This window comes from Electrona antarctica, assembly GCF_951216825.1.
Source record: "Electrona antarctica genome assembly, chromosome: 7".
NCBI lineage: Eukaryota > Metazoa > Chordata > Actinopteri > Myctophiformes > Myctophidae > Electrona > Electrona antarctica.
Genome location: NC_136812.1, coordinates 52,350,945 through 52,495,123, shown reverse-complemented (window position 1 = coordinate 52,495,123; position 144,179 = coordinate 52,350,945). Strand labels below are relative to the sequence as shown.

At 43.9% G+C, this 144,179-nt stretch overlaps 6 protein-coding genes and 1 pseudogene across 7 annotated transcripts; 5 read left to right on the top strand and 2 right to left on the bottom strand.

The window, feature by feature from the left end:
* Positions 1–18,552: 18,552 nt before the first annotated feature.
* LOC306926323 (guanylate-binding protein 1-like) lies at positions 18,553–26,099 on the bottom strand (the record flags this gene model as incomplete). The annotated part of the gene is made up of 8 exons (XM_079505590.1): positions 18,553–18,669; positions 18,830–19,039; positions 20,056–20,333; positions 20,650–20,883; positions 21,004–21,188; positions 24,500–24,609; positions 24,702–24,829; positions 25,910–26,099. 8 exons carry the CDS (start codon positions 26,097–26,099, stop codon positions 18,553–18,555), a joined length of 1,452 nt encoding a protein of 483 aa, XP_079361716.1.
* Positions 26,100–53,846: 27,747 nt separating this feature from the next.
* LOC306926322 (ubiquinone biosynthesis O-methyltransferase, mitochondrial-like) lies at positions 53,847–55,256 on the top strand (annotated as a pseudogene). The gene is made up of 2 exons: positions 53,847–54,112; positions 54,553–55,256. The product of its transcript is annotated as a ubiquinone biosynthesis O-methyltransferase, mitochondrial-like (transcript).
* Positions 55,257–58,023: 2,767 nt separating this feature from the next.
* Positions 58,024–58,863, top strand: LOC306925934 (2-methoxy-6-polyprenyl-1,4-benzoquinol methylase, mitochondrial-like; the record flags this gene model as incomplete). The annotated part of the gene is made up of 1 exon (XM_079505085.1): positions 58,024–58,863. Exon 1 carries the CDS (start codon positions 58,111–58,113, stop codon positions 58,861–58,863), a length of 753 nt encoding a protein of 250 aa, XP_079361211.1. The 5' UTR covers positions 58,024–58,110.
* Positions 58,864–60,852: 1,989 nt separating this feature from the next.
* LOC306926321 (atypical kinase COQ8B, mitochondrial-like) lies at positions 60,853–62,760 on the top strand (the record flags this gene model as incomplete). The annotated part of the gene is made up of 1 exon (XM_079505589.1): positions 60,853–62,760. One exon carries the CDS (start codon positions 60,853–60,855, stop codon positions 62,758–62,760), a length of 1,908 nt encoding a protein of 635 aa, XP_079361715.1.
* Positions 62,761–64,666: 1,906 nt separating this feature from the next.
* On the top strand, positions 64,667–65,425 carry LOC306926733 (translational activator of cytochrome c oxidase 1-like; the record flags this gene model as incomplete). Its single annotated transcript, XM_079506141.1, is given in 2 exon segments — positions 64,667–65,049; positions 65,051–65,425. Coding segments are annotated over 2 exon segments (657 nt in total). The 5' UTR covers positions 64,667–64,767.
* A 1,174-nt stretch (positions 65,426–66,599) lies between these two features.
* Positions 66,600–68,066, top strand: LOC306926320 (ubiquinone biosynthesis monooxygenase COQ6, mitochondrial-like; the record flags this gene model as incomplete). Its single annotated transcript, XM_079505588.1, has 1 exon — positions 66,600–68,066. The coding sequence occupies one exon, from the start codon at positions 66,600–66,602 to the stop codon at positions 68,064–68,066; it is 1,467 nt and encodes a 488-aa protein (XP_079361714.1).
* Positions 68,067–74,712: 6,646 nt separating this feature from the next.
* LOC306926319 (desmocollin 2-like protein) lies at positions 74,713–143,515 on the bottom strand. The gene is made up of 18 exons (XM_079505587.1): positions 143,253–143,515; positions 120,613–120,703; positions 115,765–115,988; positions 114,856–115,230; positions 108,616–108,771; positions 108,273–108,417; positions 106,145–106,299; positions 103,765–103,899; positions 98,896–99,081; positions 95,077–95,184; positions 94,641–94,783; positions 92,268–92,410; positions 89,286–89,546; positions 88,231–88,452; positions 81,045–81,154; positions 78,306–78,494; positions 77,095–77,259; positions 74,713–75,370 (listed from the first exon to the last, which is right to left on the bottom strand). The coding sequence occupies exons 1-18, from the start codon at positions 143,301–143,303 to the stop codon at positions 75,152–75,154; spliced, it is 3,078 nt and encodes a 1,025-aa protein (XP_079361713.1). The 5' UTR covers positions 143,304–143,515; the 3' UTR covers positions 74,713–75,151.
* Positions 143,516–144,179: the final 664 nt, after the last annotated feature.

Below are 144,179 nucleotides of genomic sequence, written 5' to 3'. Positions count from 1 at the left end.
CACAGAACCACTTACTTCAAGAAATACTCTGTTACAAGTAAGTCCGGTAATCAACATTTACTTGATGAATCAACAAATTAAACAGGGGGGAAAGGGTAGATCACAAAGGGTGTTCAGATATGCCCCTACAAATATATAATGAAATATATATAAAAAAAAGATATATACACATTCTTAGCATCTGCTATTCTTCTTGACAAACAGCAAAACTTATAAGCCTACAAGACTACTTTGTATCTTTCTGAAAAATAAATTATATATTTCACAAATGCAATGTTTACAAATAAAATAAGTAAAATTTAAAATGTAAAATACTCCACCAAAGATGAAAATTTTTAATTTAAATTAAACATAGTTATGGCATCCCAGTATTGCTCCAGGGTCCTGGGTCCATGGCGGAACTGACAAACGAGCCTCTGAAGTCTGTTGGAGAAAATCATTAGATTTTAGTTACTGTAATAGTAATGTTCTAGTGAACACATTTTGTTGTGCACAAAAAGCCTTTTATATTATTTAATTATGCTTAGCATAAATAAACTCTCAAACCTTCTATCCAGCTCTCGCCATTTCCTCCGCTGTGGGGAGTGTTGGAGACCCGCGCTCAGCGATGGAGCAGACTGTCTCCAACAGCTTCTGCTCCTCCTTTAGACGGCGGATGAACAGCCAAATGGAAGGGTGGCGCCTGTCCACCCGCAACGTTCCATCTGTGATGCCAACCTGAAATAATCTGAGATCTATAAGAAATATAGGAACATGCAGCAGTGCAGCAGCACACATATGGCCCATTGACACTTATAATAGGTCTGGGGCTGTAGAGCCAGTGGAGGAGGGTGCCCGAAGGTGAACGTAGGGGGGGGGGGGGGGGGGATGTCCATGATTGGGTTTTGTGGATCTGACCTCAGCTTGAAAAAGATGGATCTGGCACCAAAGGCGGTCACTTGAAATAATGATGACATCTCGGTCGGCTGGACTCTGTTGATTCTGTACCTGCAGTGTTGTTACGTTGCACCTGTGGTGTGTATGGAACATGCCATATAATGCATCCATCCACCATAGTCTTTTTGGATGTTATTATAAAAAAAGAACGAACTTGCATGTGTGGAGGTCTGGAGTAGATTACGAGAGTCAGTGACACTTTGGGCTGACTTCACAGTCTTGGCCCGATCCTCCGTGAAGTCCCACTGTAAAACATTGATCCTTTTGTTTGACCACCACAGCCAGAAGCCGCTGGTAGGGGTCTGTAGGTTTGCCTGGCACTTTGAGAACGGTTTGCAAATCCATGTCTGAAAACACACCAAAAAGATGACAGACAAAATAGTAAGCTCAACTGAACCAAATAAGTCTATACATTATATAAATAGTGTGAAAGACATGATTACAAAAGAAAAGAAAGACAGAAAATAAACTACTCCTAGTAGCCTTTGAGCATTATAGGCTTACTCAATGGGCTGGCAACCCAATGTGTTTCCACATTTGTAACAAACAAAACCGCCTGAAAGTCAGTTGAGATTAGGTTAATATACAATTAAAATATATGCATTAAAGCTTCCATCTCCAAGTTCACCTTCCAGAAATTGCGTATCCTTTGTGTCATAGTAGACCGACACAATCACAGATCTCTCCAGTGACTTTTAGGTTTTTCAACCAAGCTCAACATGATGTCTGATGGTTCACGTAGGAACAATGTAGTTTAGTCAGCGTAGACTGGCGGCTTGGCACGTGTGGTTCTATGTGGCCATGCCACAATAATCACAGATCTTGTACTACCCTACTTTTCCCTGACGACCTCGTCGTAGGTCAGGGAGATCTTAACCCAGTGCTCTTCCAGGGCGAGCTCACATTGGTAGGCCTGCCATGTCGCATCGAACCCCCCCTGGTGGCGGTGGTCCCGCAACAGGCCCTCCAAGGTTTTGAGTACAGCTTTTTTAATGCTAAAGTCTATTAGATCCAGCGGGGCCAGTACCTGAGGGGTGCTCCCCCTCTGTAACCCTAATTACAATTAGTAATAGAGAACAGGTAGGAGTGATCAACAGCGTGTTTGTCAATACCTGGACTAGCATCAGAAGCACTCTAAGTTTTTAAGAGCCAGTGCAATGCACATCAATAATGACAGACAACAATTAATTGAATTTGTTATGTGGCCACTTATTATTATTGCCAATTAAGGACATAGGAAATATTACAACAACTGCAGTATCATGGAAAATAAACAAAAAGAAAAGCCGGCAAAATATGAAACCCTAGTGTTCCCAAAGTTTGTGTTTAGTTTTTTCGTTGGGGCCCTTTAATCTGTATCAGACAGTGTTCTGATTGATCCTACCACACGATCAGTGAGGGAGGGGAAGGCACCATCAGCATCCAGACTCGGATCTGTAGCTCGCCACCCAGCATGCACTGGGATTCTTATCTGGGGAATCGTTGATGTTGGATCGTTGGGTTTGGAGTTGGGAAGGTTTTGGAATGGGAAGGGATGCGCTGTCCCCTTCTCCACCGTTCCACGTGACAGTCCAGGGGATGAGGAGGGGATCTGAATCACCCAATCTATAAAAACCTGACCTATAGTAGATCAGACAAGATCCAATGGCATGTGTTATTCACACACTGTGTAAACCATGTTTTTAAATTCCCATGAATTAGCATAAATTAATACTTTTTAACTCATGTTCTCATTCCTTGTAATCATGTATTTCAAATACATTGAAAACATTCAAAATGTTCAAAGCACTTTTACAGCTTCAATTATTCAATGAACTGTTTCCTTTCTTCACAAAAATAAAAATACATGAAATGCTTCCTTAATCATCATAAATGAAATGAGGTTGTGCAAAGGTATATGTATGGCTCAAACGTGCTTAATATCTCTCCCTGGCTAGCAACAGGTGAGATGCACTAAAAATGTACCTTCAATTACTACAACACAAAATACTCATACACAGAAATTATATACTCCTTCAGTAAAGAACAAAATAAAACCAGAGTGTTTCAAAACAGAACATGTACACAAAATGAATCATTGGCACCTTGTGGCTAAACTCCATCTAAGATAACCATCCACATTATCTCACTCACCGCTGATCAATGAATGATCTGGCTCAGACTGCAATCACCTAGCTGGTCGGTGATTGGCAACATTCGGTCAAATACTGCTCTACAAAGTTAAAATTAGACAATATACAGATCAGGAGCTGTCCAACAATATTTAGAATGTGGAATGTTGGTTTGGAAGATTATTCTGTAATCTACCAAGCAGATGGCAAAGGATTCTCTCTCTGTGTTTGTTCACTACAGCATAGCACCATAACACCATGTGTTTCATTGAACAGGAAAAGGAAGTTTTCCTGCTTAAGTACTGACAGGAAGTAGCATCACTGGTAGGCTGGACATAAACTCTTACAGGCTCACTGATTGGCCAACTAGGGTGGCAGTCACAGAGCCAGGTAATTTTAACCTTGTGCTGAAATAGGCTAGACACCCTGGTTTGTATGTTTGCAACTTTTTTCCTTTCATGTATATAGCTTGTTTTACATTTTAAACAGCCTTGCAGAGCAACATTTTAGATAGAATTGTATAACTTAAATGCGTGTTATTTCAAAGCATTTTAGATTGTTTCTAACACTTTTAAATCAACTGAAAATGAACTTATTTATTCATCCCATTAATTATTATAAATACAGGCTGCTGATTTCAAGCCTGGGTTACATTAGCACCCCCTCAAGCCTGGCCGCCAGCTGGATTCCAACTTTTTATGTGAGGTCCTTGAAATGGTCAATGTATTTGTGAGCCCTGGTCACTGCTGCCTTTTCATTCATACATTCAGGTTTCTCAGGCCCATTGCTACAATGACACCCGAGACTGGGTGCTTGAAGAAGGGCGACTGGTGCTGGTGGGGGCCATCACAATAAAGCTGGACGAAGTTTAGCGTCCCACCAGTCCCAGTCGCCCTCCAAACTGCACCCAGTCTGGGGTCAATGTTCAAAGGCCTGTTCTCAATTGCTGTTTGGAAGTTGGCAGCATCCTTCCCCCTTTTGTTATCTTGCCTAACCTGTGGCGTGACCACATCAGGTCCACCAGCTGGTTCTTGTCACGTATTGACACTGCTACGTGGGCCGACATGGCAACCACCTCGTCCGTGTCATGGACAAGCTCGGTCAAAAGGACTTGTTTAGGGTCCTTTTGCCCGAGCCTTGTCAAAGTCAAAATAATTTTGGTCTCTCTTGGGGTCTCGATCTCCTTTATACAGCGACCGAGCAAGGTCCGAGTGGACATGTACATGGGTCCACTCTTGGATTGTTGCCTGGCTCATTGTTTTCAGTGGCATGTGTTTTTTCAGAAATGGCCAGTGAAAAGGGTGGCCAGTGAGGACCCTATCAGGAACAAACACATAGTGCATCCGAGCTTTTACTGCTTTTAGCTCTGTGAGCTCGACCACCACTCCGTCTGTGTCGAAGTCAAAGCTGAGACTGTCCTCACAGACAGACTCATCGACACAGACGGAGTGGATGGCCACGGCTGTCACCCCGTCCGCCCTGCGCAGGAACTTCTCTGTGTCTCCCCCAAACGGAGCTGATATTCCCCTTACATTGTCCCCGTTAAGGGCTGCAATGTCGCCATAAGGCTCCCCTTCAAATGGCGGCTGTGATATTGGCTGGCTTTCCATGTTTTTCACATGCACAAATGCACACAGACAAGACAAACAGATCGATAACACGCAACCAGCATCAGGGTGTTCACCACCCTCTCGTGGTGGGTAGGGTTGTTGCCGGTCATCCGATCCAGTGGGATCCGTTCCAGGACCTGCGGTATCCAAGGCATCCCCCTCTCCCGGTAGAGGGATGCCTTGGATTCATACATGATTCCATTTTTGATCATGTTGTCCAGGACCTCTGTCGTGAACGATGTCACATGGGCCACCTCGACCTGAGACAGGTGTGTCCCCACCTCACGGCACTGAGGACAGACCCTTCCCGGACAGATTGCGCAATGGCACAAGCATTGGCTGTTCGGCCAGTAGACCCTTAAGCCTGGTCAGGTCTATCAGGTCCTCCGGGGCGGTGGACATGGGGTCACAACCCTTGTTTAATCGCACCACGCCCTCCAGCCTAGCGCTCAGCTGCACCCCCATCTTAAAACACAGGTCCCGGAAGTGCCTGATATAGTTCCTGGCTTTCCGGTGTAGCGCCCTGCCCACCTCCAGTTTCATGAGGCCCATTGAAAGTATGACGGCGCTTACCGGGTGCCTGTAAAAAGGTGACTGATGTCGGTGGGGCCCATCACAGTACAGTTGTACAAAGTTCAACTGTACCTGCCCGACATCAGCCGCCCTGAAGACACCCAGCAAGCTGTCCGCCATACCCCCAACCCTGTGATGGTCCAGTGGTGCTGGGCATTGGCAGCCTCATGCAAGGTGTACGCGGTGTACACTTCGCTTTGGCTGCCAATCACCCTGTGCAGCCCGAACCTCGACCACAACAGGTCCACTGCCCCTGTCTGTTATGTTGACCGCTGCGTGGATGGACACAGCCTCAACCGTGTCCAGGAAACGTTGTTGTACAAGTTCATGCAACAAAAACGGTGATGGAGATTTGTCCCCCAGCCGGGTCATAGTGAGCATCACTCTGAGCCCGGCTGGGGTTGACACCTCTCCAATTGCATGGTCCAGGAGACCGAGGACAAACTCTTGGTCCACAGACAGAATGTTGAATTTGGACGTGTCAAAAAGGGGGTTCTTTTGGACTGAGGGCCTTTTTTTGTCCACCATCGTTAGCTCACTAAGTTTGTCCCTGAAGGCCAGCGCCAGGGACTTTTGGAACGTTTCACAGTGTTTTTTGGCCTCCTTAAAGCTGTGCATTTTCCCACTGGGTACTGTCAGTGAGGATGGTACCAGGGTGATGTGCACCTGCCACCCTCCGTCCACATAAGAGTGGACCCATGTACATGGGTCAACTCTTGGATTGTTGCCTGGCTCATTGTTTTCAGTGGCATGTGTTTTTTCAGAAATGGCCAGTGAAAAGGGTGGCCAGTGAGGACCCTATCAGGAACAAACACATAGTGCATCCGAGCTTTTACTGCTTTTAGCTCTGTGAGCTCGACCACCACTCTGTCTGTGTCGAAGTCAAAGCTGAGACTGTCCTCACAGACAGACTCATCGACACAGACGGAGTGGATGGCCACGGCTGTCCCCCCGTCCGCCCTGCGCAGGAACTTCTCCGTGTCTCCCCCAAACGGAGATGATATTCCCCTTACATTGTCCCCGTTAAGGGCTGCAATGACGCCATAAGGCTCCCCTTCAAATGGCGGCTGTGATATTGGCTGGCTTTCCATGTTTTTCACAAACACAAATGCACACAGACAAGACAAACAGAGAACGAGAACAAACAGAGAACACAGAAGAACACGCAGGTTTCCCTTGACCAAAGTCTTAAAACGGTACTAGCTGGTAAATGAATGAATTGTTATATATCTGGACTGTGTGTAACGTGTGCCAATGGGGGTTAATGGGGGTGCCAACAGTGGTGCTGCTCTCAATCGTGCTAGGAATGGAGTGACAGAGAGCTGAGGGCTGAGCTGGCTTTTATAGGGGAGTGGGTGGAGCCGAAAATCAGTATTTTTTAAGAATAGGTTTATAAAAAACGTTAATGAATATTGTTCCTTTTCCACTATTCCCCCTATTTCAGGCATGGGGAACAAGAATATGATTTCTTTTTTTAGAAATATTTGTGTTAATTGGTGTGTCATATGTCATTGGATAGGTCTTGGCGAGCTGAATCCGGGGATGTGTGTCTTTTTTTACGACATGTACAACCGGAAATATGATTTTTTAAAGTCCGCCGTGCAATGGACATTACCGTTTGTGGTATGGGTTTTAGGGGTTTTCTCTGGCTAGGAGTTAGAACCTTCAGTGAGCCATACATCAAATGAAAGGTCTTGATTAGCCGAGTCCAGCGAATTTTGGCTCAGAATTTTTGGACTTGTAGATCTAACCCAAAATCAGGTCTGAAAGTGGTGTAAATCACCATGTATTAGTCCGGGAGGCTTGGGGTGTAGATTTCTTTCCCCCGGTCACCATACCCCCTATTTCAGGCATGCCGAAGAAGAATATGAAGTCTGAATTTAAAAAAAAATTGTTGCTGGATCTCAGTACGACACACGTCACTGAGCAGGTTTATTCACATCAGACTTATATACACTGCATAACAAGCATTTCCGGTATGGGGTTTGTTACTTCACAATAAGAGTTCATCAATAATAAAATATATATACAATTCAGATCATAAATTTGCCAATCACCCTATGCAGCCCGAACCTCGACCACAACAGGTCCCCCCATCCCTGTCTGTTATGTTGACCGCTGCGTGGATGGACATAGCCTCAACCGTGTCCAGGAAACGTTGTTGTACAAGTTCATGCAACAAAAACGGTGATGGAGATTTGTCCCCCCGCCGGGTCATAGTGAGCATCAATCACTCTGAGCCCGGCTGGGTTTGACACCTCTCCAATTGCATGGTCCAGGAGACCGAGGGCAAACTCTTGGTCCACAGACAGAATGTTGAATTTGGACGTGTCAAAAAAGGGGTTCTTTTGGACTGAGGGCCTTTTTTTGTCCACCATCGTTAGCTCACTAAGTTTGTCCCTGAAGGCCAGCGCCAGGGACTTTTGGAACGTTTCAGTGTTTCTCGGCCTCCTTAAAGCTGTGCATTTTCCCACTGGGTACTGTCAGTGAGGATGGTACCAGGGTGATGTGCACCTGCCACCCTCCGTCCACATATCCAAGAGTGGACCCATGTACATGGGTCCACTCTTGGATTGTTGCCTGGCTCATTGTGTTTTTTCAGAAATGGCCAGTGAAAAGGGTGGCCAGTGAGGAACAAACACATAGTGCATCCGAGCTTTTACTGCTTTTAGCTCTGTGAGCTCGACCACCACTCCGTCTCTGTCGAAGTCAAAGCTGAGACTGTCCTCACAGACAGACTCATCGACACAGATGGAGTGGATGGCCATGGTTGTCCCCCCGTCCGCCCTGCGCAGTGTCTCCCCCAAACGGAGCTGATATTCCCCTTACATTGTCCCCGTTAAGGGCTGCAATGTCGCCATAAGGCTCCCCTTCAAATGGCGGCTGTGATATTGGCTGGCTTTCCATGTTTTTCACAAACACAAATGCACAAATGCACACAGACAAGACAAACAGAGAACGAGAACAAACAGAGAACACAGAAGAACATGCAGGTTTCCCTTGACCAAAGTCTTTAAAACGGTACTAGCTGGTAAATGAATGAATTTTTATATATCTGGACTGTGTGTAAAGTGTGCAAATGGGGGTTAATGGGGGTTTCAACAGTGGTGCTGCTCTCAATCGTGCTAGGAATGGAGTGACAGAGAGCTGAGGGCTGAGCTGGCTTTTATAGGGGAGTGGGTGGAGCCGAAAATCAGTATTTTTTAAAAATAGGTTTATAAAAAAAAGTTAATGAATATCTTTCCTTTTCCACTATTCCCCCTATTTCATAGCCTGGCTCCAGCCCCTGAATCGCTAGCCACGCCCATTAAAAAAATATATTCAGGCGATTCAGGGTCTGGTGACGCTCTCGAAGGAGCTCTGAGACTCGGTTGGAAATCTGTACGACGAATCAGCGTCGTTTCAACTCGATGACGTCAAAACAACAGCGCCGTCCAGACACAAACAAACATGGCTGCCCCCACTGCGGTGACACACGACCGTATCAATCTGGCTATTAAATCGGCGTATGATAAATAGTTTCTTTACAGAAACGACAGGTTTTATAAACATCATCATCCGACATATTTTACCGCTTTTGTTTACATGCTAGTAGCGCTCGTTGGCTCACTTGGCTGTGGTTTGTTTGGTTAGCAAACGGGTTAGCCATAGCCTCATGATTGACAACAACGTCATCTGCTTTCCTACTATTCTGATTGGTTGGTATGAACCAATCACCGAAGACTGCCGCTTTGACAACGCCCATCTCAGAAACGGCTGTAGTAGGGAGGGCTTTCAGACTGAATAATGGAGTGAAACGAAATGAAAATTCAGGCTGAGTGTCAGGCTACCTATTTCAGGCATGGGGAACAAGAATATGATTTTTTTTTTAAACAAATATTTGTGTTAATTGGTGTGTCATATGTCATTGGATAGGTCTTGGCGAGCTGAATCCGGGGATGTGTGTCTTTTTTTACGACATGTACAACCGGAAATATGATTTTTGAGTGGTGTAAACCACTCCTACAACTGGCTTTGTTAGTGCAGAAAAAATGAGCATGGTTGCTATGTTCACCCTGTTCACCCGGGTGTGATTTCCTACAACTGGCTTTGTTAGTGCAGAAAAAATGAGCATGGTTGCTATGTTCACCCTGTTCACCCGGGTGTGATTTCATTACGTCAGACATGATTTCATTACGTCAGACAGGCTATACAAGACCTTACACCACTCAGTTCACACGGGTGTGATTTTTTAAAGTCCGCCGTGCAATGGACATTACCGTTTGTGGTATGGGTTTTAGGGGTTTTCTCTGGCTAGGAGTTAGAACCTTCAGTGAGCCATACATCAAATGAAAGGTCTTGATTAGCCGAGTCCAGAGAATTTTGGCTCAGAATTTTTGGACTTGTAGATCTAACCCAAAATCAGGTCTGAAAGTGGTGTAAATCACCATGTATTAGTCCGGGAGGCTTGGGGTGTAGATTTCTTTCCCCCGGTCACCATACCCCCTATTTCAGGCATGCCGAAGAATAATATGAAGTCTGAATTTTAAAAAAAAATGTTGCTGGATCTCAGTACGACACACGTCACTGAGCAGGTTTATTCACATCAGACTTATATACACTGCATAACAAGCATTTCCGGTCTGGGGTTTGTTACTTCACAATAAGAGTTCATCAATAATAAAATATATATACAATTCAGATCATAAATCTGCCAATCACCCTATGCAGCCCGAACCTCGACCACAACAGGTCCCCCCATCCCTGTCTGTTATGTTGACCGCTGCGTGGATGGACACAGCCTCAACCGTGTCCAGGAAACGTTGTTGTACAAGTTCATGCAACAAAAACGGTGATGGAGATTTGTCCCCCCGCCGGGTCATAGTGAGCATCACTCTGAGCCCGGCTGGGGTTGACACCTCTCCAATTGCATGGTCCAGGAGACCGAGGACAAACTCTTGGTCCACAGACAGAATGTTGAATTTGGACGTGTCAAAAAGGGGGTTCTTTTGGACTGAGGGCCTTTTTTTGTCCACCATCGTTAGCTCACTAAGTTTGTCCCTGAAGGCCAGCGCCAGGGACTTTTGGAACATTTCACAGTGTTTTTTGGCCTCCTTAAAGCTGTGCATTTTCCCACTGGGTACTGTCAGTGAGGATGGTACCAGGGTGATGTGCACCTGCCACCCTCCGTCCACATATCCAAGAGTGGACCCATGTACATGGGTCCACTCTTGGATTGTTGCCTGGCTCATTGTTTTCAGTGGCATGTGTTTTTTCAGAAATGGCCAGTGAAAAGGGTGGCCAGTGAGGAACAAACACATAGTGCATCCAAGCTTTTACTGCTTTTAGCTCTGTGAGCTCGACCACCACTCCGTCTGTGTCGAAGTCAAAGCTGAGACTGTCCTCACAGACAGACTCATCGACACAGATGGAGTGGATGGCCATGGCTGTCCCCCCGTCCGCCCTGCGCAGTGTCTCCCCCAAACGGAGCTGATATTCCCCTTACATTGTCCCCGTTAAGGGCTGCAATGTCACCATAAGGCTCCCCTTCAAATGGCGGCTGTGATATTGGCTGGCTTTCCATGTTTTTCACAAACACAAATGCACAAATGCACACAGACAAGACAAACAGAGAACGAGAACAAACAGAGAACACAGAAGAACATGCAGGTTTCCCTTGACCAAAGTCTTTAAAACGGTACTAGCTGGTAAATGAATGAATTGTTATATATCTGGACTGTGTGTAACGTGTGCAAATGGGGGTTAATGGGGGTTTCAACAGTGGTGCTGCTCTCAATCGTGCTAGGAATGGAGTGACAGAGAGCTGAGGGCTGAGCTGGCTTTTATAGGGGAGTGGGTGGAGCCGAAAATCAGTATTTTTTAAAAATAGGTTTATAAAAAAAAGTTAATGAATATCTTTCCTTTTCCACTATTCCCCCTATTTCAGGCATGGGGAACAAGAATATGATTTTTTTTTTAAATAAATATTTGTGTTAATTGGTGTGTCATGTCATTGGATAGGTCTTGGCAAGCTGAATCCGGGGATGTGTGTCTTTTTTTACGACATGTACAACCGGAAATATGATTTTTGAGTGGTGTAAACCACTCCTACAACAGGCTTTGTTAGTGCAGAAAAAATGAGCATGGTTGCTATGTTCACCCTGTTCACCCGGGTGTGATTTCCTACAACTGGCTTTGTTAGTGCAGAAAAAATGAGCATGGTTGCTATGTTCACCCTGTTCACCCGGGTGTGATTTCATTACGTCAGACAAGATTTCATTACGTCAGACAGGCTATACAAGACCTTACACCACTCAGTTCACACGGGTGTGATTTTTTAAAGTCCGCCGTGCAATGGACATTACCGTTTGTGGTATGGGTTTTAGGGGTTTTCTCTGGCTAGGAGTTAGAACCTTCAGTGAGCCATACATCAAATGAAAGGTCTTGATTAGCCGAGTCCAGAGAATTTTGGCTCAGAATTTTTGGACTTGTAGATCTAACCCAAAATCAGGTCTGAAAGTGGTGTAAATCACCATGTATTAGTCCGGGAGGCTTGGGGTGTAGATTTCTTTCCCCCGGTCACCATACCCCCTATTTCAGGCATGCCGAAGAATAATATGAAGTCTGAATTTAAAAAAAAAATGTTGCTGGATCTCAGTACGACACACGTCACTGAGCAGGTTTATTCACATCAGACTTATATACACTGCATAACAAGCATTTCCGGTCTGGGGTTTGTTACTTCACAATAAGAGTTCATCAATAATAAAATATATATACAATTCAGATCATAAATCTGCCAATCACCCTATGCAGCCCGAACCTCGACCACAACAGGTCCCCCCATCCCTGTCTGTTATGTTGACCGCTGCGTGGATGGACACAGCCTCAACCGTGTCCAGGAAACGTTGTTGTACAAGTTCATGCAACAAAAACGGTGATGGAGATTTGTCCCCCCGCCGGGTCATAGTGAGCATCACTCTGAGCCCGGCTGGGGTTGACACCTCTCCAATTGCATGGTCCAGGAGACCGAGGACAAACTCTTGGTCCACAGACAGAATGTTGAATTTGGACGTGTCAAAAAGGGGGTTCTTTTGGACTGAGGGCCTTTTTTTGTCCACCATCGTTAGCTCACTAAGTTTGTCCCTGAAGGCCAGCGCCAGGGACTTTTGGAACGTTTCACAGTGTTTTTTGGCCTCCTTAAAGCTGTGCATTTTCCCACTGGGTACTGTCAGTGAGGATGGTACCAGGGTGATGTGCACCTGCCACCCTCCGTCCACATATCCAAGAGTGGACCCATGTACATGGGTCCACTCTTGGATTGTTGCCTGGCTCATTGTTTTCAGTGGCATGTGTTTTTTCAGAAATGGCCAGTGAAAAGGGTGGCCAGTGAGGAACAAACACATAGTGCATCCGAGCTTTTACTGCTTTTAGCTCTGTGAGCTCGACCACCACTCCGTCTGTGTCGAAGTCAAAGCTGAGACTGTCCTCACAGACAGACTCATCGACACAGATGGAGTGGATGGCCATGGCTGTCCCCCCGTCCGCCCTGCGCAGTGTCTCCCCCAAACGGAGCTGATATTCCCCTTACATTGTCCCCGTTAAGGGCTGCAATGTCACCATAAGGCTCCCCTTCAAATGGCGGCTGTGATATTGGCTGGCTTTCCATGTTTTTCACAAACACAAATGCACAAATGCACACAGACAAGACAAACAGAGAACGAGAACAAACAGAGAACACAGAAGAACATGCAGGTTTCCCTTGACCAAAGTCTTTAAAACGGTACTAGCTGGTAAATGAATGAATTGTTATATATCTGGACTGTGTGTAACGTGTGCAAATGGGGGTTAATGGGGGTTTCAACAGTGGTGCTGCTCTCAATCGTGCTAGGAATGGAGTGACAGAGAGCTGAGGGCTGAGCTGGCTTTTATAGGGGAGTGGGTGGAGCCGAAAATCAGTATTTTTTAAAAATAGGTTTATAAAAAAAAGTTAATGAATATTTTTCCTTTTCCACTATTCCCCCTATTTCAGGCATGGGGAACAAGAATATGATTTTTTTTTAGAAATATTTGTGTTAATTGGTGTGTCATATGTCATTGGATAGGTCTTGGCGAGCTGAATCCGGGGATGTGTGTCTTTTTTTACGACATGTACAACCGGAAATATGATTTTTGAGTGGTGTAAACCACTCCTACAACTGGCTTTGGTAGTGCAGAAAAAATGAGCATGGTTGCTATGTTCACCCTGTTCACCCGGGTGTGATTTCCTACAACTGGCTTTGTTAGTGCAGAAAAAATGAGCATGGTTGCTATGTTCACCCTGTTCACCCGGGTGTGATTTCATTACGTCAGACATGATTTCATTACGTCAGACAGGCTATACAAGACCTTACACCACTCAGTTCACACGGGTGTGATTTTTTAAAGTCCGCCGTGCAATGGACATTACCGTTTGTGGTATGGGTTTTAGGGGTTTTCTCTGGCTAGGAGTTAGAACCTTCAGTGAGCCATACATCAAATGAAAGGTCTTGATTAGCCGAGTCCAGAGAATTTTGGCTCAGAATTTTTGGACTTGTAGATCTAACCCAAAATCAGGTCTGAAAGTGGTGTAAATCACCATGTATTAGTCCGGGAGGCTTGGGGTGTAGATTTCTTTTCCCCGGTCACCATACCCCCTAATGCCCCTATTTCAGGCATGCCGAAGAAGAATATGAAGTCTGAATTAAAAAAAAAAAATGTTGCTGGATCTCAGTACGACACACGTCACTGAGCAGGTTTATTCACATCAGACTTATATACACTGCATAACAAGCATTTCCGGTCTGGGGTTTGTTACTTCACAATAAGAGTTCATCAATAATAAAATATATATACAATTCAGATCATAAATCTCAACAAGTTTGTTAACCCTAACATTCTAAGTTGGTCCAATTATTTCAAAGCATGCACGTCAACTCTGAGTACATTTCCATACATTGTAGTAATAACAAGAAATGATGAATTGCTACTTCTCTCTTTGTGGCGCAGAATGACGCGTCCCATTTATTTCACACACTCAGGCGTACTGACAACACAACAACACACCCCATTTCCTTGTTGTCTCCCCTAAACCCCGCCCACTCTCTTAAGGTGAATTATGCCCCCAGAAAGTCACTACAACATCTTAATTTGGTGCCACAAGGCACCAAATCTAACAGATTATTATTGTTTTTTTTTAAATAATTTTTATCCCACAATTTTGCAACCCATTTTTCACCCAGTGTCAATTTTATAATGTAATCCTGGGTGCTACACTTCCTCTGCCAACCTGGGGGAGGGGGGGGGGGGGGGGGGGCAGCGGACTGACCTCATGCTTCCTTTATATGGATGAGAAGTCCAAGCTGCTTCTTTTCACCTGACAGGGGGGAGTTTCCCGGGCCGGACTTAGTGCGTGGAAGGAACACGTTATTCTGACCAGTTACTTTCCCCTCCATCAGGCGCCCCGGCTGGCCAGGGGAAGGTAGTTTAGAGACCAGGATTTAACAGATTACATTTTTAAAAGATTACATTTTAAATCACTCCCAGTCACAGATGATTGATTTCATGACTGATTTCACAACGTGCAAGGTTCAGGTACATTTCCACAGTATAGACAGTAGTTTATAGCTACTTAGTCCCTGTTTAGAATAGCTGTAAAAAGGCCCCCCATTTGTCATTTTGTGTTACATATACAGGCATCTAGTTATAATACATAGATTGATTATCCCATTACATGATTAGCGCAATTCACAATAAACTGTTTAACATATGATACAGTACATTGACCAAAACTCAGGGGCGCAGAGGGCATTTTATACATATTTGGGGGGTTTGCGCGTGCGAAAAATTGCATGAGGAGGGGGGAGATCCCCTTCACTTTTTGCCTCTGCGCGCCTGCCAAAACTTAAAGCTCTTACTGCACATGTTGCATAGCATTCAGACAGTTCTCTAATTAATTTAGCATTAGCTGCTCTTCAGCAGCTTCTTTAACAAATTGTACATTCTCCATCTAGCTTCTTCTGCATCTGCATCTCCATCAGCATCCTGAGCATCTGATCGTTCGACCTCTCAGCCTCATGACCTCTCAGCCTCATAACGTCTTGCTGTCTCTCGAAAGCCGCCACCTGCTCAGCCAACCGACGTGCCTCCACTCCATTAGCCTTTGTCGCTTGTTCGGCCAGGAACTGAAATAACACATTGACACATTACACAACACCATACGATATAAACATAACTTCTACAATTGGCACACAAAGATTCAATTTACATTTCTGATCAATTTGGTGATCTAAATTTTGGTGTCGGACATCTACAAATAGATGACAGCTTGATGTACAAATATCCACTTCTATATAGCCAAAAACAGGAAATCAAGGGGGGGGGATTCAGATTTTATGGGGGCCAGTTTCGAATTGCAGCCGTAGGTGCCCTTTAAGATCGGTTTCAAGAAAGGCTTACTTTTCGATCCTTACGTATCTTCTTCAGGTTTAAAAAGAAACAAAATGAAACCTGAAGAAGATCTAAAAGAACACTTACAGCCATCATCTTATCATGCCTGTTGTCAGCATCTTTCTTGTCTTTGACCACCTTCTCATTGAGCTGTTTGATGTACTCCTCTTGGGCTTTCCTCTGCTGAGCCATCTCCACCTCCAGTGCCTTCTGTTTCGCCTCCGATTTCGCTTTCTCCACTGTAGGAAACCAATAAGACAGAACCATTCAACAGAAAAACACTGTCACCATCCTACAAAGTCAGGATTTTACCTCTATGTCCCATCAGCCGTGTTTCCTCAACCATAACCACACTCCTAACCCCGGCAAAATAACTAACCCTAACTCTCACAGCTGGGCGATGAATTGAATTTGTAAGATCTTGATTTAGATTTTTTATTTTAGATTACGGCACTTCACAATCTGTGAAATACAAAAATGGAAACATCATATTTTTAAGTGCATCTGGTTAACTTTATTAGTTTTAATGGATTTTCTCATGTTGAATATCAAACCAGTAACTCCCATTTAATACTAGAGCAGTCACAATTCATACAGTGCCAAATCGGTATCCATATCTCCCCTACTCACATGAGGGCCCCCCATGAAAAAATGGGGGGTTTTGAAACAGTTTAAAACAGTTTTAAGTAGACAAACAGAGCAGAATAAGGTATAAACATTTATTGTCTGTCTGTCTGTCTGTCTGTCTGTCTGTCTGTCTGTCTGTCTGTCTGTCTGTCTGTGTATGACAGACTGACTGGTATAAACAGCGCCCCCGGTGTAGAGGGATGGTATGACAGATTGGTATAAACAGTGCCCCCAGTGTAGAGGGATGGTATGACAGACTGGTATAAACAGCGCCCCCAGTGGGGAGGGATGGTATGACAGACTGGTATAAACAGCGCCCCCAGTGGGGAGGGATGGTATGACAGACTGGTATAAACAGTGCCCCCAGTGCGGAGGGATGGTATGACAGACTGACTGGTATAAACAGTGCCCCCAGTGGAGAGGGATGCTATGACAGAGATACTGGTATAAACAGCGTCCCCAGTGGGGAGGGATGGTATAAACAGCACCCCCAGTGTAGAGGGATGGTATAAACAGCGCCCCCAGTGGGGAGGGATGGTATGACAGACTGACTGGTATAAACAGTGCCCCCAGTGGAGAGGGATGCTATGACAGAGAGACTGGTATAAACAGCGTCCCCAGTGGGGAGGGATGGTATAAACAGCACCCCCAGTGTAGAGGGATGGTATAAACAGCGCCCCCAGTGTAGAGGGATGGTATGACAGACTGACTGGTATAAACAGCGCCCCCAGTGGGGAGGGATGGTATGACAGACTGACTGGTATAAACAGTGCCCCCAGTGGAGAGGGATGCTATGACAGAGAGACTGGTATAAACAGCGTCCCCAGTGGGGAGGGATGGTATAAACAGCACCCCCAGTGTAGAGGGATGGTATAAACAGCGCCCCCAGTGGGGAGGGATGGTATGACAGACTGACTGGTATAAACAGCGCCCCCAGTGGGGAGGGATGGTATGACAGAGAGACTGGTATAAACAGCGCCCCCAGTGGGGAGGGATGGTATGACAGACTGACTGGTATAAACAGTGCTCCCAGTGGGGAGGCTGTGTTGTGGCTTTAGTCACAAAGTTAAGCACAGCCCCTGGAAATTATAGATACAAACACAAGGATAAAAAAAAACTCAATTGTATATTGATATATATATATATATATATATATATATATATACACCCCCCCCCCACACACACACACACACTTATTCAAATTCTTAATTATTCCTTTGCAATTTAAATTATTTATATTTCAATACTGAGCAACAACAACAAAACTACGAATTTGATGCGTTTAATAAGAGCACAAATCAGACTGCACAGCTAGTCACAGAGTGAGACTACAGCGAGTCACCACTCACTCCCAACCATGTCATGATAAAAGAGATGATTATTGATTACAAACTGCAGCAAGCAGCAGCAGTACTAGCCTAGCCACCAGCGTGGCTCAGCCTGTAAACACAACAACAACAACCCGCGACATTCACAGAACAGGACACTGCAAGTCAGTCTGCAAGTTGACATGTTTATTTACCTGATTGCTCCTTCCGCAGTTCATCCTTACGCTTTTTCTTTAACTTTTTATCATTTCCTGAAGGATAAAGACGCTTCATGATTGAAGATGAGTTCCGTGAGATCTGTGTTGTTGTTGTTGTTGTTTTATATGCTACTCTCCCGTCCGTCCGAAACGACACCGAAGCAAAATAACACTTTGAAAGGGGGGCGTTTCCGCGTGGTGGAAATGTCTACTACGATAGGCCTGTCCTTGATTCTGATCACTAAGGTACGCTGTTGGCGGAAGATTTCACCATTGAGCAGCGTTACACTCACTGCGCAAATAACGTAAAAAGCCCCCACGGCTCCGCCCGCCCTGTGCTCACCGTTCCTTGCGTAACGTCGGTACGCAAATAACGTAGCACGCTCTTTGCCGACTTTGCGCAGGGCGAGCGGGGGCCTTTTGTGAATTCGGGGGCGGCGGGGGCCCTACGCAGCCTGCGTAGTCTGCGTTTAGGAAGAATCTCCTCTGGTCAAATGTTCAGCTGTGCCTTCAGTGTGTTGGGGCGCTCAAACAGAGTCTTTAAATCACACCCAGGTTTGTCCCGTTAATGTTATTGTGTTATTGTGTCTGAGAGTTGTTAAATGTTATTGGATGAAACAAATATGATATTAATATGATAGGGCTAAATACCTTATTCCGCATGGTATGTAAAGCACAATTCACTAGGAAATGTTCTATATAAAGTATAAGTTTGATTGATTTACTAATTGACTTTACCTTCTGCTTTCCGCTGTGCCTCAGAGAGGCTATTATCTGCTGCCAGTATGGTCTTGCGGATGTTCGCATTCTCATCCAGGTATGTCTTCAGCACCTCCTCATCCTGGTATCACGCATGCACACACACACACACACACACACACACACACACACACACACACACACACACACACACACACACAGTATTAGCCTAGTATTAGTATGGTTTAATTAATTTAACATTCTTCTGACTCAGATCAGAAGTTGGCAGGAATCAGACTTACCATGAATCCTTTGCCTTCACGTCTGTATGTACCAATCATCTCCTGGAGGTCCTGGCGGAACGTCTCGTATCCTCCAGGGACTGTGTAGAGAGCAGCTCCCACGTTGTTCTCCAGGGATTTAAAGACTCGTTGGATGATTTGTTCACATGCCGTCTTGGACTCGCTGATGTTCTTCTCAGAGATCTGATTGTATTCCCTCTGAAGTACAATCTAAAAACACAGTGGTAACAAATAACAATGAACACGGTTTACTGCAGTGCAGCCCAGTATTAAATACAATACAAGAGGGAGGGGCTCCCACAGTGACAAGAGACAGGAACTATGCATATCGAGATACAAGGGAAAGGGGTTAAACAACAACTGTATTAAACAAGGGACTTAAAAGCACAATCATTTTGACTAAGTTTTAGAGGATTCAAAAAGGTTTTGCATAAAGTGACCGAAACACACAATATGAAAACTAGAAAAAGTGCCCTGCTGGGCACAGGTCTCCACCAGGAGGATAGGAGTGTGTGTGATGTTTGGCAAAATGTTTAGGAGTAATATAAACATAAAACAAATTTCTTCAGTTTGTTGAGGAAATGCAGAGCCAGATCACTCACAGCATCTCTGAAGATAGAATTCTGGATGAGCAGGACATTTGCAGCATTTTGTACGTAACGGGCCACTCCTGACAACATTTGGAAGGCAATCTTAGCCAATCAGTGTAGAATCTGAGAGACTCGTCTTGATCACATGACTACAGAGATCATGTGTACCAATTTGGAAAATGTTTTCCATGGCCTCTAGGGAGTGCGCATACAAAGTTGTACACAGATCGATGCAGTTGGTAAAAACAGGAATTGCCCTGTTATGGCGCCACCGTGAGGCTGATTTGGGGGGGAAATAGTGTAATGTCGTCCTTGGCCTAGTGGAAATTGCACACAGTTTGTGATTTGTGGCATTTTGTTCGAAACGGACCAATCATGTGAGCTTTGGAAGCCAATCAGGATGGTTGAGGGGAAATGGTGCAGATCCGTGTTGATCACATGACTATGGAGATTGTGGAATATTTGGGGCAGATGTTCGTCGCTGGCATCCAGGGAGTGTGTGTGCACAGTTTGGCATAGATCGGGCCAACCGTGCCGGAGATTAGCTGGTAACGCACGCACGCACAAACACACCGACGGACGGACGGAGTGCAAAACATACTCTCTCCCCATGCCTTCGGCCTGGTGAACACATACCGAAAGCTTCTTCTGATATTCTTGGTTGTCATCTCTGAAAGAACGTTCCATGAAGAGTGCCAGGGCCTCCCTCTCACTGGAAGCATGGATTGCCCACAGCTCCTCCAAGGTGTTGGTGGGGAAGCGTACTGACTCCATCCCCTTTTTATAGAGGTCCCGGGCCTGCTCAACAGCTCTGGCATTCTCAACCTCAGCCATAGCCACCACAGCATTTTCCAGACAGGGAACCTCTCCACTCTGGATGGCTTTCACGTATGTCTCTGCCAGCTGACCAAGCACTGTGGAAGATAGACCCATTCAGCAAGTGTGTTACAACTAGTCATGGTAGTTCAGAGATTGATGTTTATGCTGGAGCAGACAAAAGTCAGATGTTGCTAATTCCGATATCACCTACAACAGCAAAACAGGGGAGGCTGGCAGATATAACGAATATCATGTTATACTGTCATGATAAAAAGGTACCTTTTAAATGAAAAACAGAAATATTTATATAATATTTTGACGTCATTTATTTCAATCCCTCAAATGCTGTTGACTGACAGAAATGCCAGACACCCAGTGAATGTAGTGTACATTTATTTAAATCCCACTTACATCTGCCAGTGAACTTTATGCCATCCCCGACAAACTTGGTGTCAGACTTGGTGTAGATGTGTTCAGTGAACTTGTTGGCCTGTTCGACAAACTCTGGATACAACTCAGCATCAGTCACTTCCTCCATTCGTTTCATTGTCTTAGCCCTGGCCGGACTCTCAAACACAAAACAATGGCGAGGGGAAAATAATTGACGAAGGCAGGCACGGGTTTCGTTGTACTGCGGCTTCCCACCTTTGGCAACATGAAACATATAAAGAACACAATACCTTTTAGTGTAAAGACCTTCTGGTGCCTATTTTAAATGATTGAAATCTCAATTATATTCAAATAATTTGAAGCCGTTCATGAAACCTTTTATCTCCTTGAGACTGTGTTCCAGGTACTCGTCTGCTGTACAGGGTTTCTCATCAATCTCCAGATCAAGTGAAAAATCTCGCACAGTCCACACAAAGGAGGGAAGGTAACGTACAATCGTACGATCATCATTCTTCTCCTTGGACTTAATTTTGATATTCTTTGTCAGTTCTGTCACATAGCTGTAAGGGGTGGTGTTGAGGATGACAAACGAACCTCACACAACACTGGGTTTGTAAACCTTTTTTACAGGAGGTTGGAATATTTGTAAACCTTTTTACAGAAGGGTAGATTGAGCAGGGAAAGACAGACCTACATGAGATACATTTATTTAGTATTAAATACTGAATAAATGTTTGTTAAGAGGAAACTGTCCCTGAAACACTGTTTGGAGCTAGAAAGAATCTTATTGCTGTGGCCCTCCTGGGGACTGCCCATAAGTCCGACATCCCGTTAGTCCAACCTGTGGCCGGTTAACTCTTTGAGAGTTTCAAGGATTTCTATATAGTAGGTAGACTTCTCTATGGCATAATCCCGTTTTTGAATGATTTATTGAAAATTCTCTGTTGTGAATGTGTGACAACGAAAGACCTTCAGAGAAAGCTTGACTTGTCTGCTTCCAGGAAAAAAATGAACTGAGTTGATAAAATGTTTAGTTTTTGTGTTGGAAGCCATTTAAAAGAGCCTGCATTTACACTGGGTAGTGTTTCTAGGACAACAACAAAGGTTATGCCCGGTTGAAGTTTTATTTTCTGCTGGAAGTACATAGCCATGCAATATCTCATTTTAAAGGGTGAGTTGTCTAGTTCAATTAAAATATAATAAAAAGTTTCTCACATGTACCACTGTAGATATTTTCCCATCTATAAATAGCATGGTCAGTCATGATCAATCTGACCTATCCAGCTAAAAGTCCCTATAGCTCTGAATTGGAACATCATATAAACTCAATTCTTTTTTGGGGTAAAATTAGACATTCTAACGCACATTTTGATATATACCATGTTTACATAGTCTTACCAGTACCTTGTCTATTCATGCATGTATCTCAAAAACCTATTATGAAGAAACACAGCTTTGATAAAAAACACATCCAAGGACATTGTTTTGATATGACTTGGTGCCCATGAAATGTATCAAATTATAGACTTGAATGTATACTGTATTATAAAAAAGAAATTGAGTTATTACCATCTACCGTTACAGAGTAAATTACAGTTGAAACTCGCTTAGTCATATACAATAAACCTCACAATAGTGAACAAAATAGCCATGACAGGTCTAACTCATTGTAAAAGCGTCTTTTATTTTTTATGACTACTAACATAATAAAATTATAATAAATATTACAGAAAATAAATAGGCCTACATACAAAACAGTTGTCCCCAAACTCCCCAGTGTCCCCAAACCACTGCATTCCAGTTGTTCTTGACGGTGTGTGTGTGTGTAGGCTAAATAATAATAATACAAAAAAAAAACTGCCCCCCTGAAATGAATGAATCCGGTTCAGTGTCGGAGAACTCCATCGCAGTCTTGACTCTTCGTCTTCATCATCATCATCCTCCTCCTCATCTGATGTCAGTTCTAAATATATAAAAAAATAAACATTTAGCTGTTGTCAGTGCACGCTACTATTACATGGTGTTTGTAGCTGGCTGCTAGTATCACGATAAAATAATAGGCGACGTTAGAATGACACCAATGAGTGCTCGCAGGTATAATATCCAGCACCATCGCGTCGCCACATTCCACTGGCTGTTGGCTAGTTGCTAGCAAACACTGCAGAAATGGTACTGGCTATTGGCCGGAGGGGGGGGACGGGGACGTAGGCTATCTGACATCATCGTCATCATCACACGGTGACACACTAAACAATGTAAAATCATGATTGTATACAATACAATGAATGCGATTATCATGCAAGCTCATATAACTCATGGACAAAAGAAATCTACAAGCTCACAACGCGTCGCGCATGTGACCTGTTTGAGCCTGTAGATCATCATGTTTGTTCTCCGTCTTTGTAGACAGTAAAAGGTGCTGGCTAATGGCTGGAGGGGGGGTTAGTGTCGGTCGGTGCAGTACAAATGTATCGTAGCAGGCATGCAGCCATGCACGCATGGCAGTACAATTATTTTATATTGTAGCGTGCCATATAGGCGATCTGATCTGAAGAGTAATGTTCGCTCCTTTTATTTACTGTCTACAAATACGGAGAACAAACATGCATCGTTTAATGAAGCAACGCGTGGTTATGCGCGACGCGTTGTGAGCTTGTAGATTTCTTTTGTCCATGATTTCTGATCACTATAGAAGGGCATTTTCTACAATAAGATTACCTCAAAACATTCCGGGTTGATCGTCTTCTTTCAATGGTTTCCCGGTATGGCTCAAGTCATCGGACGACGATGAGTGGTAGTGGCCGGTCCCCGCTCCGGTTCTAAGCCCAGCCACCGGTCCCAGCGACCGGGCTGGTGGGGACTGGAGAAGGCGACTGGGACGCGTATGGATCAATACTACTACCACAAAACTCGCTCAAATAAATATTACTGCTTTCAACTTTTTCTGATAGAAAATCGCTCGGGCGAGACGGCAAACGGGCTGAACACTGAAAACTATGAAAACTCCCTCCGCCCCCACTGTTTACTGGGGGGTGGAATCAGCTTCCAATGGCAAAGCGTACACGTGTGTCACGTGACACGGGTTTTCTGGGAAATGTAGTTGATATTTATGCTCAATACTCTATACAGAGGTGCGGACCGAATTAATCTATTGGTATTAGTAAAAAAAGAGAACTACGGAAAATCACGTACAAGTCAGACCGGACTAATTCATAACTCCACGTGTTTTCCAGTAGTAGTCTGTCTAAGGGTTAAGACTGAGGTTAGGGTTAGCGACCTACGTGGCCGGTTAAGAGTGAGGTTAGGATTATAGTGACCTATGTGGCCGATTAAGACTGAGGTTAGGGTTAGCGACCTACGTGGCCGGTTAAGAGTGAGGTTAGGATTATAGTGACCTACAGTATGTGGCCGGTTAAGACTGAGGTTAGGGTTAGTGACCTACGTGGCCGGTTAAGACTGAGGTTAGGGTTAGTGACCTATGTGGCCGGTTAAGACTGAGGTTAGGGTTAGTGACCTACGTGGCCGGTTAAGACTCAGGTTAGGGTAAGTGACCTACGTGGCTGGTTAAGAAGACTGAGGTTAGGGTTTATTATAGTGTTAGTAATCGGTCGGATTAACGGGAGGTCGGAACAACCAAGCTCTAAGCATGAGGGTGGTTCGTTTTTTTTCTGCATTTTTATGGAGAAAGCCCTGGCCTTTGCCAGGGCTTTCCAAAAACAATATATACTTGAGCTTGTCCAAATATAATTGGACTGGAAAAGACTATTCTAAAGTTAATAAATTAACAAGTGAAAGCAAGCCAAATATAGGACAATAGTCATAGATTTACTTGGCAAAAGAGGGAATAATGAGTGAATAATGTGAAGGATACTGAAGTTTCTCCATGGACATATTATCAATGGTTCCCATGCTGTTGTAGACCAGGGTGCTGCTGAGCAGAACTGCCATGGCAAAGATCCAGTTGTCATTCTTCGTATCTCCCTGAAAACACAATAAATTGTTTAGACGTCATGTTTTATGTAGTATTAGAATAAGTGTGGTGGGGGTGAATGTCCAACAAAATGGCGTCTCACCTTCTCAACATCTCCCAGTCCCTCTGTGTCCAGCAGCACCAGAGTGTGGTCAGCCCTTCTGGGGTGAGGTACACACCACATCCAGATGCCCTTTGTCTTGGATTGGATGATGGATCCCAGAGGAAATCCTTGACCGATGGAATATGGGACAATAACAAACCAAAATATAGCTGCAAGCAGCGATAGGACGGGGCCAAGCAATACGAAAAATCACACCCGTGTGAACTGAGCGGTGCAGGCTGCTCAACAACACCGCTGGCTAAAGTTATAGTGCTCAGTGTGACTGGCCTTTTTAGGCTGCTCAACATAGCAGCGGTATTGCTAGCCTGGGCAGAATTCCATTTCTGTTTCTGTCCATTTCAGTTCTTATATGAGGCGATCTAAGATCCCCCTATGGGGATTATAATACAAATAGAACACAGTTCTTATATTAGGCGATCTAAGATCCCCCTATGGGGATTATAATACAAATAAAACACAGTTCTTATATTAGGCGATCTAAGATCCCCCTATGGGGATTATAATACAAATAAAACACAGTTCTTATATGAGGCGATCTAAGATCCCCCTATGGGGATTATAATACAAATAAAACACAGTTCTTATATGAGGCGAACTAAGATCCTCCTAGGGATTATAATACAAATTAAAAAGTACACAAACCCTTGGAACAGCGCCCTCTGCCAATATTGACGTCAGACTTCGGTGCTCTATTGATACCGAATCTTAATACCAAATTGATGTCCAAGAAAAGATAGCTTTTATCTAGTGATAATGATCTGAAGTAGGACTTTATATTTTGTGGACTTTGGAACGCATACTGTGAGTATGTGTGTATGCCTTATAATGGAATTAGTGTATACCTTATAACAGGGGTTCTCAACCCGTGGGTCGCGACCCCTCGAGGGGTCGCCAAATTATTTTGGGGGGTCCCCAAATTATTTTTTTTCGTTTTTTTTGCAACTGAATGGCTGTCAAGTGGAAATCAAGAGTTTACATATAGTACATGCATACACCTTCCCTAATGATTATGGTTTCAGTATTTATTTATGGTGTATTGTCTCTATTATTAAGGTTATTGTAGCAGTCAATTTATATTGGGGGTCGGGAGGGGGCGGGGTGGGGGTCCCGAGACGTTGCCAAAGCATTTTCGGGGGTCCCCGGCCAAAAAGGTTGAGAACCCCTGCCTTATAATATAAAATGCTCACCTTTGTTTGCCCCAGCCAGCCTGTTCATCAGGTAGGACTTCCCGGTTCGGTACATGCCCACTACTGACACCACAACCACTTTCTGCTCAATCTGCTGTAAAATCTCCAGAGCATCGGAAACCATACGGAGACTCCCTTCACTGTCACTCTCTATCAGACATACTGGCTTCTCCATGCTGCAGGCTGCCATGATACTGCTATAGTGGAGAAAACACAAACAACACATCCTCCATGCTGCAGGCTGCCATGATACTACTATAGTGGAGAAAACACAAACAACACATCCTTCATGCTGCAGGCTGCCATGATACTGCTATAGTGGAGAAAACACACACAACACATCCTCCATGCTGCAGTCTGCCATGATACTACTATAGTGGAGAAAACACAAACAACACATCCTTCATGCTGCAGGCTGCCATGATACTACTATAGTGGAGAAAACACACACAACACATCCTCCATGCTGCAGGCTGCCATGATACTACTATAGTGGAGAAAACACACACAACACATCCTTCATGCTGCAGGCTGCCATGATACTACTATAGTGGAGAAAACACAAACAACACATCCTTCATGCTGCAGGCTGCCATGATACTACTATAGTGGAGAAAACACACACAACACATCCTCCATGCTGCAGGCTGCCATGATACTACTATAGTGGAGAAAACACACACAACACATCCTTCATGCTGCAGTCTGCCATGATACTACTATAGTGGAGAAAACACAAACAACACATCCTCCATGCTGCAGGCTGCCATGATACTACTATAGTGGAGAAAACACACACAACACATCCTCCATGCTGCAGTCTGCCATGATACTACTATAGTGGAGAAAACACAAACAACACATCCTTCATGCTGCAGGCTGCCATGATACTACTATAGTGGAGAAAACACAAACAACACATCCTCCATGCTGCAGGCTGCCATGATACTGCTATAGTGGAGAAAACACAAACAACACATCCTCCATGCTGCAGGCTGCCATGATACTGCTATAGTGGAGAAAACACAAACAACACATCCTTCATGCTGCAGGCTGCCATGATACTACTATAGTGGAGAAAACACAAAACACATCCTCCATGCTGCAGGCTGCCATGATACTACTATAGTGGAGAAAACACAAACAACACATCCTTCATGCTGCAGGCTGCCATGATACTGCTATAGTGGAGAAAACACAAACAACACATCCTCCATGCTGCAGGCTGCCATGATACTGCTATAGTGGAGAAAACACAAACAACACATCCTCCATGCTGCAGGCTGCCATGATACTACTATAGTGGAGAAAACACAAACATCTGCAGAGAGACATGAGGACAATAATGTACAATGCTACCTACATAATTGATTATGGTATGTGTGTATAAACACATTTTTTGATATTACTCTAATCTCACAAATCGTTACACAGTATCATGACCAGTATATGGTCATGTGCTCAAGTCGGATCTGTCCGATATTTCATATTCCATCCTAATTGGCTATAATTGGCTTTCACAGTTTGCAAGATTGCCCCGTTTTGAACAAAAGCCTCAAATCATGAACGCAGCGTGCAATTTACGTGAAATCTTTCACACATTTGCTTACTAGGCTGAGGAATATATCCCACCCTTTTCACATTGGCCTGTTATAGCGCCACCAACAGGTTGATTTTTGCAAAACACATTTTTGGAACAAAATTCCTCGAATCATCCAATTGCCATCAAAGGCGTATGAAGAAATGGCACCTCACATTGGCATTATTATAGCGCCACCAGGAGGCCACAACCTGACCTGCCCTGGTGGAGACCTGTGCCCCGAGGGGCACTTCATCTAGTTCATAATGTATTTGTTTGTCCCAGGGAAACACAACAGTTATCTTTTGGGTCTTGAGAGATAAACGTACGGGTCTAGTACTGCTGTTAGCAGGGGGTAGATCTAGTGGAATCACTGCCCTATAGAGCGTCGCAGTCCCGCCCCCTACCATGGCCCAGGAAATGATTCTCCGTTCATTTTCCTCATAGGCATTTCAGAAAGTATTTATTTAAAGACGTTTACGCCGCGGACAAAGCCAACTAGAGTCATGACAAATCATGACAACAAACACAATGTTTTGGGCCGAACAAATAATTAGAAAGAAGAAAAAAACGGCAGGTTACAACACTTTTTTTGTTGTTTTTCTTCTTTGTAATTATTTGTTTGGTCCAAAATATTGTTTGTGTTGTCATGAGTTGTCACGACTCGAGTTGGCTTTGTCCGCGGCGTAACCGTCTTTAAATAAATACTTTTTGAAATGTCTATGGGAAAAATGCATTGGGATTCATTTCCTGGGCCATGGTAGGGGGCGGGACTGCAACGCTCTATATTGTTAGCAGGGGGCAGGTCTAGTGGAATCACTGCCCTATACTGTTAGCAGGGGGCAGGTCTAGTGGTATCACTGCCTTATACTGTTAGCAGGGGGCAGGTCTAGTGGAATCACTGCCCTATACTGTTAGCAGGGGGCAGGTCTAGTGGAATCACTGCCCTATACTGTTAGCAGGGGGCAGGTCTATTCGTGGAATCACTGCCCTATACTGTTAACAGGGGGACGGTCTAGTAGTGGAATCACTGCCCTATACTGTTAGCAGGGGGCAGGTCTAGTGGAATCACTGCCCTATACTGTTAGCAGGGGGCAGGTCTAGTGGAATCACTGCCCTATACTGTTAGCAGGGGGACGGTCTATTAGTGGAATCACTGCCCTATACTGTTAGCAGGGGGCAGGTCTATTAGTGGAATCACTGCCCTATACTGTTAACAGGGGGCAGGTCTATTAGTGGAATCACTGCCCTATACTGTTAGCAGGGGGACGGTCTAGTAGTGGAATCACTGCCCTATACTGTTAGCAGGGGGCAGGTCTAGTGGAATCACTGCCCTATACTGTTAGCAGGGGGCAGGTCTAGTAGTGGAATCACTGCCCTATACTGTTAGCAGGGGGCAGGTCTATTAGTGGAATCACTGCCCTATACTGTTAGCAGGGGGCAGGTCTATTAGTGGAATCACTGCCCTATACTGTTAGCAGGGGGCAGGTCTAGTGGAATCACTGCCCTATACTGTTAGCAGGGGGCAGGTCTAGTGGAATCACTGCCCTATACTGTTAGCAGGGGGCAGGTCTAGTGGAATCACTGCCCTATACTGTTAGCAGGGGGCAGGTCTATTAGTGGAATCACTGCCCTATACTGTTAGCAGGGGGCAGGTCTATTAGTGGAATCACTGCCCTATACTGTTAGCAGGGGGCAGGTCTATTAGTGGAATCACTGCCCTATACTGTTAGCAGGGGGCAGGTCTATTAGTGGAATCACTGCCCTATACTGTTAGCAGGGGGCAGGTCTAGTGGAATCACTGCCCTATACTGTTAGCAGGGGGCAGGTCTAGTGGAATCACTGTCCTATACTGTTAGCAGGGGGCAGGTCTAGTGGAATCACTGCCCTATACTGTTAGCAGGGGGCAGGTCTAGTGGAATCACTGCCCTATACTGTTAGCAGGGGGTAGGTCTAGTCACCCACCCCTGCCCAAAAGGTAGATCGTGATCTACCAGTAGATCACAAAGGCTGTGCAGGTAGATCACATGACGTGCCTAAGGAACATTTAATTGAAATAGTGGCATCTGCCACTTGAATTAAGGTGACTTGATTGATTGATTGAAAAGGGTCAGCTCAAACCCACAATGCAATAGGCCTATTTTGTTTTCAAGAGTGTTGTTGTGTACAATAACATTGGTAGCATTACAAATGAATACAACAAACCCCTACCTATTCCATTTATCCCGCTCTATTTTGCATTCCAAGTGCATTTGTCTTATATGTAACACCAGCTCCGGTATTCCAAAGCCCCCTCAGATACATATATTTAAACTATTTTCAGCAATGGTTTAATAGTTTTTTTGGTGGGTAGATCTTGTTGAGCTGGTCATTTTGAAAGTAGCTCTCAAGTCCAAAAAGTGTGGGCACCCTTGATTCACTGCCCTATACTGTTAGCATGGGGGTAGGTCTATTAGTGGAATCACTGCTGTTAGTGTTAGCAGAGGGTATAGGTCTAGTGCTAAGACTGGGACTTACATTTTTAAATGATCAACACGTTTTCAAAGCACCGTACAAAAACAGTGTAAAATAATAAATGGTGGCATTAACAGCTTCTCTTAATAAACCCCACAAGTATAACGTACAAGAATAAAGACATTGAATTTTCACCCCAAAGAAAAAAGACAACAGAAAACAAGACAAACAAACCTTAAATACAGGATTAATAAAAGTTGAAAAATAAAAGGCAGACAAAAACAGACAAAACAGTACACAACATCCTATAAACAATCACAAGTACACGATACATCCATAATCCGCATTACATCACAGCAATCCAATCACAGTATAGGCTACTTTTAAATCAAAAGTCCAGCAGACCTCACACATCCTCAAGCATCTCAGTCACACTATTAAGGCAACCGGCCGGTTCCACGCGCTGCACAAGGTGCCCTTTTTTCACTTGAGCACCTGCCCCTCAAAATGTCTGTGCACGCCACTGCATCCAGTCCAATATTTCAGAAATAACAGACCTCACATCCAGTCCTAGTATTTCAGAAATAACAGACCTCACTCCAACCAGGCTTGGTTATCTGAACTGACTTGTATATTACACATGGAGAAAATGTGTTATGTTATGATGGATAATTCAAGCAAGTTCCATGCGATTTGGCAGCAACACATTGCTCAAATGTCTCACTGATCCCACTTAGCATTTAGTCTGCATGCAGCATCTGTGTGTCCTCCACTTTCCATATGATATATTCTAGTCTCTAGCAGCGTAACTCATTGATTTGAAATCATGCCCTGTTCTCTCTTTTTTTGTTGTTTATGCTTTTTTTCATTTGTTTTCTCTCTCTTTTTCTTTTCAATTCCTTTGTTCTTTTTTTTTGCAAAACCTTAATACAAATATTAAATAAATAAATACATAAATAACAGACCTGCAGTAATCCACCAGGTTTGGACATGACCAAAACATATGAGTCAAATCTGTTGATGCTGATGGTATATTCTCCATAGTCTCGCTGTACTATAGGGCAGTGGTTTTCAAGCTTTTTCATGTCAAGGCCCATTATTTTTTCGGCAATTGAGCCATCACAACTTGATGAGATTGAGCCTCTCAGAACCAAAATGTAAGATTGTGTCCACAATTCCATGCTGTATTTGATGTTGGTACCATTAGGAGAGAACAGGAAAGACAATTCTTCTACATTCTCTAATTGTGTAGACTTCTTGTAAATGTAGTAATGCAGATGTTTTAACAATAATTTCATTTTATGCTCTCAAGAGTTAAAGATCTATAAGGGTCCATTTGGTTACTCTCTATCATTTAGCTGGGGACCACCTGGAACCCCCTCAAGGACCTCTCTCTGTCTCTCTCTCTCTCTCTTTCTCTCTCTCTCTCTCTCTCTCCCCATCATTATTACTTCTCTTTATTTTAGTTTATTATTTATATATTTTTTTCTCATTTTTGGCTAGGGAAATGTGGTTAACTTTGGGCTACTCATCCAAATCCTTGGGCCTATGGGTTTAAGGGTAAATGGGGTGGTCTTGGGTTATTTTTGTTTTTAGTTTTTTTCGTTACCTTTTCATTTTGTCTATGTGCTTGTTTTTGCTCGTTGTCTAATCGTCTTGTCTATACATGTATTTCTCATTAACACATTGTACTTTGTGATCTATGCTAATGGTTTTGTGGCAGTACTCTTAAACATCAAGTATCATGATGGATAGTGTGAAAGGACTTAAAATAATACATATAAATATCAGGAGCCTTAAACATAAAATTGATCTACTTAGGCCATGGGTTGAACAACATAAACCTAATATAATCACATTATCAGAAACCTGGCTCAATAACAAGATATCTAACAATGAAATCAAATTAACAAATTATGTCTTATATAGAACAGATAGAGGTACAAGGGCCGGTGGTGTTGTCACATATGTCTCATCTAATCTAGCTTCTGAGCTAGTTGTACCCACAGTTGGGCCTGTACACGTATTTGCTCTCATCCTACATGAGAGCAAATATATCACAATTGGAAACATTTATAGACCTCCTTCAGCTCCTGCTGAATCCTTTAATTGCATTGTATCCACTATTAACTCTCTCAAGGATAAAAACGAGGTGGCACTTCTGGGAGAAGGACTGGGCAGATAGATCTTCGAATACTGCTAAGAATACTATTAGGAATCTGAATTTAACACAGTTAATTAGTGAGCCCACTCGGGTCACGCCCACAAGTCAATCCTTGCTTGACTGGATTCTGGTCTCACATCCGAACAGATACATTAAATCAGGGATTATGTCTGACTGCTTCAGTGACCATTGCACCATATTTTGCATTTGGAAAATTAAGTTACCCAAACTTCCTCCTAAATGAATCCAAATTAGACAATATAAGAAAATCAATGTTGACGCATTTATTAATGATTTAATTTCAATTAACTGGGACAGGTACCAAATCATTTCAAATGTTCATGACGCATGGACATTCTTACACTCAGAACTCACGAAAACTATCGATAAACATGCCCCTTTCAAAACTATTAAAGTCAAGGGTAGCCATCTTCCATGGATAACATCTGATCTTATAAGCACCTTCAGGCAGAGAGATAAAGCATGGGCTGTGTATCAGACAAGAGATCCTTCTGACTGGGAGAAATACAGACTTCTGAGAAATAAAAGTAAAATCATGACTAGAAACTCAAAATCTAAATATTACAATGAATCCCTTACCAATGACTTTAAAAATCCTAAACAATTTTGGAAAAAAATTAAAACATTAACCAATGCACCTGACAAAACCATGACTCAGCATAATCAGTTAAAAGTCAATAACACCATACTACATAATCCCCTTTTAGTAGCTCAAGCTTTCAACCAACATTTCTCCTCAGTCTGTACTCCTACAACTGATCCCTATGTTCTCACCAATACACCACCTTGCCATAGCACATTCTCTTTCAGGAGAATTACTCCTGTTGAAGTCCTGAATGCAATTAAGGACCTCAAAGTCTGCAGCAGTCCTGGCTTAGATGGCGTCGAAGCCAAATTTCTCAAACTTCCTCAACACATTCTCATGTACCCTCTCTGCGACCTTTTAAATGTATCTCTTTCAACCCATGACATACCCTCCATCTGGAAATGGTCACGTATCACCCCACTCTACAAAGCAGGTAATCAACTTGATCCCAACAACTACAGACCAATTTCAATTATCTGTTCAATAGCAAAAGTTTTCGAAAGATTAATTTACAATCAACTGTCCAATTATCTTTCCAAATACAACATTCTCTCACCTGTTCAATCTGGTTTTCGTCCAAATCATTCTACAACTACTGCTCTATTGAAACTCACCAATGACATACACTCTGCCTCTGCTAATCGGAAACTTACTGGTGCAATCTTTATTGATTTAACCAAGGCATTTGATCTAGTTGACCACTACCTCCTATTAGACAAACTCCACTCTATTGGCATGTCACGTAATGCCTTACTCTGGTTCAACTCTTATTTGCACAATAGAAAACACTGTGTTGTCATTCAGGGCAGTAAATCGGATCTAGCAGTACAGGAACGTGGTGTGCCACAGGGCTCAACCCTAGGCCCACTTCTATTCTCCATCTTTATTAATGATCTTCCCACAATTTTCTCTGGTTGTAACGTTCAACTCTATGCTGATGATACTGTCATATACACTTCACAAACTAACCTTTCACAAACTCAGTCGACATTGCAACTACATTTTAATTATCTTGAATCATGGCTTATATCTAATAAATTACTTATCAACAAAACAAACACTATGCTCTTCGGGACTAATCAAAACATTAAAGCACAAACTAACAATCATTCATTCAATATATCCTGTCTTGATGGTACACAACTGGACAGAGTTGAACAATGCAAATATCTTGGTCTCTGGCTCGATTCAAATCTATCATTTAAATGTCATATAGATAACATAGTCCGGAAAATCAACTTTAGTACTGGTGTTCTATATCGTAATAGAAACTGTTTTTCTTTTACAGTAAGAAAAAAACTAGTTCAACAACTCATACTACCAATTCTTGACTATGCAGATGTAGTTTATCAGACTGCCACTAAAACAAACCTTCTTCCCCTGAACTCAGTATATAACCGTTTATGCAGTTTTTTCCTTGACTGCCCATATTTGACCCACCACTGTACCTTGTACGAAAACCTCAACTTACCATCTCCCACCTCAAGAAGACACCAGCACTGGCTGCAGTTCATCTTTAAATGCATTCATTTCAATTATCCACAGTATTTAAAACAGCTTATGATACCATACACTTCTACACATCAACTTAGACATTGCTCACAGATTTACACATCAGTTGGCAAAAAATCATTCATGTTCAAAGCTCCTTGTGACTGGAACAATCTACCTGTCCATATACGTTCAATAACATCTTTTCATTTGTTTAAAACTATGCTGTCCTCTCATCTTGAGACTACCTGTTCATGTTTTCACTAATCATCACTGTAATAGATCCATGATGCAATCAGTGACGGATCAACCCCTCTCAAGGCCCTGGCGCTTCACCAAATCAAAAGGCCCTACAGATTCAGCCAATTAATTAATTAATTAATTAACATGCATGCATGCGTTTCGCCGTTTAGCGCATATCCACTACTGCCTGCACTGCCCGCTGACACACAAGACACAGCCGCACTGGGCACAGCCTTTCCAACTTCAGTCTCTGCTAAACTATTATGTAAGGACTAGGAGATTACTTTATGGTTATTAATACAGTCATTAACAAGAAACATGCAGCAGCATGTTTTGTCTAAATTGTCTTTGTGGCCAACAAATGTAGCTACATTTGCAAACAGTGCTGTTGGTCCATATAACATGTGTGATTGTGTGCACCAACAGACAACGCCAATATGCTATATTAATATTAGAACGTTTTAAAGACAGATTAATTATTGACGACAATGCAACCAAGTTGTGGGTGCAACGTCACTGAAAACTTTCATAATAGCAAATTAGCAATTACAATAATTTACTCACGAGTGCTGAAATCGTGAAATGGAGGATGTAAGAACACACTTTTGTTGCATTAGAGCAGGGTAAATATGAAGTTTTGCGCCAAGGTCTTGTGTTTATATTCCTCTTACATAGGCTGTAGGCTATGTTATTGTCGCAGCAACAACACACGTTGGTCGGTCTGAGAGAGGGGGCCTTCCTGAGCGAGGGGGCTTCTGTCGCTTACTCGCTTCCCCGGAGGAGGAACCCCCCCCCCCCCCCCCCTTGCTGCTAGTATCAGGCTGCTACAGAAACTCTCAGACGAGAAGACCAAAAACACTAGCGGGGGTTCCTGTGTTGCGTTATATTTTTCGACAGAAGCAACAGTTGTACCTATAGTCTCGTACCGGGCCCTGCAAGCTTCGGGCCCTGGCGCTTAAGCTCCACCTAGTTCCATTGTTAGTCCGGCTCTGCATGCAATGATCCATGTGTTATGTCTACGTTATGTCCATGTTATGTGAAATGTTGTTTTGTTTTTGTTTTTTGTTTTTCCTGTTTGTTTATTTATGAATTGTATTGTTTTGTCTTGTCTTGTCTTGTTTTTGTCTGGTTGAATTGTCTGTAAAAAGTGTCTTTATGTATGAAGTGTACTTTGTGAATCGCGGACCCTCTTGAAAACGAGATGGTTCATCTCAAGGGATTGTTCCTAATAAAGAAATTTCAGACAAATAGGGCCTTGGGTCTCGTTGTTTTCCGCTTACCCTGCAGGGTGCCCTGCAGTGGGCTGTACAGGGTTAGGCGGGCCTAGGTTAGGTTACAGAAGGTGTCGGCAACTTTGAAGAAGGAAAGGTTCCACACTCACTCCAGAGGGCCACTATTCCACACTCACTCCAGAGGGCCACTATAGTTCCACACTCACTCCAGAGGGCCACTATAGTTCCACACTCACTCCAGAGGGCCACTATAGTCACACACACACACACACACACACACACACACACACACACACACACACACACACACACACACACACACACACACACACATAGTAAAAGTAGGCCTACTGTATCTCTGCTGTCGTAAACCTCATAACTCATAAGGAAATTAAGAAAACCTTATATATTTTAAAACAAAGCAATACAGCCTCATCAAAGTTGGTGTTGTAACTTTTATATACCCAATCGAGTTCCCGTGTCCCCTCAACATCATAGAATCCAAAATGTTGCCATACACTTGTAAAATACTTTAAACCAAATGCTCCTTAATGTGTACAAACAAACAGAAAAGTGCAACATATAGTCTCAAGAACTGACCCCAAGCTTCCTTAATGACACATCAGTAACTGAAAATGAAATCCCTGAATAAGGAAACAAAGAAAAGCACCTTTTTTGTCCTAACAAAGAATAAAGACACAAAGAGTGCTGCTGACCTCAACCGAAATCCTGCCCATGTATTTCTATGACATGACATCTTATGTCATTATTAATATATATTTATTGTATGCTTGTCTTTTTTTTTAAAGAAAGCTGCTTAATGTTTCTAAGAGTTTGATGGGGAGGAGCTGGCCTGAGGGTTTCGATTCATCTGTTTATTGCTGTTCTGTATTTGGCCACAGACCCCATCTGAAAATATTTTTTTGGGGGGGGGGGTCGGGGAGAAGCAAACCACGCCTACTATATTTAGGAGACCATTTGTAGGCTTTGTGTACCATTTCGCGTCTAGTGGCTCCAATGAAGTTGGCCCATCTTCATACATAAACCATCTTTGATTGTACACATGTTTTACCATGAACAAACCAACATTGTATCATCGAAAACATACACAATATACTCTTACTCATGAAATAATACAAAACGTTTCCATGTAAAAGTTCAATCACAACATTTAGTGCAACCAATGTTCAGTTAATTGTTTTTAAACTCACCAAGACACTCAGGTCTGCACAAACTCAAAACAAACCGAGCAGGTTGTGCTCCCAAGTCTGACCAAACACTTCACACAGATGTTTGTTACTGTTCTAAGTTTTAAAATCAAACGTTTTCTTTATCACAGGTTTCTTCTTTTTAATCAGTTTAGCAGCTTTCTGTTCTGGCGTTCTGTCTGCTTCTCTCTCTCCACTGTGCAGCTTTTACACACACACACACACACACACACACACACACACACACACACACACACACACACACACACACACACACACACACACACACACACACACACACACACACACACACACTGTCATTAATGGGGAAGTCACCTCACCTGCCTGCAGTCCCTTAAAGGGATGATGTTGTTTTTTGTACATGTACAGTTTTACTGCTGACTGAACATTATGAAACCATTACCATTTTGAACCCTTATTTATCAATGTTGCTGTTATGAATTACTTATTTATGCATTTTAATGAACTGCTCATATGTATTTATGTCATAGGCCTATATTGTAACACCCTAATAATTTCACATGTGGGTTACACCAGGGGTCTGCAACCTTTTTCACATGAAGTGCCATGTTTTCATGTTGGCGATAGTCAGTGTTCACATTTAAATTAAATAATCTCAGCTGATTTTGATATTGTCCATAGGATACACATAACAAGGAATATTTTCTTTCACATCTATGTAATGAATAATGATCATTAAAGGACCACTTCACCACTTTTCAACCTATCTTCATATAATAATCATGAAAGAATGGCGCAATTTCTTTCTACTCGGTCTGTGTCTCATAGGAGGGTTGTGGGCAGTTCAGAAACCGTCTTCCAGTGACATCATCGATGGGGAATCCAAGCTAAAAGAAACTGCAGGCTTTCTAGTCCTGAAAAGTTGCAATGCGAAAATGGAAGCCATCGTTCTCACGATAATGAAAATCTAAACATTTTTGTAAAAAAATCTGCCTAATGATGATGTCACTGGAAGACGGTTTCTAAACTGCCCACAGCCCTCCTATGAGACTGAGTAGGAAAAAATCGTGCCATTTTATCATGATTATTAGTGAGGACCTATTATATGAAGATAGGTTGAAAAGTGATGAAGTGGTCCTTTAAACTCGGAGCAATAACCCACCTATCTCCCAGAATCCCGCCACTGCAGTCATGAGTTAGGAGTTAGGAATTTTAGGAGTTCGAATTAATGTACAATTATGTGCAGGATGTGATTTGTAGATGTGAATGAATGGACTTAATTGAACTGACTAAACGTTTTTGGAATATTTAATTTTAAAGGGAAAAAACTTCTCTGTCTCACACTTATGCATTATTGAAATACTGGAGTTGGAAAATAATAAATGGTGGCATTAACAGCTTCTCTTAATAAACCCCACAAGTATAACGTACAAGAATAAAGACATTGAATTTTCACCCCAAAGAAAAAAGACAACAGAAAACAAGACAAACAAACCTTAAATACAGGATCAATAAAAGTTGAAAAATAAAAGGCAGACAAAACAGTACACAACATCCTATAAACAATCATAAGTACACGATACATCCATAATCCGCATTACATCACAGCAATCCAATCACAGTATAGGATACTTTTAAATCAAAAGTCCAGCAGACCTCACACATCCTCAAGCATCTCAGTCACACTATTAAGGCAACCGGCCGGTTCCACGCGCTGCACAAGGTGCCCTTTTTTCACTTGAGCACCTGCCCCTCAAAATGTCTGTGCACGCCACTGCCTCTCCCAGATATGCCCAATGGATCCAAATTAAATAACAAGAGGGAGGAGAGAGTCCAATTCACACTCAGCACATGACAGCAGGACATGGACAATGGACAGCAGTTTAGGGCTTTTGATTGATTGGTTTATTAACAGTTTGCAGAAATACAGTACATTTCAAGTACAACTCAATACAAAAAAACTGTTAACTGTGAGTGGATGAGTGAATTTGCTATTTCCATTTTGTTCGAGATAGAGGTTTTGGGCTTTAACAGGGTGGCTGTATTGCTTCATGACTGGCATGATGACAAAGAATGTCCTTATATGTAGGCCCTTTCTTTCTTTCTTTCTTTCTTTCTTTCGCCAGCCAAGTCTATGGACTTTAAAGGTTTCATGACATAGTATTCTTCTTTTTCGTTTTTCTTTTAGGTTTTATGACGTCAATTACACCCACCCAACCTGAACTTTGAACATTGAGTGGATTTTCTGTGGTCACTTGTTTGAGCCAGAAAACTGAATGTTAAAAGTGCAGTATTTGGGGTGCAATTGAGCTCAGAAAATAAGAACATTTGTTTTTAATGTCACAATCCCTTTAATGTTTGTTTGGGTCAGATGCAATAAATGGCAAAGAAAACAACCGGCTCTAACAGACTCCAACACATGTCACCACCATACAATGGGACCATCTTAACACCAATCACAGTCTACCACACTGTCCTCCACCCTCCCTACTCCCCCCAGCTATGCTCAATGGATCCACATTGAATAACAAGAGGGAGTAGAGACAGTCCCATTCACACTCAAGGACATGAATAGTTAAAATATGCATGTGAATGACAGCAGGATATGCAAAATGGATAGCAGTTTAGGGTTTTTTGATTGATTTATTAACAGTTTGCAGAAATACAGTACATTTCAAGTACAACTCAATACAAAAAAACTGTTAACTGTGAGTGGACGACACCATAAAGCATAAAGCATTACACTTGGGCACTTTGAGGTGAACTATCAGTGTATGCCTACTGTGTTTATGGTAACTTCAGCAATCATATTACATTCTCAAATAGCCCACCATCACCAGAGATTAAAACAAAGACCAAAACTCAAAGTTGGTTTGATACTCCTCACAGGCATCTCAACTAAGATCACAACTCATTAACTGAATTTACTGATGATTGCTCCAAATTCCTCCAGAACTTGTTTTGGGTACAAATGTTCTGCTCTCTAGTCAGTGGTCCAAGGTTTATTATTATCTTCCAAGTGGTCTACAAATAAAAGGTAGGCTATAACATGTGAACAGCCTATGAGACAAAGCTCATCTAAATACAGCAAATCTGCAGGTCAAATTTCAGTGACACAAATAATATGATCAAGACGTGTTTATTTCTATCTGCTGCATAATGTTGGAGGGACATGTATTATTTGCTGAATTTTACTTGATACTGGATTGTCTCTGTGGAACAACAGTTTTAATCAGTATCATAATAATAATACAAATCAGATGCATGAAGCAATTGTGTAGATAGACTGATGCAGGGGGGGGGGGGGGGGTAAAATGCAGAAGAAACAGGCTCTTCTCCAACACAAGTCACCATCATACTTTTCTGTTCTAATATTGTATCTGAAAACTCTTGACACAGTGAATAAGAAATACCACTAAAAAGAACAGGTCAACAGTATGTTAAGTTTGCAATTAATCAACTTGGAGTTTTTATAATGAAGCTCTTGTCATACTGTTCACACTAAACAGATTTATCTTTCATATGTGTGCGCTCATGGCGTTTTCGGTTGCTTGAAGTAGTGAAACTCTTTTCACACTGATCACATCCATAGGGTTTCTCTCCAGTGTGAATTCTCTGGTGGTTTTTGAGGTGTGCCATTTGAGAGAAGTGTTGTCCACACTGATCACATCCATAGGGTTTCTCTCCGGTGTGAATTCTCTGGTGTTTTTTCAGGTTGGACATGTCAGAGAAGTGTTGTTCACATTGATCACAACCATAAGGTTTCTCTCCAGTGTGAATCATCTGGTGGCCTTTAAGGTTTGCCATTAGAGAGAAGTGTTGTCCACACTGATCACATCCGTAGGGTTTCTCTCCAGTGTGAATTCTCTGGTGGTTTTTGAGGTGTGCCATTTGAGAGAAGTGTTGTCCACACTGATCACATCCATAGGGTTTCTCTCCGGTGTGAATTCTCTGGTGTTTTTTCAGGTTGGACATGTCAGAGAAGTGTTGTTCACATTGATCACAACCATAAGGTTTCTCTCCAGTGTGAATCATCTGGTGGCCTTTAAGGTTTGCCATTAGAGAGAAGTGTTGTCCACACTGATCACATCCATAGGGCTTCTCTCCGGTGTGAATTCTCTGGTGTCTTTTAAGGTTTGCCATTAGAGAGAAGTATTGTCCACACTGGTCACATCCATAGGGTTTCTCTCCAGTGTGAATTCTCTGGTGGCTTTTAAGGCTTGACATCATGGAGAAGTGTTGTCCACACTGATCACATCCATAGGGCTTCTCTCCGGTGTGAATTCTCTGGTGGCTTTTAAGACTTGACATCATAGAGAAGTGTTGTCCACACTGATCACATCCATAGGGCTTCTCTCCGGTGTGAATTCGCTGGTGGCTTTTAAGACTTGACATTTGAGAGAAGTGTTGTCCACACTGATCACATCCATAGGGCTTCTCTCCGGTGTGAATTCGTTGGTGGCTTTTGAGGTGTGCCAGTTGAGAGAAGTGTTTTCCACACTGATCGCAGCAGTGGTGTATTTCCTTTGCCAAGCTTCTTTGTTCATTCACCTCTGGTAGGTCAGGGCAGTCAGGCTGATGATGCAACACTGAATTTGAAACAAATACAAAATAAATATTGTTGATAGGTAGAAAGACAGCTACATGACAGGGATTTGTTGCACAACAACTAGTCCAAAGTGCTAACTAACAATGGCCTAAACGACCTTACTACATTGCATGACTAAAAATATAAGTGGCTACTTAATATTTAAGCTGAGTAACATACCAAGGTCTTTGGGTTCCTCCTGTTCAGCAGAAATGTCCCTGGTGGGGTGGAGAGAGTTCATCTTTAGCTGAGTACACAGTCAGATGTGATCAGAAATGATTGATATCCTGGAGGAGTTGTGGATAAATTGACACAGACCAAGTCTTCTTATACCAGAGAGTCTGAGGTATAACCACTAACTGCTTTGATATGATTGGCCAAATAGAACAATAGGACCCCCTCTCTCTCCACCAATCACAGTCAAATATACTGTCCTCCACCCTCCCCCCTCCCTCCTCTCCCAGATATGCCCAATGGATCCAAATTAAATAACAAGAGGGAGGAGAGAGTCAAATTCACACTCAACACATGACAGCAGGACATGGACAATGGACAGCAGTTTAGGGCTTTTGATTGATTGGTTTATTAACAGTTTGCAGAAATACAGTACATTTCAAGTACAACTCAATACAAAAAAACTGTTAACTGTGAGTGGATGAGTGAATTTGCTATTTCCATTTGGTTCGAGATAGAGGTTTTGGGCTTTAACAGGGTGGCTGTATTGCTTCATGACTGGCATGATGACAAAGAATGTCCTTATATGTAGGCCTTTTCTTTCTTTCTTTCTTTCTTTCTTTCTTTCTTTCTTTCTTTTTCTTTCTTTCGCCAGCCAAGTCTATGGACTTTAAAGGTTTCATGACATAGTATTCTTCTTTTTCGTTTTTCTTTTAGGTTTTATGACGTCAATTACACACACCCAACCTGAACTTTGAACATTGAGTGGATTTTCTGTGGTCACTTGTTTGAGCCAGAAAACTGAATGTTAAAAGTGCAGCATTTGGGGTGCAATTGAGCTCAGAAAATAAGAACATTTGTTTTTAATGTCACAATCCCTTTAATGTTTGTTTGGGTCAGATGCAATAAATGGCAAAGAAAACAACCGGCTCTAACAGACTCCAACACATGTCACCACCATACTTTTCTGTTCTAATAATACTAAAAAAAAAGAACAGGTCAACAGCAAATAGAACAATGGGACCATCTCAACACCAATCACAGTCTAACACACTGTCCTCCACCCTCCCTACTCCCCCCAGCTATGCTCAATGGATCCACATTGAATAACAAGAGGGAGTAGAGACAGTCCCATTCACACTCAAAGACATGAATAGTTACAATATGCATGTAAATGACAGCAGGACATGCAAAATGAACAGCAGTTTAGGTTTTTTTTGAGTGATTTATTAACAGTTTGCAGAAATACAGTACATTTCAAGTACAACTCAATACAAAAAAACTGTTAACTGTGAGTGGACGACACCATAAAGCATAAAGCATTACACTTGGGCACTTTGAGGTGAACTATCAGTGTAGGCCTACTGTGTTTATGGTAACTTCAGCAATCATATTACATTCTCAAATAGCCCACCATCACCAGGGATTAAAACAAAGACCAAAACTCAAAGTTGGTTTGATACTCCTCACAGGCATCTCAACTAAGATCACAACTCATTAACTGCATTTACTGATGATTGCTCCAAATTCCTCCAGAACTTGTTTTGGGTACAAATGTTCTTCTCTCTAGTCAGTGGTCCAAGGTTTATTATTATCTTCCAAGTGGTCTACAAATAAAAGGTAGGCTATAACATGTGAACAGCCTATGAGACAAAGCTCATCTAAATACAGCAAATCTGCAGGTCAAATTTCAGTGACACAAATAATATGATCAAGATGTGTTTATTTCTATCTGCTGCATAATGTTGGAGGGACATGTTCCACAGAGACAATCCAGTATCAAGTAAAATTCAGCAAATAATACAACAGTTTTAATCAGTATCATAATAATAATACAAATCAGATGCATGAAGCAATTATGTAGATAGACTGATGCAGGGGGGGGGGGTAAAATGCAGAAGAAACAGGCTCTTCTCCAACACAAGTCACCATCATACTTTTCTGTTCTAATGATCCAGTCCAATATTTCAGAAATAACAGACCTCACATCCAGTCCTAGTATTTCAGAAATAACAGACCTCACTCCAACCAGGCTTGGTTATCTGAACTGACTTGTATATTACACATGGAGAAAATGTGTTATGTTATGATGGATAATTCAAGCAAGTTCCATGCGATTTGGCAGCAATTCTTAGAACACATTGCTCAAATGTCTCACTGATCCCACTTAGCATTTAGTCTGCATGCAGCATCTGTGTGTCCTCCACTTTCCATATGATATATTCTAGTCTCTAGCAGCGTAACTCATTGATTTGAAATCATGGCCATCGCCAGGGTCTGTGGTTAGTGTCTAAATTCCATAAACTAACTACTGGTAACCTGCAGCCTAAACATACAAACTGTCGAGCTCAGCCAAGCACGGAGTAAGCGGCCGTGTTGGGACGCTGGGGAGACTGCATCATCGCCCATCGATCCATGAATGAACTGCCGGTCAACAAGGAGCATCGCGGGTGAGATAAATCCGTCTTCTGTTGGATTACCGGTGGATTATAGTTGGGGTACCCATAACTTGCGCTTCATGTGGATCTGAGGAACTATACTGTGGGAGCGTGCTGAGAGGAGGACGGTCGCGGGACTGTTCTTGATTTAAAGCGCCTGCTTCTCGTGACGAACTTGTTTTGTTTGTTGTTCTCAACTGACGTCAGGACTGTGTTGGGTTGAAAGGGGATTGGGGAATTGAGTGTTGATTTGTTTGTTTGTTTATTATTTTGGTATAGGGTCAGAAGCAAGTGTATTGTATTGCCCGATTGATTTATGTAGTTATTCAATCTGTGAGTTTCATTAAGCTAAGAACCTGCCGATCCCGTTTTTATTCCTTAGTTAATGATTCTCCTTTCTAAACAAAAGGTCGATTGTTACAGGTGGTGGCCCATACGGGGATCGCAGGTGTAAGTTTAATTAGTGAAACCACAATTTGATGATTGTTGTTTAAAAAGGTGAAAAAAACCCAACAATACACTGTAAAAAAAAAAATGCTAAGACCAGACAACAATTATACACTGTGGGAAAAACACAATGGAGCTATGTGAGGGCACTAGGATTACAGTTGAGTTGGCCTTGATTAAGAACAAGCTGCAAACCCTCGAAAGCCAGGTGCAGTGCATGCAGGAGGAGTTTGAGATGTCCATGGAGAGTACTTTTAATAGGGAAGAAGTCCTAAGGGGGTACATAGAACACAGAATGGTGGGGCTGGAATGTCTCATCAAAAACTCTATTGAACAAGTACAGAAAAAATGTTTCTTGAGTATAGATAAGAGATGGAACGGGAGGGTGTCGGAAATAAAAATGGCCAGTACCGATGCTCCACCTAACCCTCATGGACGTTTCCCCAGCGAGCCTGCCCCCTGTTGTCAGGCCTCCAACGGCCTGCCCTCCAGCACCAAGAAGGCTGAATCACAATGTCGAGACAAAGGGCCCAAAAAGGTGCCAGGGAGAGGAGTTCGGGTCGCACCTGCATACGTCAAACTGGTGCAGCATGTAAAGGGGAAATTGCCACCATCGAGAGTCGGTGGTGGTGCTACTCTAGGATCACAGGGCCAAGGTGTCCCACCTGAGGTGGAGCGCCTGTCCCAGAAGTGGCCGGCAGAGTTGACTCTGCGGGGCCTGAATGAGGCTCAGCATGCGGATCCGAAGCTCAGAGGTCTACTGGGAGATTTAGACCGATCCGACCCGCGAACCCGTCGCTGTGGCTATGAGGAGGTCCGGGGAACGCTATATCGGAGGCGGCCTACCAGAGACTGTGGTCAGAAATATCAGGTGGTAGTGCCAGAAAGCCTCAGCCGCTGTTTCTTGGAGCACTTCCATGATCGCCGGACGAGTGGACACCCAGGTAGACTGAAGACTCTCCTTCGGATCCTCGAGGTGGCCTGGTGGCCATCAGTCCGCAGAGACGTGTGGCAGTATGTTGCAAGGTGTCGCGTTTGTCAGCAGGGCAGGCCAGATAACTGTAAGCCGTCCATGGGGTTACAGTCTACTCAGGGAGACCAGGCAGGACAAGGCCTTGGGATCGACCCGACGGGGCCGATCTTGAGATGGGGAAAGGGAAACGCCATGCTGCTGGTCACCTTTGGTTACAACAACGAGTGGACCATGGTCAAAAAAGTTGGACGAAGGGGGGGTGTCTCTCAGGCCAGAGAAGCCAAATATGTTAGAGCCTGGCCGAGACTTGCGCAGTTCCAGCCAGACGCTTTGGTCTGGCCGAGAGCGCATCCACTTTCTGAAGCATGCTCGTCGAAGCTAGTGCCCCCGAAATGGTCAGGTTCAGCTAGATGACGAGACAGACAGGGCCTTTTAATTACCTTTTGAAATGGAAGGAACCTGAAAGTAGAAATGTTATAATGTGGTCAACCTCAACCCCTCCTTTGGGAGGACTTGGGAAATAAGCTTCCAGCTGGGGGGGGGGGGGGGGGGGGGGACTGTGACAAATGCACATTATGTTATTATTATCTGCTTTTTCAATGTGTGTGATTTGTATACGTGTGATATGAATACATGCGAAACCCTGTGATATGAGCACTTCCAATTCATGTGGGAGGTAGTGGGCCTGATTAGCATGATTGATTGCAGCCACAGGCCACTTTACAAATAGAGGGTGTGGTGCAGGAGACTGAGAGACCTGTGTACTAGTGTGAACGGGTGTGGAAGGAGGAGATCTCAGAGGCGCCAGGGTCTGTGGTTAGTGTCTAAATTCCATAAACTAACTACTGGTAACCTGCAGCCTAAACATACAAACTGTCGAGCTCAGCCAAGCACGGAGTAAGCGGCCGTGTTGGGACGCTGGGGAGACTGCGTCATCGATCCATGAATGAACTGCCGGTCAACAAGGAGCATCGCGGGTGAGATAAATCCGTCTTCTGTTGGATTACCGGTGGATTATAGTTGGGGTACCCCTAACTTGCGCTTCATGTGGATCTGAGGAACTATACTGTGGGAGCGTGCTGAGAGGAGGACGGTCGCGGGACTGTTCTTGATTTAAAGCGCCTGCTTCTCGTGACGAACTTGTTTTGTTTGTTGTTCTCAACTGACGTCAGGACTGTGTTGGGTTGAAAGGGGATTGGGGAATTGAGTGTTGATTTGTTTGTTTGTTTATTATTTTGGTATAGGGTCAGAAGCAAGTGTATTGTATTGCCCGATTGATTTATGTAGTTATTAAATCTGTGAGTTTCATTAAGCTAAGAACCTGCCGATCCCGTTTTTATTCCTTAGTTAATGATTCTCCTTTCTAAACAAAAGGTCGATTGTTACACCTTAATACAAATATTAAATAAATACATAAATAACAGACCTGCAGTAATCCACCAGGTTTGGACATGACCAAAACATAATGAGTCAAATCTGTTGATGCTGATGGTATATTCTCCATAGTCTCGCTGTACTATAGGGCAGTGGTCTTCAACCTTTTTCATGTCGAGGCCCATTATTTTTTCGGCAATTGAGCCATCACAATTTGATGAGATTGAGCCTCTCAGAACCAAAATGTAAGATTGTGTCCACAATTCCATGCTGTATTTGATGTTGGTACCATTAGGAGAGAACAGGAAAGACAATTCTTCTACATTCTCTGTAGACTTCTTGTAAATTTAGTAATGCAGATGTGTTACAATAATGTAACTCTTGAGAGCTTAAAATGAAACCAAATGTCGTTTCATTTTATGCTCTCAAGAGTTAAATATCTATAAGGGTCCATTTGGTTACTCTCTATCATTTAGCTGGGGACCACCTGGAACCCCCTCAAGGACCACTGGTTGAAAACTATCGCTATAGTGTATCCTGAAGTACTAGAATAGGCTGAGACAAAGTCTCACACAGGAAGAGGTTGAGTTAATTGTTTTTTAATGCAGCATCAAAAAATTTGTCTGACAGAGTGGTAACCAATTCGGTCCCCCGCCATGAGTTCGGTAGTGTCATATACCTAATATGTATGGCATGGTGTAGTACAGTTGAGTTTGGGTTTTGCACCCCAGCCTACTGACAAGAAATATGCTGAGCTGTGTATCGGACGGTTATTCTCTTTAAACCACATGGTTTCATGGAAATCATCCACCCACATTTCTTATCTCTTTACACAAGACACAACTAACAGTAATAAAACGGGGGAGTAAATTATGCCACTCAGTCACACATCATGATGATATCAGATTATCAGATCTAATTGTGAATGCTGTACTGTACAGTACAGTACATGTGAAGCCTTATCCAACCCATCTCCCCACTTGAAGAACCTGATCAAGGCTACTGAGTCTTGATTGATTGATTGATTGATAATTTGTATTACACATTAAATCTACAGGTTGGAATAGAAATACATTGATGAATAAGGGGGGGGGGGGGGGGGGGGGGGTTGGGGGGGTAAAGAGGTGGGGCAATCACCTTCTGAAGTGATTTCCTTTGACCTGATGACAGTGAGTTTTCAGACCCATTTGTTTAAAGGAATCCAGTTATCTGCTTGTTTTGAGGGAAGGGGGCCCATTCCACACTTGAGTGGCAGTGTTGTGGAAGGTGAATTTACCCACATTTGTTCTGAAAATAGGTGTCATTATTTACGTTCCCTCTAGTATTATGGCTGTGGGAGTTGCTCGCCTTTTTGAGGTAATCAGTCAAAGTAAAGGGCGGGCACTGAAGGCATGGAGGGTGGAGCTGCATTTACAATCTTGAATGCTATAGTCCCATTTTCAGTTGCTTGGATCAGGTGGATCAGAGCCGTGGCGGCCTGGCGGGGTGCGTGGCCGGAGTCTGGACCCTCCAAATATGATAGGTGCATTAGAGTTACATCTGCAAAATCATTTCATGTGTTTTCATTATGCAATAGGCATATCACTCAGTACTCTATGCCATGGGTATAAGTAACAACGTCTCTGCCATATACAGTATGACATCTGCCAATTATAGCAGAGACACCACAATACTTTGCCAGCCTTTTTGTCTCCTTTTTGGAACCCTCTAACAACCAGTCTCAATAGCCGATCTATAAGTCCACAACATGGAATGCACTTCCCGTTGCAATCAGAACTGCAGCATCACTCCCGATCTTCCGCCGTAGTCTGAAAACCCACCTTTTCAGACTCCATCATGGCCCATAGCACTTACCCTACCCCCCTTAGACAGCACTTCTTAGACTTATATAGCATTTGAAACAGACTTATAGCATGTCATGTAGACAGCACAATAAGTGCATTGTATGTAGTCATACAGTAGCACTTCATAGTATATATGTACAGCATAGTATAGCATATATGTATAGTTTATATGTATAGTGTCATTATATAGATATGTTCTAGTTATAGTTTATATGTATAGTGTCATTATATAGATATGTTCTAGTCACGTTCTTAGCTTGCATGTTTCGCGATAAATGCATTTTACATATGTGATGTATTCCCATGCTTTTTGTTCTTGCTTAATGTAAGTCGCTCTGGATTAAGAGCGTCTGCTAAATGCCTAAATTGTAAATTGTAAATTGTAACATGGAGATCGGCTAGTTGGGACAATATTAAAATGTTTTTTTTCAAGACGTTTAGAAATAAGGGGTAAGGGAACTGGCGAAAATTGTTGTTGTTTTCCGCTTACCCTGCTGCTCATATGTATTTATGTCATAGGCCTATATTGTAACACCCTAATAATTTCACATGTGGGTTACACCAGGGGTCTGCAACCTTTTTCACATGAAGTGCCATGTTTTCATGTTGGCGATAGTCAGTGTTCACATTTAAATTAAATAATCTCAGCTGATTTTGATATTGTCCATAGGATACACATAACAAGGAATATTTTCTTTCACATCTATGTAATGAATAATGATCATTAAAGGACCACTTCACCACTTTTCAACCTATCTTCATATAATAATCATGAAAGAATGGCGCAATTTCTTTCTACTCGGTCTGTGTCTCATAGGAGGGTTGTGGGCAGTTCAGAAACCGTCTTCCAGTGACATCATCGATGGGGAATCCAAGCTAAAAGAAACTGCAGGCTTTCTAGTCCTGAAAAGTTGCAATGCGAAAATGGAAGCCATCGTTCTCACGATAATGAAAATCTAAACATTTTTGTAAAAAAATCTGCCTAATGATGATGTCACTGGAAGACGGTTTCTAAACTGCCCACAGCCCTCCTATGAGACTGAGTAGGAAAGAATCGTGCCATTTTATCATGATTATTAGTGAGGACCTATTATATGAAGATAGGTTGAAAAGTGATGAAGTGGTCCTTTAAACTCGGAGCAATAACCCACCTATCTCCCAGAATCCCGCCACTGCAGTCATGAGTTAGGAGTTAGGAATTTTAGGAGTTCGAATTAATGTACAATTATGTGCAGGATGTGATTTGTAGATGTGAATGAATGGACTTAATTGAACTGACTAAACGTTTTTGGAATATTTAATTTTAAAGGGAAAAAACTTCTGTCTCACACTTATGCCAGTGTGCCAGTGATCACCCTCCCCATGTGCCAATGTTGGCACCCGTGCCTACGGTTGCCTACCCCTGGGGCGACTGTGGCTCAAGAGGTAGAGCAGGTCGTCCAATGATCCATGGGTCGGCGGTTCGAATCCCGGCTCCTCCTGTCTACATGTCGAAGTGTCCTTGGGCAAGACACTGAACCCCAAATTGCTCCCGATGTGCTGGTTGGTACCTTGCATGGCTTCCGCCGCAATCGGTGTATGAATGTGTGTGTGAATGGGTGAATGTAATGCACAATCTATGTAAAGCGCCTTGGATAAAGGCGCTATATAAATGCACCATTTACCATTTACCATTTTACCCCTGGGTTACACTAAACTAAGCCTAGACCGCTATACTTTCATTTATATAACGCATTTTTGGATGGCCATTTAAATGTCTATTAGACTAAAACATGCTCAGTGGAAAGCTCAACTGAACCAAATAGGCCTATACATTATATAAACAGTGTGAAAGATATGATCACAAAAGAAAAGACAGAAAATAAACTGGTCTCCTAGTAGCCTTTAAGCATTATAGGCCTACTCAACGGGCTGGCAACCCAATGTGTTTCGACATTTGTAACAAACCGCCTGAAGGTTGGTTGAATTAGGTTATGCATGAATTAAATGCATTGAAGCCGCCATCTCCAAGTTCACATTCCAGAAACTGCTTGTTTTATAGAATGCATCAAGTCCAGACAGATGCGTGAAACCATCACCTGCCTCAACTGAACTATTTCTTCTTCCAGAACTCTCTGTAATCGTCGGTCTTAAAGTCGTCTTCGTAGTGGACTTCGTCCTGTTTCACTGTCTTCTTCACTTCTTTCTTCTTCTGACGAGCTCTACGCTCCTCCTCCGACAGAGTGGACAGGTCTACCGGCATCATAAGTATCCGTCTTGGTTCTTTGTATCTTATGTTTATAGTGGAGCCGTCGGTTCTGACCAAAAGCACCGGATACTGCCTCTCGTATTTCTGCCTGCCGTAGCGCACTATGGACGTCTTATTGGAACTATGCAGAGGAACGTGCGTGTGGACGAGAGAGGCACCACAGACCACCACAGATGGACAGGGTTTGAATGGGGAGGACACAGGCTGAGACGTGTGCGGGGGGAGAGAGAGTGGTGATGATGACAAGGATCCGGTCTGCCTCCTCGTGATATGATGGACACACCGTGAGAACGGAGATCGAGGCATCCAGATCCTCATTAAGGACATGTCTCAGAAGAAACAAAAACGTCTATATTATGGTACGGTAACAAGAGACGGCATGAGCTTAACCGGAAATAAAAGGTCATACCGTGGATGACATTACTACTGTGATGTCACAGTCTATGACGTCAGTATTATGTCAGTTGACTCCATATTTGGGCATGTGAAAAGTGGACCCATCCTACTATAAATGCGGAATGTCTCTGTGTGCGTGCATGTCTGCATGTGTGTACGGTTGTAATACACGTAACTCGAGAATCCTTTGCCCCACCGACTTCATATTCGACACACACGTTCCACACCCCCGCAGGGAGTGCAGTGCCCGGACTCGAGTCGGTCGGACCCACGGTTCTCCAGAACCACCACAAAAGGCTCTGCTCAGGCTCTGCCAGTGGGCCAAATCAGCCTAAATCCCCTCACCTGTGCAATTTCCAGCCTCTGCCTCAGCCAAGAAATTTCTAAAAACACTGCCAAAAAAAGCAAAGATTTTCATGAATTGATTAAAGAAAAATCTAATAAATTCCTTAGATTAGAAAACAAATGTTTTAGAGCTGAAAAATAGCTGATCTACAAGCCCACAACGTGGTCCGCAAAGCGACAGGTTGTGAGCTTGTAGGATCTGCTATTTTCACAGGACAAACATCTAATCTCTCTTTCGTCGTCTCTAAAATAATCTCTAAAAAGTTTGGGAACCACTGCTGTAGTGTACATGATCTGCCTCCTTGACGCAGTGCTGCTCTCTGTCCAGGTGGGGGCAGCAGTGCTAAGCGGTCTGAGGCAGGGCAGAGCAGGCAGGAGGAGAAAGAAGGGAAGCAGAGAGGCTTCTTCTCCAAGTTAAAGAAATAGTTTAGCTCCTCTTGACAGCCACAAACTAGGTAGGATTAGTGTTGATTTATTCTGAATGTCTCCCTCTTGTGCACAATGAGTTTACCCTGTTTGTTTGGTGTCTTTACACCGTACACTTGACCCTTTAACAGTAAAATCGACCAATTGGTAGAGCACATTTTAAGTCACTATTTCTCATTGAAAACAATGCTGAAACTGAACTCAACCTGATTGAGCCATTTTTTTTACAGGAATAAAATCATACTTATTGAACAATTTCAGCATATATTATAATGAAAACAGATTCAATATATCATAATAACAACAATTAATTAGCAGAAGTTGTATTTATTCATAGCAAATAGTATTTTTGGATTACTTTAGTTTAGCTTGCACGTTTACCACAGAGTGACATCTCTACCGTTTGGTAGAAGCTTATATTTGAATTGGGTATGTTATTAAAAACAAAATTGATTGTTGTTATTATTGCCTAAAAAGTAAAATATGCAAAGACATCTTTTTTCCACTGCTTCTTTCTTGGTGTGAACTTTAAAGGGTTAATGTGAAGTCTTATGCTGTTATCTCTTTTAATGAATGGTTTGTGGCTGGTCTCATTTGTAAATATATATGGGAGGCATGCACACTTGAATTCCTCTGTAGTGTTTTATTCAAGTATTTATTTCAAACTTCTCCCGTGACACTCCCTCGTGTCTGACCTTCAGCGGGTTGTTGCTGTCGGGTGGAAACCATGCAGGCTTTTATGTCCAAAAACATTCTGAAAATGGGGGGGAAAAGAAAACTGTGTTCCAACTTCCAATGGATCCAATATAGTTATCTGTTGTAACATTTATAAATTTCACAGACATACTATAATCACTTTCACGACCACTTAAAGTATTAAAAAGAGCATTGTGAGCTTGTGCAAAAAGTTGAAATATTGAAATTCGATGTTTCGATGCCCTGGGCGCGGCGGTCGCTGGGGTGTGGCCAGCACTGGTTTGCTGCACCTGGCCGGCAGGTTTCGATCCACAGCCTGTTGGCCGGGTGTGGCCTTCCCTCCCGGTGCTGGTTGCGCCTCGGTGGTGGCTGCGCCTGGGGTGCCCCTCCGTGGACTTGTCTATAGCTGGAAGCCTGGAGGAGAGGAGCAGTGACTGCTGACCCGCCAACTGGAGAGTGTAGTGGTTGAGGGTTGAAACACTCTAAGAAAGTTGGAGACTATGGTTGAAATCAAATCAACTGTGCTCATGTATAGTTTCTGACTCAGTGATTATGTTTACTTTTGTTTTGTAGGTTAATGTAATGGGTATTGTAATTTTGTTTTTTATATTATATAAATAGTATTAGTATATATTCCTTTTTTGTACTAGTTGGGTTTTTTAAACTAAATGTTACTGTATTTTGCTCATCTAAATTATAACACGTGTCACATCTACATGTGACACGTAGACAGGCATTGATTGTGATGAAATCAGATTAACTTAAAAAAAACTATTCAGAGTTGAGGACAATCTGCATAAAATAACAAATTAAGGTTAAATGTGAACACTAGAGGTTGGCAATTGTGTGTGTTTGATTTAGGTGGTGGGGGGCAGGGGAGTAATTATCGTATTATTGTGTTCTTCCCCTGCATCACCTGCATCTCCATATATGGAGCTGATGACACATCTACAGTTCCCGTAAACATAAAATATACCACTTTATACGACATCAAATTCAAAATGTACTCAAAGAGGTTTTGGTGTCTAATGCTTGGACTAATTTGCACAAGTCCAAACGCAAACGTGAAGAACATCCAGCAACTGAAGAGTGCGTTGAGCCAATCCTCCGTGTGTAAACGGCTCACACAGCCGCTGCAGAGGACCACTCGTGTGGATGTCGATCACAATGCCCTGCACTGCCATGTCGGTGTTCGATCAGCCTCCCAGACTACAGTGGACCCCAATGAGCTGAAGAGGTTCCGGTCACTGGCCAGGAAGTGGTGGGACGAACGAGGAGAGTTTGCTGCTCTGCAGTCTGCACACCATGAACAACATCAACATCTCTTCATATAATTGGTCCTCACTAATGTTCATGATAAAACACCACCATTTTTTTCCTACTCAGTCTGTGTCTCATAGGAGGGCTTTGGGCAGTTCGGACACCCGTCCACCAGTGACATCATCATTAGGCAGATTATTTTTAAACAAGATTTGTTTTAAAATATATTTAGATTTGTATTATCGTGAGAACGATGGCTTCAACTTTTGCATTGCAACTTTTCAGGAAAAGAAAGCCTGCAGTTTCTATTAGCTTGGATTCACCATCAATGATGTCACCAGTGGACGAGTTTCTGAACTGCCCACAGCCCTCCTATGAGACACAGACTGAGTAGGAAAAAATGGTGGTATTTTATCATGAACATTAGTTAGGAGTAGGACCAATTATAGGAAGAGAAGTTGAAAAGTGGTAAAGTGGTCCTTTAAGAGTGCCTTTCATACGGGACAACCTGTTGAACGTGCATCGTAGAGGGCAGCAGCCAGGGAAACCCCTCGCAGGACTCCAGATACTAGACGTGGGCTGTGGAGGTGGCCTGCCCCCCAGAGCCCCTGGGCCGTCTGGGAGCCGACGTGTTGGGCATCGACCCCGTGGAGGAAAGCGTCGGCACGGCGCGTCTCCACTCGTCCCGCGACCCGGACCTCCGTCAGCGGGTCCGGTACCGGGCCTGCACTCTGGAAGAGCTCACCGCTGAAGGGGAGGAGGACGACGACGGGTTTGATGCCGTGGTGGCCTCGGAGGTGCTGGAGCATCTGGCCGACCTGGAGACATTCGCCTGCCGCTGCAGCCGCGCGCTCAAGCCGGGCGGCTCGCTCTTCGTAACCACCGTCAATAAGACCAAGCTGTCCTGCGCGCTGGGTATCGTAGCGGCAGAGCGGCTGCTACGCATCGTTCCGACGGGGAACCACGACTGGGAGAAGTTCGTCGGCCCTGCGGAGCTGGAGCGCCTGCTCTGGTCGCACGGTCTGTGGGTGCAGTCTGTGCAGGGCATGCTCTACAACCCCGTGTCAGGAGGCTGGAGCTGGAGCCACAGTACGGCCGTCAACTACGCTCTGCACGCCATCAAGGTGAGCGAGGATTCCCCCATTTATATACCTGAGGACGCATCCGTGTCGCCTTAAATAGCTTTATACCACTTTAACCATTCTTTTAAACTTTAGCTGTTGAAAAATAGCAGATCTACATCTTCTTATTATTTGAAAGATTGTGAAAATGAGTGCAAATCTTTTTATACCTTCGTTCACAGCAGACATTTTTAACTCAAATCTTTGCTTCTGGAAGGTCCCTGGAACACATTTTCAGATGGGGGTCGGCAGCCAATTACAGATCATTTTTGGAGTCATGAAATAGTTTGAGAACCACTGATACATAAAACATGAAGACATTTGTAGAATCTGGTCTTAATGGGTACGGACATGGCTGAGGCAGACTGCCTCGACCTCCAACGCCAAGCTGCCTCCTGGAGCACTGAGCACTCAACTGCACGTGGGGTCACACTAATGCAGATGACTGGCATCTTTATAACAGGCCTGAAAATCCAGCTTTCAGCAGGCCTTTTTTCCGCACCCTGTACATGCTGTGTTTTATTGTCTCCACCAGGCCGAAGGCATGGGGAGAGAGTATGTTTTGCACTCCGTCCGTGTGTCCGTCCTTCCGTCCTTCCGTCCGTCTGTGAACAGCTAATCTCCGGCACCGTTAACCTGGTCGATGCCAAACTTTGCACACACACTCCCTGGATGCCAACGATGAACCTCTGCCCCGCATTTTCCAGAACGGCCTGTTATAGCGCCACCATGAGGCAGCTTTTCACATGTTTCATCTAAAACGGCACCGATCTGCGTGAAACGTTGCATGCACACTCCATAGAGGCCAAGGACAAACCTTTGACCTGCATTTTCCGCATCTGCCTTTTATAGCGCCACCAGGAGGCCGACTTTTGTAAAACACATTTTTTGATATTACTCCTCCAGATTCTGTCCAAAAATCTCACTAATCGTTAGACAGTATCTCTATGGTCATGTGCTCAAGTCGGATCTGTCCGATATTTCATATTCCATCCTAATTGGCTATAATTGGCTTTCACAGTTTGCAAGATTGCCCCGTTTTGAACAAAAGCCTCAAATCAGGAACGCAGCATGAAATTTACGTGAAATCTTTCACACATTTTCTTACTAGGCTGAGGAATATATCCCACCCTTTTCACATTGGCCTGTTATAGCGCCACCAACAGGTAGATTTTTGGAACAAAATGCCTCAAATCATCCAATTGCCATCAAAGGCAAACATGTTTATATTACTCCTAAACATTTTGCCAAACATCTCACACAGTCCTATCCTCCTGGTGGAGACCTGTGCCCAGAAGGGCACTTTTTCTAGTTTTTCCTGTGATGATATAAACTATTCAATCAGTCAGTCAATCAATCAAACCAGGTAAACATATTGGCCAATGGCCATCATGTAACATGTCTAACAAGTAGCAATAGTTTTAATCTTTTCTTATTTCTCTCAACTTACTTACTTATTTACTTCTCTTTTTACTGTGTTTGAAATGTATTGTGTTATGCTGTCCTCTCATGTCTTGTTATGTCAGTTTTGTTTAGTGTTCAACAGTGTTGATGTTGTCGACTAAAACTAAGACGAAAAATTTCCTTTTTCCACTGACGAAAACTAAATGGAAACTTAATGAAAACTAAGCTACGATGACTAAAACTAAGACTAAATATACTGACAATTTCGTCAACAAATAAAAACTAGACTAAAATGTTAGGAAGGGACTAATGGACAAGAGATCCAGTATAAGTCATGTTACACTTGGTTGCATGCTGAAAATAGCCGATCTACAAGCTCACAATGCATTGCGCTGCAACGCGTTGTGAGCTTGTAGATCGGCTATTTTCAGCAAGTGTAAAATCAGTCATTACTAAAATCGTATGATATTTAGTCTACTAAAACTAGACTAACACTAAGACATTCCAGGTGATTAAAATGTGACTGAAACTAAATGAAACTATTCAAGAGACTAAAACTAAAATCAAAAGTTGCTGCCAAAAACAACACTGGTGTTCAATGTCCGGGGACTACGGATGGAAATTAGCATCTCTGCTAAATCCGGTGTATTTAAGCTACATTTTTATGTAATATTCATTAATACTGTACTCTGTCCCGTCCAAATAAACCAATAAAGTTCTGTATATGCACATCATAATCAATGATAACTAAACAAACGACTAATCTAAACCAAGTGACATCAGCAATGATGTCACCAATCTTATTTAAATGCGCAAAAATATCTAAAGACATAAATGATGCCTTGTCTCTTTTAACAAAGCGCTGGCTGGGCCGCAGGTCACGTCTCAGAATATAGAGTCGTAGGTGTCGACCTCCTCCCACACATTGCACCCCTGGACGGCGTTCACTTCCTGTCCAACCGTGACATCACATCACCATTTATGGTTTTACATGCAGAGAGCGCTGTCAACATACCGTAGAAAGGTGGTTTAACATACATGATTACATGCATAGGTGTCACACAGCAACACAGTTGTGAGCTTGTAGATCGGCTACTTTCACTATTATTTTAAATAGGTCAATTCATAATGTACCTTTTCCCCTTTACAGGAACAGTAGTGGGGTCAAAATATATTTCAATTTGTCATTGGAAAGGTTTTCAAGGGAAAAGTATCCAAACATACAAATACTGAGGTAAATCACCCGTTCAAAGATTTGTAAAACATGGCAGCCTCCATCAGACTGCTCGTCCGAGATCCTCGCGTCGTCGTAAACACTACAAACATAAGTAAGAACGTCATAAAGCTCGGAGGGAGGCCGCGGTGGACGGCGTGTCGTTCGGCCTGTCGTCGTTTCGGCGACAACAGAAACATGACGACACACTTTGGCTTCCAGAGCGTTCCCGAGGCGGAGAAGGCACAGAGAGTGTACGAGGTGTTTGAGAGCGTGGCCCAGAAATATGACGTAATGAACGACGTCATGAGTCTGGGCGTACACAGACTGTGGAAAGACACGCTCCTACGCGTCATGAGCCCTCGGCCCGGGCAACGCCTGCTGGACGTGGCCGGAGGCACGGGTGACATCGCCTTCCGTTTCCTGGACTATGTGAGCTCCCGGCCGGAGCAGACCGACCCGTCACGGCAGCGGGACATCTCCAGCAAGTACTACTACTGCGCCTCAGAGGAGCGGGCCGGCGGGGGGCTCGCCAGCGGCCAGGAGCCCAGCAGCAGAGCCGTGGTCTGTGACATCAACAAGGAGATGCTCAAAGTGGGCAAGCGGAAAGCCGCCAGCTTGGGCCTCGCCGCCACCGGCCTGTCCTGGGTGGTGGGAGACGCAGAGGAGTTGCCCTTCGACGACGACCAGTTTGACGTTTACACCGTCGCCTTTGGCATTCGCAACGTCACCCACGTGGACCGGGCACTGCGAGAGGCACTGCGGGTACTGAAGCCCGGAGGACGCTTCATGTGCTTGGAGTTCGGCAAAGTGACCAACCCTCTGCTCGCCAGGCTGTACGACGCGTACAGTTTCCAGATGATCCCGGTGCTGGGGGAGGTGATCGCAGGGGACTGGAAGTCCTATCAGTACCTGGTGGAGAGCATCCGCAGGTTCCCCGACCAGGAGACGTTTAAGTGTATGGTCGAGGACGCTGGTTTCTCCCGCGTGCAATATCGCAACCTTACTGGAGGCGTGGTCGCTCTCCATTCTGGCTTCAAGCTGTGACACTTCATTCCACTAGAGCAGGGGTGTGCGACTTTAACGATGGAGAGGGCCACTATATGTCCACACTCACTCCAGAGGGCCACATTGCATATTACTGTTCAAAAATAGCCGATCTACAAGCTGAAAACGCGTCACACTGCGACACGTTTTCAGCTGTGTCCCATTCAGCTTTGATTCCTGAAAGAACTGCTCCACCACCAAATAGGCCACACCCACTTAATCAACAAATTGAAATGGACCCAGGTTTGTTTCATTCATGGGGTCTGGCTGTCTGTGTTCTTTTTTGGAATTAATGAAAATCTGCCTATAGAGGAACATAATAAAATGTAAAAAAACATAAAAAGCTGCACCCGGAAAGTCTTATCATATTTTAATTTACTTATATTGACCCTATACACAATTTAGTATAGGTAAGGTTTGGCCGCTCAAGTGATACCGATATCTGGTCCGGCCCAAGGACTAGGCTAAGTACGTTTCTGAACATTTGCAAAATGGGAGTTAACCTAACATCTAAATTAAAACATCTCCAAAACATGCCATGAAGTGAAACAGATAACAGCAATGTTTTGGGACAATCATTCAAATGGTGATACAAACAGGCAATTTGGTACGTTGTCTCTTCAATTTAGGAAACCATTTTGTTACCATTCATAACCATCAAAATAATAAGTTAGACATTTCCAAAACACGCCATACGTCTGTGCTCGCAGGAAAACTCCCTGGCTAATATGACAAATATGCCTTAATACTAAGGGCCAGGACTTTAACGTGTTAATTACGATTAATTAATTACAGAAAAAATATCACATAAAAAAATTATGTTAAATGGTAAATGGTGCATTTATATAGCGCCTTTATCCAAGGCGCTTTACATAGATTGTGCATTACATTCACCCATTCACACACACATGCATACACCGATGGCAGCGGAAACCATGCAAGGTACCAACTAGCACATCGGGAGCAATTAGGGGTTCAGTGTCTTGCTCAAGGACACTTCGACAGTAACTCTGGGGGAGCCCGGGTTCGAACTGGCAACCTTGCGGTTACCGTCCAGGCACTCTATCCCTGAGCCACCGCCGCCCTGTTAGCTTCTACCGAGGACACTGGAGGCTTGATGCGCTGCGGTGATTTCACATAACACCACAGCACCAAGCTGTCCTCCATGCGAAACATACTGAAGCAGCGAGCGTGAAAGTCAACGCCAGTCCTCCAGCCCCACATGAAACCTAGACGGCGCTCCCCATCGGCGATCCTCATCGCGCCATTCCATTGATAAACTGAGGTTACTGAAGTAACCCAGAGTTATCCAGAACCACCACAAAAGGCTCTGGTCCGGCTCTACCATAGAGTATATAAAGGATAGAGACCGAACTGGAGCACTAGCCCCACCCCCAAGCTATTCATTTCGATGAAGTTGCTCAGTGGCGTTTTGAAGCACCCGGAAGACTGCCGGAAGTACCTCCTCCGGACCTCAAATGTGAGGTCCGGGGTGACGTATGGGTGACGGTCCTACGTGTTAAAGCACGGGTCCGCCTGCAGTCCTTCCTCTTACCACTAGGGCCCAGTGCTTCAACGTTGGAGCGCCTCACTGGCCCCTTGGGCTCTACCGGTGGACCTCACCTGTAGATTCCATGACCGTTGACGTCACATTGACATTAGACAACACACTTCATATTTGGGCACCATGACACAGAACTCAAAAGGGACACAAGAGAGACAGAGAAATCTCAATATATGGGCATAAATGGGGATAAAAGTCATCTCTCTGAGGAGAAAATGATGTCACTGAGGATTCTGACATGATTCTGACAAGTCCCGGAAAAGACGTCCTGTGATTGGCCAGTAGTCACTTTACAATTTAGGCATTTAGCACGTGTGTTATTTTTCCTCCACAGGTGGAATGGTTGTAGAGTAGAGGAGTTCAGGTCACCGCTGTCGTCATCATCATCATCATCATCATCAGTGAATGAACATCGTTTTACAATAATGTCTCTGGATGGACTGATGCAGGTGCTGCGAGGGGCCGGCAAGGTGGGCTCCTCCCTGGTTGCCACCCAGAGAGAGCAGCACCGACTGATGACGGTGTGGGCCGGGGTCAAGACTGCCCAGGAGCTGGTGAAGGGGCTCATGGGCACCGTCATGGGGAGAAGTGCTACGCAGCAGTCTGTAAAGGAAGATGTGTTTGCTGACGACGAGGGCTGGGAGGCGGTGGACCTTGAAGAAGCAGCCAAATGGGCCGTAGGCTCCGAGTTTCCTCCGGATGTAGCCGAGCAAACCCAGGCCGGGGCCGGGGAAACAGAAGAGATGCCAGCAGGGTTCCCTCCTCCGACCCCGGGGACAGCGGCTCCTGGCGGGGCAGGCTGGCCAGGACAGAGTGCCCGCTTCCTCCACATCCCCGCCAGGATCCACCACTTGCACCACCACTACCAGGTCAGGTTTGTCCACGACACAGTGGTGGCCGCCAGACTCACACCAGACGACATCCAGAAGGCCAGAGAGGTAAAGAAGGCACTGGTCAGACCTGTCAGGCAAAAGCTGAGTGAGCGTGCCAGAGAGCAGAAGGTTCCTGCCACTAGAATTAGCAGGCTGGCTAACTTTGCTGGACTGGCAGTAGGGCTGGGTATCGGTGCCATCGCAGAGGTGGCGAAACAGTCCCTGGGTGGCAAGCGACAAGGAAATGCTGTGCTGGACTCTCCTCTTCTATCGGAAGCCAACGCAGAGAGGATCGTCAGCACGCTGTGTAAAGTCAGAGGGGCTGCGCTCAAGATCGGCCAGATGCTCAGCATACAAGACAGCGGCTTCATGAACCCTCAGCTCCAGAAGATCTTTGAGAGAGTGAGGCAGAGTGCTGACTTCATTCCTGTCTGGCAGATGAACAAAGTTCTAGAGGAGGAGTTGGGTGCAGGCTGGAGAGAAAAACTATCGTCCTTCGAGGACAAACCATTCGCCGCAGCTTCTATAGGCCAGGTGCATCATGGCGTTTTAAAAGACGGCAGAGAGATCGCCATGAAGATCCAGTACCCAGGAGTGGCAGAGAGCATCCGCAGTGACATCGACAACCTGATGTCGGTGCTGAAGATGAGCGCGGTGTTGCCAGAGGGTCTCTTTGCGGACAGCAGTCTACAGGTTCTCCAGAGGGAGCTGGCGTGGGAGTGTGACTACAAGAGAGAGGCGGAGTGTGCCAAGAAGTTCAGGTCTTTGCTGGAGGGAGAAGAGTACTTTGAAGTACCGGAGGTGGTCGATGAGCTTTCAGGCCGCAGGGTCCTGACCATGGGGCTGGCCCAGGGGGTCCCTCTGGACCGCTGCGTAGACCTGGACCAGGAGACTAGGAACCAGATTTGTTTTAAAATCCTCCAGCTGTGTCTCAGAGAGTTGTTTGAATTCAGGTTCATGCAGACAGATCCCAATTGGGCCAACTTCTTCTACAACACAAACACTAACAAGGTGATTCTGTTGGACTTTGGAGCTTGCAGGGGTTACGAAGCATCCTTTACAGACGCATACATGCAGGTGGTTCACGCGGCCTCGGTGGGTGATCGAGACACGGTTCTCTCCAAATCCAAGGACCTGAAGTTCCTGACAGGTTTTGAGGCTAAGGCCTTCACGGATGCCCACGTGGAGGCGGTGATGATCCTGGGCGAGCCCTTCGCCTCGGCCGAGCCGTTTGATTTCGGCACGCAGAGCACCGCGCAGCGCATCCAGAGCCTCATCCCCGTCATGCTGCGCCACCGCCTCACGCCTCCGCCCGAGGAAACCTACTCCCTGCACCGCAAGTTGGCGGGCGCCTTCCTCGTGTGCTCCAAGCTCGGGGCTCGGATCGCTTGCAGGGACATGTTCCTGGACGTCTACGACGCTTATGCCCAGAGGAGGCCAGAGGAGGTAGGCCGGACATAGGAGGGGCTAGAGCCCTTCAAAACACTGGCAGTGGCTGCAGACTGTTCTAGAGGAACTTCGGCAGTTAATCCGTTTTGCCGCCAGTCACATGGAAAACGAGAACCTACCCCTTCTTCCTTCTCCGCCAAACGCGAGAAAGCTGTGAACTAGCTTTTAATTAGCTTTTTGATCCGTTTCGATCGTTAGCTGATATTGCTAACGCAAACAACACTCTGGGACACAAACACACAATGGCCGCGGCCATTTTGAAGATGCGCGCGCATCCACTTGCACTGTCTGCTCTGTCTTCAGATTGCTGTCTCGGAACTGACATTGGAGGGGCAGATTTGGCCCAGACAAGTGTTTTCAAGGGCCTGTAGCAGGCGCTGTGATACTCGCGGTCCACTTTTTCCACCACCGACCGAGAGAACAAGCACCAGTGATGTCAACACACACAGAATTGTTTCATAGCAAGATGCGATTAGGGATATTTGGTTATTCAAAGTAAGTGTTACGTGCGATAAAACCCTGGCAGTACGCTATCGATGGATGAATTAATGCCGGCGGTAATTGGGTTTTAAGGAGTGTCACTACCGAAACACATCATTTCTCATAAATTATAAACAATTTTGTTTTTTCTGCTAAATGTGATGTTTCTATCCATGTACATCAGTTCAAAGCTGTTTTTCTTAGCATTGTAGAGTTAAGCTAAAAACTAGATACAATAATTGTCACTACCGAAACAGTCACCACCGAAACAATTAGTCACTAATAGTGACATGATTGTTTCGGTAGTGACAAATTTGGATGTTTATGCTTTTGAGATATTATTAATGTACTTAAAACCACACACTGATTTTCAGACTTTGGAAGACATTAATTTCAGACTGAAGTAAACTAGCTACTCATCATTTGGCCATGATGAACATGAAGTCTATGTCACTTCTTGGTGAAGAGTGTGGATAAAACCAGGCTCCATCTATGAACTAAAACTCTTTGTGTTTCAGTAGTGATGTGAAAACATGGGACAGATTTTTATTTATAAGGTTTTTGAATTTAAAGAAAATTCACAAAATCAATCTAAATATTTCAATAAGATTGATTTAAAACCAACATTTAATTGAAATGTAGGAGTTAGAAGTTGGGACAGCCACATCCCAATAGAAAGTAACATATAAAGTATATATTTTTATATATTACATTTAGTTCTATCTCAATAAATATATATTGTGATTAAATGGAGCATAAGATGATATTTGTACACATGTAAGGTCTGACTACTTAATTGTTATATATATATTATGTTATAAATATATATATTTGACATTGTGGGACTGCAATTTGAACCAATTCGGTAGAATGGCTCATAGATCTATATTTAGACCTTGATTAGCAGTTTTTTTTAAATGTCTATATATAGACCGTTGAATGTTGTTATCGTACTGCAGCCAAACCAAACTGGCAATGATGGCAGGAGAAGTGGTGCGCAGGGCTGTGTTGCACATCTGCTCACGCCAAATTGCCTGGACTAGCTCTTCAGTAGGCGCAATGATATGGCCTTCTCACACCGAAACAGCACCCTCAAGTTCACGTCACTTTTTGCCGTGGACTGCCTCACCTGTCAGAATACTACACCTGTGGACGGTCTCACCTGTCAGAACACTACACCTGTGGACGGTCTCACCTGTCAGAACACTACACCTGTGGACTGTCTCACCTGTCAGAACACTACACCTGTGTGCTAACTTAGTCTCACCTGTCAGAACACTACACCTGTGGACTGTCTCACCTGTCAGAACACTACACCTGTGTGCTAACTTAGTCTCACCTGTCAGAACACTACACCTGTGGACTGTCTCACCTGTCAGAACACTACACCTGTGGACGGTCTCACCTGTCAGAACACTACACCTGTGGACTGTCTCACCTGTCAGAACACTACACCTGTGTGCCAACTTATGTGCTGGCCACAACAAATGGTCTAAGGTCAAACACATAAAAGGACCCAAAGCTGAAGCACGAGCTAGAATGTTCACAAAGTTTGGCATGATGATAAGGATAGCTGTTAAAGAAGGAGGATCTAACCCGGACCTTAATGTAGCATTGGCCCATGTATTGGAGCGATGCAGAAACAAGAATATGCCTAAAGCGTCTGTAGAGGCTGCCATCAAGAGTGCGGAGAAGGCTAAATCGGGAACCCAGCACACCTATGAAGCCCGGGGGCCTGGCGGCTGTGTCATGCTCATCGACATCCTGACCGACAACATCAACCGTAGCCTCCCGGAGATCAAACACGCACTCAACAGGAACGGGGGGGGCACTAGCAGACGGCGCTCGCCATAACTTCAACAGGAAGGGCGTGATATCGGCCCCGGCCGGAGACATCGCAGCAGAGAGAGCTCTAGAGCTGGCTATAGAAGCAGGAGCCGAGGACGTCCGGGAGATGGAGGACGAGGACGACGAGCCCGTCCTGCAGTTTATCTGTGACGCCACAGAGCTGAAGAAGGTGCGCACCGCGCTGGAGGAGCTCGGGATGCAAATCGTCTCGGCGGGGTTGGAGTTTGTCGCCCACAGCCATGTGTCCCTGGCTCAGGACCACCTGGAGGGAGCCTCAGTCCTAATAGCAGCCCTCAACGACTGTTCTGACGTGGTTCGAGTCTGGGACAACATCCAGGCCCAGAGCTGAACATACTCTTTTATGGACACAGGATTTTGAGCCGTGAATTCCATGAGAAAAGAAAAGCAGCCTGTTGGCAGATACCGTACATATATGAGATTCGGCTACTGTGTTCTTTATATCAGCTTGTGGAATAGATATTGAATTAAATGGACTTTGCCCGTATGGAAACAAGTGTTTCGGACATTTGTTATGCACTCTATAAAAGGAACGTGAGTTCCATATTCAGCGTGACAGTGCAACTGTAAAACAAACATCTCCATAGAAGTTCAGGAGGTTCAGCCCTGTAGACTGATTTATATATATATATATATATATATATATATATATTTGTGTGTGTGTGTGTGTGTGTGTGTGTGTGTGTGTGTGTGTGTGTGTGTGTGTGTGACTACATTTGTGACTAAATTTGACTGAGGGGCTGCCATTGGATTTCTTTTGAATTTCCGTTAGCTTCAAATTGACATATTGGTTGTTCAGTTTGACCCACTAGTTTTGGAGATATGGCTTATAGAATAATGTCTTGCAGAAAACAGCGAGTTGAGAAAACAGGCTTGAAAAAGGTTCACTTCTGTGGTCTCTAACATTACACCTATAGCTACATGTTTAAGCATTTATTTCATATTTACATGTCGATTTCAGCTCTGACATTTATTTCAGAAATGCTCTAGTATGTGAAGAGTCTGCCTGTGCTATTAACTCATTAAAAAAGAAAAAAAAAAACTCTGGAATTTGCGCGATGGCAGGCTCTCAGTAAAATCTGGTCACTATATATATATATATATATATATATATATAAACATGCTAATGCATGGTTGATTTGTGGGCGTAACAAAAAAAGTGATGTCATCTCCAGTCTCCAACCTAATTTGGAAGAGTGTGAAGTCACTCCTCTCTATAACATTACTTGTTAGGCCTAATGCATTAATTGTTTCTATAGCTCGTTGTGCATATTGCATATAGCTTTTTGAAGGGCGCTAGCCCCTCCTTATGCCCAGCTTTCCGGGTTGGTGTATGTAAACACAAGTGAGGACGCTAATTGTGATTGGCCAGAATGAGATGATGTATGATGAAAAGAGTGCCGCTCACTTCACACGGGTGTGATTTTATTAATTTATTTACGGAGAACGCTTCAGTGAATGGAGAAGAGTCGGTGAGTTGTGTAGTGAGTGCACAGTAGACTGCGATGCGTGGTCTCGCAAAAGCGTCGCTGGCTTTGAAAGGATTTAGCCGGTGTTACATCACCGGGGCGAAGAAGCACTCGTCTACTGTAACAGCGACCATCAGTCGAGGACTAGTGAGAACACAGAACGACCCGGGTGATGACGTCTATGACATCGTTATATCCGGAGGAGGGATGGTGGGCTCGGCCATGGCTTGTTGTTTAGGCGCGGATCCCAATCTGCGGGGGAGGAAGATCCTGCTGCTCGAAGCGGGCGACAAGAAAGCGATGGCCGGCGTCCCCGAACACTACAGCACCAGAGTCAGCTCCATCAGCCACGGCTCCGCCGACCTCCTCCGTGGCGTGGGAGCGTGGGACCACATCACGGGCGCGCGGTGCAAGCCCTATCGGAGGATGCAGGTCTGGGACGCCTGCTCCGACGCCCTGATCACGTTCGATCACGAGGACGACCCGCGGGGCGGCGACATGGCCTACGTCGTGGAGAACGACGTCGTCGCGGCCGCCCTCGCCAAACGGCTGGACGCTCTCTCCGATAACGTGGAGGTCAAGTACGGCTCCGAGGTGGCCGATTACGCTTGGCCGAATTCCGTGGCTGCAGCCGACTCCGTCCCCTGGGTCCGGTTGACGTTGGGCGGCGGAGAGACGCTCCGGGCCAAGCTCCTGATCGGCGCCGACGGACCCAACTCGGCGGCGAGGCGAGCGTCGGGGATCCGCACGGTGGGGTGGAACTACGAGCAGTCGGCCGTGGTGGCCGTGCTGCACCTGTCGGAGCCCACGGAGAACGCGGTGGCGTGGCAGAGGTTCCTCCCCGCGGGACCCGTGGCCATGCTGCCGCTGTCGGACACGCGCAGCTCTCTGGTGTGGTCCACCGGCCACCGCCACGCACGGGAACTGCTGGAGCTGGACCGGGAGAGCTTCGCGGACGCCGTCAACTCCGCCTTCCGGAGCGACGAGAACCGGTCCGAGATGGTGGCGGGGAGGGCCGGCTCCCTGTTCCGCAGCGCGTTGTCGGTTCTAACGCCGTCTTCTCCCGCTGGCTCGACGCGCCGCCAGCTGCCCCCCCGCGTGTCCGCCGTCGGCCCGAAGAGTCGGGCGGCGTTCCCCCTGGGCATGGGCCACGCCACAGACTACATGATGCGCCGGGTGGTGCTGGTCGGGGACGCGGCGCACCGTGTGCACCCACTAGCCGGTCAGGGAGCCAACCTGGGTTTCGGGGACGTGGCTTGCCTCGCGCGGGTCCTGAGCCGAGCGGCCGCCGACGGGAAAGACCTGGGAGCCGTGCGCCACCTGCTGGAGTACCAGACGGAACGACAGCGGCACAACCTCCCCATGATGGCCGCCGTCGACCTCGTGAAGCGTCTTTACTCCACTGATGCTGCTCCCCTGGTCCTCCTGCGCACCTTCGGTATGCAGGCCACCGACATGCTTCCTAAGCTGAAAGAGCACATCATGGCATTTGCAAGCAAGTGACAGGTTTTGATTGACTCGGATTGATTGGTTGTAGTGATGCATGATATAATCGGTAGCATAATCGGGAGCTGCCATATCGCCCATAAAAATGCCATATCGGAACAGTCTCAAAATAATCCCAATTATTTAATCGGTTTTCACCAGCAAACTAAATTTAAAATGGAAAAATCAAATATGATGTCAAATCTTAAAGGGATAGTTCAGATTTGTTTTAACTTAAGTTGTATGAAATACTTGCCATTAATATAGTGGTTGCAACTGTATTAATTGATTGCCCGAGTCCCGTGGTGGGAGTTCTGCTTTGGTTTTGGTGAATATTAAGTAGTTCCGGTCATTTTGTGGGGGGCACTGGGGCCACGCATTAAAAGTAAATTAATCCACAAAACGAACGTAATTTGTATTGTTGACCTATTTCTAAAATATTAGCGCGACTTTGACCCCTCCATCACATGGAACTATTTTTTGGGCGTAGTGATATGGACACAAAAAACATAGTTATGTGTGATAGAGGGGTAAAAAAGAACAAAAGTTGCACTAATATTTTAGAAATAGGTCAACAATACAAATTACGTTAGTTTAGTGGATTAATTTACTTTTACTGCGTGGCCCCCAGTGCCCCCCACAAAATGACCGGAACTACTTAATATTTCACCAAAACCAGAGCAGAACTCCCACCACGGGACTCAATTAATACAGTTGCAACCACTATATTAATGGCAAGTATTTCATACAACTTAAGTTAAAAAAATCTGAACTATCCCATTAAGTAAAAACAAACCTTAAACTTTTCGACATTTCATTTGTGTCATTCTGTTGGAAATGAGTATAGGCTATTTATTGATTACTACTTTTTGTAATAAATTACTTTATTAACAGGCGTTGGTCCTCTGTACAATATCGGAATCGGTCTGAATCGGAATTGGCAGATATGACCCTGCAAATAATCCGAAATCGGTCATAATTTCATAACCGTGCACCCCCTAATTGATTGAATAGTTTATTAAGACAGAAAGGTAAAAACAGCAACAGAGTACAGTCAAACACTGAGTCCAAAAGGGATAGCACCAAAAACAAGTCTCTGCAGTCTTGTTTCCATTTAGGCCCTATTATGCAATCAAAATCAAGGTGATATTGGTCCTGCAGTGGCAGTTTGATTGGACTCATTAGTTGAGTCATTTCTGATACTTCCGTGACCGCAGAGTGGATTTATCATCTATGAAGGTGAAAAACGACTACTTAGCGCCATGTTGTGAGCTGGTAGATCGGCTATTTTCACTACTTCTTAAACATTTGTTGTCTAACGTATGGAATTTCTTAGATATATCCAAGAAATTACTGAAATAAATCATTGAATTTGTTTTGAATTCATGTTTTTCGTTCCCTTTATTTTCTTTTTTTTGCGGGGGGAATGATTTTTTGTAATTTTTTTGAAATAACAATATTTAAAAACTAAATGTAGGAAACAACTAAATGAAGGGACCCACAAACATGTGTCTGCGACCCACATATGGGTCCCGACCCACTGTTTGGGAACCAGTGGTGTAAAAGACCATCGAAACAATAATTCTACATGACAGCCAATCATATTGTGAAGCATATAACATATAACATGTAACATTACCTGTTACATTTGAGCTAATAAACATTGAAACAACAACAAATCATAATTATGACTTAGGCCATTCATCATTTGGAATAATTGCCGTGTTTGAAAAACATAAAATCTTTATTAGGAGTACAGTTTCCTCATTACAACACAGTGTTATCAGTGGAACGGTAATTAGAAAGAACGCAAAACAAAATCACAAACAGCTTTTTTTTTAATTCAAATTATAACCTTGATTTCTCCTGAACCAGCAAGACCGGATGGAGAAATCTGCATCCTTAAATCTGCACCCCTAGTGTCATCCTTAGACACTAGGGGGTGCTAGAGCACCCCATGCCCTTTTGGCAATGTGCTCTTTAAAAAAAAAAGGAAAATAAAATGTGTACAGTATGTGGACCATGGTGACATTGATCAATTCTTGATAAAAAGCTGACATTTCTATCTCTGGGAGTACCCCCAATTTATATTGTAAAATCTATGTTAATTTAACTCTGAGAGTTGTACAAATGGAACCGAATGGAGGTTCCATTTGTTCAAGAGATACAAACCCACAAGGGTCCATTTGGTTCCTAACATTCCTATAATTTAGCTGGGGACCCCCTGGAACTTCAAGGACCCCTGGGGGTCCCCGGACCCCACTTTGGGAACCAATGTGTTAGCGGACTCGAATATGTTATCAACCCATAATCAGCAGTATGTTCTTATCCAGACCATGCAATGGAGCCAATATGGACATGTCCTCCATATTGACGCTGTTGTCAGCCATTGTTTCACTGAAGAAACATTCATTTAGGGGCAGCAGTGGCTCAGGAACAGTGGTGGAAAAAGCACAATTATTTTTTTTTACTTCAGTAAAAGTGTCAATACTGCAATATAGAAATACTCTGTTAAAGTAAGTAAAAGTCCGGAATACAAAAATGTCCTTGAGTAAAAGTACTAAAGTATTGGTATCAAAATGTACTTAAAGTACCACAAGTGCAAGTACTTATTGTGCAGAATGTCCCGTTTCAAGTTTTCAAATGTAGCCTATACAAAAAAATATTTTAGTTAAATGGCCGAAATGTATATAGATAGGGCTGAAGTGGTTGATTTGTAATAATAATCAAAAAGGTTTTTAAACAGTTGTAGTGGATTAAAAGTACAATATTTACCTCTGAGATGTAGTGGAGTAGAAGGAAAAAAAAAAGAAGGAAAAAAAACAGTATTGAAATTGGAAATACTAAAGTACAACAATTACCTCAAAATTGTACAGCAGTTGAGTAAATGTGTACCTTCCACCACTGCTCAGGAGGTGCAGCAACTGGAAGGATGCCGGTTCAATCATTCACATTCACACACAGTCATACACCGATGGCAGGGGAAACCATGCAAGGCACCAACCTGCACATCGGGAGCAATTAGGGGTTCAGTCAGTGTCTTGCTCAAGGACACTTCGACACTAACTCTGGGGGAGCCCACAGGGTTCGAACTGGGAACCTCACGGTTTCCATCCAGCTGTTACAGTGTGATATTAGTCTGGCTTATTAGCCAGGCTAGTTCTACCGGCCTAAGTGAAGTAAGTGAAGTGAATACTCCCCCCCCCCCCCCCGGTGGAGAGGGGCTGTAACAGCACCATGCTGTTCACTGTCTCCATGCTGGTGGAATCTGATGGAGCAATACTCCCCCCTAGTGGAAATGTCCGGTACTACACCCAAGCCACAGCACCTCAAGAGCCATCATTGTAACCACGTTAAGCCCTATATACTTAGATAACTGGAGTGTACCAGGGTCCTATACTTGGTCCCCTCCTAATGTTAACCAAAAATAAGAGATGCAACCTGCAACCTTTTGTAGATCTACTATGCATTTGCCAGAATAGGGATTGTGGTTAAAATAAACAGATCATCTTTTGACAAGTACCAAGCTTGGGGGCGTTGCAACTTCTTTGAGAAGAAAACAGCATTTGACACATTTTTCTTTTTTTATAAAAGAACTAAAGCTGTTTCACTTTATTGTCTTGGAAGACCTCAAATGAAAGCAGCAAGACTGACGAGCCAGTGTAGGAAGACAATTCAACGTATATTTCTATACGTTTATTTCTAACAAACGTGACCAAAGAGAGATAAGATCTTGGTCTCTCACCCTTTTCAGTTCAGTTGTCAACGGTGTTGTTTTTGGCAGCAAATTTAGATTTTAGTTTTAGTCTTTAGTCTCTTAAATAGTTTATTTAGTTTCAGTCACATTTCAGTCACTTGGAATGTTTTAGTGTGAGTAGTTTTAGTTTCAGTCACATTTTAGTCAACTGGAATGTTTTAGTGTGAGTAGTTTTAGTCGACTAAATATCATAATATTTTAGTCGACTAAATCTACAGTTGATTTAGTCAAACAAAATGTATTTTGGCGGGCCTTGATGCCGTCGTAATGACTCTTTTTCACTTGCTGAAAATAGCCGATCTACAAGCCCACAAAGCGGCGCAGCGCGACGCGTTGTGAGCTTGTAGATCGGCTATTTTAAGCATGCAACCAAGTTTAAAATGACTTAGACTGGATCTCTTGTCCACTAGTCCCTTCCTAACATTTTTGTCTAGTTTGTATATATTTTGTCTTAGTTTTAGTCATCATAGCTTAGTTTTCATGTAGTTTCCATTTAGTTTTTGTCCGTGAAAAAAGGTAGTCGACGAACATCTTTCGTTTTTAGTCGACAAAAACAACACTGGTTATCAGACACAGCGTACTGACTGTATGTGAGCTTATACAGTTGCTAGACGTACACAGCGTACTATATGTGAGCTTTTATACCGTATTTGAGTTCAAACATGTTAGTAGCGTGCCTATAGGGCTGGAAACACATTCCTGGATGCGATGCTGTTAGGATAATGATTTACTGTACCTAATGCATGAGGGCAGTGGTGTGTGCCCTCGAGGCGCAGGGATTTGAACTGTTGCTGCACATTGAAAAAAGAACAAGATCTAGATTTCAGACACCTACAGTATGCAATCTCATGTTGTGAAGAATCGTGCAGCACTGGGTTGGCTGACTGTCCAACTCATTTTAGTTACCCTTATGTTTTTGCTTATGTTTAAAGATGGAGTGCCACAATGTTTGTATTTTTCCAGTTTTTCATGTGTCTATGAGGTGACAGTACTTCATTAGACACCCTGGAGTCGTTTTTATGTGCAATGGTGTATTAACTTTGTATTTAGGGTTTCTTCCTGGAGGCTGAACCCTTGACAGTCAAACGGGCCAGTGAAATAAACAGTAATATAGTGACATCACACTATCAGCCCCTCCCCTAACCCCTCCCCCTTTATCATACAACTACAGCTGTGGGTGTGGCTTCAGTTCAGGTGGATCACCACCCATCACCACCCACCAGGCAAACCAGGCATACTTAATGAACTGGTGGGCGTGTCCACATAAAAGCATGATTTTAACAAATACTGTACACTTTTTGGAAAAAGTTATTCCTCCTTATATTATAATAATACCTGATGATCATGTTTTAGGGTGGAAAAAAATCGTGGCACTGCATCTTTAAGGAATCGTTAAAAGGGAACCATTACGGAAGTGGACCGCCAAGAGGGAATCGTTAAGGAACCAGAATCGTTAAAATCCTAAAAGAGTCCCAAACATAGTTCAGAGAGTCAGGACATTGATCTGGGAGACGGCACACGTTCTGAAGAAGAACAAAAAAAACAGTTCCGAGACCACCCGTCAAGTAGTTCCGAATGGCGTTGTCAATTCGTAGTTACGTCACCCACCGCCCCTTTACAGAGAACCAGTGGCGTGCACAGATAGACACTAGGGGGTGCTAGAGCACCCCCTGCCCTTTTGGCAATGTGCCCTTTTGAAAAAAAAAAAGAAAACACTTTTTTTTTTGGATTTTTCAAAAATAGCAGACCTACAAGTTCATAGCGCGCCACTCGGTGGCGCGCTATGAGCTTGTAGATCTGCTATTTTTCAATAGCTAAAGCATAACATAATGCTAACACCAAAAGGGGTTCCCGCCCAAAATAGATTAAGGCAACCGGCCGGTTCCACGCGCTGCACAAGGTGCCCTTTTTTAACTTGAGCACCTGCCCCTCTAAATGTCTGTGCACGCCACTGCAGAGAACAGTCCAGAAGTCAGGAAGGCTGTATTGTACAGAGGCTATGTGCGTGACATCATCGCACATGGGAGTTGGCAAAAAAAAAACTACTTTCTGGCCATGACAGCCCATACATTGAAACAGAAAAGTCCTATATCTGATTGCATTAAACAACATTAAACTCACCGACATTGCAGCTGTACGGAAAGCTTGACTAGTTGACTTATCCTCTTTCTACCTGCAACGTTCTAGTTTCATGAAAATCCACCATAGACATGTTATGAGCTACTTCCTGTCAAGAGATTCCGTGCTGGGGCACAGTGGCACAGTCGGTAGCCTCACAGGTCCTGGGTTCGATTCCCACTGGGGACGCTGTGGGCACTGGGGGCGTGTTCTCTCCTCCGCGCCATCAGTGCCCATACCCGAGGCGGGGTTGGCCTTTCTGTGTGGAGTTTGCATGTTCTCCCCGTGTCCCCTAGGGTAGGTACCCTCACAAAAAACATGCAGTAATCCTGGTCTCTAAAACTACCTCCCCCTGGCCAGGATGGAGGGGAAAGGAACTGGTCTGAATAACGTGTTCCTTCCACGCGCTACGTCCGGCCGAGGAAACTCCCCCCTGTCAGGTGAAAAGAAGCAGCTTGGACTCCTCATGCATTGAAGGAAGCATGAGGTCAGTCCACTGCCCTCCCCAGGTTGGCAGAGGAAGTGTAGCGCCCAGGATTACATTAGATAATTGACACTGTGTGAAAAAAATGGGTTGCAAAATCGTGGGATAAAAATTATATAAAAAAAAGAAGAGATTCCGTGCAGGTGATTATTCTTATAAGTGTCAGAGTTTGGAAGCGCTCGTTTTCAATGATGCAACGTCCTGCTGCCTCCTGCATTATGTGACATTTAGAATCAGGTGGTACGCAGGACCGTTGAGTGATTTCCAACGAGCGCTTCCAAACTCCAACGGCGCCCCATGTTACTGCTCAATGTGTAGATGAGGGGGCGGAGCCTGTGGAAAAGTGACTCATGTGCATACTCCCTATTGGCCCTTTTTTTTGCTCTTGTAATCTTATAAAAAATCACACTCGTGTGAAGTGAGGGGGCGCTCACATCATCATTCACATTCCGGCCAATCACAATAATTGGCGTCCTCGCTTTTCTGTGCTCACTTTTTCATCCTCAATTCGTACATTGTCCAGCCAGTCAAAAATCATCGCTACGGGGGGGTGCTCAGCCAATCAAATCATCGCTATACGGGGGTGCTCAGCCAATCAAATCATCGGTTACGGAGTACACACAGACACACAAAGCTGCGCATAGCCCCTCAAAAAGAGCCCAGTTGGGTGTCTGTCTCTCTGGCTCCAGGTTCGTCGTGGCCTCGCTGCGGCCTCGTCTCAATGTTGTCCCTCGGAGGGACCCTCTAGGCCTCGTCCCCCTCGTCCCCGCTGTCCATGCAGATGTGTGCCAGCGTCTTGAACTTTGACCCCAGGTCGTCCAGAAAGCCCAGGTCGTCCTGCGCCCCCAGCTCGCTGCAGCAGCCCACCGAGCCGGCCGCCGAGCCCTCGCCCTCGTAGCCGTACGCGTGCACCGCGTCCGCCGCGTAGCGCTCCTCCGACTCGCCGCCGAAGTAGTCCAGCTTCTGAGAGGCGAGAGAGAGAGGGGGAGGGAGAGAGAGGGAGGGGGAGAGAGAGAGGGGGAGGGGGAGAGGGAGGGAGAGAGAGGGAGGGGGAGAGAGAGAGGGAAGAGAGGTAGAGAAAGAGAGAGAGAACATTAGCATACCGTAGTTTTTAATAAGCAGGGGTTTGTGTTTGCTATCATAATCGTTTTCAGAAACAAAGGGAGGTTATGTGGAGTTCAGTTCATTAACAGTTCAAGTGCTCCAAACTTAAGTGGCTGTTTTGTGAGAAGAACGCTTACAAGCACTCCTTATGGCAGTGCTAATTTGCCTGTGTGTGTGCGCTGTGTGTGCGTGCGTGCGTGTGTGTGTGTGTGTATGGGTGTGTGTGTGGGTGGGTGGGTGCGTGTGCACGTGAGTGGGTGCTGCCTACAGTCTTTGTAATGGAAAATGGCCATTTTCGGGGCGCTTCCTCTTTCACTATTAACACTTTTTGGGGGTTTCTGCGGTGTCAGCTGAGGTGAGGTCACACACAAACGCACGCACGCACGCGCACACACACACACACACACACACACACACACACACACACACACACACACACACACACACACACACACACACACACACACACACACTGGAAAGAGGACCTCTCTGGGTTGGGATAATTGCATCTCTGACATCTGAGGTTATGTTTAGGAATAAAGTTAGGTTTAGCCATAGTTTTACTGAACTTAAGTTTAGGAATAAAGTTGGGTTTAGCCATAGTTGTACTGAACTTAAGTTTAGGAATAAAGTTAGGTTTAGCCATAGTTGTACTGAACTTAAGTTTAGGAATAAAGTTAGGTTTAGCCATAGTTTTACTGAACTTAAGTTTAGGAATAAAGTTAGGTTTAGCCATAGTTGTACTGAGGTTTAGGAATTAAGTTGGGTTTAGACATAGTTTTACTGAGGTTTAGGAATGAAGTTGGGTTTAGCCATAGTTGTACTGAGGTTTAGGAATGAAGTTGGGTTTAGCCATAGTTGTACTGAGGTTTAGGAATGAAGTTGGGTTTAGCCATAGTTGTACTGAGGTTATAAGGTTAGGTTTAGCCATTAGGTTACGCTTAGGCGTAAATGGACCTTTTTCAGCATGGGGTTTCAGATCAAAGGGGGAAATGGTTCAGCTCAGTGTTTCTGAGCTCCTGATTTTGTGTGTTTCCCCCTATTTTACTTGTTAACAGGTTCCGTCAAATCCGGTTCAGAGTAAAAGCGGCCATGTCTTCCCGGCACCCCATGAGCTCCTATTTTGAAGGAATCCCGGGAATGATTGTGTTAACTGAGTGAATCAATCTGTCATTTCCAGACTTAACCCATTTTGGGCGGGAACCCCTTTTGGTGTTTAAAGCATTATGTAATGCTTTAGCTATTGAAAAATAGCAGATCTACAAGCTCATAGCGCGCCTCCGAGTGGCGCGCTACAAGCTTGTAGGTCTGCTATTTTTGAAAAATCGTGAAAATGCGGCACAAATCTTTGAATATATATTCTTTCAGAATCCTTTTTTTTTTTTTTTTTTTACGTCAGGCCTACATGGGTTAAAAAATGGAAATGTCAGAACCGACAGACAGACAGACAAAGTCACATGTTGGAGACGGTGTGCCACCGCTCAAAAATAAATCCTCGGGTATGGCTTTACATAACCCAGAAACCCTGGGTAAATTATGCCCAGGGTTTTTTTTTGGGTGGGGGGGGGGGGGGGGACTCTTACCCTGTCCAGGTACAGTCCGTTGGTGTCCCAGGTGTGCAGGGCAGACAGGTAACTCTGCCGGTAGTACAGAGAGTCCATGTAGGCTGCTGAACCTCTGTAGAGCCCTCCTCCTCCTCCTAGTCCTCCTCCAAGTCCAACTCCAGAACCATAGAACCCGTTCATACCCTGCCGGGTTAATTACAGTTAATTAGTTACAGATGGGTTCATTGCAGTTAATTCGAGTCCAAGTGGGCTCCTGGACCAACTTTAAAAGAACGATTCAAAATTTTAACTGAAAACCAGAACGATGAAAACATGACATTTTAATTCAAATGTAAAACCACCTGTGTGCTGGTGAAGTGGTTCTGCTGAGTCATGGTCGTGTTGTTCTAACCTGTGTACTGGTGAAGTGGTTCTGCTGAGTCATGGTCGTGTTGTTCTAACCTGTGTGCTGGTGAAGTGGTTCTGCTGAGTCATGGTGGTGTTGTTCTAACCTGTGTTCTGTTATAGTGGTTCTGCTGAGTCATGGTAATGTTCTAACCTGTGTGCTGGTGAAGTGGTTCTGCTGAGTCATGGTTGTGTTGTTCTAACCTGTGTTCTGTTATAGTGGTTCTGCTGAGTCATGGTAATGTTCTAACCTGTGTGCTGGTGAAGTGGTTCTGCTGAGTCATGGTGGTGTTGTTCTAACCTTTGTGCTGTTGAAGTGGTTCTGCTGAGTCATGGTGGTGTTGTTCTAACCTGTGTTCTGTTATAGTGGTTCTGCTGAGTCATGGTAATGTTCTAACCTGTGTGCTGGTGAAGTGGTTCTGCTGAGTCATGGTGGTGTTGTTCTAACCTGTGTGCTGGTGAAGTGGTTCTGCTGAGTCATGGTCGTGTTGTTCTAACCTGTGTAATGGTGAAGTGGTTCTGCTGAGTCATGGTTGTGTTGTTCTAACCTGTGTTCTGTTATAGTGGTTCTACTGAGTCATGGTCGTGTTGTTCTAACCTGTGTTCTGTTATAGTGGTTCTACTGAGTCATGGTAATGTTCTAACCTGTGTGCTGGTGAAGTGGTTCTGCTGAGTCATGGTGGTGTTGTTCTAACCTGTGTGCTGCTGAAGTGGTTCTGCTGAGTCATGGTTGTGTCGTTCTAACCTGTGTGCTGGTGAAGTGGTTCTGCTGAGTCATGGTCGTGTTGTTCTAACCTGTGTGCTGGTGAAGTGGTTCTGCTGAGTCATGGTCGTGTTGTTCTAACCTGTGTGCTGTTGAAGTGGTTCCTGGAGGACGAGGTCTGGTACATGCTCTGCTGAGTCATGGTCGCGTTCGGCTGCTGCTGACTCAGCACGCTCTTCTGCTCTTCCGGGAGCCCCGCCCCCTTCACCGAGCCGTCCACCGTGTCGGCAACGCCACCCGCCGTCGGGATCAGGAACAGGTCGGTGGACTTCTGGAAACGGGTTAATTGGGGAAAACACAATAAAAAATACAGGGTAGGACATGAATTATAGAATAATTTGTCCTATGTTCTAACGTCTCTGTCGGCACAATTAAGCCTAATGTATGCTCCCCGTCGTACGACGCAAGCTCACAACATGTCTCCGACGCGACATGTTGTGAGCTTGTAGGCCGCACGCAGCTCTATTTTTTAAATGTATACAAAGTATACATTAGAGGCTATAGACAGCATCATTTGCGCTTGCCCTAACCCGCAGCGTGGGTGAAGTTCTGGTCAAGCGCTGTTAGTCCGGCAGTCGAGGTGGACGGGTGGGAAATTTGGCATTATTTTTATTGGCCTAAAATATTGTCTATATACATATATTTATGAATCCACTTGCTGACCGGCTGTCGTTATTGGACAATTTTTTTAATAGGGGTTTCTTGTGACCCTACCATTAGCCACTTTCCCAACATGTGCTGACCTCATCACATTTGTGCTGACCTCATCACATCATGTCATTACGTCTATGGCCGTTTTTAGCCAAAGGAGTGTTTTTTGTGTAAAACTAGTGCTTGGAATGGATTCAGAACCATGAAAACCCCCTAGTTTGACATGTCACATGCTACTTAAAGCATAAGGAAAGTTTGACATTTTTGACAATTTTGCCTGCCATAGGATGTTAATGAAAAGAAAATTTCCCAATACTAACAGCCGGTCAGCAAGTGGATTTATTAATGTATACATGTATAAAGACAATATTTTAAGCCAATAAAAAAGACTATATACCAAATGTCCCACTTTAACCCATTTTGACCTGAGATCAGATTCTAAAAATGTCTTCTACATCCTGACAGTTTTCTGAAAAAGCTATGTATTCTATGTCAGTCGTTCTTCGATTTTTCAAAAATAGCAGACCTACAAGCTCGTAGCGCGCCACTCGGTGGCGCGCTATGAGCTTGTAGATCTGCTATTTTTCAATAGCTAAAGCATAACATAATGCTAACACCAAAAGGGGTTCCCGCCCAAAATGTGTTAAACAAAAGAAGCCTGTTGGCTGCCGGACTATATAGATTGATTGTCAACAGTGTGGGGCAGAGGGGAGTGATTGAGCATTTCACTGGCTGACACTATATTGGGAAAACAAATCACTGCATCTAGGCTATGTTCCCAGAGCCAGAGCCCGGCTTCTGTTTTGTCTAATACACTAAATTTGATGAATTGAACATGGTGGACCCTCTTGTAAACAAGTGTAATGCTTAATTGGGTCGTCCACTCACAGTTAACAGCCTTTGTATTGAGTTTGTGCTTGAAATGTACTGTAATTCTGCAAACTGTTAATAAATATTTCAATCAATCAATCAATCAATCAATCAATCAATCAAAACGTCTGACTGCATTATGCCCGTGGCATGCAGTTCACTGATGGGACAGTACTTGCTTTTTAATTTATGTGAGAACTATACTGGCCTGGCAGTAAGACGTGAAAGCCTATCACTGGCTGTGGGATGATGGAAAGGAAACCAGTGGCGTGCACAGATAGACACTAGGGGGTGCTAGAGCACCCCCTGCCCTTTTGGCAATGTGCCCTTTTGATCTAGGTCTGCTATATTTTTCAAAAATAGCAGACCTACAAGCTCGTAGCGCGCCACTCGGTGGCGCGCTATGAGCTTGTAGATCTGCTATTTTTCAATAGCTAAAGCATAACATAATGCTAACACCAAAAGGGGTTCCCGCCCAAAATAGATTAAGGCAACCGGCCGGTTCCACACGCTGCACAAGGTGCCCTTTTTTAACTTGAGCACCTGCCCCTCTAAATGTCTGTGCACGCCACTGAAGGAAACACATGGGGTTCTACTTCGGTCAAGAAAGCGGAATGACTTTCCGCTAACTTCGACTTATTAATAATCTAGTGTTTTGTTCTGTGTCTCTACGATGCCCCAGGTGAAGGAGTTTAACCCGTTTAGGCCTGACATCGACATTTAAAAAAATGTATTCTAAATCCTGACAGTTTTCTGAATTACTATGTTTCTATATCAGTGGTGCTCGCAAGAATTATATGCAATTGGCCACTGACCCCCATCTTCCAGGGACCCCCCCAGAAGCAAAGATTGGAGTTAAAATGCTCGCTCTGAAAGAATATATATTCAAATATATATTGCGGCACATTTTTCAAAACCGCGCTACGAGCTTGTAGATCTGCTATTTTTCAATAGCTTAAGTATAACGTAATGCTTAAAACACCAAATGGGGTTCCCGTCCAGAATGGGTTAAAGCTGCTATAAGCCAATATGACAAAGCTTCTAGGAAAACCTTTGAATGCAGATTGCGGCCCCTAGATTTGTCACAGAGAGCGTTCTACCCATTGATGGCTGTCTGAATAACAAAACAAAAGTCATTAAAATGTTGACATAATTTTGCTTATAGCAGCTTTAAAGTATCTCAGGGTCTTGTTCACGAGTGAGGGGAGGACGGAGCAGGAGATCAGCCGGAGCAGCAGGGGGCGGTATTGCAGTCGCTGCCTGTGTGACGAAAAGACAGCTGAGTAGAGGAGGATCTCACCACTTCCTCTCCCGGTGCTTCAGTGTTGGACTTGAGCAGCATGCCTCCGCTGGTGTCCTCCAGGTAGATCTTTTCTCCTTTGGTGTTGCAGGCAAACACGCAGAATATACCTGTAATATGTACAATATATAAACACACAGAAACAGAATATACCTGTACAATAAAATATAGACAGGATAGGAATTATTAGCCTCGGTACCCAGGCTTTTATTTTCGTTCGCGTTCGGCTCAAAAGAAAAATGAAAGCCTGGGGGAACAAGAGACATTTTCTGGTCTAGGAGCAGAGCCTTAGATATAGACAGAGTTACGCAAACTGCGGTCACTTCATGGAGCTTCAGTCCAATGGCGGCTCTCCTACATAGACTTCTATAGAGAGTCGCAGTCCCGCCCCCTTTCATGACGACGCCAGGCCCAGGAAATAATTCCCAAGACCTTTTAAAGCCAACTCGAGTTGTGACAAATCATGACAATAAACACAATGGGCCTCATGCGCCAATAAGTTCCTAACTTTTCCTCTTACATTTCTTCCTAAGTGAATTCCTAAGAGAAGTCCAGTCAGATTCATGAAACGTTCTTAAGTAGGCAGAATTGTTCGTAAGCATGTTCTTATGATGATGAATCCAAATCCTCGTAACTTGAAGGGGTGTGCCAGTTCATTCAAATTATCATAGGTAGACGCCCCACATATCCTAATTAGCATCCTAATTACCATAGGGAACCGCCCCACCAATCCCATATAAGGCATTGGGAATTCACTTTCCTACCTGTGTTCACCCAGGTGGGTGTAGTTTTGCATGACTCCATGGCCTTGCCTGCAGTCACACCTGTGTGTGATTGCAGCTCACAGGACCTCACACATAGAAATAAAGTTGAGTGAAGTCAAGAATACCTAAACTAAAGTCTAAATATGGTGGAACACCAGACTCCAAACATTAAAAATCATTAATACTGTGGAGGTACTGAAGTGAACAGAAATTTTCAATATTTTCAATATTCATGAATGTATTTTATTATTTATCTCACAATAGTCAACTGGGGGGGGGGGGGGGGGGGGGGGATGGTTATGTGGTGGGTATGGTGCATTTGTTTGGGTTGGGTTGTGAACTCTAAACCAGTGGTTCTCAAACATTTTCATGTCAAGGACCCCCAAATTGACATGCATTCTGCAGACCCCCATATGAAAATATTTTCTGCTAAGGTAATGTTTTGAAGATTTATCAAAATGTTTTGAAAATAGCCGATCTACAAGCTCAAAATGGGCAGTAATGGGACGCGTTTGTGAGCTTGTAGATATAGATGTACCTATTTTCAAAGTATAAAATGGGATTAAAGTGGTAAAATATTCCATATTTTGCTGTGGACTGCCTGGAACTTCCTCAAGGACCCCTTGAGGTCCTCAGACCAAACTTTGAGCATCATGCAGATGGCGCTGTTTTCCCTTTATGTTTTCAGATTGCACTTAACTCTTTGAGCGTTTCAAGGATTTCTATATAGTAGGTAGACTTCTCTATGGCAGAATGGCGTTTTTTGAATGATTTATTGAAAATTCTCTGTTGTGAATGTGTGACAACGAAAGACCTTCAGAGAAAGCTTGACTTGTCTGCTTACAGGAAAAAAATGAACTGAGTTGATAAAATGTTTAGTTCTTGTGTTGGAAGCCATTTAAAAGAGCCTGCATTTACACTGTTTTCTGTTTCTAGGACAACCAAAAAAAGTTATGCCCGGTTGAAGTTTTATTTTCTAAATAACCTTTTTTCTGCTGGGCGTACATAGCCATGCAATATCTCATTTTAAAGGGTGAGTTGTCTAGTTCAATTAAAATAAAATAAAGTTTCTCACATGTACCACTGTAGATATTTTGCCATCTATAAATAGCATGGTCAGTCATGATCAATCTGACCTATCCAGCTAAAAGTCCCCATAGCTCTGAAATTGGAACATCATATAAACTCAATTCTTTTTGGGGGTAAAATTAGACATTCTAACGCACATTTTGATATATACCATGTTTACATAGTCTTACCAGTACCTTGTCTATTCATGCATGCATCTCAAAAACCTGTTATGAAGAAACACAGTTTTGATAAAAAAACACATCCAAGGACATTGTTTTGATATGACTTGGTGCCCATGATATGTATCAAAATATAGACTTGAATGTATACTGTATTATAAAAAAGAAATTGAGTTATTACCATCTACCGTTACAGAGTAAATCACAGTTGAAACTTGCTTAGTCATATACAATAAACCTCACAATAGTGAACAAAATAGTCATGACAGGTCTAACTCATTGTAAAAGCGTCTTTTATTTTTTACGACTACTAACATAATAAAATGATAAATATTACAGAAAATAAATAGGCCTACATACAAAACAGTTACTCCTCCCCTAGCTCTGATCCATAGCTCTAAATGCGCATTTAGAGCTATGGATCAGAGCTACTCCTCCCAAATGTCCCCAAACCCAGTCCTTGACGGTGTGTGTGTGTGTGAGTTAACCTGACTCCGCCATATGGGGCAGCAGAGTGTACACTGTGTTCCCCCCTCCTGCTCCCATCTGGGAACTCTCAGGCAGACTTGATGCCCGGCCACAAAACGGCCTGGCCAATCAGCAGCAGCTTCTAGCAACTTCTAGCAGCAGCTTCTAGCTTCTAGCTGCTGCTGATTGGCCAGGCGGTTTTTTGGCCAGGCATCAAGTCTGCCTGAGAGTTCCCAGATGGGAGCAGGAGGGGGGAACCCAGTGTACTCTCTGCTGCCCCATCTGGCGGAGTCAGGTTATGTGTGAGTAGGCTAAATAAAACAAAAACTGCCCCCCCCTGAAATGAATGAATGAATGAATCCGGTTCAGTGTCGGAGAACGCCATCGCAGTCTTGACTCTTCATCCTCCTCATCCTCCTCATCTGATGCCAGTTCTAAATATATAAAAAGAAATAAACATTTTAGCTGTAGTCAGTGCACGCTACTATTACATGGCGTTTTACCCGGCTGCTGGCGATCAAATGATTTTATTGTGCAGTGTCTTTGTGGGCCGAGTCGTGGCATGAAAAATACAAATAGATGCTTGTATAAGTAGTATCACGATAAAATAATATGGCGACGTTAGAATGAAACACCAATGAGTGATCGCTGGTAATGTAGCTAGCTGCCCAGGGTATATCCAGCACCATTGCGTCGCAATCATCCAGCAACATTGGTACTGGCTATTGCCCGGGCTTGTGGCCCGGCCAATAGCCAGTACCATTTGTGCAGCGTTTGTTAGCAACTACTACTAGCCAACAGCCAGTGGAATGTGGTGACGCGATGGTGCTGGATATACGCTGGGCAGCTACATTAGCCGCGATCACTCATTGGTGGTGTCATTCTAACGTCGCCATATTATTTTATCGTGATACTAATTATACAAACATCTATTTGTATGCCACGATGCCACGATTCGGCCCACAAAGACACAGTACAATACATTCATTTGATCAGATGTTTTTGTTAGCTACGTCGATCACCTATAGTACCGACCCTTGTTATATATTCTCCGACTATGCCTGTCACGATGACTAAACCAGTTAGATCTATCCATATATGGTTCTACCACATCTATCTGATATCAGCACTAGGTCGGCTCGGGCCAAATATAGGGATCGTCTTACTAGACATGTCATATTAGGGCATTTTCGAATACAATAAAATTACCTTTTAGCGAAGGCATCAGCCTTGGTGGTAACTCCGGTGGGGAGAAGAAAAAACATTGCACACGTGTAATCCGCGAGGGTGGATGTTGCAGCCCGGCCAACGGTCTGGGACTGGAGAATGCCTCTGGACACGGATGGATCATTTTTCAGATTGTTTTTTTTGCGGCGACTGCAAACCTGGCTGAAAAACTCTTCCTCCAGTGCCCACCTCGGAGGAGTCAACCAACCCCCCTGTTCACTGGGGGCTGGGCGTCAGTTTCCAATAGGAAAGCATACACGTGTGTCACGTGACACGGGAATTCTGGGAAATGTAGTTGATATTTATGCTCAATAGTCTATACAGAGGTGCGGACCGAATTAATATATTGGTATTAATAAAAAAAGAGAACTACGGAAAATCACGTACAGGGCAGAAAAGACTAATGCAAAACTCCACGTGTTTTCCAGTAGTAATCTGTCTAAGGGTTAAGAACGAAAAAGGCACCCTAAGAGTGCTCCACAGTGTGCGTAGATTCTGTTCTTACCTACGAACAAATCACAGCTAAGAAAAGATTGAGGGATCCCAAAACCTTCTTAAAAACTTCCTAAGTGGGTCTAAGAACAAATTTCCTCTTAAGAACTTCTTAAGAACGGTTGGCGCATGAGGCCCAATATTTTGGACCAAACAAATAATTACAAAGAAGAAAAACAAGAAAGAAAGTGTTGTAACCTGCCGTTTTCTTCTCCTTTCTAATTATTTGTTCGGCCCGGAAAATTGTGTTTGTTGTCATGATTTCTCACAACTTGAGTTGGCTTTGTACGAGGCTTAAAAGGTCTTTAAATAAATACTTTTTGAAATGTCTATGAGGGGGGGTGGGGGCGGTTGCTCCTTTGCGCGCCCACCCCTATAGAATGAGAGCTGGGACTGTTGCTGTTTGTATTAACTGGGCTTGTGAGGGCCAATTGTCCGTGCGTGCGTGCGTGCGTGCGTGCGTGCGTGCGTGCGTGCGTGCGAGTGCCGCACGAGTCTTGCTCAAATGTGAATCTCGATTTTTACCTCCACAAGAACTGAGATCAGGATTCTCACATGATTCTCATTTTTTCACCCATGAAAATATTTATCGTCTTCAGTCTTTGAACATTACTACATTCAAAATGTGTCACCTGGAGCCATAACTACTGTGGCTTTAAACAGACAACATCACCTGGAGCCATAACTACTGTGGCTTTAAACAGACAACATCACCTGGAGCCATAACTACTGTGGCTTTAAACAGACAACATCACCTGGAGCCATAACTACTGTGGCTTTAAACAGACAACATCACCTGGAGCCATAACTACTGTGGCTTTAAACAGACAACATCACCTGGAGCCATAACTACTGTGGCTTTAAACAGACAACATCACCTGGAGCCATAACTACTGTGGCTTTAAACAGACAACATCACCTGGAGCCATAACTACTGTACTGTGGCTTTAAACAGACAACATCACCTGGAGCCATAACTACTGTACTGTGGCTTTAAACAGACAACATCACCTGGAGCCATAACTACTGTGGCTTTAAACAGACAACATCACCTGGAGCCATAACTACTGTGGCTTTAAACAGACAACATCACCTGGAGCCATAACTACTGTGGCTTTAAACAGACAACATCACCTGGAGCCATAACTACTGTACTGTGGCTTTAAACAGACAACATCACCTGGAGCCATAACTACTGTGGCTTTAAACAGACAACATCACCTGGAGCCATAACTACTGTGGCTTTAAACAGACAACATCACCTGGAGCCATAACTACTGTGGCTTTAAACAGACAACATCACCTGGAGCCATAACTACTGTGGCTTTAAACAGACAACATCACCTGGAGCCATAACTACTGTGGCTTTAAACAGACAACATCACCTGGAGCCATAACTACTGTACTGTGGCTTTAAACAGACAACATCACCTGGAGCCATAACTACTGTGGCTTTTAAACAGACAACATCAAAGTGCTCGACTGTAAACCTCTTAAAGGACAACTTTAGTTTTTTTCAACCAAGGTTCATGTTTTAGGTTGTTATTAGAGAAAGTATAAGATGAGTGTTCTTTTTTTTTCATTTGCTGCCTTCTTTCGTTTTAGCGATTTTAGCTATTTTTGACAGGGGGGCGGGGGCATTCGAACATGGGGCTAAATATATATTTTTTTACAACATTTTATAGCGATTTATTTTTTTATTATTTACTATAGTCCTACTAGACTCCAGGAAATTACATCTGGCCACAAAAGATCACTGAATGTGAAGGGGGTGACAAACTGACCTGTTGAGCCATACAACACAGTATAGCAGCCCCCTATAGTACCCCCCTTCACATTCAGTAGATCCTGTGATCTTTTGTGGCCAGATATAATTTCCTGGAGTCTAGTAGGACTATAGTTAATAATAAAAAAATAAATCGCTATAAAATATTGTAAAAATATACATATTCAGTTCGAATGCCCCCGCCCCCTGTCAAAAATAGCTAAAATCGCTAAAACGAAAGAACGCAGCAAATGAAAAAAATCTTTTACTTTCTCTAATAACAACCTAAAACATGAACCTTGGTTGAAAAAAACAAAAGTTGTCCTTTAAGCCCCAATCCCCCGCCGACGGGGGCAGCGGCTGTCCACCTCATGAACCGCTCTCAGCGGGTAAATGGGGCTGGTCAAGGTCTCAGGTTCCAACTCCGATATTTTTGATTTTTACCTCCTGGACCCCCCTGGGGTTTAAGTCTCTCTCTTGTAGCAAAAAACATAAGAGTAACTAACATGAACTGGACAGCCAACTAGTGCTGCACAATTCTTGCTCAAATGTAGAAATGAGATCGCCATAGGTGTCTGAATCTATATCTCGACCTTTTTTTTCGATTAAATGTGCAGCACTAATGTGTGCGTGCGTGCGTGCGTGCGTGTGTGCGTGCGTGCGTGTGTCAGTGTTGTTTTTGTCGACTAAAACTAAGACGAAAAATGTTCGTTGACTACCTTTATTCACTGACGAAAACGACATGGAAATGAAAACTAAGCTACGATGACTAAAACTAAGACTAAATATACTGACAATTTCGTCAACAGATACACACTAGACTAAAATGTTAGGAAGGGACTAGTGGACAAGAGATCCAGTATAAGTCATTTTACACTTGGTTGCATGCTGAAAATAGCAGATCTACAAGCTCACAACGCGTCGCTCTGCAACGCGTTGTGAGCTTGTAGATCGGCTATTTTCAGCAAGTGTAAAATCAGTCATTACGACGGCCCACCAAAATACATTTTAGTCGACTCTAAAACATTCCAGGTGACTAAAATGTGACTAAAACTAAATGTAAACTATTCAAGAGACTATGACTAAAACTAAAATCTAAATCTGCTGCCAAAAACAACACTGGCGTGCATGCGTGCCACAGAATGTGCGTATGTGTGCGTGCGTGCGTGCATGCGTGCGTGCGTGCGTGCGTGCGTGCGTGCGTGCGTGCGTGTACTCACAGAGCAGCAGCAGCAGCAGCAGTGCCAGCAGCATGGCCAGCACCCCCCACACCCCCAGGGCCACCGAGCTCTGCTGGGAAAAGCACTCTCCTCCGATGCAGCGACACACGCGCACCGTCACGTCCCTCACCTCGCCGCGGCCCTGCAGGTCGCTCACCTGCACGGGAACCACGTAGGTCTGCCGCGGCATGTCCACCGCCTGCTTCAGCAGCGCCGACGTGTCTGGAGGGGGGGCAGGAGGGGGCGATAGTGAGCAAAAATGTGATGTTAATTCAGTACCCTGACAACTTTTTCAGTGTTTCCCACTAGATGGCGCTCTTAGCTAACCTATGATCCACCTTGCAACTCCCTGTGACGGAATCCACGTGGAAACATGTGGTCGTAAAACGGAGTTTTACGTTTTTTTTGTACAAATATCCTTCGGGACAATAAAGATTATTATTATGTTTCACTTCCTGGTAGGGACTTTTGCCCTGAGACACCGGTCAATCTTGAATGGGCTCTGTAACTATGGATTACATATATGGGCTGAATCTTGAGCTCTATATAGAGAAATCTCGAAATTGGCATATATTGTGTTAAAGGGATCGTGACTTGTTTTTTTTAGGTTTTCTGTTTTAACATTCAGTAGATTTTCTGTGGTCTGGGGTTTTCTGGCTCAAACAAGTGCTCCGATTTTCCTGCTGACTGTGATGTAACAGGACACAAATCCCATGTATGACATAAGAATTTGCCAGCAGATGTCTCTGTTGAGGGCATTTTGCCTGTTTTCATTGCAGCTCAAAAGGCTTCAGAACACACAGAGAAAATCCCAGGCCACAGAAAATCCACGGAATTGTTCAAAGTTCAGGTTGTGTGGGAGTAATCACAACCTAAAAGAAAAAAGAAAAGGGATTCCTTCAAAATAGGAAATTCTGAATATTATTCTCTCGCCTGATATCATTGAAGATGCGCTAGGACGTGTACACGCGTCCTTTGAATCCGTTGGTTGGATTCCCTAGGACGTGTGGACGCGTCGGATGGACGGAACCTGTTAAAAGGGACACAGTACTCACTGGTGGTCTGGACGATGGTCCACCTGCCGTCGTGTCCGTCTCCCAGCTGGAAGTGGAAGGGGGCGGAGTAAGGCGACTCGTCGGCGTCGATGGCGTGGAGCGCCACGGAGCCCCGCCTCCCCTCCTCGTCCTCCTCGCACACCACCAGAGCCCCGCCCCCTTCTTCTCCCTCTTCTCCGGTGGCGGGCAGCACCAGCCCCGGGACGTTGTCGTTGACGTCCTCGATCAGCAGCGTCACCATGCCGACACCCGACTTATTGCCTATGGGAAGACACCACACAGGGGGTTGGGATGAGTTAACAGTACTATAGAACCAATGGGGAGACATGACACAGGGGGGTGGGAGGAGTTAACAGTGTACTATAGAGCCAATGGGAAGACACCACACAGGGGGTTGGGAGGAGTTAACAGTGTACTATAGAGCCAATGGGAAGACACCACACAGGGGGTTGGGAGGAGTTAACAGTGTACTATAGAGCCAATGGGAAGACACGACACAGGGGGGTGGGAGGAGTTAACAGTGTACTATAGAGCCAATGGGAAGACACGACACAGGGGGGTGGGAGGAGTTAACAGTGTACTATAGAGCCAATGGGAAGACACCACACAGGGGGTTGGGACGAGTTAACAGTGTACTATAGCAGGGGTTCTCAACGTTTTTGGCCGGGGACCCCCGGAAATGCTTTGGCAATGTCTCGGGACCCCCGCCCCGCCCCCTCCCGACCCCCAATATAAATTGACTGCTACAATAACCTTAACCCATTTTGGGCGGGAACCCCTTTTGGTGTTTTAAGCATTATGTTATAATTTAGCTGTTGAAAAATAGCAGATCTACAAGCTTGCACGCTACGAGCTTGTAGGTCTGCTATTTTAGAAAAATCGTGAAAATATAATAATTTGGCGACCCCCCGAGGGGTCGCGACCCACGGGTTGAGAACCCCTGTACTATAGAGCCAATAGGCCTATCTCACAGCCCGCTTTCCACGCCCACTTCCGGTAAATAGTGGTGTCTTTAACATGAGCATTTACACGTTTTTTTCTCTGGAGAATCTAAGTACATTTTCTAATGTAAAAATGTGACAGACCAATATTATTATGGAGCAAACAAGATGGTAAATCAGGTCGAACAGATAGAACAAACCTTACCTTGAGAAAACAAAAGTTGTAGACTTCTTAAATTACCTCGGTTAACATGTAGTGTCTATGGAGTGACGTCACGCTATCACCACTAACCCCAAAATGGGGCGTATTTAGGGGGGCGGGGAAATTCTGTGAGATAGGCTTATGGGAAGACACGACACAGGGGGGTGGGAGGAGTTAACAGTGTACTATAGAGCCAATGGGAAGACACGACACAGGGGGGTGGGAGGAGTCAACAGTACTATCCTAATATGAATGCACCACGACTGTGTGTACGTCTGTAATGCACGTAACTCGAGAACCGTTCGCCCCGCCGACTTCAAATTCGACACACGCGTTCCACCCCACCACAGGGAGTGCTGTGCCCGGTGTCGAGTCTGTCGGATGGCCGGTTTCTCCAGAACCAGCACAAAAGCCTCTGCCCTGGCTCTGGACAGTGCTCCTGTCCGGGCTCTGGACATCTCCATATATGGAGCCTGTTCTGACATAACGTTCTGACACCTGCATTATACTCCATATTTGGGAATGCCTGGCAAATAACTCCATATATGGGCATAAAAGGGACACCGACATAATAACTGGGTGGGGCATCCATTTCCGACTTGCGTCGTTCCAAATATGCCAGTGCATAGTGGGTGGGTGGAGTTAACAGTACTTACACCAAATGTCTTTGCTGGAAAGCTCAAACACTGGTCTATGGTACAGATTATACATTATACATCTTAACTCTATGTTTCAGACTCACTGTTGTCCACATGGAGATGTTGTACATGATGTTGGACACCAGAGGACACTCCATGTCCATGGTTTGATTGATTGATTGATTGAAGTATTTATTGACAGTTTGCAGAATTACACTAGGCTACATGTCGAGCACAACTCAATACAAAAACTGTTAACTGTGAGTGGACGACACCATAAAGCATTACACTTGTTTACAAGAGGGTCCACCATTTTCAATTCATCATAACCTTTAGAGACGTACAAATATGCACTTCTATATAGCCAAAGACAGGAAATCATCATAAAGGAGGTAAAAAAAAGGGGAAAAACATACAGTGAGGGGAAAAAGGGGGGGGGGGTTCAGATTTTACGGGGGCCAGTTTCGAATTGCAGCCGTCCGTAGGTGCCCTTTGAGAGCGGTTTTGAAGGAGTCACATGTCTTAATGGCTGTTGGTAGGGCGTTCCACATGGTTGTGGCATAGGAGCGAAATTAATTTAGTCCCTTGTTTATGCCGAATCTGGGTTGCACATGGTTTGTTGAACTCCCTCTGGTGTTGTGGGTGTGGACTTCGTTGACATTAAGGACGTATTTAGACAGGTACTGTACATGGGTATCTTGGTGGTGTAGTTGAATCTTGTGGTACCCGACCCATTGCAAGATGATGGTGTTATTCTATATTATAACTCTATGGTTCAGATACTGTATATGTGACCAGATTTGACTGAGAGACTGCCATCGCGCAAATTCCAGCTTTTCACCACTTTTTTTTTTCCCAAAATGAGTTAATAGCACAGGCAGACTCTTCACATACTAGAGCATGTCTGAAATAAGTGTCAGAGCTGAAATCGACATGTAAATATGAAATAAATGCCCAAACATGTAGCTAGGTGTAATGTTAGAGACCACAGAAGTGAACCTTTCAAGCCTGTTTTCTCAACTCGCTGTTTTCTGCAAACCATATCTCCAAAACTGGTGGGTCAAACTGAACAACCAATATGTCAATTTGAAGCTGTGATTCCCTGCTTTCATATGACATGAAAAAACGAAAATTCAAAAAAATCCAATGGCAGTCCCTCAGTCAAATTTAGTCACATATATTCTATATTCTATAGACTCACTGTTGTCCACAGCCTTGATGGTGATGTTGTACATGCTGTTGAACACCAGGGGAGACTCGTTGTCGATGACGTTCGCGACCGTCAGCTCTCCTGAGCTCGGAGACACGACCACCCACGAGCCGGGGTCCAGCACCTTGTAGTACCTATACGCACGCACACGCATGCACACGCATGCACGCACACACACACACACACACACACACACACACACACACACACACACACACACACACACACACACACACACACACACACACACACACACACACACACACACACACACACACACACACACACACACAGGGGCGGTCTGTCAGGGGGAGCTGGCTGGGGGTATGGACGCTCCAGCTGTCAGATGCTCAGCATCACACAGTCACAGGCCTTGACTTGGTCGCACTTTGCAAGCCCTGCCTCTTGGTATACGAGCAGGCATTTTTTAACTGAGAGGTCATTTTGACAGTTTTTTTTTTCTTTCGAGATTTTGAAGAATTCTTGCTCATGACGCTTTCAGAAGGTTCCCCTTCCATGACCATCATCATCCATCACCTTCCATCCATCATCATCTGAAACATTTTCTAAATATGAATTGAAGCACATGCTACTTCTGTCCCTTTTTTCTTCAGTCATGCTAGTGCTAAACGTAGGTAGTTCAAATAGCCTACAAGCTCGCAAAGTGTCAATGTAGATCGGCCAGTTGAACAATTGTAAGTAAAATGTTTGTTTCAAGATAGTAAAATATGGCAAAGAAGTTTAGGCATAAAGGGATAAAGGCACGCCCAAGATAGGGCCCTCAGACTCGTCATTGCAAGTTGCTCTTATTTTGAAGAGGAAGAGGAAGTGTTGTTTTGGTTGTAGCCAGGCTGCCATGACCAAGTTGTTATGATTCCATTCCAAGTGCTAGTCTGACCAAGTAGTAAACAAGAGAACCCATGTGAATTTAACACAAGCTTTTAGCCAAAGTTCATATATTTACGATATGCACACTTGGGAGGTACAGTTAAACATGGAACCTCCGCAGCATTAGGTGAGTAGTTCATTGTATGAGTCGCATGCTGGCTCACGCTGGTACAATCATCATCATCATCAACAGCTGCCCAAAAAACATCAAGGTAGGCTACATTACTGTTACTGTCACTGCCTGCAAGAATGTGATGTTATTAAGTTGAAGTTCACTTAGCCTGCTTATATCATGACCTTAAATAGTGCCTGTACTTGGATGTGTTTGTGTTCTTATTAGTCTAGAGCATTGGTTCCGAAAAAGGGGGGTCCGGGGACCCCTAGGGGTCCTTTAGAGAGTTCCATGGGGTCCGCAGCTAAATGATAGTTACGAACCAAATGGAGCCTTTGTACACTCTCAGAGTTAAATTAACTTTGATTTTACAATGTACATTGGGGGTCCCAGAGATAGAAATGCCATTAAATGGGGGACCGTAGCTTAATTCAGGTCAAACCGGCGGTCCTTGAACAGGTGGAACACCACCCATCATGCCTTCTATTCCATTGTCTTTCCACGCGTAATACGCTAAACCTGCTATTTGTTTTATATGTTTAATTCCGTTTTGTAATGATTTGAATGAAAAAACGGCTTTGTCGCGGACAACGTGGCGGGGCGGACGCGTTATGATGATGTAAATGACGGAATGTGTTAAGCCATTCAGAACGGGAACCCCTTTTGGTGTTTTAAGCACTATGTTAAGCTTTAGCTATTGAAAAATAGCAGATCTACAAGCTCATAGTGCGGCACAGAGTGCCGCGCTATGAGCTTGTAGATCTGCTATTTTTGAAAAATCTTGAAAATGTGGAGCAAATCTTTTAATATATATTCTTTCAGAGTGAACGTTTTTAACTCAAATCTTTGCTTCCGACGGGAGTCCCTGGAACAACATATATTCAGATGGGGGTCCTCGGCCAAATAGAGATAATTCTGGGGGTCCTGGGGATGAAAAAGGTTGAGCACCACTGACATAGAAACATTGTTTTTTTTCAGAAATCTCTGATTTAGAAGCCATTTCTTTTTAGAATCGGCCTCAGGTCTAAATGTGTTAAGTTAACCCATTCAGGCCTGACGTCGAAATTAAAAAAAAAAAGTTTTCTAAATCATGAAAATTTTCGGAAAGATTTGAGGCACATTTTAACGATTTAAAAAAAATAGCAGACCTACAAGTTCATAGCGCGCCACTCGGTGGCGCGCTATGAGCTTGTAGATCTTCTATTTTTCAATAGCTAAATTATAACAATGTTTAAAACACCAAAAGGGGTTCCCGCCCCAAAATGGGTTAATGGTTAATGTGGTTAAACGCTAACGTGACATGGATGCGTTCCAGGTCTCAATGGATTAAATCTACTTAGTTGCTTTCCACCACTGTAACGTACGTCATGTTGGCGGTGCTCCGGGTCTCGGGGTCGCGGGCGGCGTAGGTCCCGATCAGCGTCCCGTTGGGCGTGTTCTCCTTCACCTTGATCAGCAGGCTGGGGGGCACAAACTCTGGACCCTCGTCCACGTCAGACACGCTCACCTGAGGGGGGTCGGCAGTATGGAGAGATATAAATATCACCATATTTTTTTCTTCTAGGCAGTATATTCACGACACACGATAATTATCGCGATATTTATTCGTGCGGTTTATATGGTTATTTTTCAAGTTACTGTAACAGTACAACCCCCTACAAGGTAACGGAAACTACAAGAAAAAGGAGTAACAGAACATTTTAGTATTCTGTAAGTATATAAGTATAAATATTAAATATTACATATTAAAACTATAGAATTTGCCACGGACGATATTCATCCCGAAACCCCCACGCTCACCTCCACGGGGACGGACACCCAGCCTGAGTCGACGGCCCCCACCACAGGAACCTCGTTCTGCGCCGTCACCTTCAGCATCACCGCCGAGCCCTTCTCATGGTTTAGAGGCTGCATGGGATCATAGGACAATACATGAAGATTAGGTCTTCTCATGGTCTAGAGGCTGTAAGGGATAGGACAATACATGAAGATTAGGTCTTCTCATGGTCTAGACTCTAGATGTATTGTCCTATCCCATGCAGCCTCTAGACTCTAGAGGCTGCATGGGATCATAGGACAATACATGAAGATTAGGTCTTCTCATGGTCTAGAGGCTGCATGGGATAGGACAATACATGAAGATTAGGTCTTCTCATGGTCTAGACCAGGGGTTCTCAATCATGATTTTTCAAAAATAGCAGACCTACAAGCTCGTAGCGCGCCACTCGGTGGCGCGCTATGAGCTTGTAGATCTGCTATTTTTAAATAGCTAAATTATAACAATGCTTAAAACACCAAAAGGGGTTCCCGCCCAAAATGGTTTAAGGTTATTGTAGCAGTCAATTTATATTGGGGGTCGGGAGGGGGCGGGGCGGGGGTCCCGAGACATTGCCAAAGCATTTCCGGGGGTCCCCGGCCAAAAACGTTGAGAACCCCTGGTCTAGACTCTAGATGTATTGTCCTATCCCATGCAGCCTCTAGACTCTAGAGGCTGCATGGGATAGGACAATACATGAAGATTAGGTCTTCTCATGGTCTAGAGACTCTAGATGTATTGTCCTATCCCATGCAGCCTCTAGACTCTAGAGGCTGCATGGGATAGGACAATACATGAAGATTAGGTCTTCTCATGGTCTAGAGACTCTAGATGTATTGTCCTATCCCATGCAGCCTCTAGACTCTAGAGGCTGCATGGGATAGGACAATACATGAAGATTAGGTCTTCTCATGGTCTAGACTCTAGATGTATTGTCCTATCCCATGCAGCCTCTAGACTCTAGGCTGCATGGGATAGGACAATACATGAAGATTAGGTCTTCTCATGGTCTAGACTCTAGATGTATTGTCCTATCCCATGCAGCCTCTAGACTCTAGAGGCTGCATGGGATCATAGGACAATACATGAAGATTAGGTCTTCTCATGGTCTAGAGACTCTAGATGTATTGTCCTATCCCATGCAGCCTCTAGACTCTAGAGGCTGCATGGGATAGGACAATACATGAAGATTAGGTCTTCTCATGGTCTAGAGACTCTAGATGTATTGTCCTATCCCATGCAGCCTCTAGACTCTAGAGGCTGCATGGGATAGGACAATACATGAAGATTAGGTCTTCTCATGGTCTAGACTCTAGATGTATTGTCCTATCCCATGCAGCCTCTAGACTCTAGGCTGCATGGGATAGGACAATACATGAAGATTAGGTCTTCTCATGGTCTAGACTCTAGATGTATTGTCCTATCCCATGCAGCCTCTAGACTCTAGAGGCTGCATGGGATCATAGGACAATACATGAAGATTAGGTCTTCTCATGGTCTAGAGACTCTAGATGTATTGTCCTATCCCATGCAGCCTCTAGACTCTAGAGGCTGCATGGGATCATAGGACAATACATGAAGATTAGGTCTTCTCATGGTCTAGACTCTAGATGTATTGTCCTATCCCATGCAGCCTCTAGACTCTAGAGGCTGCATGGGATCATAGGACAATACATGCAGATTAGGTCTTCTCATGGTCTAGACTCTAGATGTATTGTCCTATCCCATGCAGCCTCTAGACTCTAGAGGCTGCATGGGATAGGACAATACATGAAGATTAGGTCTTCTCATGGTCTAGAGACTCTAGATGTATTGTCCTATCCCATGCAGCCTCTAGACTCTAGAGGCTGCATGGGATAGGACAATACATGAAGATTAGGTCTTCTCATGGTCTAGACTCTAGATGTATTGTCCTATCCCATGCAGCCTCTAGACTCTAGAGGCTGCATGGGATAGGACAATACATGAAGATTAGGTCTTTTCATGGTCTAGACTCTAGATGTATTGTCCTATCCCATGCAGCCTCTAGACTCTAGGCTGCATGGGATAGGACAATACATGAAGATTAGGTCTTCTCATGGTCTAGACCAGGGGTGCCCAAAAGGTAGATCGTGATCTACCAGTAGATCACACAGGCTGTGCAGGTAGACCACATGACATGCCCCTAAAAATATATAATTTAAATAAATACAAAACTTTTTTTGGCATCTGCCACTTGAATTAAGGTGACTTAATAGACATCAAAAAGGGAAGCTCAAAACCCAAAATGCAATTCTTCTTTTCATTTCAAGAGTCAGTATTACAAAGTTGTATACAAAAAAAACCTACCAATTCCATTTCCCCCCTCTATTTTCCATTCCAAGAGCCTTTGCCTAATGCCATTATGTAACTATTTTCAGCAATATTATATATATATATATATATTTTGGCAGGTAGATCTGGTTGAGTTGGTCATTTTGAAAGTAGCTCTCGAGTCTAAAAAGTGTGGGCACCCCTGGTCTAGACTCTAGATGTACTGTCCTATCCCATGCAGCCTCTAGACTCTAGAGGCTGCATGGGATAGGACAATACATGAAGATGTAGACCTACTAGATCTTCTATTTTTTTTTTAATCTTGCAAACGTGGCGCAAATCTTTGAATACATATTATTTCACAGTTTTTAACTCAAATCTTTGCTTCTGGGGGTGTCCCTGGAACAACATATTTCCAGATGGGGGTCGGCGGCCAAATCCAGATAATTCTGGGGCTCCTTGACATGAAAAATGTTGAGCACCACTGACATAGAAACATAGGGTGTTTCAGAAAACGTTTAGAATACTTTTTTTTTATTTAGAATCGTCCTCAGGTCTAAACGGGTTAAGTAAATGCACTTAGTAACTTTCCACCCCTGCTCCGACCATCTCTGTCACTCATCACAGCTTAGTCTCTGTGGATGAAAATACAGGTAAATGTAATGGAAACAATGTCAGCCCTGATAGGGTGAGGGTTATGAGGGTTTGGAACTATAATGTGTTGTCGTGATTCTACAGAGTTCCATGATCCGCCGTCGTGTCTTTACACCCACATAACACAATGCTGTCACAGTGGCTAATAATAACAACACACACACACACACACACACACACACACACACACAGGCACACACACACGCACACGCGCACAGGCACAGGCACACACACACACACACACACACACACACACGCTAATATTAACAGCACTCACGCCTTATCACCCCGGTGGCATATTAGCATACGGCCATACGCACGCACATGTGTACGCTTGCACGCACTCACGGACACATGCAAGCACCCGTGAACTCACATTCACAGGTTGATGTGGACTCACACACACACACACACACACACACACACACACACCAGTGTGTCACACCGGGAGCGATCCATCCGTTCCCGAGTGACGATAAGCTGAGATGTGTGTGTGTGTGTCTCACTTAGCCGTGTAAGCACGCACACACACACACACACACACAGTCACATACTGTTATTATTAGCACCGCGACACATTGTGATTGTCTGTCATCGGAGCTACAGTTGTAGTTTTGTATCTTTGCACCTGGAAGTTGAACCCCGCTCAACTTCAATGTGTCATCTTTGCATCTTTGTATTCAGCCTTCATCATATAACAAAAGGCTTTTTCAGGCTTTTTGTATTTATTTCTCAACGTAATTATCATAAAATAAAATATCTGCTGAAACCGATATATAATTACCGATTATTACCGATATTGCATTTTAATTGCCCATCCCTATAGAACGCAGCGTTTGCGACATTTTGCGTCTCACCTTGACCAGGTACAGCAGGCCCTCGTTGGTCTTGGTGTCGCTGTCGATCCGGAAGTGTCCGCCGGCGTTGCCCTCGCTGATGGAGAACGTGGCCCTCCAGTTCTTGGTGTTCTCCTGATCCCGGTCGTCCACGGGGATCCGGAGCACCAGCACCCCCGCCGTGTTCTCCTCCACTGTGGCCTTGTACTGGAGGTGACAATACAGTAGTGTTGTACAGTAGTGTAGTAGTGTGTACAGTTTAAACCAAGCACTTCCAAGCATTTTCGGTGTGGAGTTTACATGTTCTCCCTGTGTCCCCTAGGGTAGGTACCATGTTCTCCCCGTGTCCCCTATAGGGTAGGTACCCTCACATGTTCTCCCTGTGTCCCCTATAGGGTAGGTACCCTCACATGTTCTCCCCGTGCCCCCTAGGGTAGGTACCCTCACATGTTCTCCCCGTGTCCCTTAGGGTAGGTACCCTCACATGTTCTCTAGGGTAGGTACCCTCACATGTTCTCTAGGGTATTAAAATTATGTTTATCTACGTGGTCATTTCTGCCAAGTTGCGCAATAAACGTATTTTTTGTGTTGTTCATTGTGTTTCTGCCATGTTTGCTTTGGGCCAATAGCTGACATGATTACTAAAACTAGTCAACCTGTCGTGACCCCAAACAGTAACAGCAGAAACAACAAAAAGACTCAGGACACTTGAAAGGTTTCTGCGGCCGCTTCAGATGAGGGGGTACCTGGAAAAATGTCTACCCCAAAAGGGGTACCTGGTCCAAAAAAGTTTGGACCTTTTTTTAGGTACCCTCACATTACTGCAAAACATGCAGTAATCCTGGTCTCTATACTGCCTCCCCCTGGTTGGAATAACGTGTGTCTTCCTCGCGCTACATCCAACTGCGGACAACCCCTCCCCCCCCAAAAAAAAAGAAAAGCGGCTTGGGACTCCTCATGCATTGAAGGAAGCAGGAGGTAAGTCAGTCCGTTGCTCTCCCCAGATTGGCAGACGGAGTGTATAGTGCCCAGGATTACATTAGATAATTGACACTGAGAACCTTTCAAAAACAGCAGATCTACAAGCTCACAACGTCGTGAGCTATATTTTTGAATAGCTTAAGTATAAATGATGGTTCAAGCGGTTAAACTGATTGTGATGCTATAGGGACCCCCTGGAACCCCCTCAAGGACCCCCGGGGGGTCCCCGGAGCCCACTTTGAGAACCACTGGATTCAACGTCCTGCCCGACAGACTCACTTCCTGCTCTGACAGGACAAGTGCCATTTCCCTCCATTCAGAGTTCACTTCCTCCTCTGCTCGCCAGGTCAACTCATACCAGCTGTGATTCTGATGTGGTTCTCAAAGTGGGGTCCGGGGACCCCCAGGGGTCCTTGAGGGAGTTCCAGGGGGTCCCACAGCTAAATGATAGTTTGGAACCAAATGGACCCTCATGGGTCTGTAACTCTGAGAGTGTACAAATGGAACCAAATGGACCCGTCAGAGTTAAATTAACATTGATTTTACAATATAAATTTGGGGTCCCAGAGATAGAAATACCATTAAATGGGAGTCCGTAGACTAATGCAGGTCAAACTGGGGGTCCTTGAAATTAAACGGGTCGAGAATCACTGCTAGAGCCGTAAAAATCTTCTCTCATGGGGGTTCCTGGCATTATCTTTTCAAATTGGGGTCTGTGGGCTAATTAGTGTCAACGTGGGGGTCCTTGACATGAACAAGTTTTGGAACCACTGATTTAGCTCCTGATTATCAACATTGTCAAGGACATTGTTGAGGATGTATTCATTCATATGTTTATTTGGGATGAACCACACCACGCATGCAATGCAATGTAAATGTAAATACGGCTGATTTGGCAGGAATGCTAATATAGTTTCCATCTGCTGTTGTCCCCATATACAGAACACAAGCTACATTACAAAAAGAGCACATGTAAAATTACTAAAGGGCTACAAACCAAAGAGGGAAAAAAACAGCAGTAAAAAAGAAAACCTACATTTTAGCCTATTTAAAAATGTCCATGATGCATTATTTTAGTTGGACCTTAACCCATTCTGGGAGGGAACCCCTGTTGGTGTTTCAAGCATTATGTTATGCTTTAGCTATTGAAAAATAGCAGATCTACAAGCTCATAGCGCGGCACCAAGTGCCGTGCTACGAGCTTGTAGGTCTGCTATTTTAGAAAAATCGTGACAATGTGCCTCAAATCTTTGAATATATATTATTACAGAGTGAACATTTTAACTCAAATCTTTGCTTCTGGGGAGGTCCCTGGAACAACATATCTTCAGATGGGGGGGTCTGCGGCATATTACATATAATTGCTGGGGTCCTTGACTTGAAATATTGAGAACCACTGATATAGAAACATGAGGTTTTTCAGAAAAATAAATTTTAAGACATTCTAAATCGACGTCAGGCCTAAATGGGTTAAAATATGTGGATGGACAGTGGACATTGGACACTCTGGCATGTTAGTGGGTAGAGATTTTTCAAATTGCGCTTCCGTTCCTTCTCAGTTCAAAATGCTCACTACTTTTGCCAAGTTGGAGAGTTGCAAACTAAACCCATGCTGGAAATCGTATTATTAATATTGTGAACCATAGTTTTTTGTTTTACCTATAGGGGTCTTCAGCGTTTTTCAGGCCAAGCGAGGACCCCTTTAGCTGAGAGAGAGACATATTGTATAACATTGAGATCTGTGTTGCAAGCTTGTAGATCTGCTATTTTCGCTGAAAGTGCCCCCCAGAATAGGGATCCTCCTAGGGTTCAAGTGGTGTGTGTGCGTGCGTGCGTGCGTGCGTGCGTGCGTGCGTGCGTGCGTGCGTGCGTGCGTGCGTGTGTGTGTGCGTGCGTGGTAAAGTGTGGTATTAAGTGTCTCTGAACAGTTGGAACAATAGGAGGAATTTGTACAGGGCCGGGTCTGGAATGCAGTCATAAAACAACAAACACCTATAGTGAGAAACCGCTGTGCTGCGGTTACAACATTCTGACAAGGCTATTAGATAGTTTAATCTTCTTCTCCTAATCTCTGCTGTTTACTACCGTACACTGACGGCACGCAGACCGTTCTCTCAGCGCTGATAGTAAAGGAATAAGGGTGTGGCGCGCGGTTTTATCCCCCCCCCCCCAAGGCTGTGTCTCTGCAGTGACAGCCTGGGAACTGTGGAATAGACCCGATGACCCCCCCCACCCCCCCCTTGTTACTACGTCACGAGCAACAGCAACGGAACTGACACTCCAAAAAGAACTGCAGTGTTGTTTTTGGTTTTAGTTTTAGTCATAATCTCTTGAATAGTTTTCATTTTCACATTTTAGTCACCTGGAATGTTTTAGTTTTAGTCGACTAAATATCATGAGATTTTAGTCGACTAAATCTACAGTTGATTTAGTCGACTAAAATGTATTTTGGTGGGCCATGATGCCGTCGCGATCACTTGCTGAAAATAGCTGATCTACAAGCTCACAATGTGTGAGCTTGTAGCATGCAACTAATTGTAAAATGACTTATACTGGATCTCTTGTCCACTAGTCCCTTCCTAACATCTTAGTCTAGTTTGTATCTGTTGACGAAATTGTCAGTGTATTTAGTCTTAGTTTTAGTCATCATAGATTAGTTTCCATTTAGTTTTCGTCTTAGTTTTAGTCGACAAAATCAACACTGCTTGCAGACTCACGCCCAGTAAGCTCTCAGGCCTATAGAATGTCTCAGACAGTAGAGGTGTCATCATACATGACATACATGACAGGAGTTGTGATAAGACGGTTTCGGTTGGAGAAGAACGGCTTCTATTCTGTCCTCGTCGGGCTTTGACAGATGAATGGAATGGAATGTCACAGACACGAGACAAGCTGTCCTCAGTCAGTCAGTCAGTCACAAACATGGAGAGAAGCCTTTCTGTTGTACAACAAAGATTGTCCGCATGGAGAGAAGCCTATTTTCTGTCGCACGCTGGAAATAACCAGACCCACAAGACCACAACGTGTTGGCTGACTGAATTAAATAGTAGCAGAGCAGATGTCATATATCTTTGGGGGTCCTTGACGTGAATATTTTGAGAACCCCTGACATAGAAACATGAGGTTATCAGAAAACTGTCAGGATTTAGAAGACATTTTGTAGAATCGTCCTCGGGTCTAAATGGTACTATTTGTCCATGTTCTTTCCCCGCGTGTCCATATTATGAAGCATCAACGCGGTGTGTTGGTTTTACTCACGGCGGTGTCCGTAAATTTCAGTAGCCTGAATCAAGTATTCCAAAGACAGGTGCTTAAAGGGGCATTCCACTCATTTTCAACATTTTACTATGTGATTAATATACATTAGAGCTGTTGTGTGGAAATAATAAAAAAGTTCCCCCATTCTGTGTTTCCTGCTCTACAGCTCTAAGGTATATTAATGACATAGTAAAATGTTGAAAATGAGTGGAATGCCCCTTTAAGAAAGCCAAGTCCATTCGTATGGACAACTCTCATCCCCTCAGCTCTGAATACAGGCTGCTCCCTTCTGGCCTCCGCCTAAAGGTCCCAGGGGCCTCTAGTAACGGATATAAATTGTCCTTTGTGCCTGTATCTATCCAGGCCTTAAATGCTGATATGAGGAGGAGGTAACTTTGTCGCTTCTTGTATTTTTGCAAGTGATGATGAATTCCAATGCTACATTGATAACTTGAACTGACTTCCTGTTTTATTGTTTTATGTGTACCCATGTGTCTTTACTGTATTTTATGTGAGTTATGTTGTCTGCCTGTTATGATGCTTTGCTGTTGTGGAATCGTAAAACAACAAATCGCCCCTCGGGGACAAACTAATAAATGAACCTGAACCTGATATTATGAAGCATCAAAGTGGTGTGTTGGTTGTACTCACGGCGGTCTCCCTGAAGGTGGGGGGGTTGTCGTTGATGTCCACCAGGTGCACGGTGGCCGTGGCGGTGCTGAACAGGCCCGCCGCGGCCCCGTCCATGTCCCGGATCTCCACCGTCACGGGGATGGACGCCTGGGCCTGGTGGTGGGAACGTCCACAAACGATACATAAACAGCTTGATGTTTTTGTAGACTTAGGCTGAGCTCACACCTTTAATGCACTGCATTGCTGTTGTGAGTGTCATGGCCGCCCCCAATGCATTTCCAATGGAGGTCACATGGTCTGTTGTATGGCTTTCAGCTGTGTTTCGACTGCGCCCCTCCCCCTCACACAACACAATGTTGTGTCAAACCATGTGACCTCCATTGGAAATGCATTGGGGCGGCCATGACACTACACAACAACAGCAATGCAGTGCATTAAAGGTGTGAGCTCAGCCTTAGGCCTCAATACAACACAGCCATCAAACAAAAATGTTGTATCAAACCATGTGACTTCCATTGGAAATGCATTGCATGCATTGCATCTACCATGCAACATTGTTGTATGCTAGATGTATAGGTGTGAGTGAAGCCTTAGATAGCATGTGATACAGAGCATGTTACGTAGACAGCACTAGAATTGCATTGTATGTAGTCATAGCACTTCATAGTACATATGTATAGCATAGTATAGTATATATGTATAGTTTATATGTATAGTAGTTTCATTATATAGATATTCCACTGTTTCATGATAACTACTTTTTATGTATGTGATGTATTGCCATGCTTTTTGTTCTTGCTTAATGTAAATCGCTCTGGATTAAGAGTGTCTGCTAAATGCCTACATTGTAAATTGTGTGTAGTCATGCCGATCCAGTGTCGATTTCGTCGACAAAAACTTAAGACGAAAAATGTTCGTCGACTACCTTTTCTTCACTGACGGAAACTAAAGGAAAACTAAGCTATGATGACTAAAACTGACGATATACTGACAATTTCGTCAACAAATAAAAACTAGACTAAAATGTTAGGAAGGGACTAGTGGACAAGAAGTCATTTTACAATTAGTTGCATGCTGAAAATAGATTTATTTATAAGTGAAAAAAACGGCATCAAGGCCCGCCAAAATACATTTTGTTCGACTAAATCAACTGTAGATTTAGTTGACTAAAATCTTATTGCGAACGCAGTGATTGCGAACGCAGTGAGCATTTACTATGAGACCCAGCAGATCATGTCTGTCTGTCTGTCTGTCTGTCTGTCTGTCTGTCTGTCTGTCTGTGTGTGTGTCTGTGTGTGTGTCACGCTGTAACACCACCCGCCCACCACCAGAGGGCGCAGCTGTATCACACACAAAAACACACACACACACACACACACACACATGCACGCACACACACACACACACACAACTTAACTTAAAAAAAAACTTAACTTAAAAAAAACGTAACTTAAAAAAAACTTAAAAAGAAAAACTTTAAAAAAAACTTAACTTGAAAAAAATCTTAAAAAAACTAACAAAAAGAGAACTTAAAAAAAAAACCTTAAAAAAGTACGTAATTTATTCTAATTGTTGTTATTGCAATTTACGAGCTGCGTTCGCTTCCCGCGTCCACGCGTCTTACTTGTGATAATTAGTCGGCTAAAACTAGACTAACACTAAACCATTCCAGGTGACTAAAATGTGCCTAAAACTAAATGAAAACTATTCAAGAGACTATGACTAAAACTAAAATCAAAATGTGCTGCCAAAAACAACACTGTGCCGATCATGAGTGAAGTGCTTTCAATTGTAATACATTGTTCAGACTTAGACCAGGAGCTATTAGGAACCCCAATTATACAATAGGTCGTTTCGAGGAAGCAATCTGATTGGTTGAAACAGCCATCTGGCCGAGCTTCAAACCAGCATGACGGAACACCTAAAAATCTGCTGTGCTGAGTCTCGCTGCTCTCCCAGAGAGGGTTGCTAGGCTTGCGATATTCTCGGGTCGTAGTGCCTACGTCTGTCATTAAAAAAAGTATGTTTTTTTTTATGAATATCTTATTTATAATGAATTTGAGTTGACGTGTTTTTTTTGTTTGTTTTTTGTTTTTTAACTGTTGTATAATTGCAATATTAAAGGTATATTCAGTGATTTCACTGTCCCCAGTGAGCCCCTGGGGTCAAAAAACCCTAGTTCCGGTTTTGGTGGCGGGTGAGAAAGCCTTTATCCAATCAGAATAGAGAGGGGCCTTCCTCCAATCATGATCGAGTGGGGGCGGGCCTTGGTGCGTGTGCACATCTTGTTACCGGGGCGGACCGGAGGGTTTTCCAAATCACCCAAATCACTGAATGCTCCTTTAATGACACCCCCACTGAAGACACTTAACAAAAAAAGGTATGAAGCGTCACGCACCTCTCTGTCCAGGGTGGCGGTCCTGGTGGAGATGAGTCCCAGCAGCGCGTCGATGTTGAACAGCTGTGTGGCGCTCAGCAGGCTGAACTTGATCTTGGTGTGCAGGGTCTTCTCCAGGTCTTTGTCAGCGGCCAGAATCACCCCCACGTCCGTACCTGTTCAAATGTATCGTTACACCCCTAGTGCATGATATATAAATACACACATAATAATACCAGAAACACCCCAACGTCCGTACCTGTTCAAATGTATCTTTTAGTTGTAGTAGTCGTCATGCATAATGTCACATGTCAAGTTCCTCAAAAGTGTACTGTACTGTACAGTAGTTGAATAAAAGTAATTAGTTACTTATAGTTTCCGCCACTGCATGACAGACAGACAGACAGACAGACAGACAGACAGACAGACAGACAGACAGACAGACAGACAGACAGACAGACAGACAGACAGACAGACAGACAGACAGACAGAACTGGACAAACAAGAACTGGACAAACAGGCTTTGTTTTGTGTTTTCCCATCTTTTCTCGGGTGAGATTCATCATTTGCTGGCCCTGTCAAGATAAGGTCATACCTACACCTTAACCACTACACACACACATGCGCGCTCACGCACGCGCACACACACACACACACACACACACACACACACACACACACACACACACACATGCACACATGCACGCACACACATGCCCTATCTTACGTACTTGATTCCGGGCGCCTGATATTTTTTCAAGCGAGAAAATACCTTACCCATGTCTTTCACGCTTGATTTAGCACCCACCCACTCATGCAGACACACACACACACACCCACACACACACAAAGACTCAAGGCTGGCGTCTAACTTCGACAGAAATGTAAACGCGCAGATTTCGTGTAATGCCTAATTGGTGTTCTGTCGTACAACGGTGTCTCGGCGCACCGAACATATTATCCGCCTGAAGGTTGCTGGGATTATACTGACAGAAATGATGGGTTTTTAATCAGTTTTAACATTTTGTATTGTTATCTCTGTCGGTCTCTGCCAACCACCCCAAATATTAACCAATATCAGCATGGCAGAATGTCACTGTATTTCCTCGTTTCCCAGCCCGCTCTTCACCTGCTGCCATTTAGTCGTTATGACATGACGTGTGTCTTTCCACCTCTGAGGAAAGCCTGGTCTGTGTTACTAAATTTCCATGTGATTCGGTCGGGGAGCAGGTGATGTAGTTACGTCATGTTGTAGTCATTGTTTTGTATAGTCATCAGGCCGGAACCCTCAAACCAGAACTTTCTTCCCAATAAAAGCGTTGATGTGGCGTAGTTTTGCTGATTTCTAAAATATGAATGTGAGTGTATTTTAGCGTCTGTATACCTTTGTTATCCAAAGTCAAACGATTAGTCACACACGTTACCGCAGTGAAATTTGTTCTCCGCACATCTCTTAGAGCGGTGAGCTGCAGTGTGCGCCGCGCTCGGGAATCATTCGTTGATTTGACCGCCCCAATCCAACCCATTGACGCTGAGTGCCAAGCAGGGAGGCATTGGGGTCCCATGTTTACAGTGGTATGACCCGGCCCGGGGATCGAACCCCCGACCTCCCAGTTTCAGGGCAGACACTCTAACCACAAGGCCACTGTCTGGTCCCATGGAGAAATGCTATTCTCATCGCAGGCTACGAGAGAGCCACTTTTATAAAGAGTCGCAGTCCCGCCCCCTTTCATGACGACGCCAGGCCCAGGAAATGAATCCCAATGCATTTTTCCCAAAAAAGTATTTATTTAAAGACCTTTTAAGCGTCGTACGAAGCCAACTCGAGTCGTGACAAATCATGACAACAAACACAATATTTTGGACCAAACAAATAATTACAAAGAAGAAAAACAACAAAAAAAGTGTTGTAACCTGCCTTTTTTTCTAATTCTTTCTAATTCTTTGTTTGGCCCAAAACATTGTGTTTATTGTCATGATTTGTCACGAGACAAGAGTTGGCTTTGTCCGCGGCGTAAACGTCTTTAAACAAATACTTTCTGAAACATAGGGTTTTCCAGAAAACTGTCAGGATTTAGAAGACTTTTTAAAACAGCCTCAGGTCTAAACGGGTTATAAGAAGGTTTTGTGTCGGGCTGTAGCAGCTCACCAGCGACGCTCTGCTCCGCTATGTGGAACTCCAGCGGTCCGGTGAAGGTGGGAGCGTTGTCGTTGATGTCCATCACCAGCACGGTGATGGGCAGAGGCAGGTCCGTCTGGATGTTGGTGCGCGAGTCAAACACCTGGCAATCAAACTGATAGGACACACACACACACACACACACACACACACACACACACACACACACACACCTGAGCATCAAAACTGGACACACACAGAACAGACAAAACTGTCAGGATTTAGAAGACATTGAATCGTATGCTGCTAAATGCCTGAATTGTAAATTGTACACCCCAGGATGTACCTGTGACGGCTGTGCACCTCCACCTACCACAAACTCTGCGTACTGCTCGCGGTCCACGGCGTAGTGAACACTTAGCATGCCCGTCTCGCTGTCCACAGAGAACAGGTTTTTGGGGTCCAGGTCCACGCCGGGACCCCGGATGGTGTAGTACACCGAGAAGTTGACCGCTGAGTCCGAGCCCACCTGGACACACACACGCACGCACGCACGCACGCACGGACACACACACACACACACACACACAGAGGAACAGAGGGTCAGAGAACAGGTCTTTGGGGGGGCAGCAGCGTCACCTCATATTATTTTAAAGCCCCCCCCCCCCCCCCCCCACACACACACACACACACACTAAATATTGTATGAAATTGTGTTGCAGATTAATCTGTTCAATATATATTCATTCTCATAGACGTGTTTGACAGTGTATACGTTGGATTCATGTCGATGTGTATTTGCAGACATTTAACCTCTTGTAAAACCCTCAATAGTTAGTGAAGTTGACCTTTTTAGTCTCTGTACTTAGTAGTCTGCTCTTTTTTCCCCTCTCTTTGCAGATAGTATAGTATAGCCGGTCTACAAGCTTGTAGATCTGCTAATGTTTGGCTAAAGTTCTCCTTAGAACGGGATGCTATTATTTATTCTGCATTTGAGCCACAGACCACCATTTGATGACATTTAGCCTCTCAGACGACTCAACACAATATTGTGTTGTTGTTGACAATAAAAAAGGAATATATAGCAATTATTCTACATTCTCTAATTGTGTAAACTTCTTTGTAAATTAAGTAATGCAGATGTTTAACAATATTTTTTTTAACTTTTGAGTTAAAAAACATAAAAAACATAAAAACGTAAAAAAATTACGCTCAAAGCCCCAGTGGGGAGGAGGTACCACTGTAGTCCGGCAGCCGACAGGCTTCTTTTGTTTAAAGTGGGAAATGTGGTATAACTAAAAAAAACATTGCATGGATGCACCTGGGACGTATCCTCAGTGATGTATCCTGAGGTCAACGGGGTTTCGGGTCTCTCGAACATCATACCCCTCACTCAGGTGACCCAGCCGAGGTTGATCAAATATAAATATAAATAGTCTTTTTTATTGCCCTAAAATATTGTCTATATATACATTCATGAATCCACTTGCTGACCGGCTGTCAGTATTGAGCAATTTTTTATAGGGGTTTCTTGTGACCCTACCATTAACATCCTATGGCAGGCAAAAATGTCAAACTTTCCTTATGCTTTAAGTAGCATGTAACATGTCAAACTAGGGGGTTTTCATGATTCTGAATCCATTCCAAGCATTAGTTTTGCACAAAAAACACTCCTTGGGCTAAAAACAGCCATAGCCACTTGTCTAAATGTGCCCAAAATGTGCTGACCTCATCACATTTGTGCTGATCTCATTTGTCATGGACATTTTTGCCTTATATTGGATGTTAATGGTAGGGTCACAAGAAACCCCTATAACAAAAATTGCTCAATACTAACAGCCGGTCCGCAAGTGGATTCATGAATGTATGAATATACGGTAGACAATATTTTAGGCCAATAAAAAAAATGATATATACCAAATTCCCCACCTGTCCACCACGGCCAGTGTTGGTTTTTGCAGCAAATTTTGATTTTAGTTTTAGTCATAGTCTCTTGAATAGTTTTCATTTTAGTTTTAGTCACATTTTAGTCACCTGGAATGTTTTAGTGTTTTAGTCTAGTTTCAGTCGACTAAATGTCATAAGATTTTAGTCGACTAAATCTACAGTTGATTCAGTCGAATTGTATTTTGGCGGGCCTTGATGCCATCCTAATGACTGTTTTTACACTTGCATAAAATAGCTGATGTACAAGTTCGTGCTTGTAGTTTTTGTAGAGCTTGTAGTCATTTTACACCAAGTGTGATGATTATACTGGATCTCTTGTCCACTATAGTCCCTTCCTAACGTTTTAGTCTAGTTCTGTTGACGAAATTGTCAATACATTTAGCTTAGCTTCAGTCATAGCTTTAGTTTTCATGTAGTTTCCGTTTAGTTTTCATCAGTGAAAAAAAGGTAGTCGACGAACATTTTTCGTCTTAGTTTTAGTCGACAAAAACAACACCGACCACGGCTGCCGGACTACTGGGGGTTTATACGACTATGACACGCCCGGGTACAGAGTTCATAAAACACTGCTCTAGTGTTTAAAACAGAATAGAGTGAATACAGACTAGAGCACATGAAGGCTGGCTATCTGCCACCGCACCATGTCTGAACTACAATAAAAGAAATGTTCCCCCGCAGCCAAATATTACAAGCTTGTCTGTACTGTTCATGTCAAGTGCTTAACCCATTCTGAACGGGAACCCCTTTTGGTGTTTTAAACATTATGTTATGATTTAGCTATTGAAAAATAGCAGATCTACAAGCTCATAGCGCGCCACCGAGTGGCGCGCTACGAGCTTGTAGGTCTGCTATTTTTGAAAAATCGTTAAAATGGTGGCACAAATCTTTGAATATATATTTCAGAGCGAACATTTTTAATGTTTTTTTTTTTTGGCTTTCGCCTTTATTTTATATTTTTATATTTTTTGTGGAGGGACAGACAGTAGGCTGACAGGAAGTGGGGAGAGAGATGGGGGAGTGACATGCAGTAAAGGCCGCCGGGATCGGGAGTCGAACCCGCGGCACACTGCCAGACTGGATTGCCAGCCAAGGTGCCTGGACCACTGAGCCACGGCCCAGGCCAAAGCGAACATTTTTAATTAAAATATTTGCCTCTGGTGGGGTCCCTGGAACTACATATTTTGAGATGGGGGTCCGTGGCCCAATAGAGATAATTCTGGGGGTCCTTGACGTGAAAAAGGTTGAGCACCACTGACACATAGAAACACAGGTTCTTATGGGTTAAGGTATGAGTGGCTTGACAAATGCCAAAAACTAACAGGCTGGAATTAAAATGACAGATATACTGTAGATACAGAGGAAATGCCAAGCCCAAAACCTGCTTTCATTCAAAGATAAATAATGTGCTGCTGCTGCTTGGCTGCTGAAATGAAATGTTTTGTGTGTTGCATTTTATGATGTCACTGGTGGACAGTTTGACCGAACATGACTCGCTCACTGTATAACAAAATTAAGTAAAAACTTCTATAGACTGAGACTTAGGGTTTTGTCTGTGAACATCATATAGCACTGACGAAGGTCTTAGGACCGAAACGTTTGCTTTTTAATTGCACTTTGAGCAGAGAGCACTTTATGAGCATGATCAAATAAAAGGAAAAATGTTTCCCTAAGTCTCAGTCTTTTTTTTCACAGAAGCATTATGGAAATACTGGAGTTAAAAAATAAATGGTGGCATTAACAGCTTCTCTTCATAAACCCCACAAGTATAACGTACAAGAATAAATACATTGAATTTTCACCCCAAAGAAAAAGGACAACAGAAAACAAGACCAACAAACCTTAAATACAGGATCAATAAAAGTTGAAAAATAAAAGGCAGGCAAAAACAGACAAAACAGTACACAACATCCTATAAACAATCATAAGTACACGACAACCATAATCCGCATTACATCACAGCCAGTCTATAGAAGTTTTTACTTAATTTTGTTATACAGTGAGCGAGTCGTGTTCGGTCAAGTTTTCCTCTATGTTTTTGAGACCACCGCTCCTGTAGTTAAGTTGCGCAACAGTTTTCTCAGTGCTGCACTGGTGGACAGTTCACATGTTTCTGAACTGTTCCACTAGCCCTCTTCTGACCGAGTCACACGCGTAAAATAATAGATAATAATAATATGGAAATACGGAAATGAATGGGGTTTTAAAGGGACATTCAATGTCACTCAGTGTTAATAGTATGTGTAGTAGATAACAGTAGCACAATTTGAAATTTGCCAGAAAAATTATGAAGTCTGTGTGTTTGACTGGACTGCTGAATTCCTACAATGCCCATAATGCTTTAGTGGTAAATGGTGGATTTATATAGCGCCTTTATCCAAGGCGCTTTACATAGATTGTGCATTACATTCACCCATCCACACACACATTCATACACTGATTGCGGCGGAAGCCATGCAAGGTACCAACCAGCACATCGGGAGCAATTTGGGGTTCAGTGTCTTGCCCAAGGACACTTCGACATGTAGACAGGAGGAGCCGGGATTCGAACCGCCGACCCATGGATCATTGGACGACCTGCTCTACCTCCTGAGCTACAGTCGCCCCACATTCAATGTCACTCGGTGTTAATAGTATTTGTAGTAGATAACAGTAGCACAATTTGAAATTTGCCAGAAAAATGATGAAGTCTGTGTGTTTGACGAGGGTTTGACTGGACTGCTGAATTCCTACAATGCCCATAATGCCTCAGTGCACTTCCCCTCCTTGTGGAGACTAGAGCCAAATTCCAATACCCAAAATCTCGCCCACTCGCTCACTCCCACTCGATCACTCGGGGTCATTCCAGCTTGACCCGGAAATGGTTAACGTTCCGATTGTTAAAGTGCTCCATCGAGGAGGCGAGTGGAGTCGAGTGGAGGAGCCGAGTGGGCTCTCCGAGACCGCATAGAGCGAGTGTACATCAGGTGCAGGCTCGGTGGGGTATGTTGTCTCCTCGCGGCGGATTTCCGCATCACGTGTACATGTTTTTTTCCTTCTCCAGTGACATAAGTCCACCTCCTCCACATGTGGCACAGAAAACACTGCTTGAAACCCGATACTATGCACCCCCCCCCCCCCCCCCCCCCATCCACTAGCTGCCGGCCGCTGCGGCTGAGTCGCTGACCCAACACACACATGCACGCACACACGCACACACATTAAACTAAAAAGCTTTGCTGTTTGTTTAAGAGACACATTTTCGCTGAATTAATAGAGCTTCAGAATGATGAAGTAGCCTATAGCCTACATATGTGAAAGTGAAAGGACCACAACAAGCCACTGGCTTTATTGCGTTGTGTGATATAAGCACAATAAAAGTAGGCTATATTGTGCGCACCTCAAAAGCTATAGTTAATTTCTCTCTGTGCATGCCTGAATGCACAGACTGCTATGAATGACGGTGACAAAAATGTATTTATTTATATGTGGACTGAACTGAATATTTAAGTCAGAGAGACTACCTAATTCCTGTTATAGTGTCCGTTATTTGCAAAGGCCGTCGGAGGAGGGACTGTCGGAGGAGGGGGGGTGATTTATACGAGCAAAAAGGAACGCGGGCTGCAGGCAGGTCAGGAATTCCCTTCACTGTGCTTCACAATCATATAATATAAAAGTGTGCGCATCCTGGCGCTTATTCACTATTTCAGGAATAAATAGCCTTGTTGCACATGTTACCAATACATACACATTGGCCTCGGTTACATGCACAAAATGATGAATTGTCTATTCTGTAGACTGTACGGCTCTGGGTTCGGAGTTCCAGTGATCCAGCTGTGTGACACTATATTGTTCCACCACTTTTGCTTTGGCAATGTAAACGTATGTTTTCCCATGCCAATAAAGCCCTTTGAATTGAATTTAATTGATACACGTCATAAGTGATCGCGGAATGTGCCGTCGCTTTGAAATGACAGCGGAGTACATTCCGATTCTAGAGGCAAATCCACTCCACCACTCTGTCCTCGCATCGAATCCTCTCCTCCTCCTCTCCTCCTCGCTGGGGGCGGAACCGAGGAGCGAGTGGAGGACGCGAGGGGAGTGAGCGAGTGTGAAAGTTGCGGTATTGGAATTTGGCTTAGGGGGGAGGCTGCATGGAGGTGTGACTTTGTAGTCCCTGTCCAGGAAGGAAGTCGTGAGACCACATTTTCATGACAGGGTTTTGGGCATGAACATGGCGTCATGCATGACTACATTATCAAAAGAAAACATATTACACATATTATAAAAAAATCACACCCGTGTGAACTGAGTGGTGTAAGGTTTTATATAGCATGATCAGCTGTGGTCTGACGTAATGTCTGACGTAATGAAATCACACAAAATATGTTAAGTAAAAAAAGCTATCATTTTTGATAAATGTATGTATCACACCCGGATGTGATTTCACAACTGGCTGTTTTTGCGCAGAGAAAATGACCACGGTTGCTACGGTCATCCAGTTCACCCGGGTGTGATTTAATTACGTCAGAAATTATTTTGAACATAGCAACCATGGTCATTTTTTTATGCACACAAAAGCCAGTTGTAGGAGTGGTTTACACCACTCAAAAAACACAGGAAAGTGTTTCTTGTGTCCTAAACATCATTAAAATAGTGTTGAGAAGAGAATGATGTGTGTTATTCTGACCAGCTCCACAGGCTTGGGGTAGGGAGGAGCATCGTGCTCTATGATGTTGAAGGGCAGAGGACTCCATCTCCTCTTGGAGCGCTTGCGGGCCTTGTCCCAGGGCGCTTTGTGAGTGGGCCGCTGAGGGCCGTTGTCCCACGGTGCTTTCTGGGCGGGCCGCTGAGGGGCCTGGTGGTCCCACGGTGCTTTCTGGGCGGGCCGCTGAGGTGCCTGGTTCCACGGCGCTTTCTGAGCGGGCCGCTGAGGGGCCTGGTGGTCCCACGGCGCTTTGTGAGCGGGCCGCTGAGGAGCCTGGTTCCACGGCGCTTTCTGGGCGGGCCACTGAGGTGCCTGGTGGTCCCACAGTGGTTTCTGGGCGAGCCGCGGACCACCCACCTGCTGAGGGAAAGCAAAAACAAGCGTGTTCTTACTGTTCTTTCTACCTCCTTCAGCAGCCTCTCCAGCGCTCCCTCGGTTCTGGTGATGATGCCAACCTGCTGACTGGACGTTCGCAGGACGAGACCAACCTCAGCTGCCTCCCCCTCCCTCCTCCCTATGGAACTCACATCAAAGCTGCCCTGCCTCCACCCCTTGCCCTGTTCAAAACCTCCCTCATAGCTTCAAAACGTCCCTCATAGCTCGTAGCGCGGCACCGAGTGCCGCGCTACGAGCTTGTAGGTCTGCTATTTTTGAAAAATCGTGAAAATGTGGCGCAAATCTTTGAATATATATTATTTCACAGTGAACATGTTTAACTCAAATCTTTGAATATTATATTCTTTCACAGTGAACATGTTTAACTCAAATCTTTGCTTCCCTGGAACAACATATTTTCAGGGAAACACACAAAAAGAAAAAATGACAAACATATGGAAATAAGAGCTTTGTGCCCGACACTATGACCGCGAGCGCCACGTTGAACGTCCTCACCTTCGACGGGACGGGCCGCAGGTGGACGTCCATGGCCACGGGAGGAGGGGGCCGCCCCCCCTCACCTCCCCCCTCGCCCGCCTCGCTCGCCCACACCCGGAAGGTCCTGCGTGATGTCACAGCGGTGGCGCGGTCCGCCACGATGGCGCCGTCGTCCTTCACCCTGAAGTCGGGGTCGCTGGAGGTCAGGGTCAGTCCGTCACGCCGACACCCGCCCAACGGCACTGCATGGAGGAGGAGGAGGAGCCGAACAAGAACACACACACCATTAAAGGAGAATTCCATGCTAGAAGGCTTTCTTACCTTTATTTGTAGTTGTTACGTCCCCACCAAAGTGGTCCAGGTGTTATTTTGTGCAAAAGTGCATTATTGGCTATTTCCCCTAATATCATCATCATCATTTTTCGACCGCGGTCGAGATCGTGGATTTCACAATATTACGCCAGACTTCAATTTACAATTTACAATTTAGGCATTTAGCAGACGCTCTTAATCCAGAGCGACTTACATTAGGCAAGAACAAAAGTATGGGAATACATCACATATATAAAATGCATTTATCAAGAAACATGCGTAAGCTAAGAACGTAACTAGAACATATCTATATAATGACACTATACATATTAAATATACATATATACTATACTATGCTATACATATGTACTATGATGTGCTATGACTACATACAATGCAATTATTGTGCTGTCTACAAGACATGCTATAAGTCTGTTTCAAATGCTATCTAAGTCTAAAAAGTGCTATCTAAGGGGGTAGGATAAGTGCTATGGGCCATGATGGAGTCTGAAAAGGTGGGTCTTCAGACTACGGCGGAAGATTGGGAGTGATGCTGCAGTTCTGATTGCAACGGGGAGTGCATTCCACAGTTTTGGGGCCAGAAGGGAGAAGAGTTTGGGACGTGTGGAGCGTTGTCCCGGCGTTTTTAGTGAGGGTACTTCCAGCTTTCCTGCGTTGGCTGATCTGAGTGCGCGGGAGGGTTTGTAGGGTTCAATCATGCTTGCAAGATATGGGGGAGCCATACCTTTGGTTGCTTTGAATGCCAGCATCAGAGTTTTGTATTCTGTGCGGGCAGCGACTGGGAGCCAGTGCAGGGAGCGGAGCAGGGGGGAGACATGTGAGAATTTTGGCTGGTTGAAGACCAGACGAGCTGCGGCGTTTTGGATCAGTTGGAGAGGCTTAAGTGCACATGCCGGTAGGCCAGTAAGGAGCGAATTACAATAGTCAAGTTTTGACAAGACTGTTGTCTGGATTAGGAGCTGGGCTGATTCCTGGGTGAGGAACGGTCTAATTCGTCGTATGTTATAGAGTGTGAACCTACAGGATCGAGTGACAGCTGTGATGTGAGTTTTAAACGAGAGCTGACTGTCCAGGACAACACCAAGGTTCCTGGCTGTTGGGACAGACGTTACCAGGGCGTTGTCTACGGAAATAGTTAGCTCCCGCATAGACTTCCCGGTCCTTCATTGCCATCCCCAGTTCCTGCTTACTGATGCATCATGCATGTGTCCCTAGCGATGACATCAGGGAACGACAGTTTTCTACCTCTGGTCTGCTTTGAGGCAGGACTCCAGAGAAGAAGGGAAGATATAACCTCATTGTCAGCTCTGTAGCAGTGGCCAGGAAACTGTGTTTCTTCTGGATCGGACTAGTGAAGAAACACAGGGAAGGTTGCCGTATATTAGATTAGTCGATGGGTGGCTCTTCCAAGACAGATTTTGCGCTCTCATTAGAAGGCGGGTGTAAGTGCCATCCATTCTTTGAAAGTGTCCATGTCTCAGAGCCATAGAGTAGAATCGGCTCAACGGTCGTCCTAAATATTTTTACTTTTAACATCTTACTAAGCTGGGATGACCAGATCGTATGCATGTCATTGCAGGCTGACCAGGCCATACCCTTCCTAGTTTGAAAGTTCCTAGTTTGAAATATCATAATATTATGATATTTGCCTGATGAAGACCTTGTAGGTCGAAACGTTGCAATTTGTTGCCTCTAAATAAAGTAAGTCTCGGAGCTCTAGAAGCTAGTATGCGGATGTTCATTCTCTTCCTTAACCCATTTTGGGCGGGAACCCCTTTTGGTGTTTTAAACATTATGTTATCATTTAGCTATTGAAAAATAGCAGATCTACAAGCTCATAGCGCGCCACCGAGTGGCGCGCTATGAACTTGTAGGTCTGCTATTTTTGAAAAATCGTGAAAATATTTATTTCAGAAAACTGGAGGATTTAGAAGAATATTTTTAAATTTCGAGGTCAGGCCAAAATGGGTTAAAATCTTCCCTGCCCATGTGCCCCTATTATGATGCCACGGCCAGCCGGCTGTGAAGTGGTTCAACTCCTTCGTTGCGGTTGATCCGTTAAGAAGAATCACGCGGTTCAGCAGAGATGTGCTGCTGGTATGTATATCTGGTATGTTGGCAGAGGTTAACCCATTTAGACCTGAGACACATTCTAAAACAAAATGGCTTCTAAATCCTGACAGTTTTCTGAAAAAACCATGTTAGTCGTTCATAAACATTTTCACGTCAATGACGCCCACAAATACATGTAATTGGCCGCCGACCCCCATCTGAAAATATGTTGTTCCAGGGACCTCCCAGAAGCAAAGATTTGAGTTAAAAAATATATTTTTCAAAAATAGCAGATCTACAAGCGCGGCACCGAGTGCTGAGTGCCACGCTACGAGCTTGTAGATCTGCTATTTTTCGACAGCTAAAGTATAACATAATGCTTAAAACACCAAAAGGGGTTCCCGCCCAGAATGGGTTAAAAGAATATTCTGTGAACGTGAAAAGGCCTGGATTCCATTTAGTGTTAGCATCGAAAAGTACTAACGTTTCAAACCAAAAAAAGCAGATTTACAAGCTCACGAGTCACAACGCATTGCAGTGGGACATATACTTTTAGTGGAGTAAAAAAAAAGGTGCAATATTTGCCTCTGAGATTTACGGCTATATATTTCGTCACCGCTTACCCCTTATCGCTAAACATATTTGCCTTTTTTTTTACTATTTTAAAACATTTTAAAATTGTTCAAAATAGCTGGTTTACAAGCTCACAACGTGCCGATGTAGATTGGCTATAGTTGAACTATTTTAAACTGGTTTAAAGAATGGCAAATTAGTTTATGGATAGTGTATTAAGTATAAATTAAATATAGCATAAACTATTGAAAAGTGGACATGCTGAAATAAAGTAAAGTAAAAGCCCCTTAACCCATTCTGGACGGGAACCCCTTTTGGTGTTTTAAGCATTCTGTTATACTTTAGCTATTGAAAAATAGCAGATCTACAAGCTCATAGCGCGAGTGCCGCGCTACGAGTGCCGCGCTAGGTCTGCTATTTTTGAAAAATCGTGAAAATGTGCCTCAAATCTTTGAATATACTAGTCCTTACCCGTTCTGAATATATGCACAGCAAATGATGTTCAGTGTGGTTAATGTGATGTAATAGATCACATTACTGATAGGGGGGGGAATTGTTTACAGATGGTCTTGGGAAGTTGGGTTGGGCACAAAAGTAGGCTAAGTTATGATCCAACAGATATAAAAGTACACAGTATTGTAACTGTTGCCAAGGCAATGCCCCGTCCGGGTGGAGTTAAACCCTGTTGTTGTTGCGTGCTAACGGTAGGCGGTTAAGAAAACGTCTCCATTTGGCCACCCCGAGTCCCCGACAGATAAGCATTCCGTTATGATGGAGCTGTTCAGTGTGTCACGCAGCCACGCTGGGTGCGTGCGACGCAACCCCCGCGTTGGACGCAACGCTTCCCCAAAGAAGAAGTTATGTCGACGGACGCAAGAGTAGCTGTAGGCTACTATGGGTCTGAGTTGTTTTCCCAATTTCCCCGTGTGGGTCTGTCGGTCTGATGTATAGGTCTGATGCCTGCCTGGGGGTGGTATGGAAAAGGGGAGGTGCGTTGGAGAATTGAAGGGGAATGTTGCGCGGAAAACTGTGTCCCAGTATTTATCAGTGTCCGTCCCAACATGCATTTCACTGGTGACGCTGGTGACACGCGATTTGCGGGGAGATGAGTTGTTTTGGACGCAAATGAATGTAATTAAGATGATTGTTAGAATGTTTGGCGTGTGTAATGCGGGGCAGATTGAGGTTGGAGGACAGGGCTGTGCGGCGCTAGGTTCCGTGAGGCTGTCCGTGCGTTGTGGCGTTGTGAGGAGGCGCTCTAGGCGAGCAGCTGTCTTGCTCCATGCTAGGGAAGGGACAGACTGACTGACAGACAGCGGTTCTTGAATTTAATAATGATATTTTAGAGCGAAAGATTTTAACTCAAATCTTTGCTTCTGGGGGTTCAACTGGGGTTCATCTGGGGGAACAACATATTTTTAGATGGGGGTTGGTGGCCTATTACATATAATTTTTGGGGTTCTTGACAATATTGAGAACCACTGACCACTGTCATGGGTTAAAATTGTGTTTAGTACAATACTGATGTAAATCTACAGTAACTTTAGGTAGGTAGGTAGGTAGGTAGGTAGGTAGGTAGGTACGTAGGTAGGTAGGTAGGTAGGTAGGTAGGTACATAGGTAGTTAGGTAGGTAGGTAGGTAGGTAGGTACATAGGTAGGTAGGTAGGTAGGTAGGTACATAGGTAGGTAGGTAGGTAGGTAGGTAGGTACATAGGTAGGTAGGTAGGTAGGTAGGTAGGTAGGTACATAGGTAGGTAGGTAGGTAGGTAGGTAGGTAGGTACTTAGGTAGGTAGGTAGGTAGGTAGGTAGGTACTTAGGTAGGTAGGTACTTAGGTAGATAGGTAGGTAGGTAGGTAGTTAGGTAGGTAGGTAGGTACTTAGGTAGGTAGGTAGGTTTTGTTTGTACCTTGAGAGACGACGACACCGCGGTCAACCCTCACTGGAACCCTCGCTCTGATGGAATGTGGAATGCATGACGACACGGGAGGAGATAACACCTGGAGAGAAGCCAAACCGGACTGGATTAAACAACGACACGGGTGGCGATGAGACCTGGAGAAACCGGACTGGATTATCATCAACCACGTTGCACCTCTGTTCAACTGGCCATGACCCCCCCCCACACACACACACTCACACATACACACACACACACGCACACGCACACACGCACACGCACACGCACACACACACACACAGGGGTGGAGATAAGAGCTGGAGAAACCGGCCAGGATTAACAACCATGCACTCTCTGTTCAACTGGCCATGACCCCCCGCCCCTCCCCTCCCCAACGCGTCAACGCTTCACACTTCACCTTGTAAATCACACACACACACACACACACACACACACACACACACACAAAAGGACGGTGACACAAGCAACCATAGGAGGCCTTTAATAGCTATGTTTCACCAGTTTCAATTGAAACGGGCCTCCACCCTCAGGGGGGGCCTCCGAGCTACGACTGACCGCCAGGCGTCATTCAACACACCCCCCCCCCCCCACACCACCACCCTTGGCCCTCTCTCTCTCTATCTCTCTCTCGCTCACTCGCTGCCTTGCTCTCTCCCACGCTGTTAAGTTACACCTATTTCCTGTTAATAACCTATGGGTAAAATGTGCGGCATTGGGACACTTTATTGTGAAGGGACGACAGAGGTGTTGAACAGTCAAAACTATGTGTCAATACGCCTGTATCAACAGAATAATTATGTCATAGGTATATATGGGGGCCTCATTTGGTCATGAAATGGGCCTCCAGGTTCCTAAGGCCGCCCCTGCGAGCAACAACAACAACAACAAAGTAGATGAATATATAATAAATAAACAAACAAACAAACAAACAAACAATATTTAACATAAGTACATAGATAAATAAACAAATAAACAAAACCAAATGACTCCGCAACAGGTGAAAGTTGCTCCGACGAATGTCTGCTACATTTGCTTCTTTTCAATTTGAACCCTGAAAAGTAACAGTTTTGGACATAATGAGAACAGTCTTAACTTGAGACCAGCGGTGGAAAAAGTACTCAATTGTTTTACTTAAGTAAAAGTACCAATACTGCAATTTAGAAGTACTTTGTTACAAGTAAAAGTACGGAATTGAAAATGTAAAAGTACTCATTGCGCAGAATGTGCCATTTCACAAGTTCAAACTGTAAATGGTAAATGGTAAATGGTGCATTTATATAGCGCCTTTATCCAAGGCGCTGTACATAGATTGTGCATTACATTCACCCATTCACACACACATTCACACACCGATTGCAGCGGAAGCCATGCAAGGTACCAACCAGCACATCGGGAGCAATTTGGGGTTCAGTGTCTTGCCCAAGGACACTTCGACATGTAGACAGGATGAGCCGGGATTCGAACCGCCGACCCATGGATCATTGGACAACCTGCTCTACCTCTTGAGCCACAGTCGCCCTCTGTGTACTGTGTACAAAATCTATTGAAAATAGCAGATCTACAAGCTACTACTACTACTACTAGGGTGCTTGCGTTTTAAAAACATACTACAGTAGCTATTCAAATGTACAAAATACAAAGTGCATTTTCTTTTTGATATCGGTGCATTGCTGCGTAAAAATGTTGACGTTTTCCCCCAAAATACTTTCCAGAAACTTCCCCCAAAAAACATACATAATAATAGTGAAATAGCAGATCTACAAGCTCACAATGTGTCATCATCACCATCATCATCATGCAACTGTGATCTGCTATTTCCACTATATTTTAAGTTATTCATTCATAATGTAGGCCTATGTTTCCTAGAAATGTGCTGGACTAAATTTGTCTTTGGAATGTCGTAGAGGGGAGAGTATCCAAAAAAAATGCAAAATACCCAACTAAAGTACAGACACTCAAAGAATGTACTTAACCCATTTTGGGCGGGAACCCCTTTTGGTGTTTTAAACATTATGTTATAATTTAGCTATTGAAAAATAGCAGATCTACAAGCTCATAGCGTGCCACCGAGTGGCGCGCTATGAACTTGTAGGTCTGCTATTTTTGAAAAATCGTTAAAATGTGCCTCAAATCTTTCCGAAAATTGTCATGATTTAGAAAACTTTTTTTTTTAAATTTCGACGTCAGGCCTGAATGGGTTAAGTAAACAGTAAACAAAGGGATAAATAACTGGCTCATTGAAGGACAGATGACAGCCAGGGTTTTTTTTTTTTAGGACAAAAGCTCTCTTCATTTCCAACGTAGCCACAAACGTGCGTGCCATTCCTTGGTGGTGTGCGAACGCCAACGGTACAGCCACAAGTCAATAAACAGTACGAAAAACAGCAGATCACCCAACCTGTTGTGACAGAGGGCTGAACGTCTGTGGGAAAGATTCACCCTGGCCTGTTTGTTGCATCGATGCACAAACAGGTGTGTTCTGTGTTAGTTCTGGGTCCAGTTACTTCTTTGACACACCAGGCCAGGGTGTGACTGCACACTAACTATCAGCCATCCCCATGGGGCCCAATCCCACAAATTGACAAATAAACACATATAACTGACAAAAACACAATCGCATACTCAGCGGTTCCCAAACATCTTTGGCCATGCACCCCCCTGTTACCTCCCAACCTTGCTGACAATCCCCCCCCCCCCATAAGCTACAGTATATAGAGACATATATTTCCTATTTATCCACATATATGCACACTAACCTGAATATGGCATATATATGCAGGATAGGCTATATTCTGTATCACGTATCATTGGCATAATATGTTAATATATTTCAAATAAAACCATAGCACCACCATTAGCCTTTTCATGTCGCGCACCCCCTAGACACCGGTGCCGTGTCATTAGTCAGAAGGTTCATTGTTCCGAAATTACTATCCCTATCTCTAACCCTAACCTAAACATAACCGCAAGCACCAGAGGGGCACCACTGGATGTGCAGACTCCTTAAATGACAATGGATTTTTATTAGATTTGTGGATTTAGGGTATTAGAATTTGTAGTTACACAATTGCACATTTTCCGCTGTTTTCTACCGGGGAGGGTAGCTCGACACCAAAGGAAGCTAGAAAAAAAAGCTATTCATTCCTAGCTTCAAAACGAAAACGCTGGTATGCATAGAGATAACATGGGAGCACGAAGCAAGAAGCTGCTTCTAGCTTCCTTGGTGTCAACGCGGCTTAACAGTTTTGGACATAATGAGAACAGACTGAGAATATGTTGTACGGTTATTGTAGTACATACGGTTTCAGTGGATAACTAGAAAAAGTGCCCTTCTGGGCACAGGTCTGAGGTCTCCACCAGGAGGATAGGACTGTGTGAGATGTTTGGCAAAATGTTTAGGAGTAATATAAACATGTTTTTTTGTTTGTTTTTTGCAACAATTTTCTTCATTTTGTTGAGGAAATGCAGAGCCAGATCACTCATAGCATCTCTGAGGATAGAATGTGCAGCATTGTGCAGCATTTTGAACGAAACGGGCCACTCCTGAAAACTTTGGAAGGCAATGTTAGCCAATCAGTATAGAATCTGAGAAATCCAACAGACTCGTCTTGATCACATGACTACAGAGATCATGTGTACCGATTTGCGTGAGATTTGGATGAAATCTGCGCGACTAACATAAGCAATGTGTTTTGCAGAAATCGGCCTCATGGTGGCGCTATAACCGGCAGATGTGGAGGGATGCAGGGAAAATGTTTTTCCATGGCCTCTAGGGAGTGCGCATACATAAGTTGTATACAGATTGATGCAGTTATAGCTAAAAACAGGAATTGGCCTGTTATAGCGCCACCATGAGTCTGATTTGGAAAAAAATTAGTGGCATGTCATCCTCAGCCTAGTGGAAATGTGCGTGTATAATTTCACGGAAATTGCACACTGTGTTTGTGATTTGTGGCATTTTGTTCGAAACGGACCAATCATGTGAGCTTTGGAAGCCAATCTTAGTCAATCAGGATGGAAGATGGGAAATGGTGCAGATCCGTGTTGATCACATGACTATGGAGATAGTGTATACCGAATTGTGTGATGTATGGATAAAATGTGCACGAGTAATCTACAGAAATGTGTTTTGCCTAAATCGGCCTCATGGGGGCGCTACAACAGGCTGTTGAAGAATATTTGGGGCAGAGGTTTGTCGTTGGCATCCAGGGAGTGTGTGTGCAAAGTTTGGCATGGATCGGTCCAACGGTGGCGGAGATTAGCTGGTAACGGACGGACGGAAGGACGGACGGACACACACACACACACACACACACACGGACGGAGTGCAAAACATACTCTCTCCCCATGCCTTCGGCCTGGTGGAGACAATTAAGAAGATGTTCTAACTCCGATACGGAGCTATCAGATGTAATACTATAAGGTAATCGATTGCTTTGTAGAACTCATCGGCTTTGCACTACCTGTTGAGACTTTGATCGATTGGTATTACAGCTGCCTGGGGGGGTCATCCCTATGTTCCCCAGGTTCTATGTTCCCCAGGTGCTATGTTCCCCAGGTGCTATGTTCCCCAGGTTCTATGTTCCCCAGGTTCTATGTTCCCCAGGTTCTATGTTCCCCAGGTGCTATGTTCCCCAGGTGCTATGTTCCCCAGGTTCTGTTCCCCAGGTTCTATGTTCCCCAGGTTCTATGTTCCCCAGGTTATATGTTCCCCAGGTTCTATGTTCCCCAGGTTCTATGTTCCCCAGGTTATATGTTCCCCAGGTTCTATGTTCCCCAGGTGCTATGTTCCCCAGTTTCTATGTTCCCCAGGTTCTATGTTCCCCAGGTTCTATGTTCCCCAGGTTCTATATTCCCCAGGTTCTATGTTCCCCACTTACCTTAGGATTTAGGGTTAGCGTTAGGTTTCTGGTTTATAGTACAATTGTATAGTATGTATAAGTACAGAACAAAGAATGTTTGTTTTTGCCATCTTTGTTGAAGAGTCTGAGCATTTTATTTTATGCCAGTGTTAATTTTTAGTTGGCTACGACTAGATAGTTTAAGTAGCCTAGGCAGGCCTAAAGTTCAATGGATTGTTCAAAGACTGAGCTTGAATCAGAATTTGCTACTAAAAGTAACACTAAGACTAAGTTGCTAAAATGCTTTTAGTCTTTAGAATTACTAAAAATTACTAGGTTAGGTTTCTGGTTTAGGTTTAGGTTTATTCTAAGTGGGGAACAAAGAACCTTTTTTGCATGGTGGGGAACATAGAACCTGGGGAACAGGTACGCTCCCCTGCCTGGGAATGAGGTTACTCCTACTTCATAAACGTTCTCATACAGTACATCGTTTTATCCAGAATGGCCAGAGCTCAGGATGATCAGGGCCAATTGGCTCTGGACACATACGCCATTTTGAAAAGAACTCAGGCCCCCTTCCCTGCTATACTTCTTTCACAGGTGTCACCGATGATACTAATGAAGAAAGGCTCTAGCTGTTCCATTCTGGTCAAACAGAGTCGGTGTTGAAAATGCTTTCTGATGCTGCGGACGAGAGTACAAGCTAAACAAACTGACGTTCCAAAACCCTTCCTTGAGAGGGCTGCCAGACACCAGGTGTCTGCAGACTACATGATTGAAGCTAGTCAGAGTAACGAGTAAATGAAAACAGAATGAGGCGGAGAAGTGTGTGTGTGTGTGTGTGTGTGTGTGTGTGTGTGTGTGTGTGTGTGTGTGTGTGTGTGTGTGTGTGTGTGTGTGTGTGTGTGTGTGTGTGTGTGTGTGTGTGTGTGTGTGTGTGTGTGTGCGTGCGTGCGTGCGTGCGTGCGTGCGTGCGTGCGTGCGTGCGTGCGTGCGTGCGTGCGTGCGTGCGTGCGTGCGTGCGTGCGTGCGTGCGTGCGTGCGTGCGTGCGTGCGTGCGTGCGTGCGTGCGTGCGTGCGTGCGTGCGTGCGTGCGTGCGTGCCGTTTAGCCTGTATCTTTTATTAGTTCTGACTCCTGAGAGAACTCACGTGTCACAGGTCATAGGTCACGGGGTCATGACCATTTCCTGACCATACAGTAAAAAGAGAGTTGGAATGAAGGTTGACCAGTAGATCCACAGCTTTTGCCTTCTGGGCTCAGCTCTGTTTTCAGTGAGCTCAGTATGTAGTCGGTAACACTCCTGCTGCTCTGATTCTCCATCTGACCTCCCACTCCCTCCTCCTCCTCTCACTCAGGAGCAGTGTTGATTTCGCCCGAATAAAACTATGTCCGTCGACTACCTTTTTTCACAGCCGAAGACTATAAATATAAACTATGCTATGACAGTGATGTAAATAGGTTTTCAATGTAATGAGTCCCAGGATGCAGGGATGGTCTTTTAGATGATTCCCAGGGACATTTTATGAGTCTCACTTCAACGACGTTAGGAGTCATATTTTTACAAATTGCAGCATTTAACTACAATTTCATTTGATATGGTTATAATGTGGTTATATTCATGTAGAAAACAGAAGAAGAAATGATTATTATAACTAAAGCTAGCAAAATAAACTAGAATAAGATGCAGAGGTCGTTGTTTTATTGCGTCCCTTAACTATAAACTGTGTTTTGGGATGAAAAATGCACCCTATTTTAATCTCTGATACTATGATGACTAAAAATGTCTTAGACCTACTATCAAATCTAGATCGCTTCGATCGCTTTGATCTATTGTTCCATTTTCTGCTTGAAGTAACCTTTTTTAACTACACATAATTTGCGCGGAAATGAAGCAAAGTTAATGCGTATCGTGTATATACAGTTGGGTGCCACCGATATTGTCCCTTATCATTTGACCCATTTAGGCCTGACCTCAAAATAAAAAAAAGAATCCTTCTAAATCCTCCAGTTTTCTGAAATAAATATTTTCACGTTTTTTCAAAAATAGCAGACCTACAAAGCTCGTAGCGCGCCACTCAGTGGCTTGTAGATCTGCTATTTTTCAATAGCTAAATTATAACATAATGTTTAAAAGACCAAAAGGGGTTCCCGCCCAAAATGGGTTAACTGTCCTTTTGCGCAGATCACGCAAACCTCAGCAAAAAGAAAAGGACAATATCGATGGCCTCCAACTGTAGAGCGTCGCAGTCCGCCCCTACCATGGACCAGGAAATGAAACCCAATGCATTTTTCCCATAGACATTTCTTAAAGTATTTATTTAAAGACGATTACGCCGCGGACAAAGCCAACTCGAGTCGTGACAACTCATGACAACACAAACAATATTTTGGACCAAACAAATAATTACAAAGAAGAAAAACAACAAAAAAAGTGTTTTTTCTTCTTTCTAATTATTTTTTCGGCCCCAAAAATTGTGTTTGTCGTCATGATTTGTCACGACTCGAGTTGGCTTTGTCCGCGGCGTAAACGTCTTTAAATAAATACTTTCTGAAATGTCTATGAGGAAAATGAACGGAGAATCATTTCCTGGTCCAGGGTAGGGGGCGGGACTGTGACGCTCTATAGTGTATAAAATAAAAAGCAAGGTAAATAAAATATACAATAGATAGACAGTGCAGAGGGAACAGTAGTAGTGTGTCAAATAATCTATAGGATAAACAATGGACATACAGCAGCAGTTTACAGTTCAGTTATACACACACACACACACACACACACACACACACACACACACACACACACACACACACACACACACACACACACACACACACACACACAGAGCAACGCAGCGCCAGGAGCCGTAGCCCAATTAGGCAGGACAATACATTAAATAAAAGTACTACTAGTGTAGTGGGCAGACTGACCTGAACAACCTGAAGGTCAGATCCTGTTATGTTAGGTCATATATTTTGGCTTCTGTTCGGCCTTTATAAGTCCAGCTCCTCATTCTGTGTTGTCACATCCTGATGTTGATTCATTCATCTCAGAAGCAACCAGCCAACAGGACAAACACAAGTTTGAATGGTAAGTACATCTTCTGTTCACTTTGATATGGTTTTATATAATGCACTAGCCTAGACGACCTTACAGTCGTATGCAAAGGCTATAAACGTATGCCATTTAGGTAGACATAGCCCTCTGTTGTGTATACATATATTCTATTATATTCTACTATTGTACTGGATGTAAGGTTCTTAGCTTGCTTATGCCAAAAAGTGGTGACCCGTTGAATCCGTTCAAGACGGAGATTGATCAAAAGGACGGAGAATATTGATATCAAAACCGATTGCATCGCTCCACAGGCTGGGAGCGTCCGGTGGGACGTCATCGAAAATGTTCCCCCCCCATTTTAGCCGACGAGATCAACACAATGACTGTCTGAAAATTACATTTCTGCATCTGCTCAGAACATAAATGTAACGTTTTAATGTTTTCTTCATTATGAACTGTAGATGCAGATGAGTATGCTGGTCTCCATGGCCTTGGTGGTCCTTCTGGTCCACAGAGCAGGTATAGTACAGAGAACATTATCAGAACAGTATTGATTTTGACAGCAATTTATTGTAGTCACCTAGCTGGAATGTGTTAGTGTTAGTCTTGTTTTAGTCGACTAAATCTACAGGTGATTTAGTCGACTAAAATTGGTTTTGGCGTCGCAATGTTTTATAGCAGATCTACAAGCTCACAACACGCAGCCGTTGTGATGCAACCAAGTGTACAATGACTTATACTGGTCCACTAGTCCCTTCCTAACATTTTAGTTTAGTTTGTATTTGTTGACAAAATTGTCAATATATTTAGTCTTAAGTTTTAGTCATCTTTATTTTTCATTTAATTTCCATTTAGTTTTCGTCAGTGAACGAAGGTAGTCAACAAACATTTGTTGTCATAGTTTTAGTCGACGAAATCAACACTGATTCAGAAGGGTTCAGAACCTCCAGTTGTTGTTGTTGTTGTTGTTTTTTAATCTCTGGGACCCCAAACTACACTGTAAAATCCTATTACTTTAACTCTGAGGGCAGTATTATGCGTGTCTTAAGTAGCAGGTCTTATGACTTAACTTAAGACCTGGAGGCGTGGGCAATGCTGTTTGGCCACTCAGAATAGCCAAATGGCATTGATCACGCCTCCAGGTCTTAAGTTAAGTAATAAGACCTGGTACTTAAGACACGCATAATACTGCCCTGAGTGTACAAATGAAACCAATGTGGTTCCACTCTAATGCGTAGTTTCATTGTACAAATATTCACTGTTAGACGGGATGTTAGCGTCTAAGCTTGCTTATGGTTATTGATGACTATTTCTATGCATTTGATGTATTAGGCCTCTAGTACCATGTGTGGTTCTTGCTTACTGTAAATCGCTCTGGATTAAGAGCGTCTGCTGGCCTGGGCCGTGGCTGTGCGGTCCAGGCACCTTGGCTGGTAATCCAGTCTGGCAGTGTGCCGCGGGTTCGACTCCCGATCCCGACGGCCTTTACTGCATGTCTTCCCCCCATCTCTCTCCCCATTTCCTGTCAGCCTACTGTCTGTCCCTCCATAAAAAAATTATAAAATAAAGGCGAAAGCCACACAAAAAACATAAAAAAAATATAGTGCTCTTTTGACTTAATGCTTCTCGTAATTGAGCAAACAACTGCCGAGGCTCAGTTAGTCAAAACTGAGATAGAAACGCATGAGACTGAGCTCCACAGTAAATTCAGTACAGAGTTTGAATCTATTCTAAATACAAAGAGAAGGAACATATCAAGAAACTAAAGAAGTACAAGAGAGACGCTGAAAATTATCAGCACTAAACCAGCTTCACCCCCCCCCCCCCCCCCCCCGACACCGTTTCATGGAATATTCATCCATGGACCCACCCCATCCACCCCACCACCCAAGACAAAAAGGTGCAGGCGGGGCAAGCGCGCCTCCAGGAAAAGGGCGCCGTCCATGGACACGCACTCCAAGAGACGATAATAAATATATCCACAAAAGAACTGTCGAATGACCAAGTTTCAGTGTTATCAAAAGGATTGTCCTTTGTATCAAACTCTAGTGGGGTCAACTCGTTTGGCCTCAAGGTAGACCTTTGTAAATGTTTTCGCCAGATCAAATTGAAACATTTTTTCTCCAAAACTCCCACGCCTAGTGGAGCTTTGGCTGCGAATCATTTTAAACCTAAGAGCACAATTTGCCCGAATGTTTCTAATCATTCTATCAATACTTGTTGTAGACTCGTAGAACAGGATGTTTTTAAAAGTGAATGATCAACCTATTCGGGTGTCTAGTAATCTGTCCCAAAGGGGGGAGAAAGCCCTTGTCCTTAAAACGTTTGCTGTTCCGCCAGGACCTATACGCACCTGCTATAAAATCGAACCGGGTGTGCGGAAGTCATCTCTCGAATATGCCTGATATTTATGGATGATAATAACAGACCTTTAATTCCTTCCTCCTTTATGTTGTGTGAAACGCAGCTCCCTTCCCATGGAATGAACAGCATGCAGTCCAAGAGGCGATTATGCTGCCATGCTGCCCGCCTGCTGCCATTGATGCAGGTACTGCCATTGATTTGATTTGATCTCCATTTGTCTTAAACAAGTCATTTTAACGAGTTAAAATGAATATTAAATATCTAAATTCTGAATCAAGCAACTGTCACATAAGCCTGAGTACGATGATAAAATCACCAAAAGTTTTTTTTGAAAGTGAAATATCCCTTTAATATATTAATTGGTTCTCCTAACTAATCATCATTATCAGATTCTGTCCATTTCTGTTTACGCACATTTTGTCCTGGGGTTTGACACAAGTGGACCACAAAGTGTTCCTGTCAGTGTAGAATTGCTTTGTCTCTTGGTAGAGCTACTGTAGCGTATTTTGAGTTGTGTTCGTTTGGGCCAGAGTAATATAGTAAGAGAGTGGCGACACTAGCGTTGACTTAATGGAATGCGGGAAGTGCTCATTCTATCTCAATGGGATAGTTCCAGCCATAGGAGCAATGTTTGGAACTATAGCCCATAAGGCACCCGCTTTGCGGCGAGATCAAAGCGTGTCGCTACTCTCCTACTCTACACTCTGGTTTGGCCCTGGGCTCAAGCTCTCTGATTCTAGTGTGCTAGTGTTCTTTTTGTGTATTCATTATTCAGTATTTCTCTTGCAATGTAACACTTTGAATTGTCTTTGTGTACAAACAGGTGTGCAGGAGCCCGCCATTTTGCCTCGCCGTGACGCCAGAGATGTGGGATATAGGAATGGAAAAGGAAAGAATGGAAAAAAGAATAGCAAAGGAAGATAGTTCAACTGATCTAAAAGCAAAATGCTGTACCAAGCCAGTTTAATAAATTTAAATAAAATTCAGATTCACGATTATTTAATTTTTTTCATGGATATTGTATCAGTAAAATGACAACCATTATGTGTCTTATGAATGGTTAAAGGAGTACTTAACACATTTTCACAGATTGTATCTCCATTTATCTTAAAAGAATAATACCTCCATTGTACAGAAAACTCCATACATCATATAGCACATCATTATCACGGCCATTTTCCTTCGAGAACGGGCAGAGAGAAGCAAAAGCTTATCTTGTCCTTCTCATATTATATTAATTATATTATTAATTGGTCCTCCTAACTAATCATTATTATCAGATTCTGTCCATTTCTGTCGACTCTGGGCTAAACCTGCCTGCCAATCACATCATCACTGTCCATTTCTGTCGACTCTGGGCTAAACCTGCCTGCCAATCACATCATCAGTGGTGGAAAAAGTACCCTAAAGATGTTTTACTTAACCCATTTAGGTCTGACGTCAAAATTAAAAAAGAATGTCTTTTCTGAAAAGCCTTATGTTTCTGCATCAGTGGTGCTCAATATTTCATGTCAAATACATGACAAACTAGAAAAAGTGCCCTTCTGGGCACAGGTCTCCACCAGGAGGATAGGACTGTGTGAGATGTTTGGCAACATGTTTAGGAGTAATATAAACATGTTTGCCTTTGATGGCAATTGGATGATTTGAGGCATTTTGTTCCAAAAATGTGTTTTGCAAAAATCAACCTGTTGGTGGCGCTATAACAGGCCAATGTGAAAAGGGTGGGATATATTCCTCAGCCTAGATTTCACGTAAATTGCATGCTGCGTTCATGATTTGAGGCTTTTGTTCAAAACGGGGCAATCTTGCAAACTGTGAAAGCCAATTAAAGCCAATTAGGATGGAATATGAAATATGGGACAGATCCGACTTGAGCACATGACCATAGAGATACTCTGTAACGATTTGTGAGATTTTTGGACAGAATCTGGAGGAGTAATATCAAAAAATGTGTTTTACAAAAGTCGGCCTCCTGGTGGCGCTATAAAAGGCAGATGCGGAAAATGCAGGTCAAAGATTTGTCCTTGGCCTCTAGGGAGTGTGCATGCAACCACGCAGATCGGTGCAGTTTTAGGTAAAACATGTGAAAAGCTGCCTCATGGTGGCGCTATAACAGGCCGTTCTGGAAAATGTGGCGCAGAGGTTCATCGTTGGCATCCAGGGAGTGTGTGTGCAAAGTTTGGCATCGACCGGGTTAACGGTGCCAGAGATTAGCTGGTAACGGACGGACGGAAGGACACACACACGGACGGACACACACACGGACGGACACACACACACACGGACGGAGTGCAAAACATACTCTCTCCCCATGCCTTCGGCCTGGTGGAGACAATTATATGTATCTTATGCCTCCGCCCCCATCTAAACATATGTTGTTCCAGGGACCTCCCCAGAAGCAAAGATTTGAGTTAAAATGTTCACTCTGTAATAATATATATTCAAAGATTTGAGGCACATTTTCACGATTTTTTTCAAAAATAGCAGACCTACAAGCATGTAGAGCATACGAGCATGTAGATCTGCTAGTTTTGAACATAATGCTTTAAAACACCAAAAGGGGTTCCTGCCCAAAATGGGTTAAAGGACAACTTTAGTTTTTTTTGTTTTAGGTTGTTATTAGAGATAGTAAAAAAGTGTTACTTTTTTTTCATTTGCTGCTTTCTTTCGTTTTAAGGATTTTAGCTGTTTTTGACAGGGAGCGGGGGCATTCGAGCATGGGGCTAAATATGTATTTGTTTTACAAAATATGAATGCAATTTATTTTTTTATTATTTACTATAGTCCTAATAGACCTCAGGAAATTACATCTGGCCACAGAAGATCACAGGATCTATTGGAAGCCACACTGTGTGTCATAGGCTCAATATGTCAGTTTGACACATTCAGTGGATCTCGTGATCTTTTATGGCCAGATGTAATTTCAAGAAATTAATTAATAACATTTTGTAAAATAAAAACATATTTAGCCCCATGCTCGAATGCCCCCGCCCCCCTGTCAAAAACAGCTAAAATCCCTAAAACAAAAGAAAGCAGCAAATAACAACCTAAAACATGAACCTTGGTTGAAAAAAACTAAAGTTGTCCTTTAAAGGAGCATTCAGTGATTTGGGTGAATTGGAAAACCACCCAGTCCGCCCCGGTAACACAATGTGCACATGCACGCTCTACAGTGGGGGGAAGTGCAACAGGCCAACAGCATGTGCACCAAGGCCCGCCCCCACTCGATCATGATTGGAGGAAGGCCCCACTCATCCTGATTGGATGAAGGTTTTGCCACCCGCCACCAAAACTGAAACTAGGGTTTTTTGACCCCAGGGGCTCACTGGGGACAGGGAGGAACTCCTTATATGGTCAGCACACTCTATAGTAGGGAGGATTATCCAGAAAAAAATAAAAAATAAGTGATATTTGAATTAAGTCAAATCACTGAATATACCTTTAAGTAAAAGTTACATTACTAATAGTACTGAGTTACTTTCCACCACTGACTACAAACTTTCTCTTCCTGAGAGGTTTGCATAAATATAGAAGCCGCATTGTTCTTGAATTAAAAAATAATACGATTTGAAAATACAGCTATACGAGAAAACAAGACTGTGAAAGTTAGATTTTTACTGAATGGAATGATACAGAACTGACCTGGGTATATTATGTTAATCATTTAACTTTCTCAATCTGTTCAGATTAACAATGACCTAATATTAACATTTACAACACTCCACACTCCAACAATAAGCAACACAATAGGGTGATATCAGCTGAATTGGGCATTAAGAAAGGGAGAGGTTAGTCTGGGGTTTTTTTCCAGCAGAAAGGAAGTGAATAAGCATTAGAATAAAAGAAAGATGGCGGGAAAATGTCATTCCTGCAACTCATTTTATTTTATAATGGTGGCAGGCCATTATTATAATGGTTTTATTTTATAATGGTGGCAGGCCATTATTATAATGGTTTTATTTTATAATGGTGGCAGGCCATTATTATAATGGTTTTATTTTATAATGGTGGCAGGCCATTATTATAATGGTTTTATTTTATAATGGTGGCAGGCCATTATTATAATGGTTTTCTTTTATAATGGTGGCAGGCCATTATTATAATGGTTTTCTTTTATAATGGTGGCAGGCCATTATTATAATGGTTTTATTTTATAATAGTGGCAGGCCATTATTATAATGGTTTTATTTTATAATGGTGGCAGGCCATTATTATAATGGTTTTATTTTATAATGGTGGCAGGCCATTATTATAATGGTTTTATTTTATAATGGTGGCAGGCCATTATTATAATGGTTTTATTTTATAATGGTGGCAGGCCATTATTATAATGGTTTTATTTTATAATGGTGGCAGGCCATTATTATAATGGTTTTATTTTATAATGGTGGCAGGCCATTATTATAATGGTTTTATTTTATAATCGTGGCAGGCCATTATTATAATGGTTTTATTTTATAATGGTGGCAGGCCATTATTATAATGGTTTTATTTTATAATGGTGGCAAGCCATACAGCAAATTTAGATTTTAGTTTTAGTCATCATAGTTTCTTGAATAGTTTTCATTTAGTTTTAGTCACATTTTAGTCACCTGGAATGTTTTAATGTTAGTCTAGTTTTAGACTAAATCTACAGTTGATTTAGTCGAACAAAATGTGTTTTGGCGGGCCTTGATGCTGTCGTAATCTTTCACTTAGCCGATCTACAAGCCCACAACGCGTTGCAGCGCGACACGTTGTGAGCTTGTAGATCGGCTATTTTCAGCATGCAACTAATTGTAAAATGACATATACTGGATCTCTTGTCCAATAATCCCTTCCTAACATTTGAGTCTAGTTTTTATTTGTTGACGAAATTGTCAGTACATTTAGTCTTAGTTTTAGTCATCATAGGTTAGTTTTTATTTAGTTTCCATTTAGTTTTCGTCAGTGGAAAAAGGTAGTCGACGAACATTTTTCGTCTTAGTTTTAGTTGTTTTAGTTTAATTTGATCCATTGACTTTTCTGATGACACCACTCTCATACACTGTGTTCTCTCGAATCGGTCAAACAGCACCTGATAACCGCATGTAGTCTCACCATGGCTGGAAACGTTATTGTACCGTTATTGTCTCTATTCATCATCGCAATAGATGGAAATTAAAAAAATGTCTTCTAAATCCTGACAGTTTTCTGAAAAAAACATTTTTCTATGTCGTTGGTTCTCAAAAAATTTCATGTCAACGACCCCCAAAAATATATGTAATTGGCCGCCCCCCCCCCCCCCCCCCCCCCCCCCCCCCCCCCCCCCAGAAGCAAAGATTTGAGTTAAAAACGTTCACTCTGAAAGAATATATATTTAAAGATGTGCGCCACATTTTCACGATTTTTCAAAAATAGCAGACCTACAAGCTCGTAGCGCGGCACTCGGTGCCGCGCTATGAGCTTGTAGATCTGCTATTTTTCAATAGCTAACATAATGCTTAAAACGCCAAAAGGGGTTCCCGTTCAGAATGGGTTAAGCATGATGTTATACTTTAGCTATTGAAAAGATCCAGAAGTTGAAATAGAGAACTATTCAATCAATGATAAAGCAGAGGAAAACAAAAACAATCCTCGGCAGCTCTGAAAGCTACTAAACAACCAACTAGGCTGCGGTCAGAAACTAAAAACATCAGAAACTACAAACATCAAATCGGACGACACCCTCATCACTGACAAGCTTGATGTAGCCATTGCTAGCCAACTACTTAAACATCTTCTTTACAACGCTGGTTAACAAACAACGCTGGTTAACAAACGCTGGTTAACAAACTGCCAGCTCCCACTCTGGGTGTTTTGGTGTAGAGCACATCAAAGCCTTCTACAAAAACCTAGGTGTTTGTAAAGATGATTTTAAAATGGCAATGGTAACAACTGAGGAGGTACTTAAAAAACTGAGTGCCCTCCAACCCCACAAGGCCACTGGCCATGACAATATTCCCTCCAAATTTCTCAGAGACTCAGCCATCTCTATAGCTCCAATCATCACCCACATATAGTAAACCTCTCCATCAAACAGGGACAGGTCCCCCAAGATTTCAAACTGGCCAAAGTAACACCCCTGCACAAGAAAGGGAGTAAATTAGACCCTGGCAACTACCGCCCTATTTCTATTCTAAGCTCCATCTCGAAACTCGAAAGTGATGGAAAAATCACACCCGTGTGAAGTGAGTGGTGCAACTCCGTGTGGGGGTCCCTGGGGGGTCCCTGGAAGTTCCAGACCAAAAGGACCACGACCAGGGTGCCGGCCCGGTTCCAGCAAGCCACCCCATGTCCGAAACGGTAGAGAAATGAGGGCCCATGTGGGGGTCTCTGGGCGTCCCCGGGGAGTCCTCGGGGGGGGTCCCCAGAACATCCAGACCCCCAGGAACGCGCCCGGGGGGCGCGTTCGAAACGGTTGAGAAATGACAGAGTTAACGTGTGGGGGTCCCTCTACTGTACCCTCTACTGTACTGTACTATAGTGTCACTGTACTGGCACACCCAAATTCATCATATATACAGTTTTATATGCGTGCGTGTGTGTTTGTGTGTGTTCACAGGTGGTGAAAAACAGCCATGCTGTTTTCGTGCTCAGACCCACCCACCCACCCAGCCACCCACCCACCCAGCCACCCAGCCACACACATATCTCCGTAAGGGAGTGGTTGCACTACTCAAAAATAGTCTATGAACAGGTTGAAAAGTATCTTGCCACAAATAAATTAATGTACGAGTTCCAATCTGGCTTCAGAACATCCCACTCCACCGACACATGCCTCCTCTATTTGAGCGACCACATCAAACACGAGGTGGATGCTGGCAAATACTGCGGCATGGTCATGCTGGACCTCCAAAAGGCTTTTGACACAGTGAACCACTCCATACTGGTTAACAAGCTTAAAAAATTGGTTTTGATAGCACATCAGTGAGCTGGATGTAATCCTACCTGGAGGGGAGAGAACAGATGGTGGAGGTGAAGGGAACACAATTATCTTCGCTCCTATGCCACCAAAATGTGGAACGCCCTACCTACAGTCATTAAGACATGCGAATCCCTTGACTCCTTCAAAACCGCTCTCAAGGGGCACCTACAGACGGCTGAAATTCGAAACTGGCCCCCGTAAAATCTGTGATCTACGAGCTTGTAGATCTGCTATTTATGAAAAATCGTGAAAATGTGGTGAGAATCTTTGAATATATTCTTTTCAGAGCTAACGTTTTTAACTCAAATCTTTGTCTGTTTTAATCTGAAAAAAGGTGTCCTTGAGTGGGTCCCAAATGGCCCGTACAGGTGTGTAACTTTGAGAGTCTACAAATGGGCCCGTAAGGGTCCATTTGGTTCCATTTGTACACTCTCAGAGTTATGCCAAATTAAAAAAGTTAGAGAAACACTGTACACTAAGGCCCAGGCTACACGTATATGGATCTTTTGCAAAACGCACATTTCTAAATGTGTAAAATAAATGAGTAAAATATCCGGATCAGTGGAGCTGTTTAGTCATGCGAAACGGAGCTTTTGAGAAACGATGATGTCACCGCTTATTAGCGCATATCATTTTTACTATAATTAGGTGAGAAATGCAGCTTAATTGTGCCTGCATGCGGAAACTCGGATATCTATCCAATTGTTCATATTTATATTATTTATATATCACTGTTAACAACTTTAAAACTTATCATATGTTGCATCAACTGCAGCGAGCAAAGGCTCTGCTCTGCTGCATCCAATAATAAATATATCAGCCTACTAGTCCAGTGCGGACCTTATACTCTAAGGTGCGGACTGGTGATTTCATTTGTATTGGTGCCGAGTGCGAAGCTTGAGGTTAATTGTGGACCGCTACAGATAAACTGTGGATATTAACCTACCTATAAGGACCCTGGCCAAATGCCATTGCAGCAGACTACACCTGCAAAGTCTATGCGTGGTGTGTGCATAGCCATGTGATGTGAAACTATATTCTCGTGCTGTATTTTACTCTCCATGTCATGGTCATGGAGGGGAGAGAGAGAGAGAGAGAGAGAGGTGTGAATGGTGAGAAGAAAGTATACAGTGGGTCGCCGTGCGCATATAATAGCTCTCTCCTGTTTAGGTAATAAAGGGCGCACCCTTGACTGCATTTGTCACTGTGCCTGCATGCCGACAAGTGTGCGTGTGAACTTTTATTAGCCTACATTATAACTATAAAATATAGCCACTCTACAAGCTCACAAATGGTTGTGGACACTATCTATAGGTCTGACTCTACTATTATTTTCTGTGCAGGACTTGCCAAGTCGCCAGAGCAATGGTAAAGTCTAAAGTGTCTATCATTTTTAAATGATATGGAGAGAAAAGTCGAGAGTCGGGATTTGGAGATTTACGCACATATAGCGTGACATGCCGACAGACAATGAAAGAAACATGGTCCACGTCCACTCACATATCTCTGTCGTATGGGCAGGGATTTTTTCTAAAACGGAGGACGAAAATATCCGTTTAGCAAAAGATCCATATACGTGTGGCCTGGGCCTAAATGGAATAGTGCCTTTGATTGATTGATTGATTAACAGTTTGCAGAATGGGTACATTTCACATGAAAGCACAACTCAATACAAAGACTGTTACTGTGGACGCCACACTGATAAAGCATTTCACTTGTTTACAACAGGGTCCACCATCTTCAATTCATCAGAACATTTAGAGACATGTACAAATATACACTATAAAATTATTCACATTATTATTAGTAGCATCATCGGTAACAGCTGTGAAGGAAGTAAGGAAGGGGCCTGGAAGTAGGAACAGTTATTCTGTGTGCATAGCGCCTATATTCATAGTACGGTGGTGTTTGACAAATATCACGCCTATCATAGCGTGTGTGTGCGTGTAGCCCACTCCATCATACCGCACTTGACAGTTCTGCAGAGGAATTCCTGCGTTTAAACCTGCGTTGACTTAATTGTCACAGTCGCAGACTTTGCCTGTCTTGTCTAGGTGTTGTATTTCTATGTCACAATATGCTCATGGTCTAGCGCAGGGGTTCTCAACCCGTGGGTCGCGACCCCTCGGGGGGTCGCCAAATTATTTTAGGGGGTCCCCAAATTATTTTCAAAAAAAAAAAATGATTTTGTTTTTTTATTTTTATTTTCACGATTTTTCAAAAATAGCAGACCTACAAGTGGCGCGCTACGAGCTTGTAGATCTGCTATTTTTAAATAGCTAAATTATAACAATGCTTAAAACACCAAAAGGGGTTCCCGCCCAAAATGGGTTAAGGTTATTGTAGCAGTCAATTTATATTGGGGGTCGGGAGGGGGTGGGGCGGGGGTCCCGAGACGTTGCCAAAGCATTTTCGGGGGTCCCCGGCCAAAAACGTTGAGAACCCCTGGTCTAGCGTTCATACATGGTTCTGTGTCCATGTCTTCCCCAGCTGTAACTCATCATGTGTAATCAGTCCTCATGTGTATAGGTTTGTTCACCAGTAGTCAGTCCCTGACAGGTCAGTGTTTGGTGTCACAACATGCTAGTGTTGCAGTACCGTAGTTTGTGACTTCTGTTTATTGCGAACGCAGTGAGCATTTACTATGAGACCCAGCAGATCATGTCTGTCTGTCTGTGTGTCTGTGTGTGTGTCACGCAGTAACACCACCCGCCCACCACCAGAGGGCGCAGCTGTATCACACACAAAAACACATGCACACACACACGCACGCACGCACACACACACACACACACACACACAACAACTTAATTAAAAAAAACTTAACTTAAATAAAACTTAACTTAAAAAAAAAACTTAAAGAAAAAACTTTAAAAAAAATCTTTAAAAAATCTTTAAAAAAAAATCTTAAAAAGAAAAAAACTTACAAAAAAAACTTAACTAAAAAAAAAACTTAAAAAGAAAAAACTTTAAAAAAAACTTAACTTAAAAAAAACTTTAAAAAAAAAACGTAAAATTAACTTAAAAGCAAATCTTAAAAAAAATAAAAATAAAACCTTAAAGTACGTAATTTATTCTAATTCTTGTTATTGCAATATACGAGCTGCGTTCGCTTCCACGTTCGCACGTCTTACTTGTTAGTATAAAGAATGTACAGTATTTAAGGACGGTAAGAAAACAATCACATTCACAAATAGATCAAAGATAACATTACTAGACAGACACTTGACCTCTTAAGCCCTAGTTGACTGGCGGCATCCCCCGGGGCTGTAGTCTAGAAAGATCTGCTTTTTTTCCCCCCTCTGAATGTTTGCTCCAGAATAGAGAGAAGCTATGCTATAGGGATGTGATTACATGTCAGGAAACAGGCCGGGTGAACATGTCACCGGTGGCATTGTCCTACATGACTCAAAGTTGTATTGCTTTTTCAGTTTAAGCACAAAGCAATGTCTGAGAATGTACATGAAAGATGAGTGAAGATCTTTTGAAAATAACTTTAGAAAAAAGTTTTTAATTGATTGTTTCTAAATCCGGGCCTAAGTTTTCTGAAGAAAATCTAATAGGCCTATTTATTCATAAATTACAAAAGAAATCACACCCGTGTGAAGTGAGTGGTGCAACTCCGTGTGGGGGTCCCCGGGGGGGGGGGGGGGGGGGGGGGAGATCCTGACCCACAGGAACGCACCCAGGGTGCCGGCCAGATTCCGGCGAGCCGGCCCGCGTCCGAACCGGTTGAGAAATGACAAAGTTACTGTGTGGGGCTCCCTCTACTGTACCCTCTAATGTACTGTACTGTCACTGTACTGTACTGGCACACCCGAAATCACCATACAGTTAATATGTGCGTGTGTGTTGAGTTGCGCACAGGTGGGGAAAAACAACCATGCTGTTTTCGTGCTCAGACGCACCCAGCCACCCACCCACCCACACACATAGCTCCGTAAGGGAGTGGTTGCACAACTCAAAAATAAGAAAAAGATAAAAGTTTCTGTAGCCTATACAGTAACAACAACTACACCAAAAGGGGTTCCTGTCTTGAAAAGTAAAAACCCCAAAAGGTGATTTACTAGTAGCGACCCATACAAACTGCTCCGCGACCCAAACATGGATCCCAAACCACAGTTTGGGAAACAGTTGACTAAATAAAATCACAGTCCCATCATGCAACAACAAGGCACGTGCAAAACCCTGCATGGATTCTGCCGTGCCGTGCCAGGCCTGTAAGTAATCCCATAGCTTTGTCATGCTTTTTATTACAGCTCGTGTTGTCTTTGGTTGAATATTAACTTCTCTCCCCGTAAAATGGGTGCCGAGCGGGCTCTGTTAGGCTATTGACTGCATGCCATTATTCTGTCTACTTATAGTTTATGTTTTATGAATTATGACTTATGACAAGCCCTTAACTGTTCCTTTATTTATATTTAGTATCCTGTCCTATGCTGCTGCTGCTATTTGGAGTGGGTTGAATGATAGCAAACAAAAGTTTGTGTTTGAATGCAATGACACAATTCACGTCTGTCTGTCTGTCTGTCTGTCTGTCTGTCTGTCGAGGACTGGAGCTCTAGACAACTTGCATTAAGCATCACATTTGCATTAGTGGAACCAAATAGCACCACTGGCTTTTAAATCAGAATGGCTACTGTATTGGCCCACTCAAACCAGCCAAAAACAGTAATAAAACTAGTAGGCTAATACAACGAAGATCAAAACGCACAAAATCCATATTATCAACACAGTCAGTCATTGGGTGTAACTTTATATGTTGTGTTATTAGGCCGCATGTGTCCAACACACACACACACACACGCACGCACGCGCGCGCACACACACACACACACACACACACACACACACACACACACACACACACACAGAGAGAGAGGGAGAGTTAACAGTCCGGGGAAGGAACAAGGTGTCCTCCCCTTTTATTCTATAAAACAAAAGCAGCCCATTCCTTTCCTGCGGGCTTTCTGCAGCGGGACAGCTCCACGTAGGCGTCGCTCGGCGAAAATAGCCGATCTACAAGCTCACAACGCGTCGCTGTGCGACGCGTTGTGAGCTTGTAGATCGGCTATTTTTGGCCGAGCGACGTCACCGTCATAAATCCGAGTTTAGACCACAGTGTGCAGTCAAGTGGCCGACTGGACGGACGGGGGGCGTTCCAACATTCCAACAACACAACCTGTTGCATGATGGTGTTTTGGCTCAACTTTCGCTTTTTTTAATTTTTATTTCCCTCATAATAACGGCAAAATCACATCATTCACATGCACTCGTCGGTCGGTCCAAAGTAAACACGATAAACTGTACGCGTGCATGCCACCCCCACCACCACCAGCTTTAATTACTATCGGTGTCTAAATCAAATCAACACGATGCCGCGAATATACAAGCACTTGTGAAGCTATTATAATGATCCATCATTCATCATCACTCACCACAATAAGCAGGCTGAGGCAGATCAGTAACTGTGTGCCCGCGGGGGCCATGGATGGATGAATGGATGGATGGGTGGATGGATCTTTAATCCGAGCCAGGGGGAAGCCAGCCGGGCCAACACGTCTCCAGTGTCCCCGGGGCGCTGGTGGTGCATGGGTCTCTATCTCTCCTCTCCTCTCCTCTCCTCTCCTCCAACCGTTATAGGTTATAGTTAGCTCAGATCAAGTGTTGTAGGGTCCATAAGGGCGTGATGTCTGTCACACACACACCGTAGGTGCAAGTAGGCAGTCAGTGTAGGCTACACTACAGTGGTGGTGTGGTTGGTAATAATAGCCTGTCTATATAATCTATCTCTGCGGTAGGGAACTTGGAACACAACTGAGTGTCCACAACTTTTCACTAATGTCTTTTTTTTCTCTCTCTCTCTCTCTCTCTCTCTCTCTCTCTCCTTGCACCGCCCCGCCCCCTCCCCTTGCCTGCTGCACGCTCTGTCCTGGCAGAGAGAGACAGAGATAGAGAGAGAGAGAGAGAGAGAGAGAGAGACAGAGATAGAGAGAGAGAGAGAGAGAGAGAGAGAGAGAGAGAGAGAGAGCAGGACTCCACCCCCACGAGCCAGACGCACTTTTGTATGTAGTGTGTGTGTGTGTGTGTGTGTGTGTGTGTGTGTGTGTGTGTGTGTGTGTGTGTGTGTGTGTGTGTGTGTGCGCGCCGCGCACGTGTGTGCGTGCATGCGCACCGACAACGTGTTACTGTTGTATTCATTAATTATGATGCATTACTAATAGGCCTAGATTGTGAATGAATTATATAGGCCTATAATATATCAATAAATGAATCAATAAAATGAAGAGGTGTCCGAACCCTGGGCACGGTCTGACCCAGAGGTCATGACCCCTTTGACCTGTGAGGCTGTGACTCATATCAGG

Excerpts from the sequence above, each read along its gene's own strand:
- LOC306926319 (XM_079505587.1), bottom strand. The coding sequence starts at position 143,303 with ATGGCCCCCGCGGGCACACAGTTACTGATCTGCCTCAGCCTGCTTATT. Across the intron at positions 94,784-95,076 it reads GGGTGTCCGTCCCCGTGGAG|GTGAGCGTGTCTGACGTGGA; the intron begins GTGAGCGTGGGG and ends GACCCCCCTCAG. Across the intron at positions 88,453-89,285 it reads GACCATCGTCCAGACCACCA|ACACGTCGGCGCTGCTGAAG; the intron begins GTGAGTACTGTG and ends CCCCCCCTCCAG.